The sequence below is a fragment of the Phyllostomus discolor genome, chromosome 12, assembly GCF_004126475.2.
Source record: "Phyllostomus discolor isolate MPI-MPIP mPhyDis1 chromosome 12, mPhyDis1.pri.v3, whole genome shotgun sequence".
NCBI classification, from domain to species: domain Eukaryota; kingdom Metazoa; phylum Chordata; class Mammalia; order Chiroptera; family Phyllostomidae; genus Phyllostomus; species Phyllostomus discolor.
Genome location: NC_040914.2, coordinates 19,614,393 through 19,736,288, shown reverse-complemented (window position 1 = coordinate 19,736,288; position 121,896 = coordinate 19,614,393). Strand labels below are relative to the sequence as shown.

The window sequence follows — 121,896 nt, the reverse complement described above, 5'->3', positions numbered from 1 at the left end:
CTTGGGTGGGAGAACGGTGCGCTCTCCACTAGAGAGAGTGGCCGTCGTACCTATTTCCCCACAGGACTCGGTTGTCCGTGTGTATGTTTTTCTCATGTTTCGACAAGCATCTGCAGCCTCGATGGATACCACTGGCCAGGTATCCGTCACAACAAATAACACCCAGAACTGTCAGAAGTTTGAGCTGTATGGAAGTCTGACAACCAAGCATTTAAAGAAGCCACATTCATCCAGACAGGTGCCTTTTCTGCAGTAGGCCACACTAGTAAGATGTGGAGTCACAGCAGCTCTACCTGCCTTGCTTCTACACAGAAACAAACACAGGGAGGCTGCCAAATTGAGGAGATAAAGAAATATGGCCCAAATGAAAGAACAGAACAAAACCCTAGAAAAAGAATGAAATGAAGTGGAGATAGCCAACCTAACAGATGCAGAGTTCAAAACAGTGGTCATCATGATGCTCAGAGAACTCATTGAGTATGGCAACAACATAAGGGAAGAAATGAAGGCTACACTAGTGAAATAAAAATCTATAGGGATCCAACAGTAGAGAGGATGAAGCCAGAATTCAAATCAATGATTTGGGATATAAGGAATAAGTAAGTATTCAACCAGAACATCAAGAAGAAAAAGAATCTTAAAATATGAGGACAGTATAAGGTGCCTCTGGTACGTCTCTAAATATACTAACATCCAAATCACAGGGGTGCCAGAGGGAGAAGTGGAAGAGCAAGAAATCGAAAACTTACTTGAAAAAATAATGAAAGAAAACTTCCCTAATTTGGTGAAGGAAATAGACATACAAGTCCAGGAAGCACAGAGAGTCCCAAACATGTTGGACCCAAAGAAGACCACACCAAGACACACCATAATTAAAATGCAAAACATTAATGATAAAGAGAGAATCTTAAAAGCAATGAGAGAAAAGCAGAGAGTTCCCATAAGACTGTCAACTGATTTCTCAAAAGAAACTTTGCAAGCTAGAAGGGACTGACAGAAAGTACTCAAAGTGATGAAAAGCAAGGACCTACATCCAAGATGACTCTGTCCAGCAAAACTATAATTTAGAATGGAAGGACAGATAAAGTGCTTCCCAGATAAGGTAAAAACTAAAGGAGTTCATCATCACCAAACAATTATTACATGAAATGTTAAAGGGACTTATTTAAGAAAAAGAAGATCAAAACTATGAACATTAAAATGGCAACAAATTCACAACTATCGACAATGATATCTAAAAAAGTAAACTAAGCAAACAACCAGAGCAGGAATAGAATCATAGAAAGGGAGATCACCTGGAGGGTTATCAGTGGGGAGGGGGAGGAGGAGGGGGGAGAATGGAGGAAAAGGTACAGGGAATAAGACATATAAATAGTAGGTACAAAATAGACAGGGGGAGGATAAGAATAGTATGGGAAATGGATAAGTCAAAGAACTTATATGTACAACCCATGGACATAAACTAAGGGGGGGGGATTGCTGGAAGGAATTGGGGTACTGGTGGAGTGGGGCAAGGAGGGAAATTGGGACAACTACAATAGCATAATCAATAAAATATATTACATTTTTTCAGACATTACCCTACAGGTCTCAAAATGCATTTCTGACACAAATATCTAGTATGTGATTGTAATTTTACTACATTGAAAATAATGTAAAGATCATTATGATCTATTGTATGTTGAAATAGTATGTATTATAAATCCAATAGGATGGTATCATTGCTGTTTTGTAAAATATTAATTTAGATATATATTTATTCATTCTTTCCATTGTTATTTTTGTCCTTTCTGCATTTCTGCTCCCATCTGTAATTATTTTTCTTCTTTTTTTCCCTTTTGTGTAGGGCACTTGTGGTAAGTTCTCTCAATTTTTTAAATCTTAAAATGATTTATTTCATTTTTTTCTAAAGGGCATTTTTACTGGGTATGGAATTCTATTGTTTCAAGTTTTATTTTTTTATTGTACTTTTTTTCCATTACTATTTAGTCCCCTTATAGAATTTTAGATTGGCATTGTCTCCCAACACTTTGAAGACATCATTCAGTGTTTTCTCTGTAGTCTGGTGTTTCTATTCGGAGCTCAGCTGTCGTAATTTTTTAAAAGATATATGTATGTATGTGTGTATGTATGTATAGAGAGAGGGGAAGGGAGGGAGAAAGAGTTGAGGAGAAACATCAATGTGTGGTTGCCTCTCATGCGCCCCCTACTGGGGACCTGGTCTGCAACCCTGGCATGTGCCCTGACTGGGAGTTGAACCAGCCACCTTTGGGTTCGAAGTCCACTGAGTCACACTCGCCAGGGTTATAAGAAAGCTTTTAATCTCATCTTTACTCCAGACTTCATTGGCCTTGGCAGGAACGTAGGACACTGTGGGCACCCATGTGGCCATTCATCCTGGTGTGTGTGCAAACCTGCAAGTGAGAAGGAATTAAAGCCAGGGGTGCCCCACCTTTGGTGTCTCTGGGCCACACTGGAAGAAGAATTGTCTTGGGCCACGCATTAAATACACAAACACTAACGAAAACTGATGAACAACAAAAAAGGGTTTTAAGAACATTTACGATTTTGTGTTGGGCCACAGGCAGCCCATGGGCTGCAGGTTGGACACCCCTGAAACTCTGTCGGCAGCCCTAGACCCCTGCAGGGTGCCCGGAACCAGGGAGTAAGAGTAAAAGCCGCAGCTTTTTTTCCCACCCTCTGTTGCGACCATTCTGAGTACGTTCTAGGTGGTTCCTCAAAGATGCCCCCAAATTAGTGTTGCATAGCTATCAGAGTGGGGACAAGTTCAATCTTTCAGTCTTGGATTGACGTTCTCTTCCCTACTTAATTTTTCCCAGTTCCCTGACATTTATCCCCTCCGACTTCTTCCCCAGATAAACTACCTACGCACAAGCCCTTTCCGAGGACCCGGAGTTAAAACTGGAGCGTTCCAGGGACTTCAGCAGAGCAACCCAAGCCTGGGTTCAGGGCTGTGCTCAGAGCGTTAAAGAATGTTCCTCCTGCGACCTCTAGTGGTGGGTGACCGAAACGCTCATCACGTTATATGATTGGGCAGAAGCCAAAGCTTTGGAGGCTAGCTGGAACTTGGTGTTTCTTGACCTGAATCAATGGCACTGTCAGGTGACACACCCTCATCTTACCTATCCTTCCTGCTCTGCTGCGACCAACTCAACCCACAGCTATGGCGTCATGGGGAACAGTTCCCTGTCCACCACTTAACAGAGGTGGAAAAGCCCGGGTCTGCGCAGCATGCTAGGGTTGGAAGTTTTGGGTCCTTGTGTTACAGCTCCTCTCAGCAGTGACCTTGAGAGAAGATGTTGATGGGTATTCCTCTCAGTGGGCCGTGGGTTTTGTAGGACTTTCTGTACGTGGTGGGAGGAGAAAGTGTCTGAATTCAAAGCTCTGCATTGATTCCCGCGCACTTCCTAAGGGGACTGGCAGCTGGCCAAAGACTCGGTAAACGCGAGGTTAAGATGAGGAATTTTGGAGGAGAGTATTCAATTCCCGGAGATTGGTTTTGGTTTTCTGGTCTTCAGAACTATAAGGGAATTAATTTTAGTTATTTTTAAAATTGACTTTTAGAGAGAAAGAGGAAGGGAGAGAGAGATTTGTTGTTCCACTTATTGATGCATTCCTCAGTGGATTCTTTGTTTTTTGGTGTGCGGGGGAAAATGTTCCGACCAACTGAGCCACCTGGCCAGGGTCTCCCTCACTATTTATTGTTCCTTGAACCCAAACTCTCTTTCCTTTGTTAAAAGGGTACGTAATAGCTGACTGGCATGGCTCAGGTGGTTGAGTGTCGTTCCACAAAGCAAAGGGTCATCAGTTCGATTCCCACTCAGGGCACATGCCTGGGTTGTGGGTTTGGTTCCCAGTTGGGCCACAATCAATGTATCTCTCACACATGGATGTTTCTCTCCCTCTTTTTCTCCCTGCCTTCCCCTTTCTCTAAAAATAATGAAATCTTTTAAAAAAGGGTATATAAGCCCCTGTGTTTGTGAACTCCCATGCATGGAACTGTTAATATAAATCATGTGCCTTTTCTGCTGCTCATGGACTTTGTTAATCCCATTCACAGGCCCCCAGACACTGAACCTAAGAGGACGAGGGAAAGGTTTTCTTCCCCAACACGCAGAGATGGTGCAAGAAATCACATACGGGGCAGATCCTATCATTCTGCTCTGTGGTGACTGTCCTTTGAGAAATGAAAACTGGCTTTACACCAGCATGGGGCTGCATTCCTTGGTTTGAAACGGCTCCGCTTTGAAAATGAAATGCAAGATGAAGAAGCAAGAAGTTCCCCGTGGCAGGTTTTCTCCTTCAGCATGACATTCCAAAGCTTTTGCTCCTTTTATATTTATAGTAACTGATCTTGCTGTATGCATAATGACTGAGTTTTATTTTTAAAAATGAGCACTTATAAATTAACACGGGACTACAAATTTAGTGGCTGTAAACAATACAGATTTACTCTCTTGCAGTTCTGGAGGTCAGAAGCCTGACACGGACCTCACCGGACTAACACCAAGGACTAAGAGTGGGTCTGGCTCTTTCTGGATGCTCCAGGGTGAGATGAGATTTATAATAAGAAATATACAGGGTCAGGCACAACTAACGCCCCCTTTTAATTACAAAATCTTTTTTTTTTTTTTTTTAGATTTTATTTATTTTTAGAGAGAGAGGAAGGGAGGGAGAAAGGGAGAGAAACATCAATGTGTGGTGCCTCTTGAGTGCCCCCTACTGGAGACCTGGGCTGCAACCCAGGCATGTGCCCTGACTGGGAATCAAACCAGCAACCCTTTGGTTCACAGGTCTGTGCTCAATCCACTGGGCCACATCAGCCAGGGCACCAAATCTTTTATTACAAGATCACCAGCATGTAATTCGTAACATAACTATCATACTCAAGCACACCGTATGGCATTTTAGGTGAAATGTTCAAATTAAAACTATAAATTACAACCATATTATTACCCCACCAACTGCACTCAAGGAGGCGTTACTTCTGCCATGTAGCGTGGTTCCTGGCCCAGAGCAGCCAGGAATGAGTGGCTGGAGGGGACGTGAAGCCGGGCCCCTGCCCAGGGCAAACCAATAAAGGACTTGAAACAGGAGGCTAGAGACAAAAGGGAGACCTGTCTCTCCCGTTGAATCAGCAGTCCTAAGCCTGGCATTCCAAGAATCACAAGCAAAACCAGGATAGTGCAGGAGGAGGGGGGCCCTTGAAGTTCTGTGTGTATTGGCTCCACTAGCTGAAAAATAAAAGAAAATAAAACCGTTGAGACTTTGGATTAATCCCAAGGTCTGGAGAGGGTAAAAGGAGGGGGCACCTAGAAACCCACCAGAGTATACAACCCCTGAATTCCAGGTGCTCAAGTGTATAGAACGAACTTACTAACAAACTAACAGCTTTCTTTCCTGTGTACGGGAGGCATTCGGACTGGCTGGGCACTTGCTCACAGCTTCGTGCTGGTGGGTTTCATAAATAAACTTGCTGTCTCCTTTCCACTATACGTGTTTTTCTCTCGCCTGAGTGGGTCTCTTGCCAGCAAGGCAGGAACCGAAGACGCAGAACCATGAAGGTGTCTTTTGTTGTGTTAATGAGGTGATTTTTGGAAAGCCCCTAGTTAACCTAAGGATGGGGGCTGGTTGCCAGGAAACCAAGCAGGTGATCAGAGGGTTGGAATTTGCAGTACCCTCTCCCTCCCATCCTCCAGGAAGGGGTAAGGGCTGCAGCTGAAGTCAGTTGCCAACAGCCAATGATTCAGTCAGTCGGTGCCTATGTAATGAAGCCTCCATAAAAACCCAGAAGGACAGGGTTCAGAGAGCTCCCTGGCTGGTGACCCTGTGGAGCTGTCGGGAGAGGGCGTGGCAGCTAGGAGCCCCTTCCGCAGGCCTGGCCCTGTGCATCTCTTCCATCCAGCTATTCCTGACTCATATCCTTTTATTTATTTTAATTTTTAAAAGATGTTCTCTCTTTTTTTAAAGATTTCATTTATTTACTTATTTTTAGAGAGGGGGAAAGTAAGGAGAAAGAGAAGGAGAGAAACATCAATGTGTGGTTGGCTTCTCACACATCCCCTACTGGAGACCTGGGCTACAACCCAGGCATGTGCCCTGACTGGGAATCGAACTGATGACCCTTTGATTCACAAGCTGGTGCTTAATCCACTGAGCCACACCAGCTGGGACCACCCCTCTCTTTTTAATCTTTCTTTTTTAATTCTCACCTGAGGATGTTTTTATTGATTTAGAGCAAGGGTGTCAAACTCATTTTCACCAGGGGTCACATCAGCCTCGTGGTTGCCTTCAAAGGGCTGAATGTAATTTTAGGACTGTATGTCGGGGGGCTCCACCTGCAGAGCCCCCCAGCTGCCACGGATGAGAATAAGTCTACCAAGACATGATCTGCTTGGGCAGGAAAGGTGGCTGATCTCTCACAGGAGAAGGACCAAGAGCCTATTCCTCTATGGACTTTTATTGGGTTTGTTTACACAAGAATTCAGGTAAAGCTCATTAATCATTGCCAGGAAGTTAGGATCAAACAATAGATAACAAACAAGTCTGAGGGCCTATTCTGAGTCAGGGTCAGATAGCTAAAGAGCTGTAAAACTTTGAGGAACAAACTTACTTCTTGTTTGGACCCTTAACATTTCATTGAGGGCATTCTAAACAAAGCAGGTTTCACAGGATTTTACATATTCTTTCTTAGGCCTGATTGCCCCGGGAAACCTGCCCTTTCCAGCACAGGGCTGTACCACCCTCTGTTATTGTTTCAGGCTTAGGTGGAGCAAGGGAAGTAAGGCAGCCAAGAGATTAGGGGATTTTCTCGCAGACAATGAGGACTCAGGCTTTGTCAAAGCCGAGGGGTGGGGGTCCATCACCTCCTTTTGCTGTAGCCCCCAAAGTCCTTCCTTGTGGGCCTCCCACGTGATCGTGCCTGTCTTAGGTCGTTCCCCCCTTGGGGACTCTTACCTGTCATTGGCTAACCAACCAAGCACTGGGGGCCAGGCAGGGTGAAGTAAAAGGAGCAGAAGCGGTGCTCCTGCCAGGGAGATAAGCTTTTGTCTCCTTGGTGGCTTGTGGTCCAAGGTTGTTCCCTCAGCCTTAGCCTTGGTGGGGGTTACAGCTTCTGAAACCAGGCAGGGCTGTTCCCAACAACTGTATAAATGTGTAGTCCTTGTGCAGGACTGTATCTAAAATTACATTCAGCCCTTTGAAGGCAACCTTGAGGCTGATGTGGCCCCTGGTTTGACACCCCTGATTTAGAGAGGGAAAAGGTGGCAGGGGAGGAAAATCAATGTGAGAGAGAAACATTCATTGGTTGCCTCCCCCACATGCCTGAACTGGGAATCACACCTGCAGACTAGACATGTGCCCAGAGAGGGAATTGAACCCACAACCTTTTCATGTAGAAGATAACACTCCAACTAACTGAGCCACCCAGCCAGGGCTTTTTATTACTTTTCTTTCTAAATATGTTTCACAGTTGTTCTCGTCCCTCCAACTGCCGCCAGGACCCACGTCCAGGCCTTGACATCTCATACAGAGAGGAAACATGCTTCTGAATTTCTTCCTGTCCACATGGCCTCTTCCAGCCACCCAGAGGGGCTCCTCGATGATCTAATGTCTTACTGCCGAGAAACCAAACACACAGGCACGGAACAGACAAAGAGCAGACCATGCATGCATGAGATCTGACTCAAAGCCTTCAGCAACCAGCCCGGGAAGCCAGCCTCCTCTCCAGAAGTCGGATCTGTAAGAAGTCACACTGTTCTTGCTAGTCACCCATCTGGGAAGCCAACAAAAATGCCTACAACCATTGGCCCCCAGCTGCCAGGACTGGGTTAGCGATGGCCAGCCTTGATACTTCCTGCCACACCCGTTTCCAACTTAGTACCGACTGGAGTGAGTTGAATACGCAGCCTTCAGCAGTCCCATCGGATGCCCCATTCAGCTTAACCTGCCTACCTGGTCTGGGATCCCCAGGGCAATGGCCTCCCCGCAGGGCGCCCCTGGAATCTTCTTTTTCCCCCACTACAAAGCTCTCCCATTCTGCCTGCTTGGGAATCTCTGCTAAACACAAGGGTGATGGCTGACCCCCTTCCCATAGAAAGCTCTGGCTGATATTCTTCGCTCGTTCTCCTTTGGGAGGTCTCTGTTTATTTCCACATTGTCTCAGTCCTGCGTCCAGTAATCCACAAGGGCTTCCTGCAGATTAATGCAGCTCTCCGGGGTTATTTTCAAATTATCCCACGTCCCTTTCCAATCATAGCTTGTCCGTCAAGTCCTAAGAAACTATTTAATGCTGACAAAAATATACTGCGTTGCCCTGGCTGGTGTGGCTCAGTGGGATGGGCATTGTCCTGTAAACTGGAAGTTCACAGGTTTGATTCCCAGTTGGGACACATACCCTCATTGCAGGTCCCGCTTGGGGTGCGTGTGGTCTCTGGTCAGGGGTGTGCGAGATGCAACCTGTCGATGTTTCTCTCCCTTTCCTTTTCCCTCCCTTCCCTTCTCTCTAAAAGTAATGAAAAACTGTCCTCAGGTGAGGATGAAAATATAATAACATGGCATATCTATACACAGTGTTATTTCTCATGTTGGCATCTTTGCACGTGTTTGTCCTTCACACAGCATTACGCTTTGTCTGCAAAATAAAAACCTCAACCCTGATGCCACTTCCCTTGTACTTCCAGGCCTGCGTGGAGGCATGCTTCTTTCTCCTCTTGGGTGTTTAACCTTGCACTCTCTGCCATTGAGTGCCCACCTGCCATAGAAGCTGGTTCTGCGGTCTCCGTGGTCTGTTTCATCAAATCTACGGGTATAAATTCTTACTGGTCCATGTCTGCTTATCTTGTTTTCACTGTTGGCAGCCAAAGAATTGGTTCTCCAGTTTTCGGTAAACTGAATAGAACATTCGCATGAGTCACATCAGGGAGCACTTTGCTCGTGGTGGGCTTTGTTATGAAAGGAAAAGCAAAACAAACCACATGTCGGATAATAAAGGCTTCTGATGCCATCGCATTTCTCAGGGGCAAAGCTAAAAATACAGCAAGGTTCATGAAATCAAGCCAAATTCTATATTTGTGTGTAAGATGGAGCATCATAAGGTAATGGCTTAGAGTTTAAACTTGGCCACCAAGTGGTGGCCACGTAAATGGCACTGGTCTGAGTGCATTTACGATTCTGGTGCTTGATTTTTGCTACTGAGGCCAGTCAAGGTAAAACTCTGAATTTTATACCCAACACCACACATGCACATGCATTCAGGCACACATCACACACACATCAAGTACCACAGATATTTGAGTGGTACCACCTTGCCCTGACTGACATGGCTCAGTGGTTTGGGCATTGTCCACAAAGTGAAAGGTCACTGGTTCGATTCCCAGTCAGGGCACAGGCCTGGGTTGCAGGCCAGGTCCCCAGTAGGGGGCGCATGAGAGGCAACCACACATTGATGTTTCTCTTCCTCTCTTCCTCCCTTTCCCTCTCTAAAAAGTAAGTAAGTACAATAAAATAGTGGGTAGCATTATAAAATTGGCTTTAAAGAATGAACATAAACTATCCTTCTTGGAATGATGGACTGAAATAGTTATGGTTCTGCACGTGAGAGGGGATAGCATTCAAGACAGGAGGCCACATCGTATCGGGCAACGAACCACACTGAGGAGTTTATTATGTCCAGGGCAGGTGGCTCTAAAACTGTAGTGAAACATGTCCAAATCTCTGTGTTAGAAGTTATCTCCTGCTACCATTTTTGTATTATGGTTTGAAATCAAGCCCTAGAACCCGGAAAAAACTTGAGAATCAACAACAAAAAAGGCTCCCGTGGCTCTGAACAAGGGTTGCGTGACTGGACATGGAGAGCGCTGAGGTGGCGGGTGATGCACGCTGGGCGTTTGAGTCAGACACGAGCCGGCCCGGCTGGGTAGCTCAGGTGGTTGGTGACTCTAAAAAACAGCCCCTGAAGAGGTTAGCCAAGGAGTACATATGCATAACCCATAGACAGACCAGAGTGTGGTGATGGCCTGGAGGAAGGGGGGTGGGGTTGGGGCAGGGTGGAGGTGGGCAAAGGGGAGTGGGGGATGAGGACATCTGTAATAGTATCAACAATAAAAGCAAAAAACAGCCCTAAGAGGATCCTAAAAGAAACTTGGGTCATCTGAGTAAGTGCTTTAAAATTTTTTTACTGTGTCTCCTGCCTGAAACCTGGGAAGATGCTTGGCTCCAGGGTTACCATGGCAACACCCACTTTCGTGTTACTCTCCTCCCTCCTTTCACTAATCCTCTCCGCGGTTCGTCACCATGGAGACTGGAGCGGTCCCTCCTGCTCCTTTCAAACCGAGATGTTGGTTCTGGAACCCAGAACCCTCCGACCGGGAGAACCGGGACAGCGAGCAAAGGATCCTTCCCATTCCTCCGTCCCCATCCTTTGCTTCCCCACTACACGCTGAGGAGGAGGTCAGGGCCAGCCGATTGTACTGCGCAGGCGCTCGACCTAGCTGGGAAGCTCTGACGGCGCTCAGCCTGCTGGGAGTTGTAGTTTTTAGGTACAGGTGGCCGATGGGTGAGTCGGGTGGAGCTAGGAGCAAGGTTATTTATTGAAGCTGGAAGTCTCCTGGCAGACTCGATTGTCACCATAGTAACGATGAAGCACGATGAAGTGCTAGCTCAACTAGCCAGTCTGCCATTAGTATTCTTTCATCTTCCAAACCCGGTGCTTACGGGTCAACCTAGGCACTGTCCTAGGTCCTGGAGAGACAGATGACAGGAAACAATATAGAGCTTATATTTTGGCGACGGCAGACTGACTATTAAGACTGGGGAACACAGATCGTTGGACAAAAGGGTATGTTGATAGGGGGAAGTGGCATGTTAGAGCCCTGGTACACGCGCTCCTTCCTCTGTTCTCAGGTAGGTACTGTTATTACGCCCAAACTGTAAGAGGCAGAGTAAGCAGCCAAATGTCCCAAAGGCAGTAAGTAATGAAGCTGAGATTTGATGAAGACAGTCTGCCTTTATACTCTGCGAGCTTGGGCACTGCTTAGCTGGTTAGCTTGGGCACTGCTTAGCTGGTAAAGAGCCACGTGGTATAATTTCAGGCCATGCTAACTAAGTGTTGCAAGGAATAATGTTGAAAAATAATGGGGTGACTTGCCCTGAGCAGTGTGGCTCAGTGGGTTGGGCGTCGTCCTGCAAAAAGAAAGGTCACCAGTTCGATTCCTGGTCAGGGCACATGCCTGGGTTGTAGGTTTGGTCCCAGGTCAGGGCACCTACGAGAGGCAACCAGGGTTTTTCTTCCTCCCTTCCCCTTACTCTATAAATACACAAAATCCTTATATAAAAGGAAGAATGGGGTGAGTTTTGAGAAGAACTCTTCAGGGATGGCCCTCAGGAGAAAGTGACATTTGAGCAGAGGCTGGAAGGGATGGTGCTGGGTGTGGGCTCAAGTCACTCAGGAGGAAGCCTGAGCCACCATGGATATGGATCCACCGGGGGCCCCTTCGTGCCATCTGGCCCCAGAAGGCCTCACTGAAAGAATGACAGAATGCTGGACCATCTCAATTTCCCTCCAGACCTGGGCCTCTGACCCTCATGCAGAAGCCAAGGACTCTGCATGGAAACCAAAATAATACTGCTTTATTCCGACCTTGAAGCACAGTGGTCCCGACTGTCCCCTTCTGCCACTGAAGGGCCCCCAGCCCATCCCACCAGATGCCCCACACCCCCTCTTGTTCTGTCCCCTGGGAAAGACCAATCCGCAAGCAAAGGGGATCCACGCCTCCAGCCCTTGGAGACATAACCAAAACCACTCCCGCTGTTCCTCTTCTCTCCTCATCTCCCATGCTTCTCCTTTGCTGTCCCTCCTCTTCTTCCCTCTCCTCTGCCCTTGCCTCCTTCTTCCCTTCTGGCTCCTGGTTCCTCTCCTGCCTCCCTCTGTTTCCCCTATTCCATTCCTTCTCCCTTTCTGCCTCTTCTCTCGCCCTCCCTCCTCCCTTTCCATCTCTTCATTGTCTTCCCTCCCCTCCCTTCTCTATCTGTCCTCCTACTTTCTTTTCTGCTTTTCCACTTCACCCCCTGCACTGCCTGCACTTGACTGGTCTACTCCTGCCAGGCTGCCCCTAGGGCCTGCTGTGCTCCCCTCCCTCCGTGTGCCCCGTTCTTCCTGCTGCCCTGGCCTGACCCTGTCTAGACCTCTTATGTCCTCAGGAAGCCCTCAGAGTCCACCTTGGCCACCGCTGAATCTTCCACACCTGTGACTCCAGGCCCTTCCAGACCACTGACAACTTCCCCTCGGACCCGGAGAGGCAAACCGCCAAGATGAGGTCCCCAGCAGACCCTGGAGGTGGCCAGAGGCACTGGGGTGGCCTCCTTGGCCTCACCCCTGCTATCTTTGGGATAGAAGAATGCCCTCCTGCTCTCGAAGTGGAGGGGGGCAGGCTGGGGCCTGAGGGTCAGGACTCTGGGGCTCTTCCCCAGCAGTCCCTGAGCAGGTCGGCATGGAATAAGGCTGCCCCAGTGAGGAGGCGCGCTGCGAAGAGGTGGCGGCAAGGCAGGCGCCGGGCGGCGTGGATGGAGCAGCTGCAGCGCGTCAGGGCCCCGTCCAGGAAGAAGTCTGAGGTGCCATCCTTAAGGGCAAAGCCAGCTTCAGTCACGTGGAAACCCCGGGTCCCATGCTGCCTGGCAAAGGCCAGCTCCTCGGCCACCAGTTCTGCCAGCTCCGGCCCACAGGCCGCTCGGAACTTGGCCAGCGGCTCCCAGTCCACCTCCTTCTCTCCCGAAGGGCAGCGAGGTCTCTTTGGTTCCCTGGGGCCTTCCCCTTCACATCCTTCCTGCGGGCTGTCCCCTGCGGCCAGGTACACTCTTCTGGTCACTGCCCATCCTGGGTCACCCCTAAACACAGTTCCCACAGGGGCACCACATAGGACTCCATTCCCCAACCCCACACACCTCCCTCCTGTGTCCACACGCTCCCTTCCTTGCTCTGCTCTGCTTCTGGCACCCCCAGACTGAGGCCCCCCTCCCCCTCCATTCTCTAGGCTTGTCACCCTTGTGTCCCCGAGCTGGACCAGAACTAGCTCCCCCAGGTCCCTTCTTCTTTTAACCCCTGATCTCACTGCTTTCTCTTCTCTAATTTCTGGTCCTCTCCTCTCAGCTCCCCAGTGGGACCCCCTTGGGTCTCTGTTCTCAGGCACCAACTCCAGGGGCTTCTGCAAGTGGGCCCCCCTCCAGTTTCTTACCTCCAGCTCCCCTCCCTTCTTTGCCCCTGCCTGAGGCCCCTTCTGGTGCCTGGTTTTCAGGTCAGAGAGCTTTTCGTCCTGAACCTGGACCCCCCTGCGGGTGCTCCCTTCGAGAACCCTGGCCCTCTCGTGATCGTGATGGAACTGGGTCCTCCTCCCGTCTGTGGTCTGCGGAGCTCGAAGCCTTTCACCCTCCTGCCGGGCCATCTTCCAGGTGTAGCCTTCCAACCTTCTCAGCCCCTGGTCCTCCAAGTGGGTCCGCCTCCAGACGTACCCTTCCAGTCCCCAGTCGCTCTTGCTCTCCAGCTGGGCCCCCCTCCAGTCTCTGATCTGTGGCCCTGCCTGACGCTCCTTCTCCAGCTGGGATCGTCTCCAGACACTCCCTTCCAGCCCTCTCACTTTCTGGTTCTCCAGGTGGACTCCTCTCCAGTATTGGATTTGCAGCCCTCTCCCCTTCTCACTTTCTAAGAGAGCCCCTCCCCGGCCTCTGGTCTCCAGGACTCTGGCCCACTCCTCCAACTGGGCACCTCTCCAAATACTTCCTTCCTTCGGGGCCCCTCCCCAGTCTCCGTTCTCCAGGCCCTTTCCCCTCTCGCTCTCCACCTGGGCCGCCTTCCATGGCTGGCCCTCCAGCCAAGGTCCCCCACTGTCCAGGCCATCGGGGGTCACCTCTCCGGAGGCATCAGCCCATTGCATTGCCACCAGATCGCGAAGGCATTGTGCCATACTGCGCGAGGGGCTGAGGCGGCGCAGCAGGCGCCGGCGGTGGCCGCGTACCAGGGCACACGCGTCCAGATCGCGGGCTGCCTCGAACGCACGGAAGCGCACCCACATGTCGCGGCGGGACGCCCAGTTGCGCTCAAAGTAGTCGATGAAGGCGGCTGGGCCGTGGGCGCGCAGCTCCGCCAGCGCCTCGGCGTAGGCGGCAGGTGACAAGGCACCGGCAAGACGACACAAGCGCGGCCACAGGCCGGGGTCCTCACGGCCCGCGCCGCCCAGCTCCTGCGCCTTGCTGAAGAGCGTCTCGAGGCCCTGCGCGCGGCAGATCTGCACGCGCGCCCCTGGCAACAGCTGGCGCACGGCGGGAAGCTGAGCGGTCACCTCGGGCCCCGCGGTCAGGCAGCGCACGCGGCCCTTGACGTCTGGCGCGCTCTGCAGCAGCGAGGCCAGGGCAAAGCGCAGCAGGCTCGGCGTCCCCGGGCGCGCCACGCAGCAGGCGGCCTGGCGTGCGTGGCCAGCACCATCCACGCACAGCACCGCCAACAGGTCCAGCGCGCCCTGCAATCCGGGCAGCCGGTCCACTAGGAGCATGCGCGGGAAGCGCCGCAGCAGCGCCCGAGTGCGCGACGTCAGGAAAAACACCGTCTCCACCACCGCCTGGTTCTCCATGAACACGAGCTTCACCTGCGGGTCGGGGCGGGGAGGCAGGGAGACAAGGAAACAGGCAGGGAAGGATGTCAGGGTATGCCTGGGCTGCCACCCCCAGCTCCCCGACGTCTGTTTCCCCGGCTGGGGGAATTGGGAATCCATTCATTCATGTGGGCATGCATTTATTATTTTGACCGGCAGGAGGTAGTGGAGAGGAATGATTTAAAATGTGGGCTCGAAGCTAATCGCCTGCGTTTGCGAACTGGCATCTAAGGCAGTGGTTTGCAAGGTGTGGACTAGCAGCGTCAGTCTCACCTGTCGGGATCTTAAAAGAAATACCTATTCTCAGGCCCATCCCAGACCAGCTAAGTCAGAAACTCTGGGGGCGGGGCCCAGCAAGCTACTGCAACGAGCCCTCAGAGTGGGAGCCACTGGTGCAGTGAGAAAGCGCGCAGACTGTGAAGCCAGGCTGCCGAGGCGTGGGTGCCGGCCCCACCAGTTTCTAACCGCATGATTCAGCCTCTGTGCCTGTTTGCTCCTTAACCTCCTTGTCCCCCAGCTTCCCCTCTGGGAACTGAAGACTCCTGTCCTTGCGCACGGAGAGCCAGATCCAGCAGAACCTCTGGAGCCAGACTGAGGGGGCCGAGATGCTGGGGCCCAACTTCCCGGCTGCGTGGCTTGCGGCAGCTTACCTGACCTCTGTCTCATTTGTAAAATGGTGATGACGAGAGTATCTCTGATTGGAAGGATGAAGTCAATTAAAGCATTTAGCGCCTGGCTGGTGTGGCTCACTGGATTGAGCGCTGGCCTGGGAACCAAAGGGTTGCTGGTCTGATTCCCCGTCAGGGCATATGCCTGGACTGTGGGCCTGGTCTCCGGTAGGGGGCGCACGAGAGGCAACCACACATTGATGTGTCTCTCTTTCTCCCTCCCTTGCCCTCTCTCAAATAAATAAATAAATAAACAAATAAATAAATAAAATCTTTTAAAAAAAGCATTTTGAATGCTGTCTGGCACAAGTAACAATGCTATTATTCAACAATACTCACCCAGATAGTAAGTGCTCTTGAAGTGTTCGTTATTAGTATAATTATCATCTCTACTCAAAGACCACATCCTCGGGATGGTCTTCTCAGACCATCCTAGGTAAACAAACCCTTCGGCTCTCTCTAAGCCCTTCGGCCATGGCCCTTACCACCCTGAAGCATGTCACACCTTTACTTGCTCATTTGCTTACTGCCTGGGTGCCCTCCCCAAGGTGTCAGCCCCTCGAGGGTTTCATTGTGTTTCAGACCGCTGGCCCAGAGTGGCAGCTCAGTGCATCTGGAATGAGTGAGCGTGTGTGTGTGTGTGTGTGTGTGTGCGCACGCGCGCATGTGCATTGACACCCAAGCCCTGCGTCTCTGGAGCGGAGGTTCAGCGTACACAGTCTGCTTTGGAATCCTGGCTTTGCCTCTTAGTAGCTCTGAGTCCTTGGGCAAGTGACTTCCTTTGCATCTTAGCCTTAGTTTCTTTGTCTGTAAAATGGAGATAATAATGCCCAATGAAGAGGGGTGTTAGAAGGCTAACGTGAGACCATTTGTGTCCAAAGCTGGGTACGAGGGCTGGCATGTACCAAGTCCCAGCTGTTATTATTGCCTTACCTAAGCTCTCCACAGCATTGAGGACAGTGGCCCTGTCTCCTTTCAGGAACACAGGTCTCTCTTGGCCTCTGTCACCCTGAAAGTGCCTGGTATACCTCCTTCCTCCCGGGCATCTCCTCTGCAGGCTCCTTTGCTTGCCCTCCTCCTCCCCTGCCCCACCTCTAAATGCTGCCCTGCCACTGCACCAGACCCCATGCTCTCCCCTGTCCCTTCTCCAGTCTCTGCCAGAGTGGTCTCATGCAGCCACACAGCCATCACCCCCTCAAGGCTGACACCTCCAGTTCTGCAGCTCCAGGCTCCAGACCTACCTACTTAACCGCCTCTGCAGCAACATGGTCCCTTGAGACCAGCGGTTCAAAGCCACGCTTGCCTCTCGCTCCCCAACCCTGCCCCTTCTTGCCCAGCCCCATATCTGCCAATGGCTCCACCACTCACTCCAGAGCTCAGGCCCTGACATCAGGGCTGGTTCCTGGCATCCCTCTTTCTCCACCCCCCTCATGCAATCCACCCCACAGTCCCTGAAGCGACCTTCACAATGAGTCCAGAATCGGCCTGCTTTCCCCACCCCCACGGCCACCACCATCTCTCACCTCCTCACCGGGCTGCCTGTCTCCACCCAAACCCCCTTGTCCATTCCCCACACAGGGACCAGCGGGGTATTTTCAAAACTCCAATCAGATGACCCCTTCCCCGGCTGATAAGCCTTTCCTAGGACTTCGAGTCACACGTGCTGTCAAATCTGGAGTTCACACCGTGCTGAGGCTGGGTGATCAGGCTATGGGACCTCGCCTTCTGTCCCTCTCACCTGCCCTGGCCTCCGTCACCCTGGCCTCATTATTACTGCACAAAAGCCTCTTCATGGAGCAGGGGGATTAGCAGCAATAAGTGAAGGCCCCCTCTTCCAGGCAGGCGGTCAGGGCTCCTTCTGCCAGTCCCTGTCGGAGCTGACCCACAGCCGCAGGGCCAAGATTCAGGACAGCCTAAACGCATATCTCTCCGGACTGTGCAGCCATAACCCAATCTCCTTCTACCAGACCAGTTAAAAAGTACTTTCCAGGGGGGAAAAAAATAAACTCACAAGAAAAAATTCTAGTTGAATCCAAAGAGAACAAGGTGACTGCTTTCCTAACCCTGGAATGATATGCTCAGCATCTTAAATAGTATTGCAATGCAACACATTTTATGAAAAAGCCAGGTACGAGGGGGGACCCAAACCCCCCTGGAATTTAAAAAAAATGGGGTGTTTATTCTCATATGTTTAAACTTCAGTCGCCTTCAAAGTACTCTCTACTTGATGCAATACACCTATGGAGATGTCTTTCCACTGCTCAGAACAGTTTTTGAACTCTTTGATTTTGATGCCTTTTAGTGCTTCTGTCATTTTTTGTTTCATCTCTTTCACATCAGCAAAATGCTTCCCTTTGAGGGCTTTTTTCATCCAAGGAAACAAAGAAAAGTTGCTTGGGATGAGATCGGATGAATAGGGAGGGTGGGCATGGGGTCATGCCACTTTTGGTCAAAGACTGCTGAACACTCCGCGCAGTGTGGGCAGGTGCGCTCGTGAATCAGCCATCATGAAATGGGCAAACATGTGGAAAGAGTCTTAAAAAGAATGCACTGAAGCCAAACTCAGCCCCTCACAACAATGCCAGCTGGTGCACTGATGCCCATGGTGGGGGCGCGCCCTCCAGAAGATAACTCTGAGTTTTGGGGGGATCCCCCCTCATAAGCTTGCCACTGACTTACTTACAACACCACTACAATTTTTCAACTGTCATTCACTTTTGTGATATTAGTTTATGATTTAATTGCTGTCAGCCTGGGCTGGTGTGGCTCAGTTGGTTGGGCAACAAACCAAAAGGTTGCAGGTTCGATTCCCAGTCAGGGCACATATGAGAGGCAACTGATTGACGTTTCTCTCTGACATGGATGTTTCTTTCACTCCTTTCCCTTTTTTTAATCAATAAACATGTCCTCAGGTGAGGATTAAATTAATTAATTAATCAGTTAATCTCAGCAGAAGTTTCTATCTAGACCCACTCTGTCCAGGACGGTAGTCACTGGCCACATGTAGCAAACTGAATTAAGATTTTAAAATACATAGAAAAGTCAATCCCTCAGCCATACTAGTCAGATTCCAAGTGCTCAGGAGCCACACGAAGCCAGCGCGGCTCCTTGAACATCCAGATGTCCCTGATCTAGAATGTTTCCATCGTCACAGAACCTTCCGTGTCTGGTCCAGAAACTCACGCATAGATGAAGGTAGTTGGACATTCGCTAGACTTACTGTGTCAGTCATTCCACAGCATGCGCAAGTGCTGACTCGTGTTATACACCTGGGACTAATATCACGTTATATGTCGATTGTACCTCAGAGTCAAAATAGTTATAACGGGTTAAAAAGAACTTACACACTTCTATGGTACTAGGTAAGTTCTTTTCTTTTGCTCCTTGGGAGTCAGGAATAAGAGGGAAAAGCAATCACACAAAATATACTTGTCTTCAGGCTTGCCCGGGGCCTGGCTGGCACTCAGCTAATTAGAAGTTCACTTCCATTTTTAGTGGGAAAACTTAGATTTCTGATTCTGGGTTTTCTTTCTAAAGAGGGCAGAGGAGCTGTTTAAATTTCTTTCTTTTTTTTTTTTTTTTAACAGCTATTTGTTCATTAAACAACACTTACTGAGGAGGAGAGCGCAGGGACCTAGGCAGGTCTACATCCCGCCCCGTTGGGCTGGCCCTGTGTCCATGAGCCAGAGCCCAGCCAGCGTTACTGCGGCGGCGAGGCTGTGAGGCCCAGCGACTGGCTCCTCCGTAGTTTCTGCACCCTGGACCCAGGTTCCTCTGCGTCCTAGCTGTGTGAATTTGCACCCCGGCTGTGGGACTTGGGGGAAGTTTTTGAACTGCTCTGTGCCTCAGCTGTCCCCACCTGCACAGGTGGGGAGCATGCTGGCCCCAACTTTGTAAAGTCGCTGTGAGGAGTCATCCACACGGAGCGTGTGGGGGGCCTGACAAGAGGTCCCTGTTTGCTGAGTGTCAGCTGTTGTCACTGCTACCTGAGCAAGGCGGGCGTGCTAAAGGGAAATGCCGAGGGACCTGAGGGCAGCGCGCGGCCTTCTGGCTGAGCGAGGGGCGCTGCCCAGAGGGGGGGTCACTTTTCTCACACTGCGCATGTGCAGACTGCGGCTGAGAATCTCCAGGGATTCCAGTGAGTCCGGGTTGTCCGACCCCTGCACTTCCCAGAGAAAGGCTTGGCTGTTGCCCAGCTCCGGGGAGATCAGCCCTTGAAATGTGCTGCCTGATGAGACTGCCTTTGTTTATCTGGTAGTCTCTGCCGACAGTGGGACTAATGGTGGGGTCTTGGGACAGGCAAGATCTCCTTGACCTCTGGAGGGGTGGGAGACCAGGGTCAGCCACGCAGACAGGCCGCTGTGTCTGTGTCCGGTCCCAACAAAATCCCTGGACACCAAGGCTCAGGCGGCCTCCCTGAGGGGCACTCCACCTGCCTCCTCACACTGCATCACTGGGAGGACTAAGCTCCACCCACACAGCCGCACTGGGAGCAGCAATGAAAGCTGGTGCCTGTTCTCTCGCGGACCCTGCCCCACGCGCCTCTTCCTCCTGCTGACTTTTATGTCTTTTCACCATACCCTACAGTGGCCATGAGCGTGATGGCTTTGCTGAGATCTGGGAGGCCTCTCTGCACTCGAGGGTGGTCTGAGGGAGCTGGCCACAGCAGAGAAGGGACCACCCAAGGTCACGGACCTAACAAGTAGCGGGGCTGGGGATCAAGTCACTGAGAATGGTTGGGGAGAAAGGAAGGAGTTGTTGGGGAGGGTGGATGTATTTGATGAAGGTGGAGGATACACAAATGAATGAATTTATCTACTACACATTTACTGAGCAAATACGAGGTGCCCAGTGCTGGTTCATCCCTGAGCAGGGGCACGCTGGCCCTCAGAGTAGGAAGAGACAGCCTGCAAAACAAAGATGATAAAATACCCACGTGACGATCTCAGGTACATAACACACTGAGGAGCGTGAACACCCCACGTGAAGCCATTTCTCAGCGTGGGGCACAGGTCCGAGGCGTTACCTCTTTCAATCCTCATAACTGCTTTGTATAACAGGCACTGCTGTTACCACCCCCGCTTGTCAGATGGGGAAATTGATGCACAGAGAGACTCAGCTGCTTGCCTGAGGTGACATAGGCAGTAAGCAGCAGAGACGGGATTTGAACCCAGGCATCTGGGCCCAAGCTCCCGACAGTGCACTCCCCGCTGCCTTCGCGGAAGTGAATACACAGGCCGGACGCGGAGGCTTTTGGCTTGAAACACACGCACGAGGTACACATGCGCAGACAGAGTGGCCCAGGGAGGAGCGGTTGTCTTTTGGGATGCACAGATCAGCAGCACTGGGGTGAACCCGCCAGTGAAGGCCGGTTCCACAGGTGTGACGGGCAGAGACCGTCACACCACCTACCACCTTCCATCCACACCTCTTCCTGTACGCCAGTGCCCGGCTGCCTTCCGCACCACGTGATCAGGATCAGAGCGGTCCTGTTGCCCAGACTACCCCAAAGAAAAAATCACACGCACACACACTCGATCCTTACACAGCCCTAACTATCCCGTGGAGTAGTATCTATTCCTGGCCCCACTCCACAGATGAACAGACTGAGGTCCAGAGAAGTTATTTAACTTTTTTTTTTGCAACTTATTGGATGCCCCATGGCCAGGAAACGGCAGAGCTAGCATGTATTTAAAGCTCTCAGCATATAGCAACATAAATAAAACCAAGTCTCTGGCTCTTACTGTATTGCCCAGAATTGGCTGGTGTGATGTGAAGAGTGGCTGTCTGCACAGAGGATGTATCATTTGGGAGCTGCCAGAAGCCTGTGTGACAGCAGAGCAGGAGCAAGGTGGCCAGGTGCAGGCAGGGCTCAGGGAGACTGTTGGCAAAACCACACTTTGTAAGCCTGCAGGTGTCACTTGCCAAGTAATCACGGCTCTGCTGTCCCAGGTCCTGGGCAGGGCTGATCCTGCCTGCTCTCTTGCAGTTAGGCTGGGTCATGTGAACTTGCTTCGGCCCACAAAGTGTGAGTGAGAGTGACCTGACCTGATGTGGCACTTGAGGGCAGAAGCCTTAACAGCCCTTTGTGACAGATAAGTGTTCTTATGCTGGATGGCCCCCTGTCTTCCTGTACCCAGATGCCACAGCTGTGGTGGCCTTATGGTTCTGGTGACACCTCTGGAATCCGGTCTGGACCATTCTCCCCAGCTCCAGCTCAGGCTCCTTCCTCATCTTTACCCCGAGCTGGGACTGCTCTCATGTGTGAAGAAAAACAAGGCCAGGGGGAGAAAGCCACTTGCTTTCCTTTCCTTCTCTCCTTCCTTCCTTCTTCCCTTGTGCCCACTCCGGCCCTGAAGTTGGACGGAAGCAGCAGAAAGATGCCTCGTGGGGGAGCAGCATTCTCACTGTCCCTCCAGCATTCGAAGCTTGCTCCTGCCTCTGGGCCTTTGCATTGGCTGCTCCCGCTGCCTGGAACTCGCTTCCCTCTGCACACAGGATGGGAGTCAACTAACTGTCCCACTCCTCACGACAGAATGTAGCAGCCTCCCATCTCATGCTGGATCTGGGTGCTGCATACAGGGTGCTTTCACCTTGTGAACATGCATCGAACAGTGTACCTATCATTTGTGCATTCCCTACACATGTAGTTCTGTTTAAAATAAAAAAAATGCCCCCCACTACTTCAAATCCTCTTCTTCCTAGTGCCCAGCCCTGCTGACATTACACTGTATTTGGTTGGATATGCCTGCCTATTGCTGGCTTCTCTCACTGGAACTGCACGCTGCTTCCAGCAGTTACCTGTGCAAGATGGCCCAAGCCATCAGTGGCTATTGAGATTTCAGTTAGTTACAGTGAAATGAAATTTAAAATCCAGTTCCTCCGTCCTACTGGCCACGTTTCAAGGCCTCAATAGCCAACTGCAGCCGGGGGCTCCTCTGCCAGGCAGTGCGGAACCTCAGACCTTTTCCCACAAGGCTGGAAGTAGTACTGGGCAGTCGTGCACTAGAGGCGAGGTCTCTGAGTGCAGGTGTGTCTTTTCGCTGCTGCATCATCCCCAACGCCTCAGCAAGAATGTGTTGAATGAAGGCAGAAAGGAATGACTGGAAGGAGTGAATGGATGAGTGGGAGGATGGATGGATGGATGGATGAATGAATGACCCGCCCCAGCCTGCCTCTCTGGAGACCCCACCTTGGCCTCAGGGTCGGTGTGGAAGAGCCCCTCGAGCACACGCAGGGCGTCGATGACGCTGTGGTCCCTGTCCTTGCAGTAGGAGAGCAGGCGGTGCACATCGGCTGGTGCCAGGAACTGCTTGGAGATCTTGTTGGTGGTGCGCACTGGCAGGCAGGTGTTGGCTAGCAGGCGCCCCGGGCGGAAGTAGTAGGCGAACTCGATCGGGCAGGCCGGGTGTGAGTGTGTCAGCTGGCACTCCGTCACCACCAGGCGGTCCCGCAGTGGGCTCAGCTTGACGATGATGAAGGCAGGGCAGCCGGCCTCGTGGTGCCTGTGGGAGGAACGACCACCGTCGCCGTCATGCCACCCCGCTGCCCTCTGCTTCTGGTTACTCTTTTTAAAAACTAAGTGGTTTCCAGCACGGAGAAGAGCAGAGGGCCTTGGGGATATGCCAGGTACCTGACCTTGGGCAAGTGACTTCAGGCCTGCCTCAGATTCCCCATTTGTTAAAAGAGAGGTTATTCTCACTGTCGCTTTCCCATAGTTGTGAGGATTAAGAGAGCTACTCTGTGGAAAGTGCTTCAAACGTGTCTGCAAGGGGGCAGGCCCTATGCATGTGCTGAATTCTGTACCCACCGCCCCAGAGCTATTGAAAGTGAATGAACGTTTTATTATAGTTACCTCACACAATTTCAAGAACATAAAACATTTCAGATAGTCCTGTTTCTGCTTCTGATTTAGCAGTAACAACATTGGAAGTTTGGGCCCATTGTGAACTGCCCCTACCACGTCCCCTTCCTCCCTCTGTCCCCAGAGAGAATCCTGACCCTCCTGGGTGGCTGGCATTCCCACTGATCTTTTTATGCATCTGTAAACAATGGAAGTTGGCTTCCTATGTTGCAAAGCTTTGTATACACAAAAAGGTGCTCAAAGTGGACAAGGAAATACAAATTTAAACCCTGAGAATATGGCCCCACACATTTCCACTGTGATAACACAGGACACTGAGCACAGCGAGTGACGATGAGGACATGGAGCAACCAGAGTTCTCTCACATCGTCAGCAGAGGCTGAGATGGTACCACCACTTCTGGGAAACTGCCCGGCGGTACTGACTAATGCTGGTCACCCATCTCCCTCTGAATGGCAATTTCACTCAAGACAGATGTCTGAGGCTGCGCAGTGAAAGACTGTACTAGAGCCCTGGCTGGTGTGGTTCAATGAACTGAGTGCTGGCGTGCGAATGGAAAGGGCACAGGTTCAATTCCCAGTCAGGGCACATGCCTGGGTTGTGGGCCGGGTCCCCAGTTGGGGGGCATGTGAGAGGCAACTGATTAATGTATCTTTTGCACATTCATGTTTCTCTCCCTCTCTCCTTCCCTTCCCCTCTCTCTAAGAAGAAATAAATAAAATAAAATAAAAAGACTGTACTAGAATGTTCACAGAAGCACTGTTTGTATCAGCTACATACTTGAAACAACCCAAAGATACAACAACACAGTAGAAAAATAAGTTGTAATATACTCCTAAAATGCAAAACCAACCAACAAGAAGAATGAACCAACCATTACTACCTCCAACAATGTGGATGCATCTCACAAACCTACTGTGTGAGAGGGCACAAAAAAGGACCCACTATGTGGTGGTTCTCGTTTACAGGAAGTTTGACAACAAGCAAGCTGACTGCTGCTGGCGACAGATGGACAGCAGTTGACCTGGGGCGGCTAACCCTCTGGGGGGCCTGAGGTGGCTTCCTGGCCCTGGGCGTGTCCTGTCTCCTGTTCCCCTGGGGGCTGGCTGCCTGTGCCTTCTATGTGGGGAAGACTCCCTAAGCTGCACGGGTGTGGTGGTGCACTTTTTCGAACCTGTGTTACACGTTTTAAAGGATCTCTTCTGTGAAGCTGTCCATCTTGCAGAGACTAGCACGTCCCCTCTGGAGTTCCAGGACCTCACGGTCATCTACAGCGACTGCAGTGCCACCGCCGTTTTGCAATTTCTCTCCACCTGGCTGGGAGTGTAATTCTGCAGACCCCACAACATGAACTCTACGTGGGCGGGGCTTCCCTGTTTCCTTTACTGAGCGCCCAGAACAGCCCCTGGCTGCTGGGAGGCGCTGAGTAAATAGGTGATGAGCGAAAGACTGAATCCCACTGTGTGACGCAAGCACTGAGGCCTGCCCCTCACCCATCACCAAGTCCTGCCCATCCTGTCTTCCACGCTCTCCAAACCATCCACTTCCCTGCCTTCTCACTGCCACCAACCTATTGCAAATTCTTCCCTTCCTCAGGAAACATCCTCCTCTGCTCTTTGGACCTAATGAACTCTTACTCATCCTTCACGATTCAGTCAGTGCCACCTCCTCCAGGAAGTCTTCCTTAACCTCCCCAGGCTAGGGCAGATTTCATCACCCATTGGGATGATGGTTTGATCAATGCCCATGAGTAACACATGCTCTTCCCTGAATGGGGAGCTCCCCCGCTGAAGCCCCAGCACCTAAAATACATTCACCCTGTACACAGTAGGTGCTCAAAACGAACCTCTTCCATGAGTGAACAAACACCATAGCACCTAGAACCCAAAAATCTTTAGGGTGCCCGCACATTCAACTCTTGTATTGAGAATCCACGATTGAAATAAAGATGAGGGGGAGGGGAAGGGAAGGAGGGAGAGAAACAGGAGGACGAGAGAGCATGGGCTTTGTGATTAAACACTGCAGGTCCAAATCCTGGTTTTCCCCTTTAGCAGCTGTGTTATGCAGGGAAAGTGTTTCATCCTCTCTGTGCCTCAGTTTTCTCATCTGGAAATTGGGGCTAATAATGATAATTCTGTCCTCAGAGGCTTGTTGAAAGGACTAAGTCAGAGGATTAAATTATGACAAGATGTTAGAAAAGAAGCTGGTGCACCGTAAACAGGAAATTAAAAGTAGCCACTGTTTTCAAAATATCTTTTTTTCTTCTAACAGTGCCACCGCTTTGATTTGCTTTATACATCACTTGCCCATTTCTTCCAGGTCTTTCAGCTTCTCGAGGTCTTTGTGTTTTCAAAAGCTGGCGAAGGTGGGGCCAATCCTGTGTTGGGGAGGAGAGTGCCTTCGAGAGAGGCCCAGGGGAGAGGGAGACAGGGATGGGGGTGGGGATTGGAGAGGCCACTGTGCACCCTCTGGCAAAGGGGGAAGGAGGAGCTGAAAGGAAGCCTTTCTGTGCGTCCTCTGGCCCCTCAGCCCGAGTTTCCACCCTTCTCCCGGGTCTGCCATCTCTCTCCTCCAGTCTGTCCCCCATGCAGCCACAGAAGGATCTCTTTACGCCCAGCGGTGACCCTGCTCACAGCCCTCCTGGGGCTCTCCAGGGCCTCCAGGATAAAGCCCCAGCCCACAGACTCAACCCCGCGGGCCCGGGCCTTGACACCACTGCAGCCACATCTCTTACACTAATTTTCTCCAGCCTCGGCCCTCAGCCTGTGCATGGGCTGTCCCCAGGCTGTGACACAGCAGAGGCCCTGAGCAGCGTGGGGGTAGAAGGGCTCAGAATTGATGGCCCCAAGTCACCCTGGAGGCGGCTCGTCCACCACTCCCATTTCTGGGCTCCCCATTCAGGGACCATCCCACTGTCCACTGAGTCACCAGGCCAAGTCCCCTCCACAGCTTGCCACTCCCCCACCCTGTACCCCCATCCCTGGCTCCCTCTGATATTTGTAGAGCCCTTGAGACATGCCTGCACAGAGTATGTGTCACATGGTTGTTAAATCAGATACTGTACATACATAGAGAAATAAATAAAAATTTCAAGATTCCTGGTCACCTCTTCCAGGAAGCCTTCCAGAACCACCCTATAAACTCTCCAGTGGAGCTGACCACTCTCTTTATACTCCTCTCTCTTCTTCTTCAACCTGTCTCTCACTACTGTGGATCACTATTGCCTTTTAGTTTTTGTCTTTGTCTCCTCCATTAGCTCTGAGCTCCTCAAGGGCAGAGACCAGCGCTGGGTTCAAAATGCCCAGCAAGGAGCATGCCCACAGTAGGTGCTCAGTGTTATTCTGAATTAGATTTTGTTAACAAAGAGAGATTCTAGATTGAGTGTAAGCTCCTTGCGAGTTCCAATGTTCTAGATTTCTGTATGACAAGGTGTGTTTGATGGTGTCCTGCTTCCAGATCTCTGAGTCTCTGTTTCCAGAAGTGGTGAATAAATTACTGAGGATAGTAATCTCACAATCCAGGTTTAAGTAACTATGAGTGAAAATTGCTGTTAGAGGGTGCTCATGCTGTGTCGGGTACTCTTCTGAATTGTTTGCCCATATTATCTCATTTAATCCTCACAAACCCTATGAGATCAGTACTAGTAATTCTCCCATTTTCCAATTGAGGAAACTGAGGCCCAGGAAAGGTGACGTCACACGCACGCTCAATGTCACCAGTTAATCAGCAGCAGAGCCATGGTCTGTACCTGGAAGGCTGTGCTCTCAATTCCTGTACCAGCTGTCATTTACCCAGCCGCCCCGTGTTCCTGTGCATGGTCTCATGGGAACCTCCCAGCAGCCCCATGAGGCGGGTACAGTGATAACATTTCACAGATGAGCAAACTGAGGCTCGAGTATGAGAAGTTTGTTGCCCAAAATGCCCGCCCAGGAAATGGTAGAGCCTGTCTCACATAGCCGAAAGGCAGGGTCTGGGTTCTTAGGCACTCTACTCTTGTCCATGGCTCCCCCAAACCACAAGTCTTGAACTTGAACCTGTGAGGGCCAGGCAGGCAAAACAAGAAAGTGGCCATGCTGAGTACGAGGCAGCAGAGAGTGGTGGGGTCTGTGGCAAACCTGAGCACCAAAGCCTGGTGTGACTGGGCTGCTGCAAAGGAAAGTGGGCTCAGTCTCTTCCTGTTTCAGTGGAAACTAGAAGCTAACATCCTATGGGCAATGTTCCCAGTTTAAAACTGGGGACCACCAAACTACCCTTTGCCACCTGGGTGTGTTTCTTTGCTCTCTCAAGTTTCTTACTTGCCCCTGCTGTGGCGTTATAGTTGGAGGGGATTACATATATATGCTTGTGCATGTAACATCACTCTTCCTGCTCAGAGTGAAAGTTCCAGAAGGGCAGGGTATTTCTCTGTCTTGCTCAAACAACCACCTCCCCTCTCTCCCCAGTGAAATATCCCTAGCCCCCAGCCTGGGAATGGGACCTGTGTTTATTGAATGGATGGATGGGTGTGTCTCTCTTTGTCCTATGGCGTTCTCTGCAGCTCTGTCAATGATCTCTTAGTATGGGCACCAAACCCACCTTTCACCTGTTTTTCTCTGGCTCTGGGTGGTGTCTCTGGCTGCGAGCCTCCATGTTTCTGGAATTTCTGAGTCTTTTTTTCTTCTTCTGTCTCTTGGGTGTCACTCTGCCTCTCGATGGGTCTCTGTCACAACATCTGTAAGTGGAGCCTACCTTGTCTCTCACTGTGTGTGACCGTCCCTCCCCTTCCCTGTCTCTTCCACTCACTCTCGGTAAGCTTCCCTCCTTGACTCTCAGCCTTTCTGCAAGGTATCATTAGCTGTTTCAGTTGGCATCTCTACTCTCCCAATCCCGGGGTGGGGGGTGCTGTGCCTCCCCCTGCCCCTTGCTTTCTTTTCCCCTCTAGCACCCAGCAGGGTGGTGGCTCAGCTCACTCACCCTATGGCAGGCCGGCTGGGAGCACGCACGTCCTTGCACACCAGCCGCACGTAGCTGTACTTGAGCACGTCAATGAGTGTGTACAGCGGGGGCAACCTGGCCCAGTGGCAGCGTGTCAGGTGCATGGAGCTCTGGACGAAGAAGAGCGCCAGGCGCTGTTGGCACCACGTGTCGAAGAAGCGGCTGAACTCAGCCCACGAGAAGAAGGCCCGCTCCAGCAGCTCCTGCTCCTCCTGCTCCTCCGGCCCCACCGCCATGCCAGGTGGGGGCTCCATCCTGGGGCGTCTGAGTGAGAGGGGGGAGGACAAGTACCTAAGACCACAGAGCCATCGCCACCTGAGGTGCCCACTCCCTCCATTTTTGACCTGCCTCTTTGGTGCTGGCATCTTTCTCCAAGCAGCCTCTGGGGCAGGATGCACCTCCATTAATCTCTAGATATGAGCCTCCACCCCACCTTTGGCCTCCTCCCACCTGCATTATTCCAGGGACGGTTGCAGCCTCCCATCCTGACCCCTAATTCCAATTCTGGTTCGCTCCCCCACAGATGTGACCCCAAGGTACAGCTGGGGTTCCGCTCCCACAACAGGACTCTAAAGCTCAGTTGTGGGCACTTCCCCAAATGTGCTCCCAACTTCCAGCTAAAACTTCCTCTCCCTCCAGATGTGTCTCCTACTCGTGGCAGTGACCTCTAGTGCCCCCATTCATATGGAACCCTCCCCTCCAAGGGGCGGTACAGCCGCGCCCCCCTCAAAGATGCTCCATCTCCAGACATGCTCCCACACTCGGTCATGGGCCCTTCACCCCCAATCCTATTCTCCATACACCTGTGGCTCCCTGGTCCCTGGGTGTGTCTCCGATATGCAGCTGCTGCCCCTTCCCCAGGTGTAGCACCTATGAGCTGCCACATCCAGCTGTGGCCTCTGCTCCCTAGAAATGCTTCCATATCCAGAGGTACTCCCCACATCTAGTATTATACTTTCCCTACAGATGTGTACCCCATTCACTTGTGGCCAATTCTCAGAAGTGTCACTAACATTCTTCTGTGTCCCCTTCCTGCTCAGGTGCGCTCCCCCAGTCCAGCTGTGGTCCCCTCCTTCCACCTACAGGTATCATCCTCCAGAGGTGCGTAATCGTTCAAGACATGGCCCCATTCCAGATGCTCCCCGCATCCAGCTGCGCTCCCCGACATCCGTGCAGCCCCTCCCAGCTCACTCTCGCAACCCTTCCCAGCTCCGCCCGCCGCGGTCCCTTCCCTCCCGCTGTCCCACGCAGTTGCGCCTCTTCCCTCCCCCAGATGTGCACCCTTCCCGCCCCTCCCCACTCACCTACCCGCCCCGAGGCGGTGTCCACCTCCCACAATGCCCCGCGCCGAGGCCCTCGCTCCCGGGATGCCCCGCGCCGCCTCCCGCCTCTCTTCCCGCCGTGCCTCGCGCAGCGGTTTTCCCCGAACGTCCCTTTTTCCCTGTCAGTCACTCGGGCCACCTGCAACTACATCCACCCGTCCAGAGCGAAAGAGGGCGCGGGCCTTTTCCCAGCGTGCTCTGCGGGAGGGCTCGTTCCACTTCACCCCCTTTTCCTAGCAGCTCCCCTCCCTGGAAACTACAATTCACAGCGTCTGCTGAGCGGCGGCGGCGCTGACAACCCCCGGGCCCCGCCCCTCGGCTCGGCCCCGCCCCCGGCTGCCGAAGTCTGCGCGCGAATTCCGTGGCGCGAACTTGGGAGCGCAGTCGAGCGTCCTGGAGTTCCCGGTGGACGCCTCAGACAGCGGCGTGCGGGGCCGACGCGAGGTAAGTGGGACCACCGCGCGGGACTGAAGGACTGCGCGCGTGTCGCACGCCCGAGGTCCACGACTTTGCGGTGTCTGTCCGCTTCGGCGGAGCGGGCGTGAGGGACGTTGAGGCGTCCGGGAGCGCATCCGCCGGAGAGGGCCGGGTAGAAGGTAGACACAGCTAGACGAAGAGGGTTTCATGCGAGGCGTGGCGGGACAGGGCCACCTGGAAGGCGGTGCGCAGGGCCCAGGAAAAGGGGAAGGAGAGGCGGGGTCAGCTTTAAGGGTTGGGCATAGCTGAATGGAGGTGGGGCCAGGGGGAGGTCAGTGGTGAGGTTAGTGGTAAGGTCCGGATCCAGGCCAAGGCCTTCTAGAAGATGGGGAACCTCCCGGATAGGGAGTAGCCTGGCCTTGTGTGTACCTGGTTAGAGGGCGGAGCCAGGGGGAAAGCCTCTGAAGGCTGGTCAGCAAGAAGGAAGCCCTGGTCTGGGAGGGGGTGGAGCCATAAGGAGGTTTGCGGGGGGGGGGGGGGGGGGGGGGGGGGGGGTAGGGCCAAGGAAAGGGTTGCTGAGAGGTTTGGGCTTGGGGTTGCCCAAGAATGGGTAGAGGGAAGGCCAGAGGAGCGTGGAGAGGGAAGAGAGAGTGGTCTTGATGTTCTTAGGTGAGGGGGAAGTCTGATGGGTAAGGGGGAGGCACTTGGTGGGGACAGGAGAGGAACATTTGGAAAGGGGAGCTAGCATGTGAAAACAGGGGCTTGGTGAGGGAGACGGCAGAGAACGGGACTCAGATCAGCCCTCTTTGGTTCCATCCCCATTTCAGTGCATTGGAATTGGTGGCATTTTATACAGCCTGAGAAGGAGGCAACGGGGCTGGTGGTGGGGGGCAGGGGCGAGGCAGGACAGTCTAGTCTAAGTAAGACCTTTCCTGAATTCCATCTTGTCTTAGGGTCCAGTGGGAGCTCGCTAGGCCTGCAGGTTTCGCCCTCCTACCCCAGAGCTTCTGACTCAGTAGGACAGGGAGTGCGGTGGGGACACTTAGAGGCCCAGGTGGCATGTCTGGTGTCCATCGTTGCCTGGGGCTGGCACTTTCCCTTTCTTATCTCAGCTTCCTCAGTTGTCTGTGAGGGATGCTGAGCTGTTTGAAGCCTTAGAAGTTGAGGCAGAGTAGCATAGTTAGGGGAAAGGCGTAAAATATTTCATAGGAGTGGGGAATGGCTAGGGGAGCAGGCAGGCTAGGAAAGGGGGGCTTTTATGACCTAGAAGAAATGAGGACGTGAGCCTTCTGGCCTGGCGCCCTCAAGCAGTTCACCACTGAAGATGCTTCTACGTCATTCCTTGTCACCATGGCCTCCAGGTTTTGAAAGATCCTGCTTACGAATCCTCAATTTTTCAGTAATGTTTTTGTTACTCCGATTTCTAGTAACCAAAGACATGTGTATATGCCAGTGTATTCAGCATTTTTATACATCAAGTGGAGGGAAGAGAGATGTAAGCCATTTGGAAAGAATTCACATGAACTGGAGACAGAGGGGCTGGGAGAGGGTGAGCATGGTCAGCTCTGGGGCAGGCGCAGTCAGTGGGGCAGAGGGGTCCATTCCCATGATTGGCCATGGGCAGCAGCTCAGAAAAGATCACGTGTAAAGCACAGGCTCCATGTGGAAAAGTGGCTTCTTGTCTCATCCTCTGACTTGGAACTCCGTCTGCACTAATACTTCTCACTGGCAAGTTATTCTGGTCCAAGAAAAAAGGGGAGTTTCTTCTTAAAGGGGAAACTCAAGTTTCTGATTTTGTGGGATCTTTTTTTTTCCCCCTGAAAGAAGGAGGTTGTATGTTTTGATGTCTGCACAAGCAGTCTTCTCAAGTATTTGGATGTCTGTTCCAGAGCACCTGACGGGACGAGAGGAGAAGGAGCGGAAAGGGACCATTTTGCCGCCAACATGCAGCGAAGTATCATGTAAGAGACCCTACTCCCTTTTCCATCTTAAACTCTCCAAGTCGCTGCTTCTTTCTCTCACTCTCTGTCTTTTCTTAGAAAAACTCAAGTGGGCATTTCCCAGAAGTTGACCAGGATGGAAAATGGCGAGTGGGACGTGCAAAATGGGCAGTGTATTCACTAAAACATTTTGGGTGCAGGGTTCGGAAACCCTGACCCAGGGGTGGTTCTCAGTCAGCAGGGGTTTTGCTCCCCAGGGAGCATCTGGCAAGTGTGGCAGTGTTTCTGGTTGTCACAGGTGGGGTGAGAGGGGGTCGAGGCCTGAGGTGCTGCTGAACATCCTAGAGGCACAGGACGGCGCCGACAGCAGAGAGTGGTCCTGTCTAACAGACCTGTCCTGCGGAGGTGGAGAAGCCCTGTACTAGTGCGAGCTGGCTTCAGGAAAAGAACAAAGAGAATTACTTGACATATGTAGTTGGAATCCTCTGGAGTCAATAATTGGATCCAGTAGCCCTGGCTGGTGTGGCTCAGTGGATTGGGCGCCAGCCTGGGAACCAGAGGGCCACTGGTTCAGTTCTTGGTCAGGGTACATGCCTGGGTTGCAGGCCAGGTCCCCCGTAGGGGGCACATGAGAGGCAACCACACATTGATGTTTCTCTCCCTCTCTTTCTCCCTCCCTTCCCTTCTCTCTAAAAAAAAATAAATGGAATCTTTAAAAAAAATTGGATCCAGTTGCCAGAACTCTGCCCTGGATCCTGTCTCTCTTCATCTTGTCTTAGTCTTTCAGCTCTGCTTTCTTCCATGTTGTGCGGGACATTCTCCTCCCAGGCGCTGGTGCCATGGAGTTAATCTCAGCAGAAAGAGGCAGTCTCCCTCCCTGCTGTTGCAAAGATAGACTCCTGTTTCATTGGTCCAGCTTACGCCCCATGCTGGTCCCTGACCCAGAAACAGGGATGCAGGGCTCTGACTGGCCAGGCCTGGAGCATGTGCCCACCCAGGTCATGAGTGAAAGGGCAGGCTCATACAGATCTCATGTACTCAGCAGTTTGGGGAGGGGGCATCCCAAGACAGAAGTGGAGAACTGTTATCGGGAGGTGGGGGTGAATTCTAGACAGACCCAGACCTGGACATCCACCACGCTGACCCGCTGACCCCGGAGATGGTGGCTCACGCAGATCCCAGGCTGCATTTGTCTCGTGTGATGAGAAATCTGGAGCCAATCTGTCCGTGGCACACAATAAATGCTTAGTTACAACTTGTTGAATGAAAATGGGGGTGTGTCATATCTTTCAGGTTGGGTTAGGGCAGAAAAAAAGATCAGAGTGTTGTCTCTTCTGTCTGAGCTTCTGTTTCCTTGTCAAAGGGGGTTGTCCGACATCCCTTATGTGCTAGGACAGGAACTGGTATCAGAAGCCACAGAGAGAATGATGGATCGGAGGGGCTATCAGTGCTGCTCTCATCCCCCTTCCTCCCTCCTGCCTTCTTCCAGGTCATTTTTCCAACCCAAGAAAGAGGGCAAAGCAAAGAAGCCAGAGGAGGCGTCCGACAGCATCAGAGAGACAGAGCCCCCTCCAAAGTACGTAATGGGGCTGGGATGTGGTGCATTTGTTCCTTTATCAGTCACGACTCTCTTGGCTGCAAGTGTTACAAACTCAGTTCCGAATGTCTCAGGAGTTCGAAGGGAATTTATGACTTCAGTAACTGGGAGGTGCAAAGGTATGCCCAGCTTCAGGCACAGCTGTATCCAGGGCCTCAGAGTCATCTTTGGGGCTCTGCTCCAGACATCTCAGCTTCATTCTAGAACAGACTTTCTCCAAGAGGTAGAGAAGCTGGCCACTGGCCACATTTCAATGCCAGCTCACCTAAGGAGAAGAGAGCAATGTTCTGTCCTCCAGCATCTACCTCACAAGTTCATGGGAAGGGCCCTGCTTGGGTCACATGATCATCCCTACACCCATCAGTTTGCCCCAGTGTGGACTCAACCTAGATTCATTCCCATGCCCAATTTGGGACCCTGAGCAAGTAACCTCACTTCCTGTGTGCCAGTTTCCCGGTGTGTAACGGTATCGCAATCTCTGTCGGGTTTTCTGCGTGGGTTCAGTGACTTAACGCCTGTGCAGCTGTAGAACAGTGCTCGGTTCGTTCACCCACTGGCTCCGGCGAGGGGTAATAGTCAAGTCGTACTTTTCCCGACACTCCCAGTCTTCAGATCTGCCCCTTCTGTGTGTATGTTGCTATGTATGTGCTGTATGTGCATATGTAGTTTTATGTGATACATTTTCACTTTTTTAAAAAATATTATGCTGTGTATATTGTTCTTAAATGTGCTTTCTTTAGCAACATTATGACTCAGAGATTTCCATTTGTCGTCACAGAGGACTGTCTTATCCTTTTTGCCTCCTACCCGGTGCTTTGTTTTAATCCCCTACTGGTGATATCGAGGGTGTCCCCAAATCGAGGCTGAGCCAGCCCATGCTGCAGCAGTCTCTGTGTGTGTCCCCCATGCTCGGGTATACATTCACCGTCTAGCGTGGGTCCCCCCGTGTAGAATCACACATGGTGATTGTTAATGTGTCAGCCCAGAGACGTCGGTGAAGTGAAAACTTTGAAGTCCTTCCAGTATTCACTGTCTAGAGGAACTATGTTTACCCGTTTCAGGCGTGTCCTTTCCAACACGCCTGTAAACACATACGCACCTAACACGTAACAGGTGCTGCGTAACTGTGTGTCAGGCGAGTGTTCCCTTACGTATGTATGGTACAGCGGGCTGTCACTCTGGCCGCTGTTCTATCTCAGGGAGGCGGCATAGGCCTGATGTGCACCAGATCCTGAGAACCATGCTCCTTTATTTTTAAATAACAGAAGCTAGATTATTATATATGCAAGTTGCAGATACAAACTGGCAAGCATACATATTTTTATATCCATGGACTCATACATATTCACTTCACTAAATATTCACTAAATACCCATTGAGTATCTTCTGCGTGTCAGGCACTGTTCCAGGTCCTATGGTTTTAGCAGCGAATAAAATCAATTGCACTTCCTCATAGCGTTGATTACCTGCTTTTTTCCTTACCAAAAATGTCCTTTAAAGCCCTTTCCACAATGCTTTGTATCAACCCACCTCATTCTTTCTGATGACACTCCATAAAGTGAGTGCCGTCACCGGCCTCCCTGGGGAGATGTCTGTCTTCACGTTGGTCCCATTGGCCGGAGTGCAGGCACCTGTCGGAATCAGCGCCTTAAACCACGTCCATACTGCACTGTATTTTGATGGCCTCTGCCTGTGTCCTTTACCAGGACGCTCCTCAGAGCCGGTGTGGGGAGTGTGTGGGCTGCACGGGGCAGGAAGGTAGCTCCATACTGGTAGGTTATCCTGGGACCTGGGTTTTTGTGAGGGCAAGCAGTGGATCCTATTGGTTAGAACTCACTAGGTGGCCATGCCTAGCAGCAGGGGAGGCTGGGAAATGTAGTCCGTAGTTGAGGGGCCATGTACCTAGACACAACTCGGAGGCTTGGATGACTAAAAGAAAGGGTTTCCAAATGGATGTTGGAAGCCCCGTCTCTGTCCTGAATAGGGGCCCCACTTGCTCCCAGCATCACCCATCCCAGAGTGGGCACATAGGAGCTCTCAGGAGGCCCCTAGAGAATGTTCACCGAATGCGTGTAAGGAAGGGAAGGAAATAAGACACAGTGAAGAAGCTGGAGTGTTTGGCCGAAACACTCTGCCCGCCAGAACACCCCCATGTCCCCACCGGCCAGGGTGGCGCTGAAGGAGCGGAACAGAGTGGTGCCAGAGAGCGAGTCCCCTGTGAAGAGGCCGGGGAGGAGGGCGGCCCAGGTTCTGTGCAGCGACGGTGAGGAGGAGGACGAAGCCATCACACCCCCCAAAGGCCAGGTAGGTCTCCATCAGCCTGCCCATTTTTATGGGAAGAAAACCGTATTCCCATTAGCCTTTGGAACCGAGTGCAGCAGCAGCTGGGGGGGGCTGGGGGGAGGACTCTGGAAACACGCCCCCGGAGGCAGAAGGGTTTCGTGGTGTGGCCTGAGCAGTCGGGCGGGTCTGCGTGGGCCTGACTCCAACTCAGTGCCGGGACCTGCAGGTCACAGTGGCACCTGCCTGCCAGGGCTGTGTGGCGATGATGGGCGTCAGCGCATGGGCCAGGTCTGGGAGGAACACCTGATGCAAAGGAAGGACTCAGAGATGCTCCAGTCTCTGCTGTTATCAGGCAGTGTGTCGTTGGCCCCCGCACCCCCACCCCCACCCCCACGGCTCAGTCCCTTCTCTCATGTGGAAGTCACTAAGTGCCCCCGTGTTGCCCTGTGGGTGACGTCCAACGTGCAGTGTTCTCAGTCTGTCGGTGGTGAGGTCAGACCCCGTATTCCTCCTGCTGAAGCCCCCGGGTGTTGGCAGCTCAGGCCAGTGCTGGTCCCTACAGGGACAAGGCCCTTAGGGAGCCCCCCTTTCCCCACCTTCCCCAGCTCTTCCCCCAGGTTGCACCTGGGGCCCAACTTGTCACCCCAGTGAGACCTCCCCAGATCACTTGTGGTTTGTGTTCCATTTGCTGCCATAATGATGTGCCACAGACTTAGAAGCTAAAAATCACAGAAGTATATTAGATCACAGTTCTGGTCTCCCGGGGCTGAAATCCAGGTGTGGGCAGGGCTGTGTTTCTGGGGCTTGAGGGGAGACTCCATTTCCTGCCTTTTTCCACCTTCTTGCCGTTTGCAGAGAGAGAGTAGTTATGGCCTTTCCTCAGTGGTCACACCTTTGTCCTGCCTCCCTCTTCCATTTCTTAGCCCCCTCTGGTTGCCCGGGTAATCCAGGACCCACTCCCTGTCTTAAGGGCAGCTGATTAGCAACCTTAATTTCCCTGGAGCCCGGAGCCCGACTGCCCTTTGCTGTGTGATCAAACATTCATAGATCCTGCGCAGGAGGACAGGGGCGTCTGTATGAGCTTGAACTTGGCCCTGGGGCTGCCAGGGAGCCGAGGAAACGTTTTGAGTGGGAGAGGGACAGTGAAACATCCCTTTGGGGGCCTGTGTCCATCAGGGTCCAAATAGGAGATGGAAATCATGTGACTGACTTGGAGAGAGAGGGGGAGTTTAATATAAGGAATTGTCAACTAGGTTGCACTCATGAACTAGGGGTGAGAAGAGAACTGTGAGCAAGTCATCGTTGAGGTGGCCACTTCAGGGTGCAGCTCCCGCCCCTCAGGCTATGGAGCGGAAATTCAGACCTTCCTGGTAGAAATGCTGGCGGGTGGGTGCTGGGGCCTCGGGTGGGTTTGGAGGGGGTGCTGTGTGGGCCTGGGGCTTGGGTCTTTGAGGAAAGGGCACTGGGCGGAGTCTGCCGGTGTCTTCGGAACACCGTGTGTCAGGCCCAGCAAGCGCTGCCAGTGACTGGGAGCTGGGTCCAGCTCACGCAGTCCCCTCGGGCCCCTGCACAGACATCACCGACACAGAGCAGGAAAGGCCTTTGCAGAGTCCCAGCGTCGCAAGGGAGAGCGGATGGGAGCGGAAGGCAGTTGCTTGGCTACTGCCACAGGGCCCTGCAAGAAAATGAGCTAGTATTGAAACCCAGGCACAGATAACAGTGGCTTAAGGGAGGTAGGAATCTCTCTCTGTCTAACGAGCATGCAAGGTCCAGGTTTACTGTGGGAAACTCATAGCATGAGAGTGAGGCTGCTTCCCTACTGTTACCTGCTCTGCCTGGATGCTCTCATCCGAGTGAGTGTCCACACTGGGAGAAAGAGGGCACTGCACTTTCATCAAGGGAATAAGCCAGGAAGTGTCTGTAATTATTTCCTGTACATCGTGTTGGCTAGAACTGAGGGGCATGGCCACACGAGCTGCAAAGAGGCTGGGAAGTGTAGTCTTTAGGGGGCCATCATATGTCCAGCTAAAGATCAAAGATTCTGTTACTTAAGAAGAAAGAGTTAGTGGTGTCCATGATGGGTCTGGGACCCTGACCTACACGAGAGGGCCGAGTAATGGCCCCGATAAGAGAGACCACGGCCTGAGCTGGGGCTAGGACTGGGGGCATGGAGTGGTGGGGAGGCACAGAGAGAGGGCAAGAATTCCTCTCTGCTCTCAACTGCCGGGAAACGAGAGAGCTGGGTGCTCCCCGCTCCCCTCACTGTAATCGCCCTTTCTTCCCCTTGCAGAAGCCTGCCCCAGACTCCCCACCAGCTTCCCCACCCAGTCCGGTCATGGTTCCCGAGAGCAGCCCTTCCCTGTCCGGCACGTCTCCGGTGCGCATCTCCCCGTCGGGCATCCCGAAGCGTCGCACAGGTGTGACACACGGGCCCTGTCCTTGCAGGTGCCTGCCCTTGTCCCCACTTGGATCTCTGCACCAGGCGGCTGTTCTCCTGGCAGCTCCGGTCTTAGTGTGTGGTTAATGACAGAGCTCCACCACCCACTGGCTATGTGACCTGGGGCAGGTGATGTAACTCACCTGCTTTTCCCCTCCTTCATTGTGGGTACTAGAAAGTCTAAGACGAGGTAGGTGGCCCACCACGTATTTCCATTGGGTGGTGTGGCATGAGAAATGACCATGGTGACGAGAGTGCTGTGGGAGCACAGAGCGGAGCCAGCCCATAGCCCGAGACCTGGAGGACGGGTCGGGGTTCGCTGAGTTGAGGAAGGGCAGTGGGAGGTGTTGCGCCAAAAGCGGCCGTGCTGAGGCCACGAGGTGCAGTGGCCTGGCGCGTCTGCAGAGCCCGCACAAGTCAGCGTTTCTGGAGAAGACAGCGCAGTGGTGCAGAGCAGGGAGACTGAGGATGTGGAGGGGAGAGCAGGGGCTGGCTCCCAGAGGGTCTTGCCGGGGGCTAAGGAGCCTGGGCTGTGTCCTGTGGGGCTGGGGAGCCATGGGAGGCTGTGAGCTGGGAGGGCAGGGTCAGACCTGCAGGACAGGTGGTTGTAACAAGATAGCCGAGTGGCTCAGGGCTGACCCCAGCATTGGCTCTGGGTTGAGAGGGGACTCATTTTAGAGGAAGTGACATCTGAGCTTTGTCCCAGATGGCTGCTAAAGAACACAGCGTGTGCAAAGGCCCATAAATGTGATAGTGTGGTATGTTTGGGGACAAAGCAATTCAGTGACGTTGGAGAGGAAGTGGATTGTGTTGCGTGGGAAGCTCAAAGGTCAGTGGAGAGAGTTAGGTAGGATGGTGGGATGGGGTGGCCACTTGGACTTTATCCTGGAGGGGGGGTGGGAAAAGGGGGGCGGCTTTGGAGCAGGGGAGGGCAGTTCCAGCCATGCTGATGGGAGGCCTGCTTGGGCCGTGGGAAAGAGCCCAGAGACCAGGGAGAAGGTGAGTTGACGAAAGTCATTCAGTTGCCTCCTCTTCACCGTGAGTTAGGGTCTCAACTTGGAACCTTCTAGAAATAGGCTCTGGAGCTCTGAAACAAGGATTCAAGTATAAATCGGTTCTTGGGAGGTGGGAGGTGCAGAGAAGACAGAGACTCGGGAAGGAGAGTCAACCAGTAGAAGATGTTTCTTAGATCGGCTGCCGCAGGGGCAGCTAGGGCTTCCCTTTCCTGGGGCAGCCCTGGGGATCGGCCCACCTGCATGTTCAGAACTACCTGCTGGAAGTGTGAGGCGCCAGGGTGCTTGCACGCCAACACCCCGAAGTCACTGGGTGAGAGGAACTCTCTGGGCTTGTTGATTCCCTGCCGCTTCCAGGCTTCTGGGGTTCTAGAAAACCTGTCCAGGACACACGGAGGTGGTAGATCCTAGGCTTGCAGGTGGGGCCTGGAGAGCATCTGCTGTGGTCGGGGCCAGGCCCAGTCTGTGGCGTTGTCACTGCTCACTGTTTGGGGGGTCTCCGAAGACGGTAGAGAAGGAGGCACAGAGAGACCGAGTGACCTGCTTGTGGTCACACAGCCAGGAGGCTGCAGAGTCCGAAGGACAAGGCCTGCGCTGGGGCAGCAGCCATGGGCAGGAGGAGAAGGAGGGGACCCGGAGCCTTTTCAGGGGGGCCCCTCATGGTGGGCAGAGGGGCGGGCGTGGTGCTGAGTTCCATGAGGTTGGGGCAGATGGGCCAGTGAGGCAGCCACGCCTCGGCCTTTGCCTTCCCAGCTCGGAAGCAGCTTTCTAAACGGACGATTCAGGATGTCCTAGACGAGCACAACAGGGACAAGGACCGAGAGACCAAGAGGAAGAGGGAGGAAGAAGGTGAGGCACCGGGTGTGTGTGGTGTGTGTGTGTAATCCGGAAGGATGGGGCCTGTCTGAGAGGACAGGTGTTGGGACCCCACTGATTGAAGCCTGTGTCCGTGACTCTAAATACACCTGCCAGAACCCCCACAGCACCCAGGGATTTTTATTAGGAGAGCATTTGGAGGGACAGTCATTTGTCTCAGTTTAGTTTTCCATTTATATCTTTACTTTTTGGAAATACGTTTCTCTAAAGGGTTTCTTTTATAAGTTTTACCAGGAAGCAGAGGCTCCCAGGTGTCCACAGTGCCTCAGCATCGCAGTCAGTTTTCCAGCTTTCTGTGGCGCCCCCGGCCGGTTCCGCACCAGTTCCGTTTATTGACTGGTGATGTCCAAACAACTATTTATATTCTAGGAGCTTGGGCCCTTGAGGAAAGTCATGCACACACGTGAAAGGAAAAGTAATACTGTTATTTGCTTCTGAATAATGACCATGACCTACTAATAGGATGTCTCCGGGCCGCTGCACGGTCTCTCAAGACCAGTCTGGTCGCAGACTGCCGCCCGCATTTCCGGTGTCCCTCCCCATGCCGGGGTCTGTACAGTGCTTGGTTTCGGTCCCAGCAGCCAGTGGAAGTCCCGCTCGACAGAAGTAGACCGAATTTTTGGGACCATAAGACACACCTAGGTTTTAGAGGAGGAAAATAGGAAAAAAATTTTGAAACAAAAAATGTGGCAAAATATTTAATAACATCAATAACATAGGCCACCATGTGCCACCCCCTCCGCCAGGGAGCCAGGTAACCTCCATTCGGACTATAAGGCGCCACCCCCCTTTCCTCCCACATTGGGGGGGTGCGCATCTTAAAGTCTGAAAAACGTGGTAACCTCAAACTGCAAGGAGTGTGACCCCGTACTGCAAACTAAAATATCCCGTGTAAAGTACGGGATTTTATACAGTATTGAGTTCCTGTCAGCTGCATTTTGGTGACATGTGGGAGATACAGCCATAAAGGTCTTTATTGAGCTCGTCTTTCCTGGGAAAGATTTGAATTTGGTGGAGATTTCTTTGGCAATTTTTTGTCAGTAACAAATTTTACTATAAATTGTCAGTTGTTGAGGGGTGTAGGGGTGGAAGGCTTCTTTCTACCAAGATAAATTTTTCCCAAGTTAGTTTATGTAATTTTTATTGTTAACCTGGAGGTATGACTTTTTCCAGTTTTAAAAATTATTATAATCTATAATGCACTATCATATATAACTCTAATTCTGTGGTGAATAATTTGAAACTAAAAGCTTGTAGGTAAAGACTGGCGTTGATTGGTTGCACAGGTGAACCTTGGGGGCGGGTTCCCTCCCAGGCCCCACCTCCTGTCGCTTTGCAGACACACCTGATTGGCTCAGAAAAGAACAGACAGGGCGGTGTCTTGGGAGTAGAAACGTCCATGGAGGTCAAAGTGATTTTTTGCTTCTCTGTGTGTCGTCAGAGGCAGAGACCCCAACAGAAAGCCTCCCAGAGCCAGAAGGGGCCAAGGAGAAGGAAGCAGATGAAGGGGGGCCGCTGCAGACGCCCTCTGAGCCCCAGGACACCTGCAGTGAGTTTCCAGTCCTCTCTCCCTGCTGCCCCTTCTCCGGTTTTGGGGTCAGGCGTCTGGTGGACAATTCATGGAAATGAGATGTAGATTCTCAAATGCGCTGTTTAAATGTGAATTCTGGGGAATTCTAGGTTTTGTAATTTATTTTTCTGCATGCATGTGAGAAAAAAAAAGCAAAGAGCCAGTTATTTTCCAACAAAATACAGCTTTCAGAAATCCTAGGTGCCAAGTATAACTGATTGAGCGATAAGTTTTCAGGTTAGACCACCAGCCCACGTTGAGGAACTTTAGAGGTTGGCATCGCCCTCGAGCCATAGAACCAGCCCTGGCATCTGAGGGCCGGGAGGCTCCTGGGGCAGGAGCAGTGCCACGGGGCCTTCACAGGCTGCAGAGTGGGCTGCCTGGTGTTTTGCAGCTGCAGAAGCGGGGGCATTTTCTTCTGGTCTGAGGTTTCTTTTTACCGCTTTCCTAAGCCTCCGGTTTTGGCCAAACGCTGGAGTTGCACGACTTGGCACTGACAAAAATGCATCATCAGTCTTAGCACTCTGCCGGGCAGAGGAAAAGGGCAGAGCTGGCTAGGTTTTTCCCTTTACAGGGTCAGAGTAACCTCTCGGTTAGAAAGTAAAAAGGCTCGGGGTGGGCAGAGTGTGCCTTGTCACTGTCTGACCTATCTTGCGTTAGACGCAGAGACCCCGCCAAGAAGAGCAGCTCAGAGCCTGAGGCCCGGGAAGAGGACCGGGCGAAGCCTTCCGCCCAGAGCTCCCAAGACGCTCAGCAGCTTCTTCAGTAGTTTCTCCTCCCGTGCCCCCCCTCCCCTGGGTGGCACAGGGAGGACGCGGGTGGGGCTTTCCTCCACGGACAGCTGCAAATCATGGCCTTCCTGCGAGTTAGAAAGTCTATTCACCTCCCCTGGCTTCCTCCCCCAGCCCCCCGGAAGCCAGCAGTCAAGAAGGAAGTGAAGGGAAGCGGGGCCTGGCACCCCAAGAAAGGAGGAGCCCAAGGGGTGAGTCAGTGCCCTCCTGCTGCGATAGAGAGCACGGCGGGCTGGAGAGAATTGTGCAGTGAGCCCCAAATCTCTTGGACCTTATGGTAGGCTTCCAAAACAGAGAGACCGATAAATCACAAAAAGTTTTCAGCTTTAATTATACGAATAAAAATGTTTGGGGATTCTTAACGTCAGTTTTGCACCCCAGCTGGGCCCTTCTCAGTGAGGTGAAATGGCATCGTGCCCAGCGTGTGGCTGCACGGTGGGACCCCGGTCCCCCTCCTTTTCTGGGGTACTTACTGTGTCAGGTACAGCGCCAAAGCCTTCTCTCTCAGCTCCACTGGAGTCCCGTGGAGAAGCAGGTGTTTTAGCCATTTTTCAGGTGTTGGTTGGAATGCTTAGTCTGGAGAGGTAGGTCGTCTTCCTCCAGTCACGTAGGGAGGTGGGGGTGAGGCCATGCCCATGACAAATAGGGTCGTATCCATGACAGAAAGTTAGCATCTCGGCAAAACGGCATCCTAGGCGCTGGGCTGTGTGCCCCGCGCACCACTGCGTGTAGGGTCTGTCGGTTCCCATTTCCCAGACGAGGGAAGTAAGGTGTGGGGGCAAGGGCGGCACGGGGAATGGTGGGAAGTCCCAGCTCCACCTTTGCCCACTGTGTGGCCTCAGGGGAGTGACTTAGCCTTTCTGTGTGGGTCTCCTGAGGGTTGGAAGCATTTAGACTAGGGCTCGGCTCTGGCTAAGCTCAGCAAGTTTGTAGCTGCTGCTATTATTATTGTTGTTGTTGTTATTGTTATCGTTATTGACTTTGGTGCCTTGCCTAGGCACAGACAGGGAGTGTGGCAGAGTGGGGGTGTGAACCAGGCAGTCTGGCTGTGGAATTTCTTACCCAGTGTGCTCTGCTGCCTCTTGTAATAACAATAGAAGCAACCAGAACAGCTGCCACTCATTAAACGCTGAGTCCGCATGACTCCCCAAGTGTAGCCCCACGCCTGTTCCGTCCCGCTCAGCCTTCCACGACCCTGTCTGCACAAGGACTGGCTGAAAAGCTGAAGGAGTCCCCTGAGTCCTGTGCACCCTTCAGTCCCCCAGTTTTGTACAGATACAGGCCTGAGGCTGCAGGGCCAGCGTTGTCTTTAAAATGCTCCCCACATGATGCACCGAGGAGTGGGAACCCTCACCCTAATTTCTTCCTTCACGCTCACGACCACCTGTCACTGTAGGACTCCTGGTGGCTTCATCGTGTGGATGGAGACACCGGGGTCTGGGGATGGGGACAGGTTGGCACAGCGGGTCGGTGATGCGGCAGGGGTTTGAACCCCGGGGGGGTCTGACTGCGGTCCAGGCTGTGGCGGCTCTGGCAGGGTCAGCTCGAGGCTTCGATGCTGTGGAGGATCAGAGCTGTTTCCGGGGCCATGCCACTTCCTAGCCATGTGGCCAGTGGGGAGACCCGTTTGCACCCCAGCTCCCTGCTCTGGAAATGCAGCAGTGCCCCACTGGGCCGACTGCCAACAGCTGTAGTGCTCGCAGCCCAGTGCCTGGTACTGTGTGGCACCCGGGGGCCTCGTGCTGTCCTCCCAGAGTCCGTGAGGGGCGCTGGTTGAGAGGCCCAGGGCTGTCAGGGCCTCTCTGAGCAGACTGGAAAACACTTTTGGGTCCTGCTGCTCCACCAGAACCACGCTGCCCCTTTCCTGCTCCCCGGTCACATCGGCCGAGTCTCCACCTCAGGGCCTTTGCACCTGCCGGTCCTCTGCCTGGAATGCTCTTTTCCCTGGACGCACTCTGCTCACCCCTCGTGCCGATCTGCCCTGGGGTCTCCCCTCACCCCTTCCCCAGCCACCCGCCATCCTACTTGGTTTCTAGTTGTTTTCTGAATATTTTTTTAATATCTAAAATTATCTGTTTATGTGTTTCCCTCCCCAGACTCTCCCACTCGGATGAGAGCTCCAGGTTAGCAAACTTTTTTCATTTACACCTGGGCCTAGCATAGTGCCTGGCCCTTAGCAGGTGCTTGGTACATGTTTGCTGGAGGAAGGGTTCCCTGGGACCCGGCCGTGCACCCAGTCTGCTCTCCTTTCTGCCCCCACAGCCCGCTGGACCCAGGCAGCTACAACCCTGCCAAGAACAGCTACCACCCTGTGCACGACGCCTGTTGGAAGCAGGGCCAGAAGTGAGTCCTGTCCCTGCCTGCACAGCCCTGTCACTGGGGGAGGCCCACTCTGGGGGGCCTCAGTGGGATGATGCTGTCAAGTATCTTCGTGTTTTGGGGACCAGAGAGAAAACCCCGGGGGCCGCGGGATTACAGGCAGGCGTGCATCCAGGCATCAGCAAGGCTGCTCCAGGGCGGCATGGGGAGGCAGGCGGGGTGAGGGGCCGGCGTGGGTTATCCATGCTGCTTCTGCGTCTCCTCTCCTTCCCCAGGGTCCCTTATCTGGCTGTGGCCCGGACATTCGAGAAGATCGAGGAGGTTTCTGCTCGGTAATTGATCAGGCGGCCTGGCTGTGGGGCGGGCCAGGGGGCGGGTGCTGTCCGCCTCTGTCCCGTGCCTGGCAGTCGGTGCCTGGCAGTCGCTCCCCTTCTCCAGGCTCCGGATGGTGGAGACCCTGAGCACTTGCTTCGCTCTGTGGTGGCCCTGTCACCTACCAGACCTCCTCCCCATCCTACTACCTCAGTCTCAACTGCCTCGGGCCACCCCAGCAGGGCCTGGAGCTTGGCGTTGGGGATGGTGTCCTTCTCAAGGCGGTGGCCAGGCCACAGGTAAGGAGGGCTGTGTGGAAAGTTCCGGCAGGAGGGAGCTTGGAGAAAACGGCAAGGTATTGGTGGTGGGGAGGCCCTGAGATAATGGAGAGGGACTCAGAAGAAAGACAAGCAGTGAGGGAAGGGGGGCCTGGTGGACGAGTGGCTGGGGTATGGGGTACGGGGTCTAGGTGAGGGGGGACTGGGGCCTGCACTGAGGCGGGCCCTGGGGATGGAGAGGAGGGCCTGGGGACAGATGCTGCAGGCAGAGCGCCGGATTTGGGGGCAGGGCTCAGTGAGAGGTGAGGTCCTAAGGGACAGAGCAGTAGAGCCAGGAGGGCCCGGGGGAGATGAGAAAGACGGGGGGTGTGTGGAGCCTGGGCCTGCAGGGGCTGAACCCCAGTGCTTACAGAGAGGCTGGTGGTGTGTTCAGGGGCCTGGCCTGCCTGCCATGGGCGGCCAGTGCATGGTGTTTATTGCTAGGGAAGGACCATGAGCAGTGGAGAGGCAGGGCTGTTCTGAGGCTGTGTGGAGGAGGGAAGGGAAAGTCGGGGTCTAGGGAGGAAGCTGGGCTGCAGGGAGCAGAGGTGAGGGCAGGAGTGGAGAGAGAGAGGGCAAGAGGGACCCGCTGGGCTCTGGGAGTCGGGGCATTGTGCTTGACGACTCGGTGGATTGTGGGACCACAACCTGGACAGGACACGGGAGAGGGGCAGGCCCATTCGGGGGAAGTGTGTCACTTCTGCCTGCGCCTGTGTCTGTGGGCTGTCGGAAATGGGGAGCCCCGCCCTCAGCATGTTAGCACTCAGCTCTGGCGTCCCCTCGACCCCGAGGCCTGCCAGCCGCAGGCTAGTTGAGAGCGGGTCAGCATTTCGGAGATGCTGTCACCGTGGACGGTGCACATCTGCACGTCACACGAAACCGAAAGTTTGCACTTGGTGCCGCCCCGTTTGTGCGGTTCCACAAACAGGCGCGAGGCCCGACCACTCCGCTCTGCCTGCTTGCATCCGCCTGAGCGGCAGCCCGGCAGCCCAAGATGGAATCTGGCTCTTCCACCACAAGTTCCCTCACTCCCTTGTGTGAGTTAGCGTTAGGGCCTGTACTGCAGTTACAGCGGCAGTAGGTTATGTCACCTCTGGTTTCTTTTCATGATAGAGAAGAGTGACACTAAGCACCTTAGCGCTAAGGACACAGCACAGGAGGGCTGGCTGGCCACAGCCCGTGGCGCTGCTGGGCAGCTGCCTACCCTCAGCTGCTCACATTGCAGGGAGGAGGAACGGGCGGTGCCGATGGCGTGAGCACTGCTGGTCCCAGCTGTTGTGACAATGAGAGAATCTCCATTTTCCCAGCCCCCAGCTTTCAGAGTGAGGGGTGCCCGTGGGGCCCAGTCTGGACAACGAGTCAGGCCAGGACATGTCCAGTGTGTTTAAAAGTAGTGGGTGACTTCAAAAAGTAGGAGTAACAGTTAAAGAAGTGAAGGCCTATTCGTCACTGCTGGAGGGTGTTCGCCCCCAACTAGGGGGCAGGCGAGGGTGCCTTCGCCACCTTCTCTACGCTCGCTCCTTGGTGACCTCCTCCCACCCTGAGGCTTTGGATCCCACCTGCACACCGACACCGGGCATCTCCCCTAGTGCAGATGTGCTCATCCAGCTGCTGGCCTCGCTCCTGTGCCACCTAAGAGGCCCATTATACCTGGTGCAGCGGGACACCGATGTTTAACGAGCTGTTTCAACAAGTGGGTGGGCATTAGGGGTGGGCGGTTGGGGGCTTGTGACAGGCGCACGTGGCTGGAGCAAGTGCGTCCAGGCTGCCAGAGAGAGCTGACACGCCCCCACACGCCTTACCCTGCTCCTTGGCCTCTGTCCCCCTAGGTCGGCAGCTCGAGTCTGTCCGGGCTGAGGCGGCCGAGAAGGGTGATGTGGGGCTGGTGGCCGAGAACAGCCGCAGCACCCAGAGGCTCATGCTGCCCCCGCCTGCCCTCACCGCCGCCGGGGTCTTCGCCAGGTTCCGAGACATCGCCCGGCTCACTGGCAGTGCTGTGAGTGGGGCAGGGGGCTTGCCCCAGGACCCCGGACCCTCTGCTCTTCGCCTTGGGGTCCCAAGGCTGTGCCTGCAGCATGCCGGCTGCTGGTTAGACTGTTGGGGGCCGGATCACTCCAGTTCTACGAGGGGGCAGATCTCCTTTCCTTCTTCCCACTTGAGACTGTGGGAACCTCCTCTTGACGTTCTGGCATTCCACCTAGTGCCTGCTGTGTGACAGGACTCTAGCATTGTTTGCTGAGTAAAGCTAGGGAGGGAGGGAGGGAGGCAAGCAGGCCCTGTCTGCTGAGCATGGGGCTGGGGGGCTGGGAAGTGGGGTGCAGTGGGGGGGCAGGCATTCCAAGGGTGGCAGCTTCCCAGGCAGCTGGGTGGCCGGGAGGAGGTGTGGTCCCCACCCTTCACCCTTGGGCCCTGACTACACTTCCCTCACCTTGTCAGTCCACAGCCAAGAAGATAGAGATCATCAAAGGCCTCTTCGTGGCCTGCCGCCACTCAGAAGCCCGGTTCATCGCCAGGTGAGTGCACAGGCCTGGAGGGCGGGGAGTGGGTGGGATGGGCAGCTGGGACCACAGCTAGTGCCTGGAGCCCCTTAGGCGAGAGCAGCATGAGCATGGGCGAGGGGCCAGGCCCTGCAAGTGGGATGGGGTCACAGGTCTCCTTCATGGGCTGGCTCCTCCCCTTGGTAGTCCTGCCAGGGGAGGAGTCCTGAGCTCCTGGGTGAAGGGGGCTGTGATTGATTGGTGATGTCTGCCTTGGCCTGAGTCCGGCACTGCAGTATGGTGCCCTGTGGTTGCCATGACAATGAAAACACCACCATGGATATCCTGGAGCACTTTCTGGGTGCCCTGCCACAGGCTTCACCCTATCAGTGCCGCCCACAGCTCTGTGAAGCTGGCCCTGATGCCTTGGCCCAGTTTACTGACGGGGTGGTGGGGGCCCAGGGAGGTCGAGACTCCCACTTGAGGTCGCTGGCTCAGAGCACGGCCTGTGCCCGTGACAGGTCCCTGACCATCACACCCTTGGGCACTGCTGGGGTGGGCTGTGTCCTGGCTCCAGGCCGGCCCTGCTTCCTTGCCCTGCCGCCCCGTCCCCCAGCCTCACCACTTTCTCAGGTGAGATGAGAAGTGAAGATACCTGTGAGGCACCTCGTTCTGCCCCCCGGAAATGCCGGTGGTCTTGATGGTTACTGGCTGGCCTTGGTGTCCTTAGCTGTTAGGTGGGGCTGGGTGATGCCTTGGGCCCCTTCTGGCTCTGAAGGCTCTCTGGCTTTGAGGAGAGCGTCTCTGAAGGGTTGAGGTGGGGGAGCCTGGAGGAGATGGAGAGGGCACCGTTGCACGGGTGTGGACAAGCCCGCCACCCCTCGCCTGCTCTCTCCCCAGAGCCCTGAGCGGACAGCTGCGCCTCGGGCTGGCAGAGCAGTCGGTGCTGGCCGCCCTTGCCCAGGCCGTGAGCCTCACGCCCCCAGGCCAAGGTGAGCCCCTTGGGGTCTCTGTGCCCGCCCCTTCGTTAACCCGGGCTTCCCTTCTCCTCTCGGAAGCCCACGCACCCCTTCCCCAGGTAGCTCTGCCTCCTGCTGCCAGTCCTGACACCTTCCCTGAGGAAAGTGTCCCTGGCGCCAAGCATGCATGCCTTGTCTGCACACAGCCCACTGTGGGCCCAGGGCGGCTGAGGGGGTCGGGCCATCCCACAGCCTCCTCTGGGTCTCGTTGTAGAATTCCCCCCGGCCGTGGTGGATGCCGGGAAGGGCAAGGCAGCAGAGGCCAGAAAGTCATGGCTGGAGGAGCAGGGCATGATCCTGAAGCAGACGTTCTGGTGAGATCCGCGGGCTATGGGCAGAGGGGGCCCGGGGCAGCCAGAGGGGCCAGGGTGACATGGGGGCAGTGTGTGGGGCATAGGGTCCTGGGTGCCGTGGGAGGGGCTGGTGGCTGGCAAGCATCGGTGACCACCGTGGGGCTGGTGACAGAGCACAAGGTGGCGATCTAGACCAGATGGGCGTGGGGCACAAGGATGGTGACGAAGGGCGGGCAGGTGGCAGACAGGAACGGGTCGGTGTCGTGTGGGTGTGGAGAGAATAGCACACAGGACTGCCCGTGGGGAAAGGCCGTGGAGAGGGGCTGGTGGCTGAGTACAGCGAGGGGTCAGGGCTTCTGTGGAGCGACAGAGAGGGCTCCAGGGAGAGCTGTGTGGAGGGACCCGGCCTGCAGCTGGCCCAGGGCTGGCCCCGGGGAGGGGGGCACCACAGAGCCCGGGCAGGGGTTGTAGGCCCGCCTGCACATGGGGTAACAGACTTGCTCTCGGGCCCACCTGGACCAGTTAGGTCAGCACCTCGGGGAGGTAGAGCCCAGCCTGGAAGAAATACTTTTCCTTTTTTTACATCCTTGGTTGCTTCTAACATGTAGCCCCGGTGAGAGTCACTGGCCTCAAGATGACAAATGGGTGGTGACGGCAGCTCAGACCAAGGGGGATGGAGTCAGGGATGGGCAGTGGCATGGAGGGAGGACCAGGACAGAGATAGCAGAGGCGGAGTGATAGGAGGAGTCAGGGATGCGGGGGAGCTGGCCCAGGGGCCAGGCAGGCGGGTGGGTAGGGCTGGGTCTGGCAGCCAGAGAGCAGTTTCCTCACTGCCTGACACGCGGGCCCTGGGGGACACCTCCTCTTCCTCCCCACCCCCAGTGAGGTGCCCGACCTGGATCGCATCGTCCCGGTGCTGCTGGAGCACGGCCTGGAGCGGCTGCCGGAGCACTGCCGGCTGAGTCCAGGTACGGGCCGCCCCTGGGCCCCTCGAAGGGCAGGCCACGGCCTCACCCTGTGCACGGGTGACTCAGGGGCTGTGGGGGCCAGGGCTGGCCCTCCTTCAGGTCCCCTCCCTCCTTCTGGCCTTGGCTTCTGCCCCCCAGGGTGGCTGTGAGGGCAACCCCTCCTAGGCACCCCCCTTGGGACCTGCTGCATCTTCTCTGCCCAGAAAGCTGGGGTCTTGTTCCCCGGTGCTCAGACCCACCCCTTTTTTCCTTGGGGGCCCCCTCTGTACCAGATCTGGCATGGCACCCCGTGGTCAGTGGGGAGGGCCCTCGGCTGGGCTCCATGGGTCCCCCAGGACCCCAGGTTTCTTCTGTCCTGTCACTTTGTCATCCCAAGGCTGTCACCCCAAGTGATTACAGATGGCTCACATCTAGATTTTGAGCTAAGATTGAGTGAGAGGCACAGCCGCATCCCCTGGGAGGGTGTGGCCCGGACCCTCCCCGCATCACTTGTGCGTGCAGTTAGCAGTCTGCACGATCCGTGGTTCCCTAACTCCCCCCTCCCCTGCCCCCAGGGGTCCCCCTGAAACCGATGTTGGCCCACCCCACCCGGGGTGTCAGCGAGGTCCTAAAACGCTTTGAGGAGGCTGCCTTCACCTGCGAGTACAAATACGATGGGCAGAGGGCACAGGTATGGGGGCGCCTCGTCCCTTCGGTGGAAAGGACGGGGCCAAAGAAGCAGGCATATGGGACAGTGACTCCAGCTCAGTCCTGGCCCCTGCAGTCGGCCCCTCTGCCCGGCACGTCTCTTGGGGCTCAGCTCCCACCTCTGCGAGGGCTGCAAGGATGGCCACCTCACTGGCTTGTCTGAAAATCTGTTTTATGTGGTCAAGTCGTCAAAACTCCTGACCCGCAGCTGTGGGAGCTTGAGAACTGTCAGCCGTGCTGGGGCCCTGCTGGTGGGTGTGTTCAGGGTAGCAGCACTGGTGTCACCGCCGGTGCAGGGAGCCACTCGGGGGCCTGTGACCCAGATGTCCTGTTGGGTCTGTGGGGTCCCCGTGTGGCCCTGTTGTCCTGTGCGTCGGCAGGGCACGGATGGCCACAGACACCGTGTGATAGCTGGACCCTCAAAGTGCAATGCTGAGAAAACAATCAGAAACAAATGATTTACAATAGTGGCAGTGGTTTTGAGTACATTTGCATACGTGTTTTAAGTCGTGTGTGTATAATATCCCACATCATTATTTCTTGGGAAAACACGCGTGTGAGATGGCACAGACGTGGCTCTGCAGTGCGGCCAGACTGTGGTGACATAAATGCAATAACAGTAGAGTCCGGGATGCTGTGCACAGCACAGCAAATCAACACGTCAACACGCATGTGCACACCGGACAGATCAACACACACGTACCCAGCAGGACCCCTGTGTTGACGGGAGAGGGAGTAGGGGCTGGGGTGATGAGGACAGAGGCGGCAGGGTGGGCGGGGCTGTTCAGAAGGAGGTGATCTGCTCAGCTCTCTGAGCCACATTGTCCTCCAGAGTTTCTGGAACCTTCTGCCAGTGCAAGTGGGGTCAGAAGAGAAAGCAGGGGCTTCTGGGGTGGACTGGGCTCTGACTTTCTCCCCGCCTCCGGCCCCCCCACACTGTCAAAGATCCATTTCCTGGAGGGCGGGGAGGTAAAGATCTTCAGCAGGAACCAGGAAGACAACACGGGAAAGTACCCCGACATCATCAGCCGCATCCCTAAGGTAGGTGTGGCCGCCCCCACCTCCCCTGCAGGGGCCGGGGCCTCGGTCCCTGGTGCAGAGCACCAGGGCTGGTCCAGGCCAGCACGCTGGGGCGGGAGTGGTTGGCCATGGGTCCACGGGCACCCCTTGGAGTGCGGTGTTTAGTTGGCCCTGGACCTCGGGAGAGGCCTCAGGAAAAGGACATCTGTTCGCCCATGTCTGCCTTTGGCCTCAGGGCCCTGCACCTCTCACCAGCCCTGCGTGTCCCCTTCCGCTCTCAGATAAAACTCCCGTCAGTCACATCTTTCATTCTGGACTCGGAAGCAGTGGCTTGGGACCGGGAAAAGAAACAGATCCAGCCATTCCAAGTGCTCACCACCCGAAAACGCAAGGTAGCGTCAGCCGCCCCTCACTGCCTGCCGTGGCCCCACACTCCCTCATCGTCCTCCCAGTCCTGCCCACTCCCCAGAGAGTCAGAGTGTCAGGGTGCAGTTTTCTCAGCCTTTTGCAGTATGGCTGCCAGAGCTCCAGCCATTGCGTCCTTATCCCAGCAGGCCAAGTAGAAAGGGGGAAGAATCTATTTTCCTACATCTCTGTGTTTTATTGTGAGAGACCATCTGTTTCAGGAGCTCCCACAACCAGCACCCCCGTAGCTGTGTCACCAGAACTGTGTCACCACCATTAGCTACAAGGGAGGCTGAGAGAGCAAATACCCTGGCAAAGGAGAATGAGGCTGGGCTCTGCCGGGGGCCCTCCCAATTCCTTGAGGGGGCTGACGGCATTGTACCCTCACAGGTGTGCAGCCTGTTAGGTGGGGTGCAGGGGAGAGTGGTAGGTGACGAGTGTCTGCACCAGGCACCAAAGGAGGGGACCCAACCAGGCCCCGGCTCACCTTTCCCAACCCCTGCCCGCCCATCTGCCCCGACCCAGGAGGTGGACGCGGCGGAGATCCAGGTGCAGGTGTGTCTGTATGCCTTCGATCTCATCTACCTCAACGGAGAGGTGAGTTCTGGCTCTGCTTGCTGGCGCAGTAAGGATTAAGCGTGGGAGACAGCGGCCTGGGTTTCTTTTCTCACCCTGCCATGCCACTGAAATGGGGGGCCACACCCGGGCAATGTTTCTCAAAGTTTGGGCCCAGGACTCTCGGGGGCCCCCAGGACCCTGCAGGGGGTCTGTGAGGCCCTCCCTGTCCAACTGCGTGGCTGCGAGGGGCGGCGTCCTTCTCCTAGTGCAGCTGTCCAAGGGCAGGGGCAGACTTGAGGGGCCAGCCTGTGCTAAGCCAGATGTTAATGAACTTGCAGAAATGTAAAGTAGTGGCCCTCTTGCCACTAATTTTTTTTAAAAGGTATAGACATGCTTCATAAAAAGGTTGGGTTGACATTGGGTTTATTATTTTTTAAGTGAGTTAACGTTTGTAAGATTCCTCACTTTCAGTGTGGTCAATATGAATATTAATATGGTACCACTAATACAGCGTTTTCTCCGTCAGCCATTTGTTGACTGAGTTCGCTTCTCCCGCGGCTGTAGTCACGTTCCATGATCCCTGCCCAGGCCCCTCTGCGCTCGGTGCCTCCGCCCCTCTGCTGTGGCCCAGCAGGCTGGTCTTGTAGTTACCGTCCTGCACCGACTTTAAACCACTTTCCCTGCTTGCCCTCCAGATGGACACTGTAGCCTTGTCCACCAACAGCGTTTTTCTGCTGTAAAGTCATCCCAGGGAACATTGTGCACAGGAAGCTGTGTGTGGACTCTGGAGTCAGACCACTTGGGCTTTGCATTCCAAGCACACCCCCTGCCCCCCAGCCGGTGACCGAGCCCCAGATCTCGCCTGTACGATGGGGTGATGCCTGAGAGCAGGGCTGGAAGGCCAGTCGAGCCGCTCGGCTTCTCTCCGTGCTGTGTGGGCGGAGACGGAGCCAGAGCACCCGCAGAGCTGAGGGCATGGCGGCGTTTGGTCGTCCACAGGGAAAGGTAGCTGACCCATGCGTTCACACAGCAAACGTCCCCTCCGGAGCGTGTCTGTGTTATAACCCGATGATCACGGGTTCTTGGTACCTCAATTCAACTGGTGTTAAGAAGGGAAGCAGCCTCAGTTACCAGGGGCCAGCTGAGCTCCAGCAGAGCCTGGCTCCCCGTCTCGGGCTCCTGACCCTGGAGGCCACTGGGGCCTGAATGGCCTCTGGCCCCCCTGCCACTGGCCGGCTCGGTCCTCCCCAGAGCCCTCGAGTCTGTGTGGTTCCTCCCTCTCAGAGCTTTCCGTAGCTGCCTGTGCCTTGTGGCCCCCCGGCTCCCTGTTTCGGGGTCCTTTCTCTTTCCGCCATGACATCCCCTCCTCTCCGTCTGCCCCCTCAGTCCCTGGTACGCGAGCCCCTCTCCCGACGCCGGCAGCTGCTCCGGGAGAACTTCGTGGAGACAGAGGGCGAATTCGTCTTCGCCACCTCCCTGGACACCAAGGACATGGACCAGATCGCCGAGTTCTTGGAGCAGTCAGTGAAAGGTGGGGGCACCCGCTTTCCTCCCCACCCCGCCGCACTTGGCCGGTGCCTGCCTGCCATGTGCCAAGACCCCGGCCCTGCCCGATTCGCCCTGAATCCTGCCCCCGCTCACCGTACTTCTCTTTCTCCTTCAGATTCCTGCGAGGGGCTGATGGTGAAGACCCTGGATGTCCACGCCACCTACGAGATCGCCAAGAGGTCACACAACTGGCTCAAGGTGACTCTGTCTCCCGCCAGCCTTGCTGCTGCGCCCTGGACCTGGAAGTCTTCCCTGAGCCGGCCCTTGACTTCTAGTCCCCACACGTCACCCTGTCTGAGCTCAGGAGCCTTTTATTTATTGATGGGGTTTTTTAAATCCTCATCCATGGATATGCTTACTGATTTTAGAGAGAGGGAGGGGGAGAGTGAAACATCCATATGAGAGAGAAACATTGATTAGTTGCTTCCCGTGCATGCCCTGACTGGGAACCAAACCCGCAACCTTCTGGTGCGAGGGACAATGCTCCAACCCACCGAGCTCCCCGGCCAGGTCTTGGACCAGCCTCAGGTCTTCTCTTCTGCAAGTCCTCATTAATGCCTTCTTCTCTGGGGGTTGGCTGAGAATGCCCCAGCCGAGTGCCCGGAAGGCCATAGTGGGAAGGCCAGATGAGGCTGCCCATCTCCCTGAGCCTGCCTTCTGTGTTGGGCGAGGAGTCAGCCAGGGCGAGAGGGAGATAAAGTCAGGTAGTAGTGAGTACTGTGAAGAAAGGAGTCAGCTCAGGGATAGCAAGGACAATTGTAAAAAGCCTCTCCAGAGGTGACATTCCGGTCAAGATGTAGACCACAGGAAAGGTCGGCCACATGGAGGTCGGAGTGGACATCAAGGTGGGGGAGCCAGAAGAGCAAAGGCCCCGCCTGAGGAGCAGGCTCCGTGTGCACAGGGAGCAAGGCGGCCGGCCGTCAGCTGAGCCAGGGCGGAGGGCAGGCCCAGGTTGCACAGCGCATTCTGGGCGACAGGGAGATAGAGCTGGATCTTCCTCTGAGGGTTTCAGGACAAGGCAGAGGTGTCACCGTGCAGGAAGGCCCACGGTCTGGCTGTCATTTTGCACAGGTCCTCTGGCTGCCCTGTGGATGGTGGCGGGTGTGGGGGTGCTGGGCGGGAGCTGGAGCCTGCGGGCAGGAGGCTGTTGCCTGGTAACAGCCGGTGGAGAGGGCCGTGAGGTGGGGCCAGAGGACCAGGGTGGGAGGTGGTCTGGAGTGCGCTGGCCCGGCCTGTGGACTGGGCCTCCCTGTGCACTTGTGCGTCATCCATGGCCCGTGGCCCGTGTCCCCGACTCTAAGTAGCTGTAAGGGCACACGCGCCTTTCCTGTCTGGGGAAGTGGACACTGCGTCCCCAAGGCTAAGCTGCCTGGCACACTGTTGGCGCTTATTAGTGTTTCTGGAACGAATGGACACACGTCCTCTGTGTGAAGGAGTGAGTGGCATGTGTCTCCGTGCCCAGGGGAAGGGGGAATCAGGGTGACCCCCAGTTGCCCTGTCCGGCCTATCCCCACAGTCGCACTTGCTCTTCCCACACGCTCGCCTCTGTCCCTTCTGCTCTTTCCGCCCGGAAGCCCGTCCCAAGTTCACTCTCACAGCGGTCATCCCGGCTTTCGTTGTGGAAACTCTCCTCAGGCTCACTCCAGTCTCTCCTCAGCCCTACGATGACATGACACTCCCCTCATCTTCTGCCTTCCCTCCTCCCAGCTGAAGAAGGACTACCTGAACAATGTGGGCGACACCCTGGATCTTGTGGTGATTGGTGCCTACCTGGGCCGGGGGAAGCGGGCCGGCCGCTACGGGGGCTTCCTGCTGGCCTGCTACGACGAGGAGAGTGAGGGGCTGCATGCCATATGCAAGGTGCGGGAGCTCGGGCGGGGGGGTCGTCTCCGCGTCCCCTGGGGTGGGCCGGCTCACGGGGCTCCCGTGCCTTCCCCACGATGGATAATTCTTTTTCCTAGTTCCTCTTTACTGTTTCTGATCCTGCAAAGTAACTCTTGCTAAACATAGAAAAGCGGGCTCGGATGGAAAGATGGGAGGAAGCTGTGTTACTTAGGAACTGAGTTCGGATAGTGGTGGCTTACTCGAGAGGAGGATTCCTTTGTCTGTTGTGTAATAAGTCTAGAAGGGGCAGGCAGCTCTTTGGTATCATTAGGGACCCAGGCTTCTTTCCCCACAGTGGTTTTTGTCATGTGCTTCAGGCCTCTTCTGCACAATGTGGCTGCAGGAGCTCCAGCCACCACAGCCATCTGTGCTCGGCCCATAGGCAGAGGGAGAATGGGCCACCCAAGTCCATCTTAGCCAGTGAGCAACTTCTGCCTAAGTTGTATCCGTCAGAACCTCGCTCTGAGGCCCAGCCCTGCTACAAGGGAGCCTGGGAAATGTAGGGGTTTTTCATTGTGTTGAAAGCTGCACACATTGCTAATCTAATAAATTTGGGGCCTTTGCCACAGAAACAGAGTATCATCCACAATCCACTGCCAGAGGTAACCCCTACTCACATTTAAGGGAATGCTTTATTTTTACAAAACTGTGTTCCTTCTCTACAAGTAATTCTGTTTCCTGCCTTTTGCCTCACAAATACTGGGTTTTCAGTGCTGTCATATGCGTTTGAGTCACGGTGATGAGGAAGGTTAGAGGGTTTTCACGGGACTTTTACGAATGAGGGGTGAGTGCCCCGTGAGAGTCTCCAGTAGCCGGCCCGTTCCCACACTGCCCCTGCGGTTGTGTGCTCGCCGTCGAGTCCTTTTCATTACGAATTGGCCGGCACGGTGCGTGTGCTCACTCACAGGCCGTGGTAGGAGTGATTACATTTTACAAATACCTGTGGCCGCCGGTCTGCCACCATTTTATGTTATTTACTTAGAATAGTTTTCTGCGAGAGCTGTTGCCCAGACAAAAGGTGGGGAAATTTTACGGCTGCCAATACAAAAATTGTGTGTGTTGCTCTTGTGCCAGCGTAGGGAATCTTTTTTTAGCCTTTTGTGTTGGTGGGTGAAAGAAAACTCTTAGTAGTGTGAAGGTGGGCCATGACACGGGTTACGGGCGTGTGGGATGTCGGGGGTGGGGACCAGCACGTGACTTCCTGGGCCAGGGAGACGGAGCAGGAGGAGCGGGCCCTGAGGTCCGGAGAATTGAGTTGGTCCCTGTCCGGGGTCTGTGAGGGGTTGGTGGCATGCTCAGCACCCCGGCCCTTCCTCAGTGGTTTCTGGATGCCGGTGAGGCCATAGCAGAGTGGGGGTGTGCAGATCCCGGTCCCCGGGGACAGGAGCAGGGAGGCGGTGCCCAGTCTCTGACATGCCCGTCCTTCCTGCAGCTCGGCACTGGCTTCAGCGACGAGGAGCTGGAGGAGCACCACCGGAGCTTCCAGGTAAGCGGTGCTGGCGGGGGGGCCCCCCCCGCCCCCCTTGTGCGCGGGGCTCCCGGCCTCCACTGGCTCGTTTCTGGGCTCCAGGTGCAGACAGGGCAGCCAGCAGTGGAGCTGGCTTTGGGGGCCAGCGTGCTCTGCTTCAAGTCCCAGCCGTCCCGGCCACTGGCCAGTGACCCCAGTCGGGAAGCCTCACCTTCTGGAGCTCAGAGCTCAGTGCCTCAGCCACGCCCGGAGGTGGGGGCGGTCATGGGGCAGAGTGCTGCTGCAGGGTTCCCTGAGTCACTCCGTGGGGGGCGGCTGAGCCCGTGCTAAGTCGGAGTGTCTGTGGTCAGGGGTGTTTGGGTGTGAGTGTCATTCTGTGCGTTGGTGTCTCTGGTTCTGTTTCTGTCCGTTCTTTGGTTCTCTCTTTGTCTCTGTCTCTGCCTCTGGGTCTCTGTCCCTCTCTGTGCCTCTGTTGGTCTCTAATTTCTTGTCTCAGCTCCCAGGGTCTCTGTCTGTCATCTCTTCCCCGCTCTCATTTCTCCCCACCCCCATCCCTGGCTTCCTGCTTTGAGTGCCTATGTCTCTGCTTGTCTCTCCTCACTTGGCTTCACTTCCCGACCCCCAACCCTCGGCCTTGACTCTGAGACCCGAGACCCTCTCTTCCTGCAGGCCCTGGTGCTGCCCACCCCGCGCTCCTACGTCCGCGCAGACGGCGCTGTGGCCCCCGACCACTGGCTGGAGCCCCGCATCGTGTGGGAGGTCAAGTGCGCCGACCTCTCCCTCTCCCCGATCTACCCTGCGGCCCGGGGGCTGGTGAGTGACTGACCTGATGGGGGCTGGGGTAGACCCCCCAAGGGGACACAAGCGGGAGAGCAGGGAGGGGGCCTGGCGGAGCCTGCCCTTCCTGGGTGATGCTGGGAAAACTCGGGCTTGCGTGTTATTTGAGTGTCAGACCCTGGGGTCAGAAGTCTCGTGTTTTTGTTCTTTAGAGAAACGCCCCCGGAGTAGAGAGAGAGCAGTGAAGGGGCTCCATTTCCCATCATAGGCTCACACTCGGCTCTGAAGTAGTTTTTGAAAAGTTCTTCTAAGTAAAAGCTTATGGCACAACCTGCTACCAGGTTTTACATTCCTCCCCTCACAAGCAGCTCAGTCCTACCCGCAGCCACACGGGGGCAGCTCCGGGCTTCCTCCCTCACTGGGGAGGACACTGGGGGTGTCCCGTGTATCAGTGGGCTCTCCTCTGGTCCTTCAGACCTAGCAGATGGGTTTCTGGTTAGAAGCGGACTTCCATGTAAAGTTCCATCAGAAGGTGGACCTCGTGTTTTGGATCAGATTTCTTTCTTGAATCTTCTCACTTGCAAAGTCAGGGTCCCCGGCTCACCAGTGATGCAGCAGCCTGCGCGGCGGGTGCTGCGCAGGGAGCAGGCGCCTGTCCTGTTCCCACAGAAACGCTGAGCAGCCCTGCCCCACGATGGGGACGTAGAGCCCCAGGGAGCTTCGGCACCTGGCCATGGGTCTCATGCCCCTGGGGGCTGGGAGCTGGGATTAGACCCCACAGTCAGGTCCCAGGGTCCACACCCTACTCTGCTGTTGTGCCCCTCGGCCCTCATGCTAATGACTGCAGTCCCGGCATAAATAGGCGCTGCCACGGCTGGCGTTTCTTAGGCACTTACCATGCGCCGGGGTGGCCCCGAGGTCTATTACCTTCTGCAATCCGTGTGACCGCCCGTTGCCGAGCCCCGCTGTGTGGGTCAGAAACCAGGGCCAGAGGTGCAGGAGCGGGGAGGGGACGTGGCCAGGGAGCTGTGCATGAGGACCGAGGGCGGGACCACAGAGGTGCCCATCGTCCCCCTGCCTCCCCAGGTGGACAGTGAGAAGGGCATCTCCCTTCGCTTCCCTCGGTTTATCCGAGTCCGTGAAGATAAGAAGCCAGAGACGGCCACCACCGGTGCCCAGGTGAGGCCCCTGGGAGGGGTGGGCTTGCCTGGTGCGGCCAGCTTCCTGGAGAACGGGGCGCTGGCCCGGAATGGCGGGCGGGTGGGCGGCCCCAGGCTCTGACCGCCACTGCGGCCCCTCTCCCCAGGTGGCCTGTCTGTACAGGAAGCAGAGTCAGATCCAGAACCAGCAGGGCGGGGACGCAGACTCCGACCAGGAGGACTTCTACTAGACCCTGTCGTCCCCCTCCTCCCCCCGGGGTGGAGGGTGGGGCCCTGGGACGGGGCCTCTGTGGCGCAGACCCCGTGTGCAGTCACAGTGTGGTGTGTGTGTGTGTGTGTCGGGGGTGGTTTAAGCTGGGGTTTAGTCGGTCATTTTTCTGTCAATAAATAATTATTAAACACTCGCTCTGTGTCAGGGTCTGTGCTGGGGGCTGGGGTGCGCTCTGAGCTCGCAGTCGGCTAGCGCGTGACAGCGCGGCACCGGCTGTCTGCGCCAGCGCGGCCAACGCTGCTTTCTACCACGATGGAGATACCTTCCATCTGCGCTGGGCAGCGAGATGGCCACTATCCACCGGCAGCCAGTGAGCACTTGAAACGTGGCTGGTGCAATTCAAGACGCATATTTTGCCCTGGCTGATAGGGCTGAATGGATTGAGTACCTGCTTTCAAACCAAAGGGTTGCCGGTTCGATTCCCAGTCAGGACACATGCCTGGGTTGCAGGGGCCAGGTCCCCAGGTGGCGGCTCACGAGAAGCAACCACACATTGATCTTTCTGTCCCTCTCTCCTTCCCTTCCTCTCTCTCTAAAAATAAAGAAAATCTTTTTTAAAGAAAAGGAAAAGAAATTGTTGACACCATCCAGGGGAGGTGGTGCTTGGACTGGGCTCCAGGGCCGTGTGCGGCAGGGAGGTGTGTAGGGCAGACGTTAATAGCTGTGTGTAAGTTAGAGTGCGGATCCGGTGTGACGCATCGCTGCTGCTGCTGGTGTTCACTTCGACCGTGTGGTCGCGGTAGGTCTGCCTGGTTTCCCCACAGAAGCGACTCCCCTTTGAAATCAGTATTTTGAAAGGAGGTATTTGAGCTACACAGATATCATCACGCTTTCCACTGACTTTAAAAAAAATTTGTGTGGACTCCTGGTTTCCTACACTACCCAATAGAATTTGATATTGTTTACTTTGACTTTCAAACTGGCCCTGGCGTGCCCAATGGCACTCCTCCCAGCTGCCCTCTGTCCCCGACACTCGAGCATTCTCACTCTAGGGCACCATGGGGTGTGCTAGGCTTGCTTCACACTTCCGCCCCAAACTCGGAGTCCATGGCTGTGTCTCCCAGGAGTCTGGCTTCCTTCCGAGGACAGTGGCACTTAGGGGCCGAGACCTGGGGGCAACAGGTGCTCGTCAACAGCAGGGTGTGGCTGCTGCTGAGTCCTCTGATGGAGCTAGAGTTCAGAGGTCCGAGTTCCCTGCACACACTGCGGCAGCCGGAAACCCCTGACCAGCACCTCTGACTCCAGTCCTGCATTGCGGAGCGCCTCCTACCCCCCTTTCCCTGTTCCCGGCTTCTCTTCCAACGGATTTCCATCATCCTTAACATAATCCGAGTGTGAAACCAGCCTCCCTTCTCCATTCCCATTCCCTTGGTGGGGACACCTTTCTCACCCCGATCTGGCTTCAATGCCCTCCACCGTGCCACCCCCACGAGTGGACGTCCTCGAACACATCCCCACAAGAGGCGGACACCTGTGTCAGGACCCCCCTCACTCAGCTCCTGCTCCAGTGCGCACCCCAGGCTGCCTGCCCTTGGTTCATCCTCACCTGCCCAGGCCCCAACCCATGGGCAGGGCTGCCCCTCACCACCCTCACTCCAATCCCAGTGTGAGCCCTGGCTCCTCACAATGTTGCCCCCCCCACCCAGTCCTCTCCCACCCTCACTGTGTCCTTAGGCTCTGACACCAGCACAGCCTCTCACGGTGACCTCTACACCAGCGTAAATGCCTGCCTTGCTCCTGCCTCCCACCTCTACCCACCTCAGGTAATCTTTCTGATTATTTAGGAAGAAAGGAAGGGAAGAGATGAGCAGAGGACACGCAAATTTTTTTTTCAAAGATTTTATTTTATTTTTAAAGAGAAGGGAAGGGAGGGAGAAAGGGAGGGAGAGAAACATCAATGTGTGGTTGCCTCTTGCATGCCCCCTACTGGGGACCCAGCCTGTGACTCAGGCATGTGTCCTGACTGGGAATCAAAATAGTGACCCTTTGGTTTGCAGGCTGGCACTCGATCCACTGAGCCACACCAGCCAGGGCCAAATACCCACCTCTTAACCGGTACACATGCCTCCTTCCTGAGATCAGATTGTCACCTAACTTGTGCGTCCTGCTCATTCATGCACATTCCTGACTTCCTCGGAAGCTTCTCCAGATGTGACAAAGGTGCCCATTGGAACCAAACACCCGGGCCCTGCCACTGCCTAATTCCAAAAGCTTAAAGCAAGTGACCTCATGGCTCACAGCCTCAGCGTCCTCATCTGTAAAATGGGAATGAAAGTATCCCCTACCTCCCGAGCAGTTCTGAGGATTAAATGGCATCAGGGACGCAGAGCCCTTTGCACAGGGCTGGGTGCGCAGCAAGCTCTGCGAAATCACTGCTGTGTGACACCTCTTCAGTCTCTGCTCTCCGTGCCCAGGGGCCAGCAGGGGCCAGCAGAGGACGGGCTTTGAGCCAGCGCTCAACACACTTGTTGGAGCACGGAGTGAACCGGTGCCCTCTGCTCCAATCCCCACTCTTTAAACTCTTCCCAATTCCATTCTGCGGAGAAAAGGTCAGAGCCCGAGACCGGCTGCCCCGCCCGGCTCGGCTCGCTCACGCCAGATGGGGAGGCAGGAACCACTCTGATCCCTCTCTGTCCAGAGTAGAGATTTCCCGTCCAGCTGTCACAGCGCTGCGACTGAAGGACCAAGGCAGAGGCCAGGAGAGGCAGGAAGAGTTGGCAGAGAAGCGAAAGAGAAGATAAGGAGGCTGAGCCACCAAGGGGGCCGGGAAGGAGGGAACCGTCCTGAGATCCGTGCGCGCTGCCCCGCCCCTCCATGCAGTTCCCCATGGGCCCCGCCTGCATCTTTCTGAGGAAGGGCATCGCGGAGAAACAGCGGGTGAGGTGGGGCATGGTGGGGACGGGTGGCGTGCAGGGTCGGGGGAGCTGGGCCGAGGGGAAGAGAAGGGACGGGGTGGGGGCACTGAAGGAGGGGAGCAGGCGGGCAGAGCAGGAGTTAAGAAGGCGGGAGGATCCGGGGAGCGGGCTGGGGAGTTGCGGCTCCGCGAAACGGGTGAGGGTGGAACTGGGAGTCAGGCGCAGAAGGAGGGCGATGAAGGGGGGGAGGAAACGAAGGAGGAACTGGGGTGATGTCCGCAAGGGCGACCATCATCAGTCTTCCCTGTGGACACCCGCAGTGGTGGTGGTGATGACGATGATGATGAGGAGGATGATGAGGATGATGATGATGTGATGGTGAGGATGATAGCTACCACTTATTAAGTCATTGCTGGGCGCCCAGACTTGTGCAAAGGGCTCTGCGTCCCTGATGTCATTTAATCCTCAGAACTGCTCCGAAGGCCGGGAATACTTTCATTCCCATTTTGCAGATGAGGATGCTGAGGCTCTGAGCCATGAAGTCACTTGCTTTAAGCTTATGCAATTAGGCAGTAGCAGGGCCAGATCTGTCTGGCTCCAATGGGCATCTCTGTCAGGCTTTAAATCAATAATGATAATTAGCCCTGGCTGGCATGGCTCAGTGCATTGAGCACCAGCCTGCAAACCCAAGTGTCACATGTTCGATTTCCAGTCAGGGCACATGCCTGGGTTGTGGGCTAGGTCCCCAGTAGGGGGTGCACAAGAGGCAACCACATGTAGATGTTTCCCTCTCTTTCTCCCTCCCTTCTCCTCTCTAGAAATAAATAAATAAGATCTTTAAATAATGATAATTATTACTATAGTAATAGAAGGAGGAGATACAGGGGGAAGGGGATAACAAGAAAAGAGGCTGGGGGAAGGCTCCAAGGATGAAGGGAAACAGGCATGAAAGAGGCCAGAGGCTGGTGGGATTTCCCCGGTGGTGAGCCTCGTAGCCCAGCCTGACCCTTCCTTCGGGTAAGGCTCGAGTGGGTGGCAGCAAAAATGACTGGAAATTCTTAAAGTTTTTGGGAATCGGTCGTGTGGGTTCCAATCATCCCTCTGGATGAGGCTGACACCGGTCCCACTCCAGGGTGACACCAGCTCTTGGGAGAAAGACTCGGTGGGCTGTGGTGGAGAGAATTCTGACCTGGGAGTCAGGGCCCTGAATTTGAATTGCAGCACTCACTGCAGCTGGCTTGCTGAAGCATGAGCTGTGTGACCTTTGGCAGGCTCCTTAACCTTTCTGTTCCTCAGCTTCCTCTTAAATGAGACGGGAATGATATTTGGATCGACCTCACAGAGTGGTTCTGAGGTTTAAATGGAAAGATTATGGAAGCTGCCCGGCTCAGTCTGCGCTCTGAACATGGTAGCTGTGGTCATAAGGTTCACTGTCTCCCTCTGGAGCAGGACGGGGTGGATCCGATGGCCTGTGGGACCCCTCTCGGCACAACGGGTGGACATGCCTTTGGGAAAGGCAGAGGAGCGGGAGCAAGGCTCAGGGATGGGAGAGAGGAAATGAGAGGCGTGAGAAGAGGGCGAGATGCAAACGGCTGTGGAATGGGAGTCGGGAGAAAGGAGAAGGGAGGTGAGGGGCACGGGGGAGCAAGGACTGGGGGAGAAAGAGGAAAGGGTGAAGAAAAGGCGGGAGAATGCGGGGGCGCATTTGGAGAACTGCCCGCTGGGTTCCTGACCTTCTCCCTCTCCAAATTCCATTTCCCACCAGGAACGACCGCTGGGGCCAGATGAGATCGAAGGTAACAGTCTCTCCCCCAGATGCCCCCACATCACCGCCCACCCGCTTGCCCGTCTCTGTCCCTTTGTGCACTTCAGTGTGAGGGCCCTCGCCTGAGAAGTTCACGCTGCTCTCTTTCCGCTCAACTGTGATTCTGTGGGACTTGTTCTCATGGCGGTGTGGGCACCTTCCAAAGCGTTTGGGAGTCATGCCCACCCCCAAGTGTCTCAGAGACTCGGGAGTGACATGTGAGTTTTAGGATGAACCTAAAATCATTGGTTTTTCTTGTGATGGTTTTGACGTTTTCCATAACTTTTTTCCACCCAAGACTTTGAAGGACTTCAGTGCTGTTGTTTGGTGGCCTCAGGAATCACTTGTCTTCTGACATATTTCATACAACATTCCTTTTTTTTTTCTCTCTTTTTTAAAAATTGTTGTTCAAGTACAGTTTTCTGCCCTTTACTCCCATCCCAGCCCACCCCCAATCATTCCTTTTTGAAATTTTGGTTTTAAAAAAGGTGTTCTCCTTTGAGGAATCTCTAGTCTGTGCCTCATTGGTGGCTTCAAGGGATGCCACTCTTCCCCATTGACTGTTTCAAGTTCCCCCATAGCTCTCTCCTCTTAACTTTTCAGAGCTTCGGGAGGCATTTCTTGAGTTCGACAAGGACCGAGATGGGTTCATCTCTTGTAAAGATCTGGGAAATCTCATGAGGACAATGGGGTACATGCCCACGGAGATGGAACTGACTGAATTGGGCCAGCAAATCCGCATGAACTGTGAGGCCGGGGGAGTGGGAGGAGTTACTGGGTCAGGGGAGGGCTAAGGGTGCAATTGGTGAGGATAGAGAGGTTGGGAATGGAGTTGGCGACAGGGAGGAGGGTAAGAGGGCCTGGAGGTCTGGAAGGAAGCAGATCTGGGTATACACAGTGGGGCAGCATCTGGAATGGTTAAAACGGTGACTCAGAGATAGACTGGGTTCGAGCCCCAGTTCCATTGTTTGCTAATTGTGGTCATTTTGAAAAAGTGGAGTTAACCCCTACCCTCGAGGTTCAATGTCCCCATCTGTTGAGTGAAGATGGTATCACTCCTTACTTTATGAAAGTGTGGAAGGAAGGGGTAAAGGTGCCAACACAGGTCAAGGCTTAGCCCCCAGTAACTGCGTGTTAACGGTTGGTTGTTACCACCACTTGGACTCACCAGGAGCACAAGGCTGGACCTGCTGTTGATGCAGGAAACAAACTTGGACTTGGAGCTGCCGGTTGTTCATAGCGTTGCAAAAAGGATGGGTCTTCTTAGATGGCAGCTGGAGCTGATTTTGAGATGAAATTTGGGATAAAATTTGTATTGGGTTTGCTTCTGGGCATCTAACTGAGTGAACAAGGTTGAATTCAAGGACAGGATGGGGTTTGTATCTGGAAGAGACTTTGGTGCTCCTTTAGTTCATACCCTTCCTTCTACAGACCTACAGTGAGGGAGTGTAGGTGTGAGCCAACGACGGGATTGGTTCCAGGCTATGTGGACAGTTAGATACTACTGCCCCTGTGTGTCACCCCTGTTCAGATTAGACAGACAAGAGGGCTTGAGTTGGCTGAGAGGAAAAGCCCTCAGAAGGTGGAGACGGGAGAAGATCGCTGCCTTGAACAGACCTGATGGGCAAAGTGAGGGAATCGGAGGGTGGGGACGTGCAGACTCTCACTAGACCTGCTTCCCCTCCTCAGTGGGGGGCCGTGTGGACTTCGATGACTTTGTGGAGCTGATGACCCCCAAACTGCTGGCAGAAACGGCTGGGATGATCGGCGTCCGGGAGATGCGAGACGCCTTTAAGGAAGTGAGTTGAGACAGTTTCACAATGCTGGCGGGGGCTGAAGGAGGCCAAGGTCAATGATTAGTCATGGACAGAACCCACCCAAACCAACTTTTTTCCCTCACTCTGGGGGGATTTATAGGAAAGGAAGAGAACCTATTCCAAGCTCTTGCAATGGACCAGGTCGTCTACCTACTTTACAGAATGTGACCCTCACAAATGAGGGTAGGAGTTAGTACACACTGACCTAAATCTTATACATGAGGAAAGTGAGGCTCATGGAGATTACAAATCTTATCCAAGAGTCTGCAGTCTCCAAAACACATCAGGACCACTCTCCTTCTAGCCTGTAATAAGAAGACGGAATCCAAAAACGTGGGACCCCAGATGGGAACTCAAAGATCATGTGGTTTGACACACCTGTTGAAGAGATGCTTTAAAAATGCAGTCCAGCCCTGGCTGGTGTGGCTCAGTGGATTGAGTGCCAGTCTGTGAACCGAAGGTTCACTGGTTCCATTCCCAGTCAGGACACAAGCCTGGGTTGCGGGCCAGGCCCCCAGATGGGGCGTGCAATAGGCAAGCACACATTGATGTTTCTTTCCCTTCCTCCCTTCCCCTCTCTCTAAAAATAAATAAATAAATAAATAAATAAATAAAATCTTTAAAAAGAATGAGATTCAGGCAGTGTGGGGTGGGAGACTTGCTGAAGTCACTTCTATCCCCTGATAAAATGCTTTCCTCATTCAGAGAGTTTTCAACTGTATGAGACAAAAACCGAGAATAGGACAGAGTTTGGAAGGAAAGACTCTGGAACCAGGGAAACCCTGGGCCAAAACCCGGGACATCTCCACCTCCTGGCTGTGGGATGGGCTTTCCCGGCCCCACAGAGCGACCTAGGGCTACAGCGTCCGGCAGAACTTCCTGTGGTCACGGAAACGCTCTGTCCTGGCCAGTATCCACTGGCCACTTGTGGCAACTGAGCCTTTGAAAGATGACGAGTATGACCGAGGAACTGAAATTTTAATTTTATCTAATTTTCATTCATTCCACTTAAGCTATTTATTCAATTCCCACGTAGATTCAGTTGACTATAAATTCAATTCATTGCGATTTTAAAAGAGCACTTGATTTAATTACTGACGAACATGCATTGAGAACAACTTGGGTACGTGCATCTCCCTTTTGGGCACCAATTTTGTGAAGTCTAAATGCAGACTAGGTATTTCTGGTAACATTTGGTGTCTGAACTGAGAAAGGCTGTAAGCAGCCAGCACGCCCCAGATGCAGCCCAGTGTCCTTAGCTTAGGAGACCCTGTGGGCCAAGTTGGGTGACTCAGGCGTTTAGTACGTACTACATAGGCCCTCAGTGTGGAAGGGCGCCAAGTGTGACAAAACCCGGTCAGCATGGGGAGAAGGGAACGCAACTCATTCATAATTTTAAAACAGATTGCATGCTGGAGTGGTAATATTTTTGAAATATAGGGTTAAATAAAATCAATGATGAAGAATCAATTTCACTTGTTCCTTTTAACTTTTTTTTTTTAATTGTTTAAACCCCTCATCCAGGGATCTGTTTATTGATTTTAGAGAGGAAAGAAGGGAGGGAGAGAGAGAAACATCGATCAGTTGCCTCCCATCTGTGCCCCAGCTGGGGATGGAGCCTGTGGGCTTGTACAGGGTGGGGATCCCACCCCCTGAGCCACCCGGCTGGGGCAATTATTATTAGTAGTAGTAGTCATCGTCATTATTGCTAATACGGTTGACCCTTGAACAACATGAGTTTGAACAGCACAAGTCCACTTATATGTGACTTTTCTACAATATATATATATTGGAAGAGTTTTTGGAGATTTGTGACAATTTGAAAAAGTCACCACAAGCATTTTCTTTCCTCTAACCTACTCTGCTGTGAGAACACAGTGCAAAATACACGCTGTATGTTACATAGGAAACTTTCTATGTATCATTTTCTATGTATTAGCATAGAAAATAAGTGTTAATGGACAGGTGTACATTATAGGCAAGGCTTGCAGTCAGCAGTAGGCTAGTAGCAGTTGAGTTTGGGGGGAGTCCAAAGTTACAGGAGAGTTTTTGGCTGCACAGGGGGTTGGCACCCCTTGCTGCTGCGTCGTTGGAGGGTCCATGCAATCGTCCCCTTCTGCCCCTGTTCAGTTCGACACCAACGGCGACGGGGAGATCACCCTGCGGGAGCTGCAGCAGGCCATGCAGAGGCTGCTGGGGGAGCAGCTCACACCCCGGGAGATCTCCGAGGTTGTGCGGGAGGCCGATGTGAATGGAGACGGCACTGTCAACTTTGAAGGTGACGCTTTGCACTCCAGCACCCCGTGTGATTCTCCAAGTTGGCGTCCCTTCTCACTCCACCCCCAGTTTTAGGTTGGGTGGGGGGCAGAGGGGGGTGGCAGGGTTGGGAAGGGTTTTTATTGCAGCCCTTTCTGCCCACGTCATTTCAAAGACCTCAGAGTCTCTCCCCACCCTGTTCCTCCCCTTGCTGCTGCTGGGAACTCCGTGTCCAGGGCCCCATTCCTGCGCGTGCGTGCTCTGGCCGGACTCATGTTCACCTCCCTCGGCCCCTCCTTGTTCACTGGGCACCTTGGTCATTGGAGCAAAATGTCCCCTCAGAAGGAGATTGGACTGGCTAGTGGCTGAGACTCGGGTCAGATTCGCGGGCTTCAAATTCAGTCTCTTACTGACTCCGTGACCTTAACCTATCACTTGTTCACTGTAAGTGTCGGTTTTCACATCTGCAAAATGGGGTAATGACGACCCCTTTCTCCCAAAGTTTCGGAGGAAGTTGAAAGCAATCGTGCACCAAGCACCCCTCGCCATCCTCGCTCGCGCCACCGTTCTGTCAGAGCACCCTTCTCTCTTCCCGCTGCCTAACTGTTACCTGTGTGCTCCCGGGAGCTGCCCCCCACCTCAAGGACTGGGCTCGGTGACCCCGTAACCCCCTGCATGCCTCTGCAGTGATCCTGACCCACGGTGTCACAATTGCTCACGTCAGAATGTGGCCTGCTTTTCCTCCTGGGCCACCGACTCAGTCTTTCATCACCGTGTCCCCAGTCCCCAGCCCAGAGCTCAGCGCACGGAGACCGAGTAACTGGAGGAACGATAAAGTTTGGGGCCCCGGGCAGATGGGGGTGGAGACTGTTTCTGTGGAACACAAAGTGGGCATGTGAAGTTCTCCTTAGGACACTCTCTGGTCCAAAAACACTCAGCATCTGATGGCTGCCTGAAGACCCAAGTCCAGATTCTTAGTCTGATGTTCAAGTGCACGGAAGACCTAATCTGGTCCCTTCACCGTAGTTTCTGAGACCACCCTGTGAACTTTCCCATTCTGGGCACTTGCTCCACTCTCCCCAGCTTCTGTGCCTTGCTCCCCAGCATCCCTTCCACACACCACACCTTTCCGAGGCTATCAGGACCTTATCCACCCCTCAGCAATTCCCAGTGGTGCCCTCTCTGCAGAGAAGCGCCGTCTCGTCCTTAGCTGGGTGTATCAGCCCCAGCTCTGGGGCCATACAGAGCTTTCTCTTGCTGCCCCCAAGAAAGCTGTTGCTGCAGATCTGGGCGTGTTGACTGTGTTTGTCTCCCAGGCTGTGAAATCCTGGAGGTGGGACGGGAGGGGTCTTCCCTGAGCCCTCTCTGCTCCATAACTCCCCATGCTCAGTCTACATTTGTTGCCTCACCGTGGCATAGCCAACGTTGCAGGTGCTGCTGGACCTGGCCAGGCTCAGCGAGGGTGCATGGGCATCAGCGACTCTCTGGAAGAGGTGGGGCATAGATTGTAGAGGCGACAGAGCCTCAGCCTCACCACAGGCAAGGGAAGGACAGACCGACCTCAAGAACTGAGCAGGACCAGTCAGTTCACCAGATGCAGGGTCCCAGCAAAGTGAGGACAACCTGCTTTCGTTGTGGGGTTCGCCATTCCTCCCCCCATGACCTCACTGGTCAGCGTCACCGGCCTTGGTTTGCTTATCTGCAAAACAGTGTTCACCCTTCTAGGATGGGTCTCGATGATGAAACAAGGTGCTTGTAATTATCATTTACTTAGTGCTTACTGTGACTTATAAGCATTATATTGTTTAACCAGCTTACAAACCTTATAGGGAGAGTTCTCATTTTGTCAATGAAGAAATCAAGGCACAGAGTGGCCAAGATATTTCCCAAGGTTCACCTGCAGTTTTGACACGTAGGAAGGGCTCAAGGAGGTGAGGTCACTGCCGTTACAAATAGACTCCTCACCAGGGGCTTTTTTTTGCAGAGTTTGTGAAGATGATGTCTCGCTGAGGAGGTTCGGAACCCCAGTCTCTCCCCACCTGGCGGATCAAGTGATTGTGGAGGACTGAACCCCTTACAGGGGGGAGGGGTGTGGGGACTGGAGTGAGGTGAGGCTGACAGAGAGAGCTTTGCCCAGAATGGCGGGGAGGGGCATGACATCTCTAGAATGAGATTAAGGAGGAAGAATCTACGTATGGAAATGTGAATGGGACTGGGGTCCACTTGCTGCTCCAAAAATTCACAGCATCTTTTGACTCCATGAAATCCTAAATCCCTATGACCTGTCCATCTCTTCCCCAGCTTCCTCTTGTGTTAAAATAGCCTATTCTATTAGATTCAAAAGTTCATCGGCCCTGGCTGGTGTGGATCAGTGGATTGAATGCTGCCCTGTGAACTAAAGGGTCGCCGGTTCGATTCCCTGTCAGGGCACATGCCTGGGTTGCAGGCCAGGTCCCCAGTAGGGGGTGCTTGAGAGGCAACCACACATTGCTATTGCTCTCCCTCTCCTTCTCCCTCCCTTCCCCTCTGTCTAAAAATTAAGAAATAAAGACATCTTAAAGAAAAAAAAAGTTCATCCCAGCCCTGGCCAGGTGGGTGGGTTGGCTGGACCCTCTTGCTGTCTGCACCAAAGTGTTGCAGGTTCAATCCCCGTCAGGGCCCACACCTAACCTCTGGGTTCCATCCCTGCTCAGGGACACGCAAGGAGGCACCTGTTGATGTTTCACCCTCTCCCTCCCCTTTCCTCTCTATCTAAAATCAACAAACATATCCTCAGGTGAGAATTTTTTAAAAAAAGCCAAACATATAATTCTACCTCCTCTCTTCCCACTCCATCTGCTTCAAAGCCCTCCCTCCATTTCCTTCTCTGGGCAAGAGGGAGGTGTGCCAATCAGAGTGTGAGCCACAGGGTACCGGTAAGACTGCGCTTGGACACGGTGCATTCAGCAGGCATCAGAGCGAACTCACCGCCCCCACCCTTGACTTCCTGGAGGCTCAGTCTGCGCTCCCCCTCTGGCTTCCTACTTCCTTCTCCCTGTGTAAGATGCTCAGGCCACTGAATTAAACCACAAATCTGGATTATCGAGGTTTAGGACTCGCTGATCCCCCAGGGAATTAATCCCCTGCGAAATGTTATCCTACAAAGAGAGAGGGAGGGGACGGGATCCTCCAAATCCTCAGCTCAGCCAGGTTCCCGAAGCCCTCGCTGGAAGCCCCCTCCCCTGTGCTGTCTGCCTGGGCCGCTGGGTGGGGTGGAGGAAAGGAAAGGACGGGGTGAGACTCGGCCTGGTCCCTGGGAGTGGACTCCATCCCCGACGTCTGACATGGGTTGCACTGCCGCAATGGAAGCCCTCTTCCTCCTCACCTCCACCTGGGAGCAGGCTGCCTCCGTAACGCCAAGGTCCTCAAAATCAAGAGTTCGGGTCATGCCTCCCTCCCAAGTTTTCGCACTTTTGAAATCTGTGAGGTAGATGGGTGGGATGGCTCATTGGGTTCAATGGCCTCGTTTCACAGACTTACAGCTTCAGTGTAAAGAAGGTGGGATCAGAACAATGTACGTCCTGGCCCCTTACTATGGCCTCTTATGGCCTCCTCTTTGTCACCTTCACCGTCTGGAGTCCATTTCACTTCAAGCTTCCTACCTCCATCCCCTCCCCCTCCCCTTCCTTCCACCCTGCATCCACTCAACCACATTGTAGGAAGTGCTTGCTCTGCGAGCACTTTGAGGTTTCTCTCCCTCTCTTTCTCCCTCCCTTCCCCTAAATAAATAAATAAATAAATAAATAAAATCTTTAAGAAAAAGAAAGAAAGAAGTCCAGATCAGGAAGATACTACGAGGAAGATAAAGTGGGATGGTGAGGTACCAAGAGATCTGGGGGAAGAGCCCAGTGTGGTTGAATGAGGTGGAGTAGAAGGAGGAAGGAGGAGGGTGGAGGAAGAAAAGGGAGAGGGGGGTAGGGGGAGGGGGGAGGAAGACAACAGGAGGTTGCATCTGCGCTCAAAGCAAACGGATTCTGTAATCAATTATTGATGTCTGCCATGGTCACGGGGGAAAAAAGTTGTTGAGGCCCTCTTGCAATGAGTTTTCTACCCTGTGTTCCTTACTCATTTATTTATGGATGATTGAATAAGCTCCTACAAATGCCCCACCCAAGTCTGTGATTTTCCAGGACGAGAGAGCAGGCTGAACTTCCTTCCCAGGGCCCCAGGGCTGCCAATCTGATCTGCCCACTGCGAGTCTCCCCAGCTCGGTCGCCGGCATTTCTGTCCCCATGCACACACACCCCTTGCCATCTCTCTCATTCCAGGAAGCCGGAAGGGCAGCCCGAGTTAACTTGGGGCTCCTTTATTGGTGGCCAAGCCACATGCTCCCTCTGTGTTTCACAAGTGACCATGCGCTTAAGACAGATCATGGACAGGGTATTTCTAAAGGGGATCATCTAAGCTTGAGAGAGGCCATTAAAAAGACGAAGGTGGCTCCAGACTCCACGGGTCCATCTTGCTCTGAAGACGTTTCTTGTTTCCTTGAAAAGAACATCAAAAGCCAGTGATGAGGCAACAGGTCTGCGTTGACTCAAAATATGACATAAATTGTGTTGATTTTCGAGACTCCGTCAGAAGCAGCTGAGCCACCATAAGGGTTTAGACACCACCTGCCTGTCACCTGACTCATGGGAGCAAGCCAGCCAATGAACAGTGAGCGCCTCCCCATCACCTCAGCTGTCACGGGTTTGGTGGGGGAGGGGCCTCCAAGAAGAGAGCTCCGCTCTGATGGATGGAAGTTGGAGGATGGCCTTGCAAATGTCCTTAGTCCTAGACACAGACTGGGCACCTCTGCGGGTGTTTGTGAATGTCTGCCCTGTTCGGATTGCACCCAGCGTTCCAAACTCATTTTGTTGCCTGTCCGCCATTCGGGGAGAGAATTTTCACGGCCAAGCTGAAACCGAAGAAGGGCCACTAATTTTGGCGTCATCCATAAGCCACATGCTTTATGGGAAGAAGGGGAAATATTTCCAGAGTTTTCCACCCTGGAAGGAAGGGCCCGTGGTTTTGTGCACACATCTGATGAAAGGGTTTCTCTTTATGTGTAAATGCCAGAATTACAGCCCACGCTCAGTGGATTGAGCACTGGCCTATGAATCAAAGGACTGCCGGTTCAGTTCCCAGTCAGGGCACATGCCTGGGTTGCAGGCCAGTCGGGGGTGCATGAGAGGCAACCACACATTGATGTTTCTCTCCTTCTCTTTCTCCCTCCCTTCCCCTCTCTCTAAAAATAAATAAATAAAATCTTTAAAAAGTGAATAAAATAAATGCCAGAATTACGGAGCTGTTGGTCAGTGGTTCCTGCAGGAACTCTGGAGAGAATTTCCATGGGTTTCTGAAGCCAGAAGGGAAGGTGAGAGAGAAGGAAGGGTAGAGTTGGTCCTGCAGAGACAGATAACTTAATGCACTGAAGTCGGGTGGGACCCCGATGACAAGGAGGAGAAGGGAACCCCTCCTTTTCTGTGCTTAGCTCCTCAGTGATGGGCGTAATGGGCCAGCTGCACAGTGCCGGGCCTCTGGAGTCCAGAGAAGTCCCCGTTGTCCCCCTTCAAGGTGGTCTTCCCATCTCATGCTCCAAGCTCCAAGCTCCCAGACCTATAACTTGGAAGGACACCCCTCTGGGTCTGAAAAGGTTCTCCCAGCTCCTCCCCCTGCGGTCCCAATTTCTTCCAGCCTTCCAATCTGGGAAGTTGTCCCAATCCTACCCCCCCCCCCCCCACACACACAAACACACGCCACCCTATATCTCTGAGAAACGGAGTTCACTTTGCTAAGAACAGCAGCAAAACAGCTCTGCTGGGAGCAACACACCCTGCCTTCACATCAACAACGCCCCCAGCTGTGCCCCTTCCCTCTCTTTCACGCCAGCTATGCCCTCGCATTCCAAACCTGCTCTCGCTTGGCGCGCACTTGCACTGCACGCGCGCTGCACCCAGGCGGGACACCTGTCTTACCTTTGCATCAGCAATACACCCAGGTGCCATCCTCGTCATAGTTGTAAGAGGTTGCACACCAGGAAAGGTTCTCCTTGGATCCTTTTGTAGTGCAGTTAAAATAATTCTTGTTCTTATAGTTGAATGGGAAGTGGCAGGGAGAGCCGGGAACCAAGGAGGAAATTCCTTGGAAGAAGCAAATGAGATAGGGTGGTTATCCCAGGCCTTTGCGCTACAGCGAAGCTTTGGGTACATGGCTGTGTGGTTCGGGCACGGCCCCTGGGGCTCCCGTTGGAGGGGGGGAAGGCTGACCTGAACCTAAACGTCAGAGGAATTCTCTTCCTTCGGAAGCTATTTGGGTTTAGAACTTGGGGGAGGGTGGGGGATGGTACTGGGGACACAGGGCAGAGTGAAAAGCACAAGGGCTTCTGGGGGTGGTGGGGGGAAGAACTGGGGAGTCGCAGAGTGGGGGCACACGGAGGATGAATTAAGGTGGATCCTCTTTATTCACAGCTCCCCAATTTGTGAATTTGCCTACTCGCTAAAGTTTGGGCCCCCCAGATCGATCCTCATGGTAGGTAGGGCATTTGTGGACATGCAGAGCGGCAGACAATTTGGGTCTCGCACGCCCACGCTCCTCCTCGACAAAGCCAGCGAGGCAGCCTTGGGCCCTGTTGTCTCCCCCTCCCACTGTGAACAGGGTCCTGGTTGTGGCCCATGTTGTCCTTCCCTTTTTGCATTTGTGTGCTTTTTTGTTTGGGAGGTGATTTCACTGTTTTAAATGGCCCTGCGCATGCAGCTGGAGTGCTGGCCAGCGCTCCCAGGCTCAAGGGGGCTGTGCCGTGCCTCCCAGAGAAAACAGGCGTGTTAATGAATGAGCTTCCTTCAGGCACAAATTATAGGCTGTTAAGAAAAATGTTCCCTGAAATAGAGCTGCCCTGGCGGGGTGGCTTAGCTGGTTGGAGCACCGTCTTGTACACCAACAAGGTTGTGGGCTCGATCCTTATTTGGGCAGAGATGGGAGGCAACCAATCGTTCCTCTTTCTCTCTCTCTCCCCCTGTCTCTCTCTAAAATCAATAACCATACCACATATCCTTGGGTGAGGATTTTTTTTTTAAATTAAGAACTTGCAGTAAGGCCAAAAGATTGCCACAGGACCTTTCCAGGTCACTCTAGATCACCGTCTGTTGACCAGGCAGGCCCCTGTGAGTCACCAGAGTCTCTGGCTCTGCGTCAGCAGGCTTTCTGGAAAGGGCCGGATGGTCGGGATTTTCAGCTTTGTGTATCTGACAGTGCCTGCCTCGGTTTTTCACTCCGACATCCACCATCCGGAAATAAATGGGCGTGGCTGGGTTCTAAAAATATTCCCTATAGGTGGACCCTGAACTTCAAATTCCATGTCACTCTCACTTGTCACGAAACAAGATTCCTCTTGTGTGTTTTTTTTCAACCATATAAAAAATGTAAGAACTATTCTTAGACTTCGGACTGAACAGAAATGAGCGCTGGCCCGGATGTGGCCCGCAGGCAGGTGGGTTCGCAGACACCTGCTCTAGGGAAGGAGTACTCGGTCCGACCCCCTGTCTGCTATGACTGGGGCCCCAACGCTGTAAATCGTAGAGGATTAACACCCTGGGAATAATTTTTGTTCAATAGTGATGCCAATAATTTCTGTCTGGTGGACAAGATAGCCCCCAAGGTTTGATAGCCCTTTAGATATTAACCAATTTTGTATCTAATTGAGCAACCTCGCTTCTGCCCGGCGTTCTTTTCTTCACTGGCTAGATGTATGCCTCCTAACATCTTTCGAATGGGCTTTCTTCCCCTTCTAGTTTCCTTATGACTAGACTTTTTTTTTTTTTTCAAATTTTATTTATTTATTTTTGGAGAGAGAGAAAGGGAAGGGAAGGAGAGGGAGAGAAACATCAATGTGTGGTTGCCTCTTCTATTCCCCCAACTGGGGACCTGGCCTGCAACCCAGGCATGTGCCCTGACTGGGAATTGAACCAGCGACCCTTTGATTCACAGGCCAGTGCTCAACCCACTGAGCCACACCAACCAGGGCTAGAAATTTTTTTTAAAACCTTAGAAATAGTATCGTTTATGCTACCTGTTTATCAAACCACTGAGGGCAGGACTCTGCCTTACTGGGTCCGGATATCCCCAGAGCCCGGCACAGTGGGTGATCGATGAGTTACTTAACGAAGGGGTCCGCCCACACCCGCCCCGCCCCCGCCCCCGCCCCCAGATTACGGGTGTCGGCGCAGAGGCTCCACTTCCCATCCTTGTCCATGCTCTCTGTGGTTGGGCACCAGAGCTTGTTGTTTTTGTCCTCGAGGCACTCATAGATCACCTCATTTCTGTAGGTGGAGGGGAAGATGCAGGGCTTGCTGAAGGAGTTCCCCCCGTACTCTGAAAATGACCGCGCAAAGGTGAGCGGGCAAGAAGAGGCGACAAGGGCTTCTGTTCCTCACGCGCCAGCTACAGGCCACGCTTTGTCCCGTAAAGAGGAAACACAACGCTGAGCACTCGCGAACACCCTCCTGGGATGCTATGATTCCCACTTTACAGATGAGCGAGAACTCCAACGAGTGATATGCACTCAGTTGACTGTCTATGGTGACAAGGCTTTGCTGCTCCCCTGGGCTTCATCAACACCGCTGTACTATTCTAGGAAATTCTCCCCCCCGGGAAGAGGAAAACTGCAAATAACTTTATGGTTCATCTCAGGAACTGTCTGGAAAGACCATTTAAATAAACATCAGACCTTTCAACTTTCCAATAAATTGCATCAAAAGGTGATTTACTCTTCAAGTGTAATTGAAAAATACATTAAAAAAATGTCCCTGGCTGGTGTGGCTCAGTGGATTGAGTGCTGGCCTTCGAACCAAAGGGTCACTGGTTCGATTCCCAGTCAGGGCACATGCCTGGGTTGCAGGCCAGGTCCCCACTCGGGGGAGTGCAAAAGGCAACCACACACTGATGTTTCTCTCCCTTTCTTTCTCCCTCCATCCCACTCTTTAAAATAAATAAATAAAATCTTTAAAAAAACCTGTTTTACCCCTGGCCGGGTTGCTCATTTGGTTGGAGCACTGTCCTGTACCCCAAGGGGCTTCAGGTTCGATTCCTGGTCAGGGTGTGCACAGAAGGCAAATAATTGATGTTTTTCTCTCAGGTCAATGTTTCTCTCTTTCTCTATTCCTCCCTCTCTAAAATCAATAAAAACATGTTCTTGGGTGAGGATTAAAAAAAATTTTGAAGACTATTTACTCTTCAAGACACTTTGAATCCTCAGAAACCTCACCTTGTTAAGACCACCAACTCTAAACTATTATACTATTACCCACACCCAATTTTTATCACATCCCCATGTTGAAAGACCCCCAAATCTCATTTACACTCCAACTTTGCTCTCCTCTCTCCCAGATGCTATTAAGACACTGTGAATGTGGTACTCTGCCTTACTCTGGTGTGTAGTAAACTCCATGTATTGACTTAGGGGGAAAATAGCATCTTATCACAGAGCTCCCCTGGAAAGATGCAGTGGGACTGTGTGTGAAGAGCTCCTGGATCACAGTCTAATATGGAGCAGGCACTAGAATGAAAGGAGGTCATTATTAAGTGAAGAGGAGGTATAGAATGAAGATTAGATATTAAACTGCATTGAAATGCAGGAAAGGTTTGGCACCAGAGGACTCTGGTTATTGTCAATCTAGAAACCGAAACACTAGGAAACCGGTATCAGGACTACCGCCCCTGGGTTTGGTTGTCAGGGCAACCGGTTTGTTGGGACTCGGGAGAATGTGGCCTCAGGACATTCCTGTCCCCTATGGCCCTATGGCTGCCACTGTGTACTCTCTGAGAAGACCCTTGGTCCCTAGAAGTATCTCTCCTCGTGCTCGGCTCTCTATCTTGCCGCCACACCCTCATGAGGGTCACTGCTTGCCACCTGCCTGTCCACCATGCACCCAATCCTGGCTCCAAGGTCTTACCGTTGACTTCACAGTATTTCCACTGATGCTTCTCGTCAAAGCTGGAGGTGACTGAGCACCACAGCTTCCCGAAGAAGCTGCCCTCCGTGATGCAGCTGTGATAGGACTTTCCTCGGTAGATGAAGGGGAAGATGCACCGTGGGTAATCTGCATGGGAAGCAGTCCCTGAGCGAGTGCTTTGACTGTCTGGTTGTTCACAGGACAGTCAGGCAATCACCAATCAATCCATCAATCAACCCCAAAGCACAGGACACACATCAGGTTTTATACATGCATTTGACACATTTGCTTCATCACACATTTGGTAAAGAAAGCTACTCCATGTGCTTTCAAACTTCTCTACTAGGCCCTGGTCACTGTGGCTCAGTTGGTTAGCTCGTTGTCTAGAAACCGAAGGGTTGAGGGTTTGATCCCCACCTGGGTTACCAGGAAGCAACTAATAGATGCTTCTCTCTTGAGTTGATATTTCTCTCTCTCTTTTTCTCCCCTCCCCCTTCATCTCTATCTGGAGGCAGTGAAAAGGCATTTTTGGGTGAGGATTAAAAAAAAAAAGAAAAGAAACCGCAAAACCTTTTCCAATAGAGTTCCCAATCTCAACCCACAGTGTCCCCTTTGAAAAAACCTAGTGTCTTGTAAAACTAATCTGTTACAATCACCAAAAGATCTGTAGGAATAAAGTCAAGACAAGAGCTTTTTAATGATTTAGGACCAACAGATGAAATCAAGATGTTAATATACAAAAAAATGTTGAGATTACAGAAAAATGCCAAATGTCAGTGAGGTCAACCCTAGGAAAGCTATCATGTGGGTGCTGGTGCCTTACTGCAGCTTCCATAAAACAGACGGAATCTCCCACCACAAATGTACTCCAACAAAGAGAGTTCCTGACATGATTATAGTGGGTGGGTTTGCTCCCACACAGTGAGGGCATCTGGGTCATCTGGGAATGACGGAGGGGCTGTCATAGGTGCAAGGGTGAGGGAAGGAGCAGGTGACATTTGACAAGAGACCCAGCCATGCAAAAATCTGGGGGAGTGACTTCCAGGTAGAAGGAATAAAAGTGCAAAGAGTTCAAAGATGGGAAGGAGTCAGACTATTCCAGAACCATGACAACTACTGTAGCTGGAGCTCAGAAGGCAAGGACAGGATGGGAAGGAGACAAGGACGGAGAAGGACAAGGTCATGAAAAGCAAACCAAGGTGAGGAGGTTGCTTTCTGTCTTTCCCTCCCTATTGAGTTGTATGTGTTCTTTATATAGTTTGAATACTAACCCCTTTTCTGATATGTGATTTGCAAATGTTTTCTCTCACTCCATACATTGTTTTTTCATTTTGTTGATGGTTTCATTTGCTGTAGGGAGGCTTTCGAGTTTGATATGACCCCTCTTGCTTTCATTGCCTTGGCTTTTGGTGTCAAATCCAAAACATCATTTCCAAGACCAATGTCTAGAAGCTTAATGCCTATGTTTTCTTCTGGGAATTTTATGACTTCATGTCCTACATTCAAGTTTTTACTAATTTTGAATTGATTTTTGTGTATGGCATAAGATATGGGGTCAAGTTTCTTATTTTCTTTTTCTTTTCTCTTTTCATCTTTTTTAATTTTTATTTTTACATGTGCTGTCCTGTTTTCCCAACATCACTTATTGAGGAGCCTGTCCTTTCCCCATTGTACCTTCTTGCTCTTTTGTCATAAATTAGTTGACTATATAGGCTTGAGTTTATTTCTGGGCTCTCTATTCTGTTCCATTGATCTATGTGTCTGTTTTTAGGCCAGTACCATACTGTTTTGATTACTATAGCTTTATAATATAGTTTGAAATCAGGAAGTGTGATACCTCCAGCTTTGTTTTTCTTTCTTAAGATTGCTTTGGCTGTTGGGGGTAAGGGTATTCTCCTAAGTGTGATGGAGGCATGGAGGGGCATGAGCATTCTAAAAAAGGCGACTTGGGCTGATGGGGCTAGATTGGAGGGAGGTGAGTAGAATTTGGAGCGATCAGTTAGCAAATAATTTTTTCAGCAAAGAGTTGATGGTGGTTCGGAGAAGGGTGGGAACTGGAGAGATGGGAAAAAGCTGATGTTGGGATCTATTTTGAAGGCAGAGCTAACAGGCTAGTAGGTGGACTAGACGTGGGGTTGGAGGAAAAAGGAATCAGGGATGGTGCCTATGTTTCCAGTTTGTGCAGTGGTAGCATCTCGTCCTTATTGAGGAAGCCTGACAATGGGCAAGAAAGTGCTGCACAGCACTCATGAGGCAGCACTCGGGAGTGCCTGGGGACTACCGCTTCCCCACCGTTGGGGGCAGGGCTGAGATGTTAAAGCTGTTGAGAGATGGTGAGAAAGCTGTCAGTTACGAGTCCAAAGAGCCTCACTGACTCCGCAAGCAGAGCTCAGAGAGGAGATTCAAAGGCAAGCCTTCATCTAAACAGGAACCCCAGGGGGTTGGGCTGAAAGGGACATAATCAAAAATAGGTTGTTGAATTCTTTAATGTGCTCACAACAGTGACAGAGTGGACATAAGTCTCTCTAGTCCCTGGTTGTGTCTGCGTATCCACTTTGGGCAAAGTTTTGCCCCCTTTTGTGTGTCTTGAGAATGTTTGGGGACCTTTGCCCCAGAATTAAAAGCAAATGACTATTTCTGATTTTGTGATTCAATTTCAACCAGGCGATCCAGATTTGCATGGCTGGAACTGGAGTAGAAGTTTTCAACAGCGGTGGTATTACTTCCAGGTTAGGTTTTGGTTTTTCCACGTATGGGGGCTTTTCTTATGTAGTTGTTTTTAGCTCTTGGGATCAGAGAGATTCTGCTTAGAGGCTCAAGCTCTGGCAATATATTTTTTAAATATTTTGACTTTGTATATTTACAGCCTTTTTATTTTTTATTATTTTTATTTTTTTTAAGATTTTATTTATTTATTTTTTAGAGAGGGAAGGGAGGGAGAAAGAGAGAGAGAGAGAGAGAGAGAGAGAAATATCAATGTGCAGTTGCTGGGGTTCATGGCCTGCAACCCAGGCATGTACCCTGACTGGGAATCGAACCTGCGACACTAAGCTCTGGCAACTTTTTAATGTCTTTTAGGTTAGTTATGGTCATGCATGCCTATTCCTTTAGGATCTGTTGCTTTTATTTTATTTCTGCCTTATATTACAGTTGAGTAATTATCTCATTTTATTCTGAAATGATGAGTATAGATCGGTAATGTTATTTATAAAATCCATGTTAAGATAATAAAAGGGATGTTATATTTATTATAAAATGGGGGTATGTGATCCAAAAGTCAAGGACAGTGATGCCATGGAAAGCAAATCATAAATATTCAAAAGCTGGATACTAGTAGAACAATTTAAATGTCCAACAGTAGGATATTAGTTTAAACAAAGTGTCTTTTGTCCTGTGCACAAAAAAAGAGAATCACGTAACTGTCAAACATGTCTTGGTCTTCAAGGAAAGGTGAACAGCATCTCTCATTTCCCTTTTCTTAGATACTTTGTTTCTTTTTTTTCCTTATTAATTTAGAAAATTAAGAAAGAGACAGAGAATACTCTGGTTGTCTCTGGCCGACTGGGCTTATCACCCCTCCATTCAGACAGCGCCATTTAAAAAAAATCCTTACCCAAGGACATTTTTTTTTCATTGCTTTTAGAGAAAGGGGAAAGGGGAGAGAGAGACGTCAGATGCGAGAGAGAAACACTGATTGGTTGCTTCCCATATATACCCTGAGGGGGGATCCAACCCGCAACCTAGGTGTATGCCCTGACTGGGAATGGAACCGGCAACCTTCTGGTGTAGGAGATAACACCAAACTAACTGAGCCACACCGGTGGGGGGCCAGAGAGCACTGTTTTAAACACTGTCATGTGAACACCAGTACCCATTGTTAACATTCAGTGTTCAGCTTCCCAGAGCATTTTCTAGGCACGCACGCGTTATTTTAATTTCTCCGCAAAAACGTGACCCCGTTACGCACATTCACACAGTCTCCTTCGAAATCCCTCATTCCCAGAAACCTGCCGGCGGGACAGTGGGCTCCACTCACCTTCCACCAAGCACGGCTTCCACTGCCCGTTATACACGGCTCTGGTGGCACACCACGGCGAGAAGCTGCTGCTTCTGGTGCAGGTGAAGTAGACAGACCCCTTGTAGGTGAAGGGAAAGACGCACTCCGCCTTGTCATCTGACCAAGAGAAGGACAAAACAGGAGGGCGCCAGTCACCCCGCGGGAGCCGAGGCTGAGTCTCGGCTTGGTTGCTTGACTCTCGCAGTCGGCTGAAGGCTGCACGGGTGGTCCTGGCGTCCAGCTTCCTAAGGACGCACGAGGGGGTGCCGGGTTCCCGTTCGCACCGAGAGTATTAGGGAAGAGCTTCAGAAACAGCGAAGGCAGCTGGGCTGGGCCGTTTCCCCACCGGTACCACACGGGGGCATTTGGTGGGTCACTAGGTCACACGTTAAGTCACTCGGAAACACACACTGAAAAGCAATTTCCTTTCCCAATCTTTCTGATTCTACAAAAGAAAATGCTCACGTGTAACGCTGGTCTTTCTATACCATGCCTCGGACACTTACTAATTCCCTCTTTTCACAAAAACGAGGGCCGGGCTCCTGCTCAGAGCCTCATTCGGACAAGAGTATCTAGTAGAGTTTGATAACAGGATTTTTAAAAAAGATTTTATTTATTTTTAGACAGAGGGGAAGGGAGGGAGAAAGAGGGAAACACCAATGTGTGGTTGCCTCTCACATGCCCCCTACTGGGGACCTGGCCCACAACACAGGCATGTGCCCTGACTGAGAATCTAACTAGTGACCTTTTAGTTCCCATGCTCAATCCACTGAGCCACACCAGCCAGGGCTGTAGTATTTGTTTTTATTTGAATTTCCTATTTATAATAGGCACTAGTGAATTACAGGACTGATGTTAACTTCTTTTAGAATAAATATATTAAAGTGAAGAAAAGTGAGCACATTTACAGGGGCAGCACTAGCATTGTCGGGGGGGATCACTTTGCCAATTACATAAATGTCTCGTCACCATGCTGCACACTTGGAACTAATGTAAGATAATGTCGAGTGTCAACTGGAGTTGAAAAATACAAAAGCAAATTTGAAGAAGTGTTGAGTGAATAAGAGTGCTGGCAGCATGCAGAGGTGGCAGATATTTGGGGAGCAGGAGCCTTGACATCTGTTTCTGGAGGAAGATGGGACTTTGTCTTTTACACAATGTATGCTCAGAACCTGAAACAGTCACTTGCTCGCAGTAGGTGCTTAAAAAGTAACTGACGGAATAAAATAAGTTTGGGGAATGCTGTGGGAAATAACCAGGTTTCTTTCATGAAGGGCTCACTGGAAGGGTTTGTATGCAAATGGGCAGTGGGTTTGCAAGGGAGGCACAGAGGGCACTGGGTTGCCTTTTCTTTCTATCTTTTTTTTTTTTTACAGGTTTTATTTATTTGCTTTTTAGAGAGAGGGGGAGGGAGGGAGAAAGAGAAGGAGAGAAACATCAATGTGGGAGACATACATTGATCAGTTGCTTCTCATAGGCCTCCAACTGGGGACCTAGCCTGCAACACAGGCATGTGCCCTGACTGGGAATTGAACCGGCAACCCTTTGGTTCCCAGGCCAGTGCTCAATCCACTGAGCCACACCAGCCAGGCCTTGCTCCTCTCTCTTTCTCCCTCTCTCCCTCTCTCCCTCTCTCCCTCTCTCCCTCTCTCTCTCTTTTCCCCTTTCTCTCTCTTTTCCCCTCTCTCCCTCTCTCTCTCTCTCCCTCCCTCCCTCTCTTTCTTTTTCTACCCAATAGCACTAGAGACTAATGGTCCCTGAAACACATCTTAAGAAATGCTGGTCTAAAACTGGTATTGCCACACAGGTGGGGGACAGGGTATCATGGTGAAAAAGGCAAAGGGAGTAAGAAGTACAAGCTGGCAGTTACAAATAGTCACGGGGATGTAGAATGCGGCACAGGGACATGGTCAATAATATTGTGATAACTACATACGGGGCCAGGTGGGCACTTGAGTTATGGGAGGGATCACTTCATAAATTCTGTAACTGTCTAACCACCATGCTGCACACCTGGAACTGATATAAAATAAAATTGAGTGTCAACTGTAATTAAAAAGTCAAATTTAAAAAAAAATGCTGTTCTAACCCAAATTCCTGATTTCATGGAGAAGGAAATGAAGACCCCATGAGATAAAGAATCATTTAAAGTTAATGCCTACTTATTTACTTTTAGAGAGAGGGAAAGGGAGGGAGAGGGAGAGAAACATCAGTCAGTCGCCTCTCACACCGGGGTCCGAAACCACAACCCAAGCATGTGTCCTGGCTGGAAATTGAACCCACGACCTTTTGCCCTGTGGGAACAACATCCAACCCACTGTACCACACTGGTCAAGACTAATGCATTTTTTTTTTTAACCAGAACAAGGATGAGAACCTGGACTTTTCCTCCACTGGTCCAGGATCAGTTTCCCTCTGGCCTTTGTTCGGGCATCTCCTCCTTCCCCCTTTCCCTCCCTATGTAACGATGGGTTACCAAGAGTAAGTCTCTCTGATAGGTGGTGTGTGCGTGTGTGTGCACACATCTGTCCATATGCCTGTGTGTGCGCCTGTGTGCCCACGTGTTTGCTCACGTGACAAAGATGGCGAGGCACCACTTCCATGAGCACATCAAACCCAGCTTCCTTTCCTTCCTGGGCTTGTAGCAAGGATCCGTTCTTCAGCTCCTTCATGGTTCCGTGGGGTCACATGACTAAATTATGGCTCATAGAATACGGGCAGGAATGGCAAGAAATAAATGTCCCAGCCACCCTCCACGCTCCCGTCTCCCTCTGTCTGCCAGCTGGCTCCAATGGAGAAGGAAGGGCTGTCATGCTCCTCCCCAGGGGCCACCAGACAAGGTTTGGGGACACTTTGGGCTGGGACAAGGGGGAGGAAGGGTTGGCAGCTGTGCCACTCGTATCTACTGAGACAAGGGATGTTGCTGAACATTTTCCCAGGCACAGGACAGACCTCTAGAGCATAGTCATCAGCCCCAGATGCCAAGATTGAGACATTCCAATAAAGAGGACGCTGCTGAGAATGCTGCGTCCCTCGGGGATGGTGAGGCCACACAACAGAAGGATCTTACGTCTCCGAATCGTAAGAAAAGAGGCCTCCAACCACACACCCACTCTGAGTGTTCACTGAATCCAACCTGAACTCCATTTGGTCCGGCCACTGACAGCCGGGCACTGCTTGTTATAGCAGCTGGTCTGTTACTCATACAGGTGGGCGGGGCACAGCCTCTGTCTTCAGCCTAGGAGTCCCCTCTTGTTCTGGGTCAGATTCTTACTCTGGTAATCTGGCAAAAGACCACGACAGGGATATGGGACATTTTGGGAGAGAGTGGGAGAGGCAGAGCTCCATCTTTGAGCCTCACCGATGGGGTGATACTATTAGGGTTCCTTAAGTAATGTCACCTTTTTCACCTCTGGGTCCCCTCAGGGACTCAGAACTGTTTGGTCTTGGTGCTGCCAAGTTTAAACCAGCTAAGATTTGGAAAGTGCTCAGCAGAGCACCTGGAGCGTGGCTGTTAAACAAATGTTAACTATTGCTGTCATTGTCATCACCATTGTCATCGTCACTGCCATCGATGATGTTCCTCAGTCATGGGCATCACTGAGTCTGTGGGATGCTGGTGGGGAGGGGAGGGCGGGCAGGCAGATGCCCCCTGTGCCTAGAATGAAGGTGACCCCTGGTACTGGTTAGTAAACATCAATATGTAATAGACACTATTAGCCATCTGCAAAGTAATCCAGCAGATGGTCTAATCTTCTTAACTGGGTCAAAATCCTCCACAATCGGGGCCCTGCTGACCTCTCGGTTCTCACTCCCTGATTAAGGAAATGACCTTACTCCACGCTCTTCCCCGCCTTTGGGGTTTTGCTCATGCCCTTCACCCTGCCCTGAGCGAGTTTCCTCTATTCTAGCTTTACTCCCTGCTCCCTACCCATTGAAGCTTAGTCCAGTCTGGATTAATACCCTTCCTCAACTCTTATAGTATTCTCACCTATTTTTATTTTTTTAATATTTTATTTATTTTTACACAGAGGGGAAGGGAGGGAGAAAGAGAGGGAGAGAAACATCAGTGTGTGGTTGCCACTCATGCACCCCCTACTGGGGACCTGGCCTGCAACCCAGGCATGTGCCCTGACTGGGAAACGAACGGGTAACCCTTTGGTTCACAGATCAGCACTCAATCCACTGAGCCACACCAGCCAGGGCAAATACTCACCAATTTTTAAAAGACTATAATTATCACCCTGGCCAGGTAGCTCAGCTGGTTGGAGCATCGTCCCATACACCCAGTCGGGCGGGGCACATACAAGAGGTAACCGATTGATGTTTCTCTCTCTCCCCCTTCCACTCCCTCTAAAATCAATAAAAACACATCCTAGCATGAGGATTAAAAAAGAAAAAGAATATAATTACCTCTTGGTATATCTGTCACTCCAATTCACTGTGAGCTCTCTGAGTGTGAGGCTTGGGCTTTATGTGTTGCTGTGTTTCTGGCCCCAGTCATGCACCCTTAGGAGTCACTCAGCAGATGTGTGTGGGATACATGCGTTTGGGACTTCTGGCCAAGATGGAGGCGTAGGTAGACACACTGCCTCCTCACACAACCAAAAGAAGGACAACAACAAACTTAAGATGACATTACCCAACAACATTACCCAAGATGAATGATAGAATCTTAAAAGCAGCAAGAGAAAAGGAGACAGTTACCTACAAAGGAGTTCCCATAATACTATCAGTGATTTCTCAAAAGAGACCTTACAGGCAAGAAGGGGCTGGAAAGAAGTATTCCCAGTCGTGAAAGGCAAGGGCATACATCCAAGATTGCTCTATCCAGCAAAGCTTTCATTTAGAATGGAAGGGCAGATAAAGTGCTTCCCAGAGAAGGTCAAGTTAAAGGAGTTCATCATCACCAAACCCTTATTATACGATGTGTTAAAGGGACTTATGTAAGAAAAAGGAGATAAAAAATATGAACAGTAAAATGACAACAAACTCACAGCTATTAATGACCACACCTAAAAACAAAAACAAAAACAAACTAAGCAAACAACTAGAACAGGAACAGAATCACAGAAATGGAGATCACATGGAGGGTTATCAGCGAGGAAGTGAGAGGGGCAGAGAAGTGGGAAAAGGTACAGAGAATAAGTAGCGCAAATGGTAGGTAGAAAATAGACAAGGGGAGGTTAAGAATAGAATGGGAAATATAGAAGCCAAAGAATTTATATGTATGACCCATGGACATGAACTAAAGGGCGGGGGGATGTGGGTGGGAGGGGGAGTTCAGGGAGGAGGGGAAAATGGAACCACGGTAATAGCATAATCAATAAAATATATTTAAAAAACATAAATGAGTTTATAAATATGTGCAGAGGGGGCCCTGGCTGCTTTGGCTCAGTGGATTGAGTGCTGGCCTACAAAGCAAAGAGTGGCTAGTTCAATTCCTAGTCAGGGCACATGCCTGGGTTGCAGGTCAGGTCCCCAGTAGGGGGTGCACAAGAGGCAACCACACATTGATGTTTCTCTTCCTCTCTCCCTCCCTTCCTCTCTGTCTAAAACAAATAAACAAAATCTTAAAAAATATGTGCAGAGGGGGACTTGGGGGTACTGAGTTTCAGTATGACCTCAGGAAGACATGACCAGAATGAGATCTCAAGTACAAAAGCAGATGCTTCATCAAGCACATTGTTCTCTGTGTGCATAAACTGTGGGTTCTTCACCTTTGAGGGACTCATCTGTTGTTTTGAGAACCCAGGCCTTTTCTCTAGGAACAGTTTCCTATGTCCTCTGGTAGAGACTGCTCTGTGTTCCCCCAAACCAGCTTCCTTCTCCTCCCAAACACACTGCTGGAGTACACTTTCCAGACTCCCTTGCAGCTAAGCATCATGTGAATTCTGGCCAGTAGAAATGGGAGGAAGCGATGGATGTCACTTCGGGCCTGGCCAAAAAATCTCTCTCTCTCAAGGTCCTTGAGACCCTCTTGTGTTTTGTCTATCAGCTAAAAGCAAAAAATCCACAGAGCTTTCTGAACCCCAAGGTGGGAGGAGCTTGGATCTCCACCCACTAGATGCACCTTCACTGGATTTTGCAGGAACAAGAAATAAAATGCTATTGTGTTAAGCTTCTGATAGTTTGAAGGTTTTTTGCAATAGCCGTTCTTACTACCCTGATAAATACAAACCTTCCTAATGCAAACCCAGGGTTTCATGGATTCCAGGGCTTGCCCAGTGACCCCAGGTTAGGAATCTCTGGAATATAAAATATGACAATTAAAAAAGGACTTCATGGGGTCCAAGTGCATGAATATGAGAAGGTTTCTTGAGTCTTACCCAAAAGGAAAAGGATGTGTTAGCAGAAAAGGATTCTAACTGTAGAGAATGTCTTACCATAACTTGTATGAGCCAGAGATAATCAAGGTCTCTCGCTAGTTGGCTTCCATACTGACCATACAATCTTCTGGTGGCTAGTTTAGATTCCTAGGTATATTAAGAGTGTAACCTCCCCTACACTAGCACAGCTACCATGAAAACAAAAGCAGAAAATAACAAGTGTTGTTGAGGATGTGGAGGAATTGAAACCCTTGTCCACTGCTGGTGAGAATGTAAAATGATGCAGCTGCTGTGGAAAATAACATAGCAGTTCCTTAAAGAAAATGAAAAATATAATTACCATATGGCCAGGAATTCCACTACTGGGTACTCACTCAAAAGGGTTGAAAGCGTGATCTCAAAGAGATATTTGTAACACTCGTGTTCACAGCAGCATTATTCACAAGAGCCAGATGGTGGAAACAGCCCAAGTGTCCATCAGTGGATGAGTGGAGAAGCAAAATGTGGTATATATGCAGATAATGAAATATTATTCAGCTTTAAAAAAAACACAAGTCCTGGCTGGTGTGACTCAGTGGATTGAGTGCCGGCCTGCGAACCAAAGGGTCTCTGGTTTGATTCCCAGTCAGGGTGCATGCCTGGGTTGTGGGTCAGGTCCCCAGTAGGGGTTGTGCAAGAGAGGCAGCCATATGTTGATGTTTCTCTTCCTCTCTTTCTCCCTCCCTTCCCCTCTCTAAAAAGAAAGAAAGAAAGGAAGAAAGAAAGAAAGAGAGAAAGGGAGAAAGAGAGAGAGAGGAAGGAGGGGAGGAAGGAAGGAAGGAAGGAAGGAAGGAAGGAAGGAAGGAAGGAAGGAAGGAAGGGAGGAATTTTGACACAGGGTACAACACAGATGGACCTGGAGGACATAAGTGAAGTAAGCCAGTCACAAAAGGACAAATACCTCATGACTCCATGTATATGACATACCTAGAGCCGTTGAATTCATAGAGGCAGAAAGTTAAGTGGTGGTTCTCGGGATCTGGGGTGGGAAGGGGGGCATACAGGTTGTTTAATGGGGACAGAGGTTTAGTTTTACAAAACGAAAAGAGTCCTGGATGTTGGCTGCCCAACCAAGTGAATGTACTTCCACTAGTGAGTGGTGCACTTAAAAATGATTAAAGTGTAAACTTTATGTTCTGTGTATTTTACCTCAATTAAAAAAATAGTGTAAAGGGAGTCCAGGTTGGGGTCTGCAGGTTCAGTCCACTGAAATTATAGAGCCCCCCTTTAACGAACATAGGATCTGCATTCCCCTTCCACATGCTGAGCATCATGCAAGGTGTTTGTGTCCATTATTCTAGTCAGTCTTCCAGCAACCCCAAGAGGCCAATGCCATTGTTCCTCCTTCCCAGGTGGACTGCATTCCTTGATTAAGGTGACCCAGAGACAAAAGGGTCCAAACCTCAGGTCTGTCTGAAATTTCTACTAAGCCATCTTGGATCCAGGAACTGTTACTTTGGCCCATTCATTCTTTCCAGTTTCCAAACCCTCCCCATTATTTCCCAGTATACTCACTTCCACTTGTCTCGTAGGAGTAGAGGAGGAAGGTTGTCCATCCCAACAGGTAAATGGACCAGTGGTTCATCTCTGTCTGCCTCTTCTTTCTGGATAGAAGGAAGACAAAAATTGTGTTCCCGTGGATCCCTTTCCTCTTCCACTAAGTCCCAAGTCTGATGTCACACATGCCACTTTTCTTTCTATCAGCAGGGAGGAATAAAGAATGACATTCTTGCCCTGGCTGGTGTGGTTCAGTTGGCTGGGGATCATCCCACAAACTGAAGAGTCATGGGTTCGATTCCTGGTGAGGGCACATGCCTAGGTTGCAGGTTCAGTCCCTTGTTGGGGAGTATACTGAGGGCAACCAATCAATGTTTCTCTCCCTCTATTTCTCTCTCCCCTCCCCTCTTTTTAAACCCTCTTTCCCTCCCTCTCTCTCTAAAACCAATGAAAAATAATTGTCTTTGGGTGAAGCTTAAAAAAATATTCTTACAGCAGAGAAAAAATATTCATTGTCACGATAGAGGGGAAATTGTGATGGAAAGAAGAGACATAGCATTTATTGAGAACTTATTATATTCCAGGCTAGATGCTCAACACACTATATGCCACTTGGTTCTCATAAATCAAGTAACAGATATTTTTAATCCCCTTTTGACAGATGAGGAAACGGAGGCTCAGAGAAGCCAAGTAATCTGCCTGAGTTGGGTACACAGTGAGGAGGTGGCAGGATCCTAATGGCTCCAAAGGCTCTACTCACCATGGAACCTTAATTATAATCTTAATCCCTCCTCTAGGTCTCAACCAACTCCTTGGATGGATATTAAAGTGCCCTATTGATCAGCATGTACCACCTTCACCGGCCATAATTTCTGCTAGCTCTACCTCTTCCTCAATGACACCCACATACGCCACCACCAACAGAAACAACCCCGGGTTGGAATTGGTGTGGGTTCATTTTGAGGCTCGGCTACTGTGACCACTAATGTTGCTGGCTACCAGTTATTGAGTGCTCTACCCACAATCCAACTTGCTTCTTCTAACAACCCTCAGAGAAGGTGTGACCACCTTCACTTTATAGAAGAGGGGAACCGAGAGCTGGGAGGTTAAGTCACTCACCCAAGGACCACAGATGGTAGGTGACAGATCTCGGATTCAACTGCCGGCCTGTTGACACCTGTGTCGGGGCTCCTAAGCTCCATAAACCACTTCCACTCTTTCCTCGCCTGCACGATGGAGTTTAAAAATCCCTGCCCTTCTGGGAAGCCGTGAAGGTCCAGCTAGATCCCGATGTGGAAGTGGTTTTCAATGGGAAACTGTTCCTTGCATTTATGAATGATGAAGGCAAAGGTCAGGACCGCTCAGGGCAGGCACGAGATGGTATCAACTCCTAACAACAAATCCAGGTAATGGGGCTGGGAGTCAAAATCCCCGAGTCAATGATTCGGGTCCTCCGCCAGGTAGGTGGCGCCATGGAGCACCTGAGCGGCAGAACATGCCCCAAACTCTCCAGCAGTTTGGCTCTCCAGGAGTTTGGCTCTCCCGCTGCCTCTGGGAGCAGCCCCAGCACCAGCTCTCCCAGGATCATTCACTGCCTGCCTGCCTATGACTCTAACTTTGGCTGGTGGTTCGAACCCTGGAGTTGAACCTGCCTTTGACTGTGTAGCCTGGTTGGCCCAAGTTCAAATCCTGGCTCCACCATTTACCACCAGGGTGATTGATGTTGGGGAAATTACTTAAATTTTCCAAGGTTCAGCTTTATTACCTGAAAAAAAATGGGGGGACTAATTCTATTTCCCATTTAGGCTTGTCGTGACAATTCACTGGGGTCATAGAAAATAACAGGTAATACTCATTGGGTACACTGAGGTCTGTCTGTAACATATCCAGTCATGAAATAAGTAAAAAACAGAGTCTTTGATTGAAGAAGATACCAGGTACAAGAAACATTGAACATAGGACAATGGCGCCTCAGTCCGCTTCAAAGTAGGCACCTTGGGACCTCACATAATTCTCTCAATCACCATCAGCTGCCCTGTCGTATTTTCCTGACTCTCAACAATGGTCTGAAATCTCTTTCCTTTCAAAGGTGATTTTAGTTTTAGGAAAAGCCAGAAGTTGCAGGGCACCAAATCTGGGCTGTAGGAGGGCTGAGTCACCTGGGTGATCTGACGTTTTGCAAAAAAAACCCTGCACCAGACATGATGCATGAGCGGGTATGTTGTGTGATGAAGCTGCCAGTCACCAGGTGCCCCTAGCTGTGGACTTCTGAATCATCTGAATAGTTTCTGTGGAGGAAAGTTCATGCTTAATGCAAAATCTGATGTTGATTCATTGCTCTACTTGCTCAGTCATTTGAATGTGACAGCCACACAGTACAGATGCTCACTTAATGGCATCTACCATCCCCACTGACCAGTAGAGTGAAGTCGTCATTGTTCACACATGCACATTCCAGTCTGCTCCCTTTGGCTGCCAAGTTACAATGCTGTCACACAAACTGTTCTTGCCATATTAACAATTTCTGGACTTTTCCCAGACAGACCTCGTATGCACACACTACTCTAAGTTCATTAAAATCCTGACAATAGCCCAAAGATGTAGATAGAATTATTACTACCCTCCATTACATGGATAGGGAAACTGAGGCACAGAAAGCTTAAGCAGCCTTGCTGAAGATCGTAAACCTTGTGATTGGTGAAGCTGGTAACTGAACCCTGACAATCTAACTCCAGAAACTGGGCTGTTAGCCACGGTTTGATACCACTTCTAGGCTCAACATGGGACCTCATGAATGCTAAGCACCCCTGCGCATTAGCCTAAATAGTGTGATTGTTCAGAGCAGGCATCTCCAGCCTTTACCTCTGAGTGTCAGAACTGTATTTTCTTTTTTAGAAAATAGGTTTTATTTATTATTTATTTTAAACAGAGGGGAAGGGAGGGAGAAAGAGACGGAGAGAAACAACAATGTGTGGTTGCCTCTCACGCACCTGCTACTGGGGACTTGACCTGGCCTGAAACCCAGGCATGTGCCCTGACTGGGTATCGAACCACTGGCCCTTTGGTTCCTCTCATTCCAACATTTGGCATTTGATATCTAGCCCAAAACACCTTATCCTTTCCTCTTTAATTTAATTGCACTATGCTTGCTATTGAATGTTGGTGTCTCCCCAGAACTCATATGTTAAAATGCTAACCCCCAAGGTGATGGTATTAGAAAGTGCAGCTTTGCCCTGTCTGGTGTGGCTCAGTGGACTGCGTGCTGGCCTGTGAACTAAAGGGTTGCCGGTTTGATTCCCTGTCAGGGCACACACCTGGGTTGCTCTGGGTCCCTGGCTGGGGCTGTGAGAGAGGCAACTGCACATTGATGGTTCTCTCCCTCTTTTTCTGCTTCCCTTCCCCTATTTCTGAAAATAAATAAGGAAAAAAAAATTTTAAATGGAGCCTTTCCCCTGACCAGGTAGCTCAGTTGGTTAGAGCGTCAGTCATCCTGATACACCAAAGTTGTAGGTTCAATCCTTGGTCAGGGCATAAAGATTCAACCAATGCACACATAAATAGGTGGAATGACAAGTTGATGTTTCTCTCTTAAATCGATAAATTTTTAAAGAAATTTTAAAAAGTGGAGCCTTTGAGAGGTGATTGGGTCGTGAGGGTGGAGCCCTTCTGCAAGCGATTGTTGCCGTTAGAATTGACACCACAATGAGCTCCCTCACGCCCTCTACCACGAGAGGGCGCAGTGAGACGACAGCTCCTCCGTAAGGACGGGACATCACCGGACACCGGAGCTGCCGGCGCCACCGTCTCGGACTTCCCAGCCTCCAGGACCAGAGAAAGAAACCCCTGTTGCTGATAAGCCACCTGGTCCACCGTAACTCTGCTCTAGCAGCCTGAGACGACTAAGACGATGTTTTCCCACCTCTCTCGTCACCTCAAAACTAAAGCTGCGCTCTCCTTGTCCCCTCCCTACGTCCGGTCAGTCACCAAATCCAGCTGACTCTGCTCTCTGAAGCCCTCCTTTCTCTCTGTCTCTCTCTAACCGACCGAAGTCCAGCTCTTCCCGTCGCCCCCGACACCGCTTTCTGCTCCCCTCACTGAATCCTTGGCCTCCAGCCGAGCCCCCGTCCGGTCCTCCGGGCCGCTCATAGATCTGTCTTGGTGCGTGTTTCTGTGCACTCGGGGCTGGATGCTGAGCGCAGAGCAAGGTGTGGGCCGGGCTCGGCCCCTTCCTTCACTGGGCTGCCTTCCTGTGAAGGACACAGGCAGGAAGAGAATGAACCAGGGACAAACATGGGACTCTTGGTTGTGACCATTGTCCCGAAGGCTACGAACAGAGGCTTCGATCGGGGATAACTGTGTCAGGGACACTTTTGCCTGGGAGGGCGGGGAGGCGCCTCTGAGGAAATGATGTGTAAATTGAAGAGAAGGGCGGGGCAGATCGGAGAGGAGCTGGGCTGTGCGCTCCCACCTAATCGAGGCTGAACTGGAGATGGAAAAGAGCTAGTTGTGCTCAAGGAGCAAGTCCAACGGACATGTTCAGGGCCAAGAGCAGGCAGGAGTGAGGCCAGAGAGGTGCTGCGGGTGGCGCGCGGGGGTGGGGGGAGAGGTGGGCGGGGCCAGACCCCCAGAGCAGCGTTGGTACTCTCAATTCGACTGGAAACCACAGAGGGATAAAGCGGGGAGAGGTGGCCTTCCTTAACTCAAAACTCTCCATCGAAGTCATAATAAAACCCACGTCCACACATGGCCTTCCTCTCCCAGCCTGTCCGTTCTCACTTTTCCTCCCCGGATCTGCCCCAGCCACATCTGCTTTTTCAGTTTCCTGGAACAAGCCAAGCTGCCTTAACCCCAGGGCCTCTGCACGCCCTCCTCTCTCCACCTGGGACCTCACCCCCCAGCCCCCAGATAGCTGCACGGCTTGCTCCTCTGTGCCATAAAGGGTTCCGTGCAAATGTGGAGAGTTGGTTTGTACTGACGTTCTGGATCGCTAATGAGTCTGCTTTGATCGAGTCACGGATATTAATAGAAAATATTTTGGAGGCGTTCAAGACAATGATTGAACTGTAAAGTGAGGCTTAATAGCCAGACACCCACATCTGGAACATTCTGTTTAGGACTGAAGACATTCAAACACTCGGAGGAGCCTTTGTCCCAGGCTGTGGGGTGGCTGGGGCTGGCTTCCTGCCACTGTCACCTTGCTGTTGGCTGCTCAGAAAGAGGGGTGCTGTGGCTGGAGAGCCAAACCATGGTCAGACATGGCCACAGCTTCCTAATCATCAAATGTAGGAGAAGAAAACCCACCTCAAGATCTTTTAAAAAAGTAATTTAAGTCCACAAGTATCTATTTAATAGATAGGTTAAGTGATATTGAAAAAAGCTGTGCACTGCCCTGGCTGGTGTGCCTCAGTGGGTTGAGTGCCAGCCTTCGAACCAAAGGGTCACCGGTTTGATTCCTAGCCAGGGCACAGGCCTGGGTTGTGGGCCAGGTCCCCAGCAAGGGCCGCTCGAGAGGCAACCACACACTGATATTTCTCTCCCTCTCTTTCTCCCTCCTTCCCCTCTGTCCTAAAATAAATAAATAAATACTCTTTGAAAAAAATCTTTAAAAAAAATGACAATAGCCAACAGAAAAATTGCCCCCCAGTGTGAATGAATCACAATTAAACCTAATTTTTTGTGAGACCAGCAAAAAATATACTTTTTGGTGTGCTGTAGAATTTTAATGATTAGTTTATGTGTGCCTCCAGATGGAAAAGATTGAAAATCGCTGCCTTAGAGGGATGGTGCAAAGACTCACAGAACCACAAAAATATTAGTCCACCACCAAGCACTTAACAGCCAGAGGGAAAGGGGGGTGGGAGGAGGTAGAGGGAAAGGGGAGTGGGGGTAAATGGCAGTGGAGGGAGACTTGATTTGGGGTGGTGAGCACATGACACAATACAGTGTACAGATGATGTGTTGTACAACTGTACACCTGCAACCTGTACCATTGTATTAACCAATGTCACCCCAAAAAATTCAACTTAAAAAAAGAACTCCATAGGCAATGTGTCCAGACTAGTTCCCTTTCCGTCCATCTCTTTCCCCTACACTTAGGGTACAGGCAGACCCCCACTCCCTCCAGCGTCTGAGCAGAGAAAGGGGTCCATCCACCCTGCCCGCCTTCCTGCCTCCTCCAGCCCCTCCTTCCCAGACCTCAGAGCTGCGCTGTCCCAGTCCGACCACCTGCCACTAACAGGGAGCCAGCACCTAAAATGTGGTGAGTTCCAATGGTCAGATGTGTAAAATGAGTGTAAAATATCTACTGGAGCCCTGGCTGGCGGGCTCAGTTGGTTGGAGCATCGTCCAGAGCACCAAAAGGTTGCAGGTTTGATCCCTGGTCTGGGCGTGTACTGATGGATGTTTGTCATACTGATGTTTTTTCTCTTTCTCTTTCTCTCTCCCCCTTTCTCCCTCTCTAAAACCAGTAAACATATCCTCCGGTGAGGATTTAAAAAAAAGATAAAACCTGAAAAAAGAATGTAAATATCCAAAGATTTTTTGTGTGTTGATGACATGTTGAAATAATATCTGGGATATCACAATTCAACAGAATACATTGTTAAAATAAATTGCACCTGTTTCTTCTTACTTTTTGCAAACCGTGGCTACTATAAAACTTACAGTGAGTGATATACACAGCTTGCCTTCTATTGTGTCTGGTGGGGCGGCTGCTTTAGACCCTGCTTCCCGCTGGGGGTGGGGGCGGGGAGTGGGGGCGCCCAGGCCTTGCTCCCCACCCCCTCCCAGGTCTCTGGGTTGAGCTGTACCTTTGAGGGAGTCCTGTTTGACCCTACCTGTCTCCACGGCCCACTTTAAGGGTCTGCTCCCACGATCTCTGGATTATCTGGGGATCCGACCGACTGTTTGGGCCTCAGTCTGTCTGTGGGCCCAGGCGGCAGCTGCCCCGAGGAGGGTTTGGGGGAAGTGGTTACAATCGGGGCAGTTTGGATGGCAGGGCCCCAGGGTCAAGGATGGCCCGAGGTGCGCTCATGTGCATCCACGGGGACCATGACATTCAATCACGTGTGTGCTATGGGTCCTGTGGGGGCTGGAGTCGTGGGCGAGAACACTGCTGAGCAAGCGGAGAGGAAAATGCCCTCCAGCTTTGAGGAAGAGACAGGTTTCAGCTGCTTGATGAACGTCCACGACCCCGAGAATTTTCTAGTGAGAAGGGAAGCGTGGGAGAATCGAAACTCGCTCTCTGAAACGCATTGTCTGATTTTTCCTAATGTTGAAATTCTGGTGCGCCCTTCTGAAAAAATTCGTTAAACGTCCCCACCCCCCTCTCCGTGTCATCCAGGGTGGGCACCGAGGTTTCCCCAGCTGCACCGCTGAGCGAGAACGGGACTCCTTGGTTTACAGACGAGGCCACAGGGGCACAGACGTGCGGAGGGACTTGTCAGAAGCTGCACAGCCAATTGGTGGGGACAGTGGGACTTGAAACAATGCCTTTGGGGTCTCATTTTACTGTCCCTTTCCTGCCGTGTTGTCATTTCACAGGCTTGGGTGACTTCAGAACCAGAGGCTTTGAGGTTGAATGTTCTCACCTCGCTGCCTCTTCACCCCCATTTTCTCAGTCTCTTTGTGTCTCTGCCTCTACTTCTTTCTCTGCCTTTCTTGTACCATCTTTCATTTTCCCTCTCTCTCTCTCTCTCGTCTCTTTTCCCCATCTCTCTTTTTTAAAGATTTTATTTATTTATTTTTAGACACAGAGAAAGGGAGAGAGAGAGGGAGAGAAGCATCAGTGTGTGGTTGCCTCTGATGCACCCCCTACCAGGGACCTGGCCCATGACACAGGCATGTGCCCTGACTGGGAATCGAACCAGCGATCCTTTGTTTGCAGGCTGGCACTCAATCCACTGAGCCATACCTGTCGGGGTGGCTGTTCATTTTTAATATGCATAATCTTGTTAGTAATACTAACAAGACTTGTCTGCAATTCATCTTATTAGGTTAATATTCACCTTTAAATATGAGTCTGCATTCTAGACATATTGGCAAGTAAATCTTACATAGTTTATAAGTAGAAATTATCAGTAAGATGATATGTCTAATTAGTTTGTGCAAAATGCAGCAATAGCCAATGCTATTGTGAAAGCAACATGAAAAGTGAGTTATGGAGAAATTTCAGATATACAGAATAAGGAAATGGATCCATAATTTGTATGAAAATTGTGAAAATTAACTAGTCAACTTTCAGGAGAACATCACATCCCTTTAGGGTAAAATACTGGTGTGATCTGAATCACAGACAAAGCAGAATAACAGAAGTTAAGTGTTTGCTGGTATCTACACCCATATCCGTGTAGTTATGTGGTATTTCAGATTCCTGCTATGGAAGAGTCTTTAGGAAACATATTTATTCCATTTAGGCCATCTTTTTTTTTAAAATCCTGTTTTAGAATTCTTCCAGTATTGTGAGCACAAATGAAAAGCATAACGATAATTTTGCCATTCTCACATTAATTACATGAAACCCTCTTTCCTTCTGGATATCCTAAAAAATACACAGAGCTTGAAAAAAAAGAAAAAAGATGGCAGAGAAAAATGGGGTATGCTAGCCTATTTTCTTCTCGTTCATCAAACCTCAAAACAGCAGATTTTACCAAAAATATTTTGAGAAAAGCGTTCCTGTGAATCTGTGAAAGCTAAGAGTTTAGACAATGTTTCAGTGATTGGTCTGCATGGGCAACAGGTTTTCATAGTTGAAGATTTTGGGGATGTGTGGAAATAAATCCTAGATATAAGGCTCCAGGAAAAAAAAAATGAGATTCAAAAAACTTTCCCCTGAATTATACTCTCCTGTGTAGAAAAAAAGTTTAGTGACCCTGTGAAATGTGCTCATTCGCCTGCCCATTATGCAGGCATGCAGAAATAACATTTCTGCATAACACAAAGAATAGAAGTTAAAAATAAATAGCAAGATGGGTGAATGAGAAATTTAACTCTCTTCTGCCTCATTTGCTTTCTAAGGGGTTCTTGGCTCTCTCCTGGCTAATAACAAAGCAAACCCGATCCAAGAGATATTTGCAGAATGGGAAATTGGTGCCCTGCCTTCCGACTGTATTCAACGTGGAGGAAAGAGGGTGATTTAGGGATTGCAAGTGGGACATGCGCCGGTTTTGTGCTCATAAAGAATCGACCAGAATAGCAAAAAGATCGTGAGCCAAGGACCGACGATTATGTGGTGGGATATATCCCAGACCCGCCTTACCCTGTTCTGGTGAAAGATACTCAGACAGAAGGGGAAGCAGTTGCCGTGGTCGAGGCTGCCTGGACACTGAAGATGCTGGCCAGGGTGCGCCCTGGCTGCCCGCATCGCCGGGGAAAGGCTGGTGCAGCCCAGTGCGTGCACAGAAAGGCTGCAGAAGTGCTAAACTCGGTGCTGTGAGGGTGGAAGTATTTCTGACAGATCCTTGCTGATTGCAGAATGGGGCCACAGATCATGCAGCCAGCCTGTCAAAATGCACGCGGAACACTCATTTAAATAACGCTCTGCGCCCCTGTGTTCACTGCGGTGTTACTGACAATAGCCAAGGTAAGGAAGCAGCTTATGTGTCCCTCCATAGACGGCTGGATAAACAAGATGTGGTACTTACATGTAATGAAATATTACTAGCCTGTGAAAAAGAACAAAATGTTACCATTTGCGACAGCATGAATGAGTACCTAGAGGGTATTATGCTAAGTGAAAAGTCAGACAGAGAAAGACAAACACCATGTGATTTCACTTGTATGTGAATCAAATGAGCAACATCAACTAACGAGCAGAAACATAAATGCAGCAAACAGACAGACGGTTGTCAGATGGCAGGGGCGCTGGGCGGCTGGGCGGAAAAGGGGAAGGGATTTAGGAGTACGAACTGGCAGTTACAAAGTCATCAGGGGGCATGTATAGCACAGCACAGGGGACACACTGAGTAATAGTGTGACAACCATGTGGGGTACTAACCAGGTGGGTGCTGGACTGGGGGAGGGGTCACTGCACAAATTATACAAATGTCTGACCACTTCGCTGTGCACCTGAAACTCATGTGACATTGAATGTTCACTGTCACTGAAAAACAAAATAGAATAAGAGCACCACTTACTACAAGAAAGAAATGGACTTTTATTATTTAAAAGACAAAGAAAGAAAGAATCCACCCTAGCATCGTCTATTCTATGGCACCACTCTACTCCCCCGCCCCAGGGGACCACCCGCTGACACCTCGCCCCCAAACCCACCCCTGCGAGAAAAGCCGCGATGCCCTGGCGCCTGCGCAGTAAGCTCTCGTCCTGTTACAACAATGTAACTCTACAGAACCAGTGCAGACTCCCCTTTCCTTGCTTTCAAGGCGAACCAGCACGCGCCCCGGAGGAGACCTGTTGGAGCCTCGCCTCCTGTCTGCTGGCCGGTGGACTTTGCAGGGAAAGTCTTGCCTTCCCCCAAAGGCCTGCGCGGTCGCCTTGGCCTCTGCACGGGCCAGGCAGCCCTCCCTCGCTGGTCACAGAAGTTCGAAGGGGTCGCAGGAGTGGACGCCGAGATGCTGCCAGAAGCCCCAAAGGCCAGAGCCCCGTCTTGGACACATCCGCAGATCCCAGATTCAGGGACAAAGCTGCTCACGCGATCGCAGGGAGCAGCACACGCCCGCAGAAATCGGTGTTGGAAGGAAGAGGAGGCGCCGACTCTTCCAGCTGCTCGGTTTCCCCGGAGGCAGGTTAGCCGAAAAGAAAAATCCGCGTGCGTGGGCAAAGTCACGCAGGGGAGAGCGTCCGATCGGACCGCTGCTGACATGTCTATGGTTGTGATGTTAACTCCTTTGCCCTTGTTCCAAAGGAAATTCTTGCCTGATGTTTGAAAACGACAGAGACGAAATGATAGACATGCTTTGGACTTTGAAAAATCTTCAGAACACAAGAGAGTGCGTCTCAGACTTCACAGCTTATCTTCCTCTGCAGAGTTGGGAGGCGCCAGCGAGCAGACATGGGGCCTCACTTACCGCGGGGAACCGCAAGCCTGTGCGCAGCCCGGGAGGAGGATCCAAGGGCGGCCGGGGCACCGGGTCTACATACTCAGGGTCTGGGTCAGGGTCCGGGTCCGGCTGCCTCCCTGAGCCTCCCCTCCCGCCCCGACCCCCGGACTTCATCCTCGGTATTCAGACACCCAGGAGGTCTGAGACACAGACAAACCTAGGACTGCTGTTGTGACCCTTGAAAGTCACTGTCTTGGCAACAACCTGAAATTCCTCATCGGGGTTCTTCTAATCCTCATCTGTGTTTAATGCCAGTTACCTTAAGTATTTTTTTTTCCTGTATTTCTTCCTACATGAAGTAGGTGCCTGGCTTTGTGGCAGAGAGGAGGAGGGAGGCAGGAGGCGCAGGGAGAAGAAGATGGAAATGAAGGAGGAGAAAGAGCAGGAGGAGGAGGAAGGAGAACAGAAGAAGAGACATTAAAGTAGGCAGAGACTGCCCTGGCTGGTGTGGCTCCGTGAGTTGAGCACCTGAACTGAAAGGTCACTGGTTCGATTCCTAGTCAGGGCATGCGCCTGGGTTTCAGGCCCGGTCCCCAGTTGGGGGCGTATGAGGGACAACTGCCTCATGCACATCGACGTTTCTCTCCCTCTCTTTCTCCCTCCCTTCCCATCTTTCTAAAATAAGTAAATAAGTTAAGTAAGCAAAATCTTAAAAAACAAACAAACAAACAAACAAACAAACAAACAAACAAACAAACAAACAAACCAACCTTTAAACGCAGGTACAGGAGAAGGGGCCCAGGGACCACGGAGAAAAGAGGGGGAGGAGAAGTAGGAAGGGGAGAAGTGGGAGGAGCAGGGGGAGGGCACCAGGAGGAGGCGTGGCCGAGGCTCTAAAGCCGGGAGGAGAGCGGGCCTCCGCGTCCCTGGAAGGCGGAGAATGGGGCTGTGCCAGGGGCTCCTGCTGCTGGGGTTCTGCCGGCTTCTCTGCGAGGCTGGTCTGCACCACGAAGGTGAGGAGCTGGTGTCTGGGGTTGGGCACGTCTGCTGCCTTGGTCATCACGTCTGAGACGCTGTGCAGGGTGCGAGTCGCCCCAGTGTCATGTGCTCTAAAGAAAGAAAAGAGGCTCTCTGTATTTTTCAGGTATTTCCAGTTAACAGACAGGATCCACTGATCGGCTTTTTTTTTTTAAGGTTATCAGCTAATAAAAATGGAAGATTAGGAATGTCCACTGGAAAATTCAGTGGACAGAAGTCGTTTACTTGATAACCATGTATCACCTCCCTTCATTCCATTCTATTTTATTAGTAGTAGTAGTTTTAGTCCTCACTCAAGGAAATTTTTATTGCTTTTTAGACAGAGAGGAAGGGAGAGAGAAACATTGACGTGATAGAGAAGCATTGATCCGTTGCCTACATGAGGCTGAGGTGGGAGATGACCAAACTGGCAACCCAGGCATGTGTCCTGACTGGGAATTGAACCTGCAACCTTTCAGTTACAGAACGATGCTCCAACCAACTGAGCCGCACCGGCCAAGGCAGTGCTAACCTACTTTTGAGAATAAGCAGCAAATACACACGTGTTGAGATCCTGCCTGTGTTCTGATCTTTAGGAAGAGCAGTTGAATATCTGTGAATCATGGACAATACTTCATAAATTTCTTTGAGATGTCCTGCGACTTGAGGTTGTGCTGGGTATTAAGGTCTCCTCAACTTGAATTTGGAAGCAATGTTTAGTGGAAATAAGTTGCCTGTGGTTTGTGAAAATGCGTTGCACACTGGCGTGAGTCATCTGGGAGGGGGGAAATAATGATGGTTACTTTAAGAAGAGAAATCTTCGTCTTTGCAATAAGGTCGTTACCGCACGCTAAGTGCTTTCTGTGTGCTGTGGGCTGCACGGGGCCCTGAGATGGCGTTTCCTTGAATCCTCACAGCAAACCTGTGGAGAGTTTTGAACGGCGAGGACTTTCTTTAACAGGTGCGAAACCTAATTCGATCTTATTGTAAAGGCCAAGGATACGTCAACACACTTTTCTTCAACTTGTATCTTTTAGATAATACTGGAAAGAACTAAAATAAAATGAAACAAAAGAATGGCGAAATGATAAAAAAAAATGTTTTCCCTACTATTGTGTGATTAATTTTGCAGGAAGGTGTAGAAAAAAGTAAATCACTTACTTTTGTTTGCTGAATTATTTTTGTTTTTTAAAACGAGTTTCATTGTTTCTGTTCAATGACGATATTTGGAAAATACAGTGGAGGCAAAAGGGAAAATTAGAAATCACCCCCAATCACACGATTAAAATGAAGCTCTAGTGAGACCTGAATGCACCCCCTTTAAAGTATGATTATTCTTGCTAGAATACAATTTGGTAAAATATTTTCTTTTAATTTGATTTCAAAGGCTAAATCTAGTGAAATAAATATTCATTTAAAATTATGTCTTTCAGATGATGATGTGGTACTTAAAGGTAAGTTGATCAAAACTCTTTTATTACAGTTTATTTTTAAATTTTGCAGTGAAATGGGATGGTGTTGAATACTATGTTCCCTTTCCTGGTAAGAAATCATATTTTTCATGAACAACTGCTATTTTTATGTCCTTGTATGTAAGAACAAGTACATTCTATGTTAAAAATTGTCAAAGAACAAGAAGAAGAAGGCAATGATGATGCCCCTGTCAATTTTACTGTTACTATTTCTTTTTTTTTAAACATATAATTTTTGTATTTATTTATTTATTTATTTATTTATTTATTTATTTATTTTTAGAGGGGGAAGGGAGGGAGATAGAGAGAGAGAGAAACATCAATGTGCGGTTGCTGGGGGTTATGGCCTGCAACCCAGGGATGTACCCTGGCTGGGAATTGAACCTGCAACACTTTGGTTCGCAGCCCACGCTCTCCCCATTGAGCTACGCCAGCCAGGGCTCTGTTACTATTTCTGAGTGATCCAATATTTCATTCTATACAACTTCATCATGGGATTTCCTCTCTGCAAAAAATAGTCTCACAGAACACAATGAAATTAAAAACGTCTTCTATCACCTACAGATAAAGTACAGAAATTTCCATGTTCATTCATATCTCATCGTTGTTAATGCCTATGTGATATTATTTCAAAGTTCTCTTGGTGATGCATATTTTTGGACTAATCTCTGTTTTTTTTTTTACTATCATAAACCATGGTAAAATGAACATTCTTAACTTCTAAAACCAGGAAAGTACAGAGGCCAGAGGTATCTATTTTGACCAGTACAGGTTAACATTATCGGGGGAGGGGATATTCTGACATATGTGACATTGCAAAAAAGGAAATAATCCCTAAGCCTACAGAAAGTAACAGACAAAATTATTTTATGATTATAAACTTAAAAATTCCAAGGAACACTAATAAAGACTACTATTTTTTTAATCCTCACCTGAGGATATGTTTATTGATTTGAGAGTCTGAGACATCGATCAGTTGCCTCCTATACGCACCCCAACTGGGGATTGAACCTAAAACCCAGGTGTGTGTCCTGACCAAAAAAAATCCAACCTGCAAACTCATGGTGTGTGGATGACCCTCCAGCCAACGGAGCCACCCGGCCAGGGCAGTGACTAGTTGTAAGGAAAGAATCCCACTGTGTGGCTGGGTGGGAGACAAACATTCCCAGCCAATAGTTTTTCTCTCTGCCGGTGAGAACCCAGCACACACTGACGAACAGGGAAGACTTCTGCTCCAGCTCCACGACAAAAACCATTTCGGAGTTCAGTCAGCGGGAAAGGTGCAGGACTCCCGTGCAGGAACCAGGGAAATGATGTGGGAGAACACACAGCAGGCTCTGAAAGAACAGTGTGCCATCTCCCTGGCTGGAGAACACAAGCACAGTCAAATCAATGCCGGCTTCCCCTTTTCTTTTTCAGATTTTACGATGTTCTTACCAGAGGACAGAAGTAAGTTGATCATAAAACTTTTCCTGCTAAAGTATCCTTTCTTTCTGTGCTGTAAAAATGAGGAGATCAGTCGGTACATTTTCTTTTTTGATTAAAAAAATTTTTTTTTCTCCTCTGGAAAAGTGTACTAGAAGTACCTTGTCAATAGGTAAAGAAAGCTGATGGGTAGAAGTCTTCTAGAATTTCACTGGTGCTGTGGGTTTCTACACTTTGATTTCTGCCAACCTCACAGAGAACATTGAATGTGAAAGTCCCTAGAAAAAATGTCCAATAGCGATTAGGGAAATTTTGAACAGAAGTAGCACTGCAGAGGAGAAGCACTGTTTAAACCAACCGTACATGCAGTGTATTGAATAGCACAGTGTTGACCCAGCAAGAGACTAACAGTAATAAGTGGCATTTTCTGATGTGTGTTGGCTGCCAACCCCGGTCAGTTTACCACCATCTATCTTGCCTTTCATTTCTTTCTTTCTGATAATTTCAATCGACGTGATAGAGAACATAGGATGGACCCCAGGGTGTGGGACTAGAATCTCATCACGGTTTTAAATGTATGGACGTTTACATAAAGAGGCACTTTATCTTTACTTAATAGCTACTTGAAAGAACATTAAGTTGCATTCCCCTCCTGCATTGGGTGGAAAACTAAGTTTTTGTTTAATCAGATTTTAACTGAAAAGGAAACAAAATCATTTCATTAAAGAAGAAAACGTAGAAAATGCAGGTATGTCCTAAGGACCAGGCAAGCTTTCCAAGCAGAACAAGAATCATCTGTTATTAAGGTGAATATTAAAACGCGTGTAAATGTTTCATGCTGGTGAAAACCCAGGTAAAAGAGCCCATTTGTGGGCAGGATGAGTTGCTGGTGTCCCTAGAGAAAGTGACTCCATCAGTGCTGAAAATTCATTCATGTTCTCACCCACCAATCTTGCTGTGGGGGTTCCAGCTGGGAGAACCCAATGCTTCCGTGCAGAAGGACTTGCACTGAGTGTTTGTTTCAGCTACAGTTACAGATGGGGGAAAAGTCTGAATGGGAGAAATCTTGAATACATTGTGGCAAAACCCAGATCGCAGCACGGGAGCCAGCATCGGAAGGGAGGCAGAGCTACCCAAGTTAAAAGCATGTGTTGGAAAGGATTTCTATGATCTGTAAAGTGAGAAACTGACGTTATGGTTATAAAGGAGGATTCATTTGGGGAGAGAACAAAAATCTGTGTGTGTGTGTGTGTGTGTGTGTACATCTGTATGATTATACATGTTACATGATCAATATATGTTGCATGGATAAAGATGTATACCATCTCCATACAGAAACAGATGGGCAGACAGAGATGCCCATCTCTCTGGGCGTGGGGAAACGCGTAGGAAGATGCAAATCAGGCTGTACATTCTGTGTGTCCGTGTGCACATGTGTGTCTGCCGTGTGTCTCTGTTCACAGGTGTCTGTGTGCCTTGTGTGTGGGTGTGTAAGGCGGTGAAAGAGGGAGAAGAGAAGAAATACAGGGGGAAACTGTTTAATAGATTAAGGCCCACATTTATGCGTCTAAGCTGAGGGTAGATTTCTGGCACGGGGGCCAGGTACTAGCTAAACGAAATGCCAAGGCCATGCATGCCTGGGGAAACTGGGACAGGGCCGGGAGTCTGCACCCAAAGCCTTTCTGGACGGAGGCCCCCAGCTCTGTTCCCGCGAGACCCGGGAGAACCCAGGCGGCTGTTCCGGTGGGAGCCGCAGCGAGTGACCGCGCTCAGGAGGAAGGCAGCTCTGCTCCGTCCTGCCCAGCAGCCCCAGAGCTGGAGGGAGATGTTTCTCCCTAGGTGGCAAGTGCGTCTTCCCCTTCTACTACAACAGAGGCGTGTTCTATGACTGCGTCGAGTTCAAGGCCAAACACAAGTGGTGCTCCTTAACGGAGACTTTCAAAGGACATTGGAAGTACTGTTCTGAAGAAGGTGAGTGTCCGCCCTCGGAAGCCCTCTGGGTGGTCGTCCAGGGCTCGGGAGCCAGGGTTCGCTGAGGCCCTCCCGAGGGCCCGGAAAATGCAGCGCCCAGTCCCTGGGACCCCGGAAATAAGTCGTGGCATGTGTGAACGTCCCAGCGCACCAAAGATGTATTATGAGTGCTTCCACCGCATGACCTTGAAAAGAAATCTTTCAGCCCTGGCTGGTGTGGCTCAGTGCACTGAGCACTGGCCTGCAAACCAAAGCATCGCCAGTTCGATTCCCAGTCAGGGCACATGCCTGGGTTACAGGCCAGGTCCCCAGTAGGGAGTGTGTGAGAAACAACCACACAGTGATGTTTCTCTCTCTCTCTCTCTCTGTCTTTCTCCCTCCCCTTCCCCTCTCTCTAAAAATAAATAAATAAAGTCTTTTTAAAAAAATCAGATTAAAAAAAATTAAAAAAATCTTTCAGCAGAACCTCAGTTCCCCATCAGCACTGTTGCCGTATGCTTTGGGGGGCATAGAGCAGAGTGAGAAACAGGTGTGTGTGTGTGTGTGTGTGTGTGTGAGAGAGAGAGAGAAAGAGGGACGCTGAGGAGGGGGCGCGGAAGAGAGAGAGTCTTCGTCTGACTGCTCCTGTCTTCTGCACAGACATGGCCAAGTGCGTGTTTCCCTTCTGGTTCCAGCTCATGATCTACTGGGAATGTACCGAAGACTCAGAGGCATCTGGGAGACACTGGTGCTCCCTGACTCAGAATTATAACAGGGATAAGGTTTGGAAATATTGTGATCAGTGATGAGATTTGGGGGGTGGGGTGGGGGGGGATGCTGAAGAGGTCGCATCATTCTTATGGAGAAGAATCCTCAGTGTTTATTGGGAAAGCAGGAGGCGGGGTTTCAAGGTGATCTGGCTGTAAATGACTTGGGTTTTGACGATGGTTATAGCGTTTCTAGCCTCAGCTCTTACTTGCTAACTGTGTAAAATTTGGCCCTTAAAAAATAGTTCATGGACTGGGGGGTGATCAAGAGGTGCCAGCACCATCGATTATAACCAATGTCCCAGCGGGGGGGGGCGGGGCGTGGGTATCGGTCACAGGGAAGGCCGTGCTCACGTGTGGGGTCAGCGGGTACACGGGAGCTGTGTCTCCTGCTCACTGTCGTGAACCTAAAACTGCAGAAAATAAAGTCTCTTCTAAAATGCATTACCCTGATGAAGAATTATTTTTTTAAAGATTTTATTGATTTATTTTTAGAGAGAGGGGAAGGGAGGGAGAAAGAGAGGGAGAGAAACATCAGTGTGAGAGAGAAACATGGATTGGCCGCACTCTGGCCAGGGCCTGAACCTGCAACCCAGGCATGTACCCTGACCAGGAATCAAACCAGTGACCTTTCGCTTTGAGGAACGACATCCACCCAACTGAGCAGCCCCAGTCGAGGCTGTTGATTATTAATCTTTATAGCCACCCCATGAGGTAAACATTGTCACCATTTCCAGAAACTATGAGCCAAGTGGATTAACTAATTTCGGGGGGGTTGGAAATTAACTAATTTTTAAAGAGTTTATAGCATTAAGACTCTTAAGCTATAGCCCTGGCTAGTGTGGCTCAGTGGATTGAGCACAGGCTGCAAACCAAAGGGTCACCAGTTCAATTCCCAGTCAGGGCATATGCCTGGGTTGCGGGCCAGGTCCCAGGTTGGGGGGCAAGCAAGAAGCAACCACACATGGATGTTTCTCTCCCTCTCTTTCTCCCTCCCTCCCCCTCTGTCTAAAAAAATAAATAAAATCTTTTTTAAAAAGGACTTTGATGATGTCAAATGGTGATAAAAGGAAAATGCTAAACAGCATTACCACGTGACCCAGACATTCCACTTCTAGGCACATACTCAAGCAGATTGGAAGTGGGGACTTGAGCAAGTATTTCTACACCGATTTTCCTCTCAGCCCTGTTCACAGTAGACAAAGGAGAAGGTAGCCCTGATGCCCACCAGCCGATGAGGGAATGGATGGAATGTGGTAGAGCCGTGCAGTGCAGTACCATTCAGTCTTAAAAACGCAATGAGGTGGACCCCTGGTCAGCCACTCAGTTGGGTGGACCATTCATGGTCTGCTACAGCAAAAGGTGGCAGGTTCACTTCCTTGCCAGGGCACATACCTGGGCTGTGGGTTTGATCCCCAGTGGGAGCACGTACAGAAGGAAACTGGTCCCTCTCTCTCTCTTTCTCTCTCTCTCTCTCTCTCCCACCCCCTCTCTCTCTTAAAAAACAAAAACAATTAAAAAAAAGTAATGAACTTGATACATTCTACCACATAGATGAAACTCAAAATCGTTACACTAAGTGAAATAGCCAAATACAAAAGACCACACACTGTAGAATTCCATTTCCATAGGAAAATTCTTAGAGACAGATGGTGGATTAGAGGGTACCAGGGACTGGGAGGAGGGGAGAATGGGGAGTTACTATTTAACGGTGCAGAGTTGCTTGGGATTCACCAGGACAACAGTTGCGTTGTTTTCCAAGGCCTTGCACAAATACCAACGTGCTGTGGGTTCTCACTGGGTACCAGTGTGTGTCCTGACTGGAAATCGAACCCTCAGCCTTTCGGTGCACAAGATGACATGCCAACCAACTGAGCCACCCAGCCAGGGCCAGAGGGATATGTTTTAAATTCAACTGTGTCACTTATGACAGGCAACTTCCCTGACCTCTCTAAGCCTCAGTTTCCTCCTGCGTAAAATAAGAATAAGGATGATGGGTGTCTCATAGCTCTTTGTGCAGATAAAATAACATGCACAATTCTTATTACTGAGGGTAGTTATGTGCTATAAAGTTGCTGTGACCACGGAGTTAGTAAATATCGAACTATCACTTGTAGGAGCAATCCAGGGTTAGGCTCCTGCCAGCAGCATTTTAACATTTGTATCACCTTTTTACGTGTGTTTCTGATGCCTCTTTAACATGCATTGTTGCCCTGTCTAGAGTGGCTCAGTTGATTGGGTGTTGTCCTGAAAACCATAAGGTCACAGGTTTGATTCCCGGTCAGAGTCCCCAGTCTGGGCATGTGCAGGAGGCAACCAATCAATGTTTCCCTCTCACATGGATGTTCCTCTCCCTCTTTCTCCCTTCCCCTCTCTCTGGAATCAACAAAAAGACAAAAATTAAATACATATACATATTGTTAATTCATTAGCACAGAACTCACAGCCAACACACTATATAACTGGTGCCTGAACAGAACTTCTCTGTAACAGGGATTTTCTCCATGTGACACGTCACAGCCTCCTTGTGTCACAGCCTCCTTGTGCCTGGGGATGCCAGGAGGTACTTCAGCACTGCACACGTGGGCATCTTCAACAGCAAAATCACCAGCAAAAAGCACCAAAACAAAAAAACAGAAAGTAAAGAAAAGATAAAAGAAGGAATTAAGAAAGAAAATAAGAAAGAAAGAAACAAGAAAAAGAGAACCCACACCAAACGTGGCACTAAATAGACCCATGAAAAGGAAACTTATTCATAGGATGAAAAGTGAGCGTAGGCACTGAGCACCTCAAATGTTTCGTTGCTTTGTGCACATCTGTGAATTTCACAGCCAGGGTGGATGGTTTGCAGGAGTTTATAAGATTCACGGCTCAAGCGCGCCCTCTGCCTTCTAGGTAGTGAAGGGCAGTTAATTTCAAGCATTGCTTTGCTTTTGGAGGGGAGGAAGGGTGCACTAGGATGAGAAGGTTTGTTTTATCTTATTGTGGAATATCCTAACGTGTCTCCCTCCTTTTTCTCCTCCCCAGCCAGCCTCCAAAGGAGACCTTTCCCTTCTGTTTACCCCTGCTTCCTACAGAAATGGCACTTTCCAAGTGGACCCCCTCACGCACACGCACTTCTAAGTGCCCACAACCACTCACCCTTTCTTGGACCTACCAGGACTCCTCAGTATTTCCTCAGTTAGGGCGGAATTTCTCTTCCAGCAGAGATTGTTGCCATAGCCTTGCTTTTCCCAGAATGTCATATAGTTTAAATCATGCAGCACAGTCATCCCTGGGTATCCATTGAGAATAGGTCCCAGGATCCCTTACCAAAATCTGCGGATGTTCATCTCTTACGTAAAATGGTGCATTATCTGCTTATAACCCAGGCGATCCTCCTGCATACTTTAAACCATCTCTAGACTACTTGCAACACCTGACGCAGTGGAAACGCTACATAAATGCTCGTTATGCAGTGTTGTTTAGGGAATAATGACAAGGGAGAAATTCAGTGTAGATGCAACCATCACCCACCATAGGCCTAACTGCGCATTACACACCAGCAGCAATGTAACATTTTATTTTGTTTTTATTTTTTTGAATATTTTTGATCTGGGATTGGCTGAATCTGCCTGTGTGGAACCCACAGATGGGGGGGGGGGTTGACTTAGGGAGCATTTCACACTGTTTTTTTTTCCACTTTGCAATATGTATTCAATGTTCTCCCACATCTTTTCATGGCTCAAGAGCTCTGTTCCCTTCTGGTTTTGATTTCTGATTTAATTCCTTTGACATTGGAGAAGGTGCTTTGTATGAATTGAATATTTTTTAATGTATTAAGACTCGCTTTATGGCATCTCTGGGCCACATATTAAATACACAAACAATAACAAAAACTGGTGAGCAAAAGAAAGGTTTTAGGTAAAGTTATGATTTTGTGTTGGACCACATTCATAACCATCCTGGGCTACATACAGCCTGCAGGTTGGACACCCCTGGAATGGATTTTCATGGGAAATTTTTTTAAAAGATTTTATTTATTTATTTTTAGAGAGAGGGGAAGAAGGGAGAGAAAGAAGAGAAACATCTATGTGTGAGAGAAATATCAATTCATTGCCTCTCATACACCTCTCCCATGGGGGTCCTGGCCCAGAACCCAGGCACATGCCCTGACTGGGAATGAAACCCAAAACCCTTTGTTTCCTAGTCCCATGCTCAATCCACTGAGCCATACCAGCCAGGGGAATCATATTCTTAATACTAAAGTTAATTATGACAACCGATTGCTCAGGGACAGACATGAGAATCAAACCCAGCTTATGTGGACTTGAGGGTTCACAGCATTTTCCATGAAACTAAACACCCTTTATCAAAAAAAAAGAAGAAAGAAAGAAAGAAAAAAGAAATATATTTCCTTGCCATGTTCCATGCATACAACAAACAAGAGACTTTTTAAGCATGTTAACAATTACACCATTTGGCTGCCATACAACGCACTCCTTGCCTTTTGCAAAGTGCCAGAGAGGTTAACCGGACAATTTCAGCATTGCCATGAGCAATGCCTAAAGCTGGCTCTCCTATCTGCAGAATCAGAAATACTAGTTTCTCATGAAAATGTAGTCACACTTTTCTCTCAGAGTCATGGCAACGCAGTTACTGCAGGGAGCCCTGGGAAAGACTTTGAAAGTCACTCCCACCTCCTGTCTGCCCACCTGAACCTCAGCAGTGAGTTTGTAATGACAAAGCAAGCCGTAGTCACCACACTGGCTGATGGTACCACCGTTCAGATTGTTTATCGCAGCCTAAGTGCCCATCAGTAAATGAGTGGATCAAAAACTATGGCACATTTACACTATGGAATACTATGCAGCAGAAAGAAAGAAGGAGCTCCTACCCTTTTCAACAGCATGGATGGAACTGGAGAGAGTTATGCTAAGTGAAGTAAGCCAGGCAGTGAAAGATAAATACCATGTGATCTCACCTATAAGTGTAACTAATCAGCAAAACAAACAAGCAAGCAAAAAAGAACCAGAGTAACCAGAGGGGAGGGAGAAAGGGGAGGAAAGAGAGTGATAACAGGGGAAAGAAGGGAAAGGGACTAGTCAATGAACGAGTATAAAGGACCCTTGGACATGGACGACAGCGTAAGGACTGACTGTGGGAGTGGTGGGGTGGGGGTGGGGCAAGGAAGAGAAGTGGGAGAAAAATTGAATAACAGTAAAATAAATTTTTTTTTAAAAAAAGGTTGTTTAGTCCTGTCTGGTGTATCTCAGCAGATTGAGCACAGGCTGTGAACCAAAGGGTGGCCAGTTCAATTCCCAGTCAGGGCACATGCCTGGGTTGTGAACCAGGTCCACAGTAGGGGGCGCCCGAGAGGCAACCACACATTGATGTTTCTCTCCCTGTCTTTCTCCCTCCCTTCCCTCTCTCTAGAAATAAATAAGTAAAATCTTCAAAAATAAATTAATTAATTAATTTAAAAGATTGTTCGTCTCATGCCACATGTGGCCTGGTTGCTTCCCCACGTCATCTCACAAACCCTCACACCCCGCCCACAAGGGAGGCTCAGCCTGCTCATTTGACAATGGTTCCTGACCATCGAGATTGAGCAGGCAAGCACTTTCTGTCACCAGAGATGAGAAGTGAATGGGAGAAAGTGCTCCCCACCAGAGTCTGCCCTGTAGCCGGGGAGAAAGATGATAAGCAAAGAAAACAGACATTCACAGATATGGGTGTAGACGGGGGGCAGATGTGGGGAGTCAGGTCAGGTAGAGAGCACCACTGTGCAGAGTGCTAGGTCAGGGCTCGCGGCAGAGAGAGAGGATTGTGGGAATTCCTAGATGACGGAGAACAACGAAGAAGGGTCTTTCTGGCAAACGACTTGGAATCATGAAGATCTGGGAAAAATCGAGGAGAAGAGTCCTGTCTGATGTCTCTAAGAAATGGAGTTGCTGGCGGACAGACACACAGATGTCAATGTCCTGAGACACACGGTATTTGGGGAGGGTGAGGCATAGCAGGGTGGCAGGGAGAGCGCTTGTGTTGAATGAGGGATGGGAGATGTCAGAGGTCAGACCAAGCAGGGGCTTTGGCCTAGGTGTCACGGAAGGCTGTCCAGGATGCTCATCACAGCGGCCACACGATCTCACTCTACCTAACTTGTGGAGAGAATGAAGGGGAGGAAAAGGTAAAAAGGGGGGTGCTGTTCAGGCAGTTGTCATGCTACGTGGGAAGGATAGCAGTTGGATCAGAGAGAAAGCATTGGTGAAAATCAGAAGCAGCTGGACTCAGGATGTATTTCCACGGTAGAGTCTGTAGGACTGGCAGGTGTTCTGGACATCAGATGGGAGAGAGGACCCAAAGGGTGGCTCCTGTGGGACCCATGCATCTGGGCAAGTGGTTGTGTCACCTACTGAGAAGGGACGGCAGGATGAGCAGGTTTGGTGGGGGAAGTAAGGAGTATTTTGACCCCCCAGGCTTATAGATGAGAAAAACAAGGTTGACAGAGGGGAAGCTAGTTACCCACAATCTCACAGTGAAAAAAAAAGTGAGCATTAAATTTAAACCCAGGTGTGGCTCAGTTCACCCGGCATTGTTCCTCACAGTGACAGGCCACTGGTTTGATTCCCAGTCAGGGCACAGGTCTGGGGTGTGGGTTCAGACCCCTAACCCTAACCCCAGTCATGGTACATACCACCGATGTTTCTCCCCTTCTTTTTCTCCCTCCCTGTCCCTCTCTGTAATCAATCAATCAATCAATCAATCAGTCATTATTTTAAGTTTTAAAAAATTTAAACCCTTAACCAAAGGCTTGTCCACTTTTTCTTTGTTAACTTCTCTGTGCGCCCATGAATTTCCACATCTCTAGTTCTCTACTGAAACTCTCAAGTCCGTGAGCTATCAACTAAAATTATGAGCACATTTCCTACATGTACATGTGGTTTAACTTTTCCAAGAATCAAGACATCTTGGCTTTCTACGCTGGTTCTCAGTTCACACCTGTGATTCAAGATTTAAGCCCACGAACAAGGGCTGAGACCAACAATCTCATTTTGCAGAGGTGAATCAGGGTGTTGTGGGTTGAATTGTCTTCCCCCCAAATTTATATATTGACACTCTATCCCCGCCCAAAGAGACACTAGAGATAGCTCTCCACCCGGGCACAGAGGAACGGTCCGTGAGAACACCACGAAGAGAGCCTTCACCAGAAATCTGATGGCACCTTGATCGTGACCTTCCAGCTTCCAGAACTGTGAGAAATGAATGCACGTTGCTTCAGCCACAGTCCATGGCATTTGGTTCTGACAGCCCTAATGGATGCACGCAAGGGTTCAGGAAGATTTACCTATTTTATCTACAACTACTCAACTCTCAGAAGCAACAAAGGCCAGTGAAGGTTGAGGGCCTGGTATTATTCGCCTTGTGCTGGGCATCTAGACATTAAAGCACCCTCCTTAAAAAGGTAGTGGGTGAGTTATTTAGCTACCCTTCCCAGCGAATAGGGAGGAAGTCCAGGATTTGAAAGTTAGTCTATTTGATATCGATGTTCGTGTATTTTTCCACTGGTTCCAGAGCTGGCACTGCAAGTTGGGATTCTGAATCCAAAGCCAAGGCTATCTATCTTTTTCATTTTTTGCAGCAGATAAAACCAAGCCCCACTTAGTGCCCCCTCTGCTGGAATCACTGGTCATTCCTGCCTAGTGCCCTGTGGTTCGTGTATCCATGGAAAACACGAGAATCTATGACCAACTCTGCCACTCAGTAGGTTTATAACTTCAGTAGATTCTTCCCTTCCCTCTTCACCCAGCCCTCCCAGTACCATTGGCCAGATACCAACCGACTACTGTTCTGGAAAGTATTTTATCACAGTTGGTTGAGTGCCTTGAGACTCAGTGACTATTCAGTCGAGCGACAAAGGACTAATGGGTTCTCTCTGCCGCCCTGGCGACCCTGCCAGGGGTCAGGGTGTTCTGGGTGCTGCTCGGAGTGTCCCAGCCGTGCCTCCAAGGTGTGGGGCAGGTGACTCTGCAGAACACGCCTCGCCAACTCAGCACGTCTTCCGCACGGCCTCCGTAAATCGTGAATATTCAGGAATATAACTTCCCATTGTCTTTGGGAGAAGTTACCATTAGAATTAAGGACATTGTGTAAAATGCACCGAGAGAGAGAGAAATCAAAGATGCACTATCTTTCTGCTAAATAACAAAAGTTCAAATATCAGTCATAAATTTCAGCTTATTAAATCAGAGATATGGGAAAACCGTCTCACATGCTCACCGGTTTTGTTCATAGGTGCCCTGGATGGGGATAGTTGTTACTTGGATACTATGACGTGATGGAAAATAATTAACTGGGATTAAGTCAGAAAAAGGAAGAAAGAAAGAAAAAATATTTTCTGAGCATTCAAACCCATGCTTGTAGTCCACACATTTGAGAGATTTGGCTGCAGGCTTAGAAAGCAAAAGTAACCTTCCACAGCCTGGAGCTAGCCGGTGTCGGAAACCAGGGGCGTTCTGTCTTGGGGCCGGTGGGGACTGAGAGTCAAAGCCGTGACCCTGAAGAGACCGGCTTCCCCTGTCGGGTTTCCACTGATGAGACCCCCGTGACAATGCTGTGGGGAGAACCAGGGGTCCTGACGTCAGACGCCCTGATTGAATCTGTGCTTCCCTCACTTCCATTCGAGCCACATAACCTTGACAGATTCTATAACCTCTCTGAGCCTCAGTTTCCCCAGATATCAAATGGAGGATATGATTCCCACATCATGAAGCTGTAGGGGGCTTCTCCCAGCTCTCATGGGGGTGGTGGGTCACTGATGCTGACCCATGTTGCTTACCTGTGACAGTTGACCTCCATCCCTGCAAAGAGGCCAGAGGCTGAGTCAATGTCCATTTCAGCAAAACAGTGAAAAAGCAAAAGCTGGCATGTCAAGACAAATTTGACGTCTCCAGTCTCGGTGCTTTCATCAAAGTTTCTGCACTCCTCTATGTGGAAAAGGCCAATGAGCTTACAACCAGTCCTGATGTTTACAGATGGGGCCTAGCTGGAGCAGGTCAGCACAGACAGATGCTGGCGGGTGGGTGGGTCCCCTCCCTTCTCCACACTGTCGGGATGCTAGTCCCCCGGGACTGTCTATTCATCATCGAGGATTGCCCTGAGGGCCCACTAGGGTCCCCACCTCTTCATTGGTTCTCTCTCCCAATCTCTTCTCCCTCCTAGAAAGTGCTCTCACCTCTTCTGCTCTTCCCAAGCCCCTCCGTCCTTTCCACACACCGGCTGATGCAGCCACAAAGCTCGGCCTTTCTGAGCCTTACTTGTTCGGGAGGCTAAAACTGGCTTTGCCTTTCTCGATGGACTTCCTTTTCCTTTTTTTTTAAATGCTCACCTGAGGATATGTTTATTGAATTTTAGAGAAAGAGGGAGGAATAGGGAAAGAAATATCGATCGCTTGCCTCCCGTTTGCACCCTGACCAGGCAACCAACCTGCAGCCTTGGTAGCTGCCCTGACAGGGAGTGGAACCGCGACCTTCTGGTGTGCGGGACGATGCTCCCACCAACGGAGCCGCCTGGCCAGGGCAGACTCTCGTTTTTAAAAAAGAATCAAGCCCTGGCTGCTGTGGCTCCGTGGATTGAGGATCAGTTTTCTCTCCCTCTCTTTCTCCCTCCATTCCCCTCTCTCTAAAAATTAGTGGATGGAATCTTTAAAACAAATTTAAAAATTAAAAAATAATGAAGGGAATAAATGAGATGGTGTGGCTATGAAAGTGTTAAGGCAGAGCGGTGGTTCTCAAACTTCAGCGAACACGGGCTCACCCAGAGGGCTTGTCAGGACCCCAGGCCTGGCAGGTCTCTCCCCCAGAGTCCCCGCAGGTCTGGAGTGGGGCCTCCGTATCTGCATCTCTAACAGGTTTGCAGGTGAGTGGGGTGGAGCCGGTCCGGGCTCTCAGAATGCTTCCCAGAGGGTTGTCCCTGACTTTTGTGTGCACCTGAGAGTCCAGGTAGGGGACAAAGTGCTCCGGGGTTAGTCCGTGTGCGGTGGAGCAGGGAGAGTGGGAGGGGCAGGGATCGGAGAGCAGACAGTCAGATGCAGCCACTGCTCTGGCCTCCTGCGGGGAAATGGAGGCGCTGAGAAAGACAGCCTGCTGGGTGTCCCTGCTTCTCTGTGCGCACTGGCTGCTAGCGGGTGAGGGGGTGAGGGGAGGACGCGGGAGGACACGGGAGGAAGGGGAGCGCTGGGAGGCAGTGGTTTGGGGCAAGACGGGCCAGAAACAGATTCTATGCAGTGTCCCTAGCATCTTTGAAATACAGCACAGTGGTCGGTGCGGAGCAGAGGGTTTGGAGAGTCCTGAGTTCAAAGCCTTGCTCCCTCTCCTCTCGCTGGTGGGTGAGCGTGGGTCGCTTTGCCTCTCTTTAAGCCTCGGCCGATGAACCTATAGAGCGGTTGTAGCTGTGAAGACAGAAGAAGCTTCCAAGTCTGCGACAACGTGGATGAACCGGGGGTGGGGGGGCATGGGGACGTTATGGCAGCGAAGTTAACCAATTACAGAAGGACAAATACGGCATGACTCCACCCACATGGAGCATCTCCAATAGTCAAACTCATAGGCAGAGAAGACGGGGATGCCCAGGGGCTGGGGGGAAGGGGAGAGGGGGCGCTGTGCCAGGGGCCCCCATGCGTCAGGCACGCAAGATGAGCAAGTTCTAGAGGCCTGGCGTGTGACACGCGTGCCCGGAGTTGGCAATAGCGCACTGAGCACCTCATTTCCTGAGAGGGTAGACCGTGGTAGGTTAGGGGTTCTTACCACGATTTTAAAAAGAAGAGGAAGAGGAAGTTTAATAGATATTATGTGGGAGATTTCTCCAAGATCATTTGTTTTGGGGGAAAAAACAGTATGGAGGCTAGGCTATCCTTTTTGTGGGAAAAAAAAAAAAAGAGGAGTGAACCAGACCTGGTCAGGCAGCTCAGTTGGTTGGGGTGTCATCCTAATACACCAAGGATGTAGGTTTGATCCCCGGTCAGGGCACATGCAAGAAGCAACCAATGAGTGCATCAGTAAGGGGGAAACAAATCGATGTCTCTTGCTTTCTGTCTGTCTGTCTGTCTGTCTCTCATTCTCTCTTCCTCTCTCTCCCTCCTTTTCTCTCTCCCCCTTTCTTTCTCTCTCTAAAATCAATTTTAAAAATACTTTCCTTGAGTATTCATAAATTGTCTCTGAGGGTCTCACTGAAATGACAACACCTGTTATCTGTGTGTGGGGGGGGGGGGGTTGCGGGGGGAGGAAAGCCGTGACAGGGCAGTGGGGGTCAGGGATGGCTGGGAGGACTTTGTGGTTTCCCTTTTATAACTTCTCTGAAGCCTGAGCTGTGTGAATTGCCTCCCCAGAAAACAAGCAACGTCAACTGAGAGAAAGTGGTCTTTGTCCCTCAGGGAGGTTGTAAGGACCAAAGCAGGGAAGGCAGGCAAACCCTGGGGACGGTCACTGCCCCGTAGCCCGAGCCCACCTGGGACACGTGGCACTTGTGCAAGGCGGGTTCACCCCTCCCCGGAGTCAAGAAGACCACGTGCCTCGGGTGCCAGGGAGCACCTCGGGGTTCTGAGCAAGCCAGCGTTAGAACCGATTCTAGGGCTTGGGCTCTGGTTGGGAGGTTTTGGGGGGATTAGGGTAAGGAAGCCAGGTTTGTTCAACAATGGGTGCAGTCAGAAAGCAGGGGCGATGCTGTGCCCGGGATGCCCGTGGGTCTGTTTGGGGGAGACAGACCAGAAGGAGAAGGCATCACCATCACCGGTGAGGAGGCGGCAGTCTTGAAGGCAGAGGCGGCATTTGCTAGTTTGTGACACCGTGACCTTGGCTTTGACTGTGTTCAGACCAAACCCCGAGGTGGACTTGCTTTCTCTTGTTTTCTCACGCCCCACGAGCCGGCTTGTCCAGGTCGTGATTCTGGGGGAGGGTTTCCGCCCAGCAGCTGGGGGTGTCAGGTCGGCCTTTGGATGGGGTGGGGGGCAGGAGTGGGAGAGGGCTGCCTTCTGTACTCTCTGTTCAGGACCCATCGGGCAGGCCATACACCCTCAGTCAGAATTGGGGATGGTGGTTAGCTGGAGGGGAGGAGGGGGAGGATCGAATGGTAAAGATTCCAATGCTTGGCGGGAGGTGCATGTGGTAGCAACGCAATGGGCAAGCAGAGAAATCTGTGAGGATCTGGCAGTGATCCACGATTTCAGTAAAGGAAATGGCAAAGGACCATTTCCGGGGCAATGGTCCTGGGTCTGAAAAAAGTAGCTCATTCCTTGGAACCAGAGTTCCCCGGAGTCCGGGCTGCACCCTTTCTGGCTGAGCAGACCGAGTCTCAGTGGAAATTTCTCTCTGCTCTTTCATCTGTAAAATGAGGAGAAGGCTGTGGGGATTAAAGAGGGTAGAGATGAAGGTTTTGAAGACTTGCTGCCGTGGCTGGACAAAGCAGAAAATCCATCCAGAGCTGGCTAGCGTGTATAACACAGTGTAAGCACCCATGGGTTCACCCTAAAAGGACCCTAACTGCAGGGCGACGAGGTTCAGCTTGGTAGCAGCACCGCTGAAAAAAAACTTCTGGGTCAGAAACAGTGACCCCCTCCCCACAAAGGCAGGGTTGTTTTAGAGGCTCAGTTTCTGCAGCCAGGAGGACGGAACTACTTTTCTTTTTTAAAATGTATTGATTTGAGAGAGAGAAGAAGATGGAGAGAGAGAGAGAGAGAGAGGTTACAGCAATTGTGAGAGAACTTTTTGTTCCACTTATTTATGCATTCACTGGTTGATTCTTGTTTGTGCCCTGACCAGGGCTCAAACCCACAACATCCCATCGTCTAGTGGGATGATGCTTTAACCAACTGACCAAGGCAGCCAAGGCTAGGGAAAAAAAAACAACCTTTTTTTAAATGTTGACATCCCCTCTGGCTGGTGTGGCTCAGTGCATTGAGCACGAGCCTGAGAACCAAGGCGTTGCAGGTTTGTTTCTCTCCCTCTCTTTCTCCCTCCCTTCCCCTCTCTAAAAATAAATAAACAAACCTTTTAAAAATATTCTTATAAATGTTGACATCTTGTTAACTACTTTCTCAAGTGCAGGGTGACTATCAGCTAACACGATGCCATACTCAACACCTAGTAGCTCCCAGTTAGAGTGACACGCAAACTCTACATTAGCCTTATGTCGACCATAAAGAAAGTGAGACGCATGCTTTCAGTCACTCGCCCCGATGTGTGGCAGTTCCAAAGTAATGTCAGTGTTGTGTTCCGACCACAGTCTCAGAAGTCTGACATCCAGAGTACAAAGCTCGTTCCCACGCATCAGGGGTCATATCACTTCCGGTTGCCCTCAGCTGCCTGTGACCTCTCGACTGTGAACATTTGAGGAATGGAAGGAGAAGAGAGCCCTCAATTACAATCTCTCCTCTGTGGCGCTGTGGCGAAGGTCCACTGAGGACAAAGCCTGGAACAGAGGAATGGCCAAGGAGAGATGAGCCAATGGTATTGGATGGCAGATGTAGCCAATGAGAGATGAACCAATGGTATTGCATGGTAGATCTAGCCAATGAAAGATGAGCTAATGATATTGAATGGCAGGTGTAACCAATAAGAGATGAGCTAATGGTATCAGCTGACAGGCCTTCATGTTTCCCTCCCAGTCTTTGCCTGGGTCTAACCTGGCTGTAGGGTGGTGATGCTACTAAGACGTACATTCCCTGAAACACTTGTGGATGCTAAAAGAGCAACATTTTCTAGGAAGCACAACAGAAC

General features: G+C 51.4%; 5 protein-coding genes across 6 annotated transcripts; 3 read left to right on the top strand and 2 right to left on the bottom strand.

The window, feature by feature from the left end:
* Positions 1-12,054: 12,054 nt before the first annotated feature.
* Positions 12,055-30,060, bottom strand: ZSWIM9 (zinc finger SWIM-type containing 9). The gene is made up of 5 exons (XM_028530171.2): positions 29,785-30,060; positions 29,471-29,607; positions 28,146-28,430; positions 22,521-22,833; positions 12,055-14,654 (listed from the first exon to the last, which is right to left on the bottom strand). The coding sequence occupies exons 1-5, from the start codon at positions 30,058-30,060 to the stop codon at positions 12,465-12,467; spliced, it is 3,201 nt and encodes a 1,066-aa protein (XP_028385972.1). The 3' UTR covers positions 12,055-12,464.
* On the top strand, positions 29,557-59,951 carry LIG1 (DNA ligase 1). The gene is given in 31 exon segments (XM_036012483.1): positions 29,557-29,932; positions 31,797-31,866; positions 33,335-33,421; positions 35,611-35,746; positions 38,016-38,142; positions 39,929-40,024; positions 41,493-41,600; positions 42,282-42,386; positions 42,527-42,561; positions 42,563-42,603; positions 44,675-44,755; positions 45,007-45,063; positions 45,170-45,248; positions 45,250-45,342; position 46,819; positions 47,190-47,356; positions 47,797-47,873; positions 48,738-48,829; positions 49,071-49,170; positions 50,032-50,117; positions 50,672-50,787; positions 51,750-51,845; positions 52,106-52,216; positions 52,755-52,826; positions 54,174-54,318; positions 54,451-54,533; positions 56,043-56,195; positions 57,652-57,705; positions 58,357-58,500; positions 59,551-59,643; positions 59,771-59,951. Coding segments are annotated over 30 exon segments (2,736 nt in total). The 5' UTR covers positions 29,557-29,932; positions 31,797-31,849; the 3' UTR covers positions 59,855-59,951.
* A 2,498-nt stretch (positions 59,952-62,449) lies between these two features.
* Positions 62,450-71,019, top strand: CABP5 (calcium binding protein 5). Of its 2 annotated transcripts, none has more exons than XM_036012481.1 (6): positions 62,450-62,772; positions 64,516-64,546; positions 65,158-65,211; positions 66,244-66,353; positions 68,502-68,649; positions 70,612-71,019. In XM_036012481.1, exons 1-6 carry the CDS (start codon positions 62,710-62,712, stop codon positions 70,635-70,637), a joined length of 432 nt encoding a protein of 143 aa, XP_035868374.1. In that variant the 5' UTR covers positions 62,450-62,709; the 3' UTR covers positions 70,638-71,019. The 2 variants fall into 2 exon arrangements, with proteins under 2 accessions (XP_035868374.1, XP_028386131.1); XM_028530330.2 differs by having other exon boundaries at positions 62,454-62,772; positions 65,158-65,301.
* A 1,707-nt stretch (positions 71,020-72,726) lies between these two features.
* On the bottom strand, positions 72,727-90,621 carry ELSPBP1 (epididymal sperm binding protein 1). The gene is made up of 6 exons (XM_028530516.2): positions 90,536-90,621; positions 82,632-82,769; positions 78,596-78,742; positions 76,857-77,015; positions 74,624-74,788; positions 72,727-73,150 (listed from the first exon to the last, which is right to left on the bottom strand). Exons 1-5 carry the CDS (start codon positions 90,603-90,605, stop codon positions 74,631-74,633), a joined length of 672 nt encoding a protein of 223 aa, XP_028386317.1. The 5' UTR covers positions 90,606-90,621; the 3' UTR covers positions 72,727-73,150; positions 74,624-74,630.
* Positions 90,622-102,454: 11,833 nt separating this feature from the next.
* LOC114511475 (binder of sperm protein homolog 1) lies at positions 102,455-108,220 on the top strand. Its single transcript, XM_036012852.1, has 3 exons — positions 102,455-102,527; positions 107,202-107,399; positions 108,039-108,220. Exons 1-3 carry the CDS (start codon positions 102,455-102,457, stop codon positions 108,182-108,184), a joined length of 417 nt encoding a protein of 138 aa, XP_035868745.1. The 3' UTR covers positions 108,185-108,220.
* Positions 108,221-121,896: the final 13,676 nt, after the last annotated feature.

What these genes read in the sequence shown, in the direction of transcription:
- ELSPBP1 (XM_028530516.2), bottom strand. Translation starts at nt 90,605, where the DNA reads ATGAACCACTGGTCCATTTACCTGTTGGGATGGACAACCTTCCTCCTC. An exon ending in GAAATACTGTGAAGTCAACG is followed by an intron (nt 77,016 to 78,595) that starts GTAAGACCTTGG and finishes GGTCATTTTCAG; the next exon opens with AGTACGGGGGGAACTCCTTC. An exon ending in GAGCCTCTGCGCCGACACCC is followed by an intron (nt 74,789 to 76,856) that starts GTAATCTGGGGG and finishes GCTTCTTCCAAG; the next exon opens with GAATTTCCTCCTTGGTTCCC.
- ZSWIM9 (XM_028530171.2), bottom strand. Translation starts at nt 30,060, where the DNA reads ATGCGCTCCCGGACGCCTCAACGTCCCTCACGCCCGCTCCGCCGAAGC. An exon ending in CACCGCCTCGGGGCGGGTAG is followed by an intron (nt 28,431 to 29,470) that starts GTGAGTGGGGAG and finishes CCTCTCACTCAG; the next exon opens with ACGCCCCAGGATGGAGCCCC. An exon ending in ACACCGACCCTGAGGCCAAG is followed by an intron (nt 14,655 to 22,520) that starts GTGGGGTCTCCA and finishes CCCGACCCGCAG; the next exon opens with GTGAAGCTCGTGTTCATGGA.
- LOC114511475 (XM_036012852.1), top strand. Translation starts at nt 102,455, where the DNA reads ATGGGGCTGTGCCAGGGGCTCCTGCTGCTGGGGTTCTGCCGGCTTCTC. An exon ending in GGCTGGTCTGCACCACGAAG is followed by an intron (nt 102,528 to 107,201) that starts GTGAGGAGCTGG and finishes GACCGCGCTCAG; the next exon opens with GAGGAAGGCAGCTCTGCTCC. An exon ending in GAAGTACTGTTCTGAAGAAG is followed by an intron (nt 107,400 to 108,038) that starts GTGAGTGTCCGC and finishes TCTTCTGCACAG; the next exon opens with ACATGGCCAAGTGCGTGTTT.
- CABP5 (XM_028530330.2), top strand. Translation starts at nt 62,710, where the DNA reads ATGCAGTTCCCCATGGGCCCCGCCTGCATCTTTCTGAGGAAGGGCATC. An exon ending in CCAGCAAATCCGCATGAACT is followed by an intron (nt 65,302 to 66,243) that starts GTGAGGCCGGGG and finishes TCCCCTCCTCAG; the next exon opens with TGGGGGGCCGTGTGGACTTC. An exon ending in CGGCACTGTCAACTTTGAAG is followed by an intron (nt 68,650 to 70,611) that starts GTGACGCTTTGC and finishes TTTTTTTTGCAG; the next exon opens with AGTTTGTGAAGATGATGTCT.